The 125,237-nt window shown below is 47.1% G+C and overlaps 1 long non-coding RNA gene across 1 annotated transcript; it reads left to right on the top strand.

Annotated features, from left to right (window-relative positions):
- Positions 1–4,908: 4,908 nt before the first annotated feature.
- Positions 4,909–93,466, top strand: LOC144826233 (uncharacterized). Its single transcript, XR_013609723.1, has 3 exons — positions 4,909–5,029; positions 5,692–5,760; positions 91,753–93,466. It is a non-coding gene; the product is annotated as an uncharacterized LOC144826233 (long non-coding RNA).
- The last annotated feature ends 31,771 nt before the right edge of the window (positions 93,467–125,237 follow it).

Raw genomic sequence — 125,237 nt, 5'->3', positions numbered from 1 at the left:
CGCTATTATAAAATATGCTGGTACTTCTGAAAGATCGAGTTACTAGATCTGGGAGTATTATAATAGAATTGTCGACATGTTTCAGCTCCTTTGGCCCTAGGGGTCTGTGGAACTTTCGTCAGGACTAACAATACATGACATTTCTACTCATACGACTTGTGTAGTATTTTTCAAATGGTCGTTTTATGACATTTGGTTAGGAAAACCAGCTCTTCAGATTCTGTAATAAAAAGAGAGAGACATGCAACAGTACACAAATTTCATTTAGATTGTATGGTTGCTGGGTCATTAGGCGCTGGGGGGGGAAAAGGAAGAGGAAAATGCCATCTTCTTAAGAGTAAGCGTTTTCTTACAAGTTTTTTCAATGGAAGGTATATTATGTATAGGATTAAGGTAGACGTGCTGTGTGTAAACCAAAGATATTAATCATTTTTTGGGGGACACACTTTGTAATCTGGTAATCTATTTTGTGTGGCCGTATGTTGTTTGTCATGCAATTATTGCTTGTTTTTTAGTGCTTATTTATCCACTATGTCCAGAATACCCAAAATGGTTTTCACTTCTAGGTATTAGGCGCAGTAGAGGGACACGCTGCAACAATGAATACTAAACGATAATTCTGATATCCGGGTTGATTCTAATAAATGACTACAAAACATTTCCTCACAAACAGTGGCTCGTAAGAAAAGTATCTTTTTAGAGACATTGAACATAAATACTGGTTGAGTGACTAGTTCTTGTACCACTATTATGCGGATATACCTGTGCCCCTTGAGGTTACTCGTGCTTAGTATATTAATATTTTCCACCTACATAAGTGAAACGAATGTCTTGCCGGTAGCCTTAGAATGAAATTTAAACAACAAAAAGGAATCCGTCCTACCTGGAGGCACAGTAATTCTAAGTAAGACTGGTTACAACCAACAATGCCTCGCCCTGTTGTCAGACACTAGATTCTATAAAAGGATCATTGTAGACCCAACGGAGAGACTCCAAAATACCATATCAATTATGTCAGGGTCTGAATACGGTGCCTGCCTAGAAAAATAGACTACATCTCCCAGGAAGCCTAGCGTGGTGTGGGACGGATTTCAGAAGGCATAAAAGACCTACGGATGCCTGCAATCAGCGCTCATGATTTGTCATTGACTTTGAAGTTTGCGGACGCCTTGTCCCCGCGGAGCTGCTTGGGAAGTGTGGTTCGTTTGCTCTGTGGCTGCGGAGCAAGTTTTGCCGAGTTCTAGGATTCGACGTATGTTGACAGTCACCGGCTGGCGCTGTCTTGTGTGTTGCCCGCGAGACGCGTGAGACGCGTGAGACGCTTGGATTGCCCCCTCCGCGTTCTTGCGGTAAACTATTAACTTGGGCAGAGAGACGCCGGAGACGCTGGGATTGCCCCCTCCGCGCTCATATGGTGATTCAGTAACTTGGACGGAGAGACGCCGGAGATGCCTGGATTGCCCCCTCTGTGTCTCTCACAGAACGCGGGTCAGAAACTGCGTTACAGTCACCGGCTGGTGTTGTGTTCAAGGGGAGACGCGTGAGACGCCGGTTTGCACCCTCCGCGCTCTTCCACTGTAGAGTTCCTCACTTGGGTGTTTTGGTGGAGACGCTAGGATTGCACCCTCCACATTACACTAAGATTAATTGGTCTGCTCTCGGCTGAGAGCATTGAACAGGAGCCGCTGGATTGCACCCTCCTGATTCTAGTATTTGTTATTGCACTACTTTCCCCCTCATGCAGGAAGAGCCGGTGGGCTACATTTGTTTTTTGATTATTCGTTTATTTGGAACAGTGATTCACTGCCTCATTATCTGATCGGGGACTAGGAGAGATATCAATCCACCAAGTCTGTGATCAAGTATTCCCTCAGTATCCTTCCTTTGGCACCTGGTGAGTGACTGTGGGTTCTGAGGAATGATGAATGGCACTCAGGATGTACGATGTATGTAGGAGGGCACTAATTGTTATTTTGTTTCCTCAGCAAGAGAAGGAGATCAGCAGAGGGAAGGGGTCGCCTCCTGAGCACTATCAGGTGAGGGTTAAATAAAGCACTATAGAGATAGAGCAAGGGAGGTAGTGAGTTGTGGACTAACGTGTGCCCTTTTTTGTTACAGGTCCCTATCCCTGCTGTTCCTACCCCTACCTTTTCCCTCCAGAATACCCAAAATGGTTTTCACTTCTAGGTATTAGGCGCAGTAGAGGGACACGCTGCAACAATGAATACTAAACGATAATTCTGATATCCGGGTTGATTCTAATAAATGACTACAAAACATTTCCTCACAAACAGTGGCTCGTAAGAAAAGTATCTTTTTAGAGACATTGAACATAAATACTGGTTGAGTGACTAGTTCTTGTACCACTAATATGCGGATATACCTGTGCCCCTTGAGGTTACTCGTGCTTAGTATATTAATATTTTACACCTACATAAGTGAAACGAATGTCTTGCCGGTAGCCTTAGAATGAAATTTAAACAACAAAAAGGAATCCGTCCTACCTGGAGGCACAGTAATTCTAAGTAAGACTGGTTACAACCAACAATGCCTCGCCCTGTTGTCAGACACTAGATTCTATAAAAGGATCATTGTAGACCCAACGGAGAGACTCCAAAATACCATATCAATTATGTCAGGGTCTGAATACGGTGCCTGCCTAGAAAAATAGACTACATCTCCCAGGAAGCCTAGCGTGGTGTGGGACGGATTTCAGAAGGCATAAAAGACCTACGGATGCCTGCAATCAGCGCTCATGATTTGTCATTGACTTTGACTGCCTTGTGCTCTGGATGTATTAGATAGTCAGAGTGCAGGGACGTCTGGAGGTGGACCCCATTTGAGCATCGTTACGACCCTGAGGAGCAGCAGCCGTGACAAATTATGGTTTATGAAGCAGAGACCAAAATGTGGATATCGAAAAAAGAAGCTGAATATTTAGTTGCAAAAGAACCTAAAATTCACTACTTTTATTCGCTTCCCAAAACCCATAAAAACAGGTCCCCCCCACCAGGACGACCCATAGTTTCCGGTATAGGGTCAGTCCTAGAGCCACTGTCTAAATTTGCAGATGAGTATCTAAAGCCTCTAGTCCAGAAAACACAAACGTACCTGAAAGATACCCGGGACCTACTAATACAGATCTCAGATAAAACTTTTGATCCTGACACAATGCTCTTGGTTGGCTTAGACGTGGAATCATTGTATACCAGTCTACCTCAAGATGAGACAATCCAGATGTTGGAAGATGTCCTTTACATGGAAGACTGGCAACACAACACCCCCAGACACTTCATCCTAGAGTGCTGTAAATTGGCACTAAAAGAAATTGTTTTTGAATACAACAACAAACTGTATCTCCAAACCCATGGCACCTCCATGGGCAGTGCCTTTGCTCCTTCGGTGGCAGGGTTATATGTAAGTCACTTCGAAAGCCAACATGTTCTAAATGAATCAAACCCTTTCTCTTCCAGTATTATATACTGGAAAAGATATATTGATGACATTCTTTTAATTTGGAACATTGAACATGACCTGGAACTGTTCATGGTTTGGTTGAACAGGCTAGATCCTTGGCTAAAGTTTACCTACACAGCCAATAACGCACGACTAGACTTTCTAGACCTGACAATTTTTTCAGAAAACAACATCTTACAAACCAAAACCTATACCAAGCCAACGGCCAAGAACAGCCTATTATCATACAAAAGCTATCACCCAAAGCCACTCAGAGACAATCTCCCATACAGCCAATTTGTACGGCTCAAAAGAAACTGTAGCAAAGATGAAGACTATAAGATTCAAGCCCAAGAACTGAGCGAAAAATTAAAGAATAGAGATTACACCGAGAAAACAATCAAGAGATGCAGAAAAAGAGCTAATAATGAACTGAGAGAGTGTCTCCTGCAAATCCACCCAAAAGCACAAATACAAGACCTAACAACCTGCGTAACAACCTTCTACCCATCCACCTACCATGTACAGAAAATGGTAAATAAAAATTGGCATATATTGAACACTGGGAAATTCGATTGGCCTAAACCAAGATTTGCCAATCGAAGAACAAAAAAAAACCTGAAAGACGTATTGGTGCACACACGACCTTCAAAGAAACAACCATTGGCCATAACAAGAGATGTCACAATGACACCTATAACAGGGCATTACCCTTGTGGCACATGTGTAACATGCAAAACAATCGCAGCATCTAAAACATTACAATTATCAGAGACCTTAATGTGGACACAGAGGCAGCATACAAATTGCAATTCCTCTCATGTCATCTACATGGTAAGCTGCCCTTGTAAAAAGAAATACATAGGGATGACTTCTCGCAAAGTAAAAATAAGAATTGGCGAACATAAAAGTAACATTAGACTGAAAAAGAACACCACAAAATTATGTTCTCATTTCGTAGAATTGAACCACTCTTGCGACGACCTCCACTGGACGGTGATTGAAATGCTAACAGATAAGTCCCAAAATTCTGAGAAAATACTATACGAAAAGGAAGAGAGGTGGGTGAATCGACTTCAGACCCACGAACAAGGTCTTAATGATACTGTCCCATGGCACCATTTTGCGAAATAATAACATTTGCTGCCCATATCAATATCTCGTAGAATCTTACATCAAGCCATGCCAGAAAAAACATTATAAGATAAATAAACGTTCCTATATTCTCAATCTGAAAATATAAAAGGTCTTGTGGTATTAATTTGTCAAAAAAGAACTCTGTCTGCAAGTTAATAGTTAAAGAGAAGCGGAAAGTTTTTCAACAAAAAAAGAGAGTTTCCAGCAAGGCCCCTTTAAATCTGAGCTCAGAGCACACACCCGGCATCCGGGGGCGCAGTCAGCACAAGTCCGACAAGAGTTTACCATGCGGGTAATGGCGGAACTGAGATATTCCATGAAGAAGCCGGTAAGACGCGATAGCGGCGATTTTAATGATCTGGCCCCCTCTTTCCATCAGCTCTGCGCTAAATATAGCGGAATTCCCCTGATGGAGAATCGAGTTCTACAAATCCAGGTAGGACGGATTCCTTTTTGTTGTTTAAATTTCATTCTAAGGCTACCGGCAAGACATTCGTTTCACTTATGTAGGTGGAAAATATTAATATACTAAGCACGAGTAACCTCAAGGGGCACAGGTATATCCGCATATTAGTGGTACAAGACTAGTCACTCAACCAGTATTTATGTTCAATGTCTCTAAAAAGATACTTTTCTTACGAGCCACTGTTTGTGAGGAAATGTTTTGTAGTCATTTATTAGAATCAACCCGGATATCAGAATTATCGTTTAGTATTCATTGTTGCAGCGTGTCCGTCTCCTGCGCCTAATACCTAGAAGTGAAAACCATTTTGGGTATTCTGGACATAGTGGATAAATAAGCACTAAAAAACAAGCGATAATTGCATGACAAACAACATACCGCCACACAAAATATATTACCAGATTACAAAGTGTGTCCCCCAAAAAATGATTAATATCTTTGGTTTACACACAGCACGTCTACCTTAATCCTATACATAATATACCTTCCATTGAAAAAACTTGTAAGAAAACGCTTACTCTTAAGAAGATGGCAGTTTCCTCTTCCTTTTCCCCCCCCAGCGCCTAATGACCCAGCAACCATACAATCTAAATGAAATTTGTGTACTGTTGCATGTCTCTCTCTTTTTATTACAGAATCTGAAGAGCTGGTTTTCCTAACCAAATGTCATAAAACGACCATTTGAAAAATACTACACAAGTCGTGTGAGTAGAAATTTCATGTATTGTTAGTCCTGACGAAAGCTCCACAGACCCCTAGGGCCAAAGGAGCTGAAACATGTCGACAATTCTATTATAATACTCCCAGATCTAGTAACTCGATCTTTCAGAAGTACCAGCATATTTTATAATAGCGGAATCTCACCGCTTATACAAAATCTAGGTGTTTTTCCCTTTTTAACAATTTTTTCCTTTTTTCAAGAATTTGGGTTTAACACTTTTTGTGGGGGAAACCCTCTATCTCTGGACACTGCACTCTAGACCAGAGGTGCCTCTGGATGAGGCTGGCAACCAACACAATTTGGAACACCCTATGATAACTGCCACAACTTCAATGTGGGGCGGATGAAACATATATACCGCATTCCAAACAACATTGAGTTTTTGAGGGTATTCTAACTATTTTCCTAACCAATGGTTTAGAACTGCTACAAGTGTCCTTTTTCATTTTTGATTAATTTCGATAAAGAACAATCACCAACTGTAACAGGGTCTTTTTTTTCTTTATATCTCATATAAACAGTATGTGATTTGTTCGCGTTGATTGCTAGGCCTGACACCTGTTCGAAATGTTTAAGTATAGAGGGGATAGGTTCTAACTTTGTAGTAAGGTCGTTTAGGAAAAATATAAGGTGATCAACATAGGCGGACACTATATGCGTTGAGTTTTGTATTAGAGTCCCCATATCTATGGCCTCTTTACGGAGCCTAATGATTAGGGGTTCCTGGGGCAAGACAAATAACAGTTGCAACAGGGGACATCCCTGCCGAGTACACCTTGCTATTGAGTATGAAGAGGATATATGAGCTTGAGCCATGGAGACAGCGTATAATAATTCAACCCATTGTAGATATCCTCTTGGGATGCCAAATTTTTCGATAGATGCAAACATGTATGTCCAATTAAGTGTATCAAATGCTTGTTGCAGGTCAAGGGAGATACACCCGGTTTTACAAGAAAGGTCCGCTGTGGCTTCCATTATATAATGGAGACGTTTGATATTTAGGGAGGTATTGTGGCCAGGTACAAATCCACATTGGTCAATGTGGATTAGTTTTGGGCAATAAGGAATGAGGCGTATGGCTAGTATTTTACTAAATATTTTATAATCAGTGGGTAATAATGAAAGGGGGCGGTAACCCGACATGTCACGGAGGTCTCTATTTGGTTTAGGGACTAGCTTTGGCATAGTCGTTAGTTGAAGAGTGCACTTCTCAAAAGCCATCTTGTATAGGCATGAGGCCAGTTTATCAGCTTATGTTGAGTAAAACTCAGAGGGTTATTCATTGAGACCGGAGTCTTATTATTTTGAAGGTCCTTAATGGCTTCTTTTATGTCATTTTAATGATAGGGGCTTCTAATTCTGATTGGGCGTCAGTTGTCAATTTTGGGAATGTGAGTGTGTTCAGAAAGGCTGCTATGTGTTCAGGTGATGTAACAGCTGGAGAACTATATGGTTTTTTGTAATAGGCACAGAATGCAAGATTGATCTCTGCTTGAGTAAGCACAACAGTACCATCTGGGAGAGAGATTTCCGGTATCGGGACTGGGGGGGGGGGGGAGGATAGTGTTGCATATGAGACATGCCAAAAGGATACCTGATTTGTCTGCCTCTTTATGACTATACTGGGTTATTGCATTGAAGTTGTTCAAGAAGTTCATCGTGTTTTATTCTGGCTTTTCGTAGCTGTGATTGTTTATTCAGGTCAGTAATAGCTGCATTTTCCAGAGTATTTGGGGAGTTTTCCACTATGGAAAGGTTATTGTGTGTTTCCTGCTGAGCTTCTACAGTTGTCCCTATCGCCGTACCCCTGATCACTGATTTAGAGGCATCCTACTCAACCAGGCGGGAAGATGCAGAATTATAATTTTCTATGAACTGGTTAGTAATGGCAGTGCCTATTTTATCTTGGAGAACCGCGTCCTCCAGAGTTTGTGGCCATAAGCTCTAAGTTGGGACCGAGGTGGGTACCCTCCCCCATTCAAGAATTATTTCAAGCTGGTTGTGGTCGGAGAGCGTTTTACCAAGATACGTGGATTTGGAAATCTGGGATATCAAAGCCATGGAGCAGAATATCCCGTCTAGTCTGGTGTGCAATTGATGGGGGTGGGGCAATAGAATGAGTATTTCCGACTAGTAGGATGCTGTGGGCGCCACGCATCTTGTAGTGTCCAATCCACAGTCCAAGATTGTAAAACTCAGCATTTTTAGTGGATATAGCTCCTCGAACTGGTGGGATGAGAGCGATCTAAGTGGACATCTAAAATAGAGTTGTAATCCCCACCAATGACCCATGGATATACCGTCCAATCTGATAAAACTGTATTTAGGTTAGTGAGATAAGCATTTTGTTCATAATTTGGGGCACATACACTGCCAATAACTATCGGACTACCATCCTGCCTGTCCTGTAGTAGTACATAATGCCCTACTGTGTCTATACAATGTTCTTCAAGAACAAAGGGTACCCAATGCCTGATCCAAATAAGTGATCCTCTTGCAAAGGCAAAATAGGAGGCATTAAATATTTGAACTTTCCACATTTTACGCATTTCGGCCACTTCTGAGTTGGGTAAGTGTGTTTCTTGGGTAAGGGCTATTTGCACTTTTCGTCTATTCAGTTGGGCATAAATTCTATTACATTTGTGAACTGATCCCATTTTCAGCACAATCCATTTCAGTACTTTGTATTTACCCAGCACAGCCATTCAATATCATACAGGTACACGGAAATACCATAGGGAGGCATGAGGAATATAATACATTGTTTAAGATAGGGTGAGCCAGGAACCCATAAACCCTCAATAAACTACAACATCCAATACTAGGGCCAATGGTTAAACTATGTTGGTCTAAACATTTCCTATAACATACTAATTCCAAACGGTTATACAATGCAGTAACTGCAGGGTGGGGGTGGGTCCTATGCCGGACATGACTTTACATTTCCAGACAGAGCTACACTCATGGTGGGACCCTATAACATGATAAAAAGAGCAGAAATCCAGTGAGAAGAAACAAAGTAGTGGTACATTGATAATGTCTTACTTCCCTCCGGCATGTTCTTTCAGGTCTTTAGTTGTAACCGTCCCTTGTGCATTGGTCCAAAGTTTTAACCAAATAAGTCTTTTACGATCTGTGGGGTGATCGAGGGGAAGAGCATATCATTACTTTCTGAATCAGAAGGCATCAAGCTGTCGTCTGATTGTTCCGGTGACGTTATCTGGATAGGGTCAGGCATTAAGGCAGCCGCGTCAATGCTCATTCCTGTTCTAGTAGGGCCTGTTCCTGCAATGGTTTCTTAGTGGAGAATTTTCGTGTTGATCTATTGCGACGGGACCCAGGTTTGTTTGTCTGTGTTCGGACATGTTGTAGCTGTTGATCAATATTGGCCAGTGTCTGAGAGGGAAGAGTGGATTCTAGCCAGTCATTTGCTGTCTCGGGCATTCAAAAAAGTGGGATTTCTGATTGTGAATAATTTTTAGCCGTGCTGGGAATAATAGGGCATATTTCAAGTTGAGGGCCTAGATTTTTCATTCAAGTGGTTGGTAGGATGCCCTTTGGCGCTGCACTTGCACAGTATAGTCTGGATAGACAGAGAGCAGAGTATTTTTGTACTGTATTGGAGCCTTTTCTCTAGCCCTTTGAAGTAAAAAAGCACGGTCCCTGAAATTGAGGATACGGGCTCACAGTGCTATGGGCAGCAATCCTGCTGCTGGTCTGCCCGTAGGGATCCGGTGTGCTTGTTCCACACAAAACAGGTGTAGAGACCTTCTGGTGGTTCTTCATTCTTTAAATTAAAAAGATGGAGCTCGACCCTGACCAAGAGTTGGGGATGGTCATGTGAAGTATTGCCATTTTTTAGTTGCTATGCCATAAAGAGCATTCTATATGTTCCTGGTATTAAACCAGTATACTAGTTTTGTGTAAACCCGCTTCCCCCCTTTACCCTTGTCTAGTTTGTCATTTTCTTTCCACAGGTACCTAGCGACCTCGAAGGAGCAGTATAATGTTACGTCTCTCCTCTGACTAAACAGCACACTAGGAAATACCTAGATGTCCTATCACATTTAGAGACGCCAGTGGTCTCTACACATCCTGCACCCAGGTCCTGAAGAAAGCCCGATTGACTTACCAGCAACCTAGGGCTGAAACATGTCGACCTTGATCACACCTTTAGTGTGAGAGAGTCATAATCACTCTCATTCACCTAACTTGATTTTATTGCCTCCAAACCCAGAACCATTAAAAATAAACATCTGGGAATGAGAGACTTTCAAACAACTTCACTACACTTATTCAATGTCACAATCACTGATCACTACTGCTCTCAACGAAGGGTATTACCTCCGGGTGGAGGTTGCATAACAACTAAACCCAATGATTATGCACACACTTGTGAGGGTTAGCGGAGAATCTTAATTAGTCTTGTAATCGCATTAGTGCAAGGTCACCAGGTCCAGCATCAAATGAACACATGCAAAGTAAGATGACTTTGAAATTGATGGCTTGGTGATTTATTAGTACAACAACACCATTTCGAAAATGTTCTCTTTATAAATTATACACTACCATATCTATATGACTTAACAATATGTTTAGAAATATGTGCTTCAAAATTTACAACCGTGTTCCATAGTTATAAAAATGGATCAGGTGTCCTCACCATACTTTCCCACTCAAAGAGGTTTCCTCGTTTGTTACACTCATTTGTTCACTTACACCAGAACTTCTCAAAATGTCTTTGACTTTAGAAAGTTAATGCCATTGGCCAGCAACCCCAGTTTGAAAATTGTTCTAGCACCACTCCAGTGGTAAAAACATGCTAGCTAATCCAGAACTCAAGAAGTGAAAGAAGCACTGCCCATTACGCTACACCAAAATACCTTTAACGCATCATACCATGGCACACCATCAAGATAGCCATTCATGGCCAACGAACAAATTGCCGTTATTGAGCCAGAACATATCTTGTTCTTGGTTCAAGAAAAGTCTGCTGGTTTGAAAGGATTTCCATTGTATTATCCTATGCAAAGCACCTTTGGAAAGAGGGTCAACCATAGTTTTGAAAGAGGCTCTGTACATTGGCCTCTAAATTGCCTTGTATTTCAGATTATAAACCTTCTCTAGAGATGTATAAGAACAGCATTAGTACTACTGTACTAATGGATTTTGAGTTTGTACACCTGAAATTTCCAAAATCCAAAAGTTGCAATTTATCAAAAGCAGATTGCACTCTCCAGTTAGCCTTGTGCGACGTAGTGTACACTTTGCGACCGACTGCCAGTTCTCATGCGGAAACTGTGTTGTGAAATTCACATCCCCTCTTCCAAATGATTTGCAGTAGAATATTACAGTGGTTTCCAGCTGCAATTTCTGTTCCAAATCATTGATTAGATACGGACAGCTGAAAGAAGGTGGTATGAATTGGAAAAGTGAAACGTAATACCAAAGTCCACTCTGCAGTCATATGGTTGAGATGCAATGAGGTTTGAGTTACCAGAGACAATTTGAAAATGGCTAACTAAGAAGTGCAAGTTGTCAAATTCGAAAGGTTCTAGTATTTATTGCATTTTATCTGCTTATCGCAAAAGTTGGGAGTACTTAATAACCAAGCACGGGATGTGGAAAAGTCAGCCCATATCACACCTGATGCCCAGGCTGCTGGCGCAGGACGCCTCTTAGTTCCCATCTTGAACGATTACCAAATAAAGAGACGGGCGCTGAAAGCAGGAATACAAGAATAGAGTTTTATTTCTCATGAGGAGAGCCTGTCATTTCGGACACTCGCATAGTGTCTTCAGGAGGTGCTCTAACAAGTTTCTCTGAGGCTTCGTCTTTTATACACAGGTTTACGATTCACAAACATTCCTTATTATAATAAAGACGCTTTGAAGTAGGAAAAACATGCTTGGAATCCCCGCTCCAGGCCTATTCCCATACCAATCGCTCAGATGTCATCCTCCCCTCCTGAATGTAACAAGAGATTGTGATCTCTCAGCTGGACATTCCTACAGGACACGAGGGCAGGAGGGGATGATCAGGTCAAAGGTTGGTCAGGTGGTAAGGTCGGATACTTCGGTTGGTGTATCACGGGTTTTGTTATGCTGGACAGGGAAAAGAGGGATGAATATCCACGAGGCTTGGTCTTAGGACTTGGGACCGGGTTGATAGGTCAAGTGCAGCCGGGGGGTTTTGTCAGCTGAGGGGAAGGGTGTTCTTTGGGAGGAAATGGGGGGTGTGGGTCAAGCAGGAGTGCTACTTTTAGAGCAGGGTCATGCAGAGGGAGAGGGTCTTGTGGTCGATGCATGAGCAGTGTGCGCGGGGAGGGGTGTCGAGGGTTTAGCAAACGGTCAGAGAGGCCACGGTGTCTAAAATAGCTGTCGTGTACATGTGTGCATGGGTCTTATGCTGGCGGGATAACACAGTCAGTGTTTCGTAATTATTTGTTCTGCTTACAACAAGGGGTACAGTGAACACAAATGAACGCCGCTTATGTACACATACATTGCCATTTTCAACAGTCGCCGCTTTTTTACATAAGCAAGTTCAATTTCTACATAGTCGATGCGATAGGCAGAATGCAATACATGTTAATTTACATTTGTTGGGTTCTTCATACAAGTCTAGAGATCGGCATAATACTTAGTCGGAGTCAATCAAGAAAAGAGGTTTCGAAACATTATAGAATCAAGTTCAGACTTTCTCTTCGGTGACATCAACATACAGTAAGAGTAATCTGATACCTTCGGGTCTTATCAGTGCTTTGGAAAACTAGATACATGGGTGACCGATGAAACATTTTAGAAAGCAATACAAAATGGCTGAGGGAGGAGTTCAAGTTGATACAAGCAATTTGGTCAAGGGGGTGAGTAGAAAGTTCAGGAAGGGGGCTTTCGTCTCAATGTCTTTTTAACGGAGTCCGTCTTCTTTTGTTGGCGCTGTTGAGCACCGGCGGTGGAGCTATAGGTCCAGCTCAGATTCATCCTTACACGTTGCAGGGTGCGATCAGTCCTCTGCTGTTAGATCACAGTCCTGTTTCTTAACTCATTGTCTTAGGGGTGCCTCATGCTGGGCACCTGCGTGTCTTTCTTTTTCCGTGGCAAAACCTTATTCCATAGTCAAAAGTTTATGCGAAAAGGGTGATGTTGTTGAATAATCAAGGGAAGAGAGGGCGGAGTGGGATCAGATCTTTGAGCACATTAAGGGACCAAAAGGAGCAAAGGATGACGAGCAGGTAGGCCCATTAGTCGGGCTCAAAAAAGGGACTGGGACTTCAGGCACGAGTGGGGCAGCAAATCGAGGGCTTCAAGGCAGCCCTTTATTCCTTAATCTGCCGAGTTTGAGAGTGGTGCCTCGTCCCGCGTCTCGTTGCTCGGTGGCTCCACCTTTGGTCGCGGTCACACGTGCTTCATGATCTGTGGCCAGGCTGTGCGTCACGTCCAGCTCCTCTCCTCCGGTGATTGTATCTTTGAATGGGTAAAAAATAAGTTTTAGAAAGACTGGCAGGAGAAGACATTTATACATCTCAATTCCGTCCCCAATCCTATATAGGTGGGGGATAAGTTCATCGGTCACAGTCAGAAGTCATTATTTATGGAGTATGTAGGAGGGCATTACCATTGAATTCATAAACCTGTTTGGCGTTCATTCGTGACGTATGTGGAGAGAAATTGGACCTTTATACACAGTGTATTATATCAAAACTCAAAATCAAGTCCTTATGTAGAGACTCGCCCTTCCCTTTAACCCAAGTATCAATAATCTTACATTTCCCTTCGGGGTCGGCTAACTCTTGTAAGCAGGGGCGTTATCGTCATGAAGAAGGGGGAGGGGGCAGATGTTAAACATGCTTTTCTTGGGGAGCGACCGTTAATCAAGGTCATCAATTACGCTTCGAGGGTAGCTGACATGAAGCTGGGGTTGATAGGGGGAAACGGGGACGCTTTGGACAGGGAGCTGGGGTCGATCGGGAGAAGTGGGGTACTCTGGACATCCGCACTTAAGTGCAGAGGAGCGAAGTAATCTGTGCATTGGGAATTGCATTTTTAGCGAACCGAAAAACAGAAGGCCATTGACGTTATAGTCCCCTTATAAAAGGCCAGATTAGGGGACATCCGTCGTCTTACCTGTCCTTTCCTTCATTACCAACTCAGGTTCTATCGTTTTGCAGAAAGGAGAGGTAGTAATATGGCAAGTCACAATCGTTTTAGTTCCTGTCAATTTTGCCGAACACTTTTGTGTTCGAGGAGACCCAATTAAGTTTTGTGCCGGGGGGGCACAACGTCACCATACAAGGAAAGAGGGAACAGGGGGCTTTTGGAGAGAGAGAGAGAAAAAGAGAGAGTGAGAGAGAGAGAGAGAGAGCGCACTCTTAATGGTCCATTCGGTACATGTATGACATGGAGAGAGAAAGAGAGAGAGAGAGAGAGAGAGAGAGAGAGACGTGTACAATAATGGGTCATTCAGTGCGCGCACAACACAGAACAACAGGGGTTAACACAGGCAGAGGGATGACGTAGCTCCATACATTACGTACACACATACTCAGGTGAGGGAGACAGTACATGTGTTATATACAAAATCCAAGACAAGACATATAACCGTTATTGGCCATAATGATCTCTTCCTGTATGCTGCGTATCCTTAGCATCCTAAGCTCTTTTTACCCCTTTCTTTCCTTTTATTGTCGGCTGCCTTTACTGGTCTTTGCTGTTTTACACACTTACGCCTTTGGCAATTGGTCATGAACTAACCTGGTCGGGCTAATGCTCACGGTGGTATTTTCGAGTCATTTTAGTAAATGTGTTTCCAGGCTGAGACAACAGCTGGTGTCAGTTGGGAGAACAATAGGGCAGCTCTGAGTTTCCGGTCCATGAGGGTGTGGTAATTTCTATACACTGATAACATTCCTAGTCCTCCAAGCGGAGTGTACTAGAGTTTAAACCTCACCTCAAAATATTCTTTAAACCTTTCCCTATTTAGTTAAGTGTAGAGTGCTTAATCATGAGTGCACATTATTTTTGGTTGTATTATTCGGGGTGCGTAGGCACCATAATCGAACGCCTTTTTCCCGTCTCTTCGTCCGTTAGATCACCTTTTTCTTTTTCGTATTTTTAATCGATGTTCCAAAGTGACCTGCAGAAAGAGGGAAAAAGAAGGGGGCGGGGGCAGCATTTTAAAAACACATCAGCGCGCATAAACCCGAAAAGGCTTTTACTTACTACATACTCGGTCTATCTCCACGGAACGCAGTTCTTGCCAACTCGGCATTTAAGCCCAGATGAACCTTTTAGGGTGGGAGAGATGATTATCGGAAGCCGGTGGATAGCATAGGTCACCCAAGTGTGGTATTACGGACCGTATGTAGGGAGGCCAGGTGGCACTCCTTCGGGGCGACTTAGGGGCATTTTCGCACAATTTTCCTGATACAGGTAGCATATAAAGTATAGACTGGATTCCAGGGTCTTTTAGCGGTTGCTTTAGGCCGTACAAAAATGTGCAAAGTACATACAACAAAAACCTGGATCATTCATATTTGCAATATTTCTGCGTATTATACTTTTTAACCTTAACTAATCGAGCTGAGCCATTTCACCTGTAATTCAGTTATATCGGAAACAGTGGTCATTTATTCGAAACGTACCAATTTACACGTGACAACTTCGTACGTTTTTTCCAAAAATCTTTAATAAGAATGTCGGTGCACAAATACGGGTCTACAACCCCGTGGGCCGGCCACGGAGCAGGCTGGAACCGTAGATGTGGGGATACTTTATTAGCGAAAAACCTAATGGAGTGTTAAAATTCGAACTTGCAATAATCATGAGGCGCCAAAACTTAACAACAATTCATTGTCCGAATGTTCAATCGATACCCATCTCATGTCAATTCATTGTCCTTCATTGTTCGAACACATAATCAGTACCCATCCTATATCAATCCATATGTTTAAAAACTTCATACATATCCCATGACACCAAGGCTGAGCAATCGGAGTACAACAAGGAGTTGAAAGTTTCATTTGTACCAGCGCCATTTTGGGTGCGGCCAGGCAGATCCAGGCATAGTCTAAATCTCCACTAACTCGTGGTTGGCCCAGAGCCTCTTTTTGGCAGTCCAAAAGGTTCCGTTGAAGGGCAAAAGAAAGGATCGGTGGTCTGAACCATCAGTCAAAGGGGGAGGGAAGCAGCATTTTTCTACCGGGTCATACTGCGTTTTCACCGGAACTGATCCGAACTGTAGTCTGCAGGATTTTAGTCATTCAAATTGAGGCTGGCGTCAGCATGGGAGCGCCGACGTCCTGCGGCTACATTTCCATCGTTCCGTGGGCGATCATGGCAGTCTTTCCCCATCGGGGGTATCTGCGGGAGTCGGGGACTCCCGTGGCTCCTTTAGAATCTTCAAGGTCGAGGAGAACTTTTATGATGGTGGAATCAACAAGCAACCGGGCCATTCCTTCATGCTGGGCCCGCTCTTGCAAGGTCGACCGCCATTTTGAGAGTTCGGCAGCTACCGGCAATCGCGGGGTCAAATGAGCCGACGGGCTCCAACCTGCCGGGCGAGGTGTCGCAGCATCGCCACAGTGGATGAACCCTTTGCCGGGTGCGAGGAGCGTTGGGGGTGCAGCTGGGGAGCCTTCACCTGGGGAGGTGGGAGAGGCTCGTTCGCGCCGCCTCTCCCTCCCGGTGCACCCCACGGCGTCTCGCTTGACATTTGTTATGGCCGGACCAGACGATGAGGACGAGGGGGGGGGGTCGGAGGCATGTGCAAGACATCCCCCCCCCAGTGTTGTCGCAGCCATTATTAAAGAAGTGGCGCCTAGTACGTTTCGGGCCGGGCCTCCGGTTGATGGCGGCCGGACGCTTTTCGCCACGGCCCCAGGAACGGGTCCCTTGGTTCATCCGGGGGACAGGCCTTGGCGTGTGGCGCCGCCTTCGGGCTATTCGCGTAGTGGTCCTTCCACCCCACCGCCCCTGACGGTTTTTGTAGACTTTAAAACGCCCAAAAACTACTAGAAAGTAGCCCAAAGTAGCCCAACATTGCTACTTTGGGGAAGGAAGGGCTGGAACGGCGTCAGGCAGACGGCGAAATGCATTGTGGGTTTCGTTTGTCGTTGCAGCAGTTTGTCATGTAAATAGTTGCTTAAATGTTTTTTTGTTTGTTAAAAAAAAATAAAACGTGTTCACCTGTTACTTCGCTAGAGTGTTATATATTTTTCTATTATTCGCCTAAGTTTTGTCGTTAATTGGGCGGGGTGGGTGGTGGAGCCAAGCTGTCTCGAAGTCATAGCGTTAAGTTCGGCTTTCCTCGCCAGTTTCATATTTCCTGAGGGGTTGTTCCCTATGTTTCCATTTCAGCGAGGTTGAAAAGAGATCTCATCAGCGGCCTACTGATTTCACTCTATTCCTTTTCTTTTCCCTAACGATTTTTATATATATATTTTTCTCTTTTATTTGCTAGCATGATACAGCGGCTAATCCGCATTTTTATATTTGTTCTTTTGTATTAGGGGTACCCTCCTGGTCGAGCCAGATGACCTACCTCCAATAAATGGTCCGGGTGGAACTGGTTTACCAATCAGTGGGGAGTAGATAGGCATGACAGATTACAACGGGGGACAAAGGTCCGCATTACCTACCCTTCCTTATTTGCAAAGACTAGACAGAACATTTCTATTCCACGTTATTTGCAAACAGAGAATGCCTCAAAAGAACTATTCCTTGAACAATAAATGTCCAGACAATCAATCAATCAGTGGGGAGAAAAAAACAGGCATGACGGATTACAGCGGGGACAAAAGTCTGCATTACCTATCCTTCACTATCTGCAAAGGGAGGCAGAATATTCCTATTCTTCCCCGTTTGTAGACAGGGAATATCTCAAAGAGCAATAATCGATAAAAATCGATAACAAACAATCAAATGCGGAGAAAGATAGGCATGACGGATTACAACGGGGACAAAAGTCTGCATTACCTACCCTTCACTATCTGCAAAGGGAGACAGAATATTCCTATTCTTCCCCGTTTGCAGACAGCGAATGTCTCAAAGAGCAACAGAGCAACCAATCAATCAGTGGGGAGAAAAATAGGCATGACGGATTACAACGGGGGACAAAAGTCCGCATTACCTATCCTTTACTATTTGCAAAGAGAGAGGAACGTTCCTATTCGTCGCTGTTTGCAAACAGAGAATGTCTCAAAGAGAACCAATACTTCAAGTAGCAACCGAGGCTAAATGAACCAATCAATGAACAATACCAGTATTTTAAATACTGATTTCAAAACAATCAATCAATCAATCAGATGGATAAGCCATCCTACCAATCAGACGTAAAGACGTCCTACTTAACCTTACCTGGACCGGACCATGTGGGCAATTCTTCGCCTTCCTTCCTCCAGCGCCTCTTTTCTCTATGTTTTTATCGCAGCATTCCTGTGGGATTCCAATCAGGACAGTAGGTCACTTGAGAGAGGTCCGTTCAGAATCGGTGAAGTTCATTCAATCGGCAGCCGGACGAATACATTGCCATTTTCAACAGGGAAGTGAGTAGAACAAATATGGTGCAATTCATCTGCACAAAGTTAAATGAGATCCAATTTGGGATAAAGAATGTTGGGCAAGTTGAAATTTTGCAAAGAAGTATCCCAGTATGCTAAAAGATTTTAACTATATGTCCAAAGAAGTCAAATTCAAAACCCAATAAACATGGAAATCCCGGAAGAGCAGATGAAGATAGGGATCTATATATTCAAATATCTGAACATTAGTAAATTACGATAATATCATAGCTAAGGGGGTTAATTTATACGACTGCATGAAAGCAGAGCATAACGATAATTGAGAGAAACCCCAGTTTGAGATGACACCATACTCTACCAGTCAGAATGTGGGTGTTGACATATGATACACGCCCACTCTGTCTCAATATTTGTTTCATCAGCCAAAGAACACCAACACCTACAAAACGGCTCCCACTTGTGTCTGCCCAAAGAGTTTTTGTTCATCAGAAATAAAGGAGGGGCATCCAGTAGACAGTATGTAGGTAACTTGGAGCATAGGTTACCTAGGAAGTAGGAAGAGCTAAGGAAAATCAAGGGGAGAATACTGAGAGATGGCTGACGAAATAAACAGAATGCCACACCCATAGAGCCACAGATCCAAAATGCAAAGGGGAAGCAAGGTCTTTTGCAAGATACAAAGGGTACTATTTGTCCATGATATTAGATACAAAAGTGGCTACAAAAGCTATGTTAAAGAAGGCAATATGGCCCAGTGGGTACAATGCTTGTGCAGCCCGAAACAATGTATTTATTTATTTATACAGTTTTATATAGCGCGAACTTGACCCAAGAGGGTATCAGCGCGCTTTACATTTAGGATTGTTGCCTTACAAGTTACATCGGATACAAGAGCATAGTAAGGTACAGTACACATAAACAATGTTTCAATAATTCGTAGGAGGGAGGAGAGGCATGAACTTGGACATGCTAAAGGCTAAACTGTATTGAACGCATCTAGCTGGTGTCAGTGTCCACGTGTATAGTTTTTTTTCCAAATACCAAACAGCATCCAAATCCGGATTTGAACACAAGACATCAAAAATACATTGGCACTTGTTTTCGTATGCACTTCTGAGGCCAAAATGTAGATATTCCACTCTGAGAGAGACATGCAGAAATGTACGCTAGATGAAGATATTTTAAATATAAAGACACCAGGGTTTTTATAACAGTGAATTATAAAATAAGTCATTAATGGAAAGTCTGAAATGCCAGGGAATTTTTAAACATGCCCCCTGCGCAATCTCATTGGCTAATGTCGAATTACTATCAAGAATTACTGCCTATGCCCCTAACAATGACTTTATTTTTCGGGGGAGTTCTCTCTAATGTACGGCCTGCATTAACAATAGTGACCTGAAGGTCAGGCAATGTCTGGTTGTTAAGGACCAGATGGGTTCGAGACATTCGGCTTCTCCTTGAGCCATCACATCTGCCAGGCTGTCATGAGCTGCCAGGCAATGCCCTCTCCATCTGTCACGGCTGCTTAAGTACACACGCGCACATAATAAGAGAGTGATGGAAGCAAATACATTGTTTACATTCTGTGTGGTCGAGGACATGTTTTCTCAGTTATCTTCGCCATCCAAAATAAGAATAATCATTGCGATGTCACTTCGTGCGAATTATTTTACAATTTGTATATGAATTGAATGCCCACATCCTAATGTAATTCAGAAAGAGCTGATCAGGGTTGGGAGAGCTAGAGTCCCCCCATAATGGCAAACCCCTGTGCTGCATTTATGCTGGTCACGTTCCCTGTCCTGTAAATATGTTTTTCATGGTCCCTCAAAGTGTGGAGGCAGATTTTGCCCCTGCACAACTTCGAAACGTACTTTACAAAGCCACAATTGGGTGGGTGATCTTGTGGACACCTTTTATTCGCTTCGGCATAAAATAGTCCGGAAATAGGCTGTGTTCAGATGCCTACTGAAAAAAAGATATACTTCTAACATGTAAATTATATGGATAGATTATTTTGTTATCATTTGAATATTTTTATGGTGCACTCTCATCTGATGGTTTTTATGAAAGGAGACACTAGAATCATGCCTCGAATCCGGACCAAAGTATGCAGCATCGTTCTCTAATTTATGCAGCAAAAATGCATATAATGCAGCATGGTGCGGCACATTTTGTGGCAGTACTATTCCGTATTTTGTCATTTTAAGACTGATACTGTCATGGCAAAAAGTCTGTTTCATTAGTACCAGTTCCACAACTAAATACATCAATCAGCAACTAAAAGATGACTGGATAAACTTGCAATGGGTCTTCCATTGCACAACACCACGAGTGGCGTTGTGGTGAAGGAACTTTTGTTCCTTTTGAGCTAGAAACATAGTTTGTTGAAGTCTGCCAATTCCAGTAGACCCTCAATTTTGCAGAAAACGCTGAAGATGCAATCGAGTAATTGAAGTGGCCCTTCTTATAGGGCGTGCTTGTGTTAGGGTAAATGCCAGGTTGGAAGGGACTTTCGGATTTTCCTAAATATCATTCTGCGTCCACATGTATGCTGACAGGCTATTCTAGAAACGAGCAGCCTGTATTCCAAGTTCTTCACACCTACAGAGCAAATCTAGGCGTGTTCTCAGGAGAGGATTTCCTGCAAAAAGTTCTGCTTGGCTCATGTTTCTGTAGTATGTTGATAAGGAAACCAGCTCCATCTTATGGTATGCCTTATGTTTTACAGTGAGTGCCTACAACTTAACTTGATGACACATTGGAAGCTAACCCAACAAAATGTGTTCTCTAATGCTTGCATGGGTCTATCAGTGGTGCTGCAGTATTCTGTAACTGTTGGGGGTTGTTCATCAGAGTGTCCCCAAAGGCCAGTCAGGGAGCATTGAGCCGTCTAGCTGCAAGGGGATCATGGTTTCAGATTGACTTTTTGATTTTCGATCCTGCGATACATGAAGTATTCAGCTTCATACCCTCATTCTGAAAGAACATATTTTTTCAATTGGCTTATTTTGTTTCCCTCTAATTTTATAAGACATGCTTTCAATCAATCAATCAATCAGAGTACTTGTAAAGCGCGCTACTTACCCATGAGAGTCCCAAGGCGCTGAGGGGAGGGGGGTTGGGTGCTGCTACTGCTCGAAGAGCCATGTCTTGAGGAGTCTTCTGAAGGCGAGTAGGTCTTGGGTCTGCCGTATGTGAGTAGGGAGGGTGTACGAGGTCTTGGCGGCGAGGTAGGGGAAGGATCTGCCGCCGGAGGTTGTTCGTTGAATGCGGGGGACAGCGGCGAGGGCGAGGCTGGCGGAGCGGAGCTGACGGGTGGGGGTGTGGAAGCGGAGTCTGCTGTTCAGGTAGGCTGGTCCGGCGTTGTGGAGTGCTTTGTGTGCGTGGGTGAGGAGCTTGAAGGTGATCCTCTTGTCGAGGGGGAGCCAGTGTAGGTCTCTCAGGTGGGGGGTGATGTTGCTGCGGCAGGGGATGTTGACGATCAGTCGGGCGGAGGCGTTTTGGATGCGTTGTAGTCGTCGTAGGTGTTTGGCTGGGATTCCTGCGTAGAGTGTGTTGCCGTAGTCCTGTCTGCTGCTGACGAGGGCCTGTGCCACCGTTCTTCTTGTTTCAGTCGGTATCCACTTGTAGATCCTGCGGAGCATGTGGAGGGTGTTGTAGCAGGAGGAGAGACGGTGTTGACCTGTTTAGACATGGAGACGGAGGAGTCGAGGATGAATCCTAGGTTGCGTGCATGGTCGGTGGGTGTTGGTGCAGTTCCCAGTGTGGTCGGCCACCGGGAGTCGTCCCAGGCTGAATGGGTGGGTCCAAGGAGGAGGACCTCCGTCTTGTCCGAGTTCAGCTACAGACGGCTGCTCCTCATCCAGTTGGCGATGGCCTTTATTCCCTCGTGGAGGTTGGTTTTGGTGGTGTGTGGGTCCTTGGTGAGGGAGAGGATGAGCTGGGTGTCGTCGGCGTAGGATATGATGTTGAGGTCGTGATGGCAGGCCACTTGTGCGAGGGCGGCCATGTAGACGTTGAACAGTGTCGAGCTGAGGGATGAGCCCTGGGGGACGCCGCAGATGATGTCGGTGGCTTCAGATCGGAAGGGTGGGAGGCGGACGCTCTGGCTTCTGCCGGAGAGGAAGGAAGTGGTCCAGTCAAGGGCCTTCTCTTGGATTCCGGCTTCTAGGAGGCGTGTCTTTAGGGTGCGATGGCAGACCGTGTCGAAGGCAGCTGACAGGTCCAGGAGGATCAGGGCTGATGTTTCGCCGTTGTCTAGTGACGCCTGATGTCGTCTGTGGCGGCGAGGAGGGCTGTCTCGGTGCTGTGGTTTCGTCTGAATCCGGACTGGGACGGGTCCAAGATGTTGTCTTCCAGGTGGCGGGCCAGTTGTATGTTGACGATTTTCTCGATGACCTATGCCAGGAACGGGAGCAGGGAAGTGGGCCGGAAGTTCTTAAGGTCCTTGGGGTCCTCTTTGGGCTTCTTGAGGAGGGCGTTGATTTCGGCGTGCTTCCAGCTTTCCGGGAATGTCGCTGTTTCGAAGGAGATGTTGGTGACCTTCCGTAGTTGGGATGCGATGGCTGCATCTGCTTTGTTGAATATGTGGTGTGGGCACGGGTCTGACGGAGATCCTCAGTGGATGGAGTTCATGACCTTGCGTGTCTCATTGACATTGGACCAGGAGGTCAGGAGGTTGGTGCTGGTGGTGTTCACAGGGGAGGTGGAGTCTGGCGTAGTCGGGGTCGGGCGGTCATGGTGTTGAAGCTGTCGTGGATGTCAGCGATCTTACGGTGGAAGAAGATGGCTAGTGAGTCGCACAGTTCTTATGAGGGCGGGATGTCGTTGGTGTTGGCGCTGGGGTTGTAGAGTTCCTTTACGATGCTGAAGAGCTTTTTGCTCTTGTGTGCATTGTTATCCACGCAGTCTTTGAAGGAGGATCTCTTGGCTCATCTGATGAGGTGGTGATGTCTGCGGGTGGCGTCCTTGTGGGCTGCGTGGTTGTTCGGTGTGCGTTCGTGGAGCCATTGCTTCTCCAGTTTCCGGCATGCGCGTTTGGAGGTCTGGAGCTCATCGGTGAACCAGGTGGCTCTCTTGTTGGCGTGGCAGTTGGAGCGTTTCTTGAGCGGGGCGAGGATGTTGGTGCAGTCGTCGATCCACTGTCTGAGGTTGTGGGCTGTGGCGTCTGGGTTGGTGGGGTCGGTGGGTGGGTTCTTGGCGAGGGAGGTGATCAGCTGGTCTTCGGTGACTTTGCTCCAGCAGCGGCGGGGCAGCTGTTGGGTGCGGTGGTGCGTGGTTGGTTTCTTGAAGGTGAAATGGATGCAGCAGTGTTCGGTCCAGTGGAGTTCGGTGGTGTGGTAGAAGGCGATGTGGGGGCTGTGACGAGTTGTCGGAGGCCGAGGTTGGCAAAGTTGTCGATCAGGGTGGCGGAGTTGGCGTCATTGTTGTTCTCGAGGTGGAAGTTCAGGTCCCCGAGGAGGATGTAGTTCGTGGAGGCGAGTGCGTGGGTGCTGGCGAGGTCGGCGATGGAGTCAATGAACTGAGCCCGGTGTCCGGGGGCTCTATAGATGAGTGTTGCTCTGAGGGTGGTGTTGGGGTCGGTGTGTGGATCCGGAAGTGCAGGTGCTCGGCGGTGTTGAGGGTGTCGTCTGTGTGGGTGGCGACCTTGAGGGTGGACTTGTGGACGATTGCTATTCCTCCTCCGAATCCGTTGGCACGATCCCAGCGGGTGATCTTGTAGCCGTCCGGGATGGCTATGGCGATGTCGGGCGCCGAGGAGTCGTTCCACCAGGTCTCGGTCAGGAAGGCCACGTCTGGGGCGTAGGTGTCGAGCAGATCCCAGAGCTCGACGGCGTGTTTGCGTGCGAAGCGGGTGTTGAGGAGTATGCCGCGGAGGTGGTTGGGTCCAGTCCTTGGAGGTTTGGTGGTTCTGTCGCAGGTGAAGCTGGAGGTGTGGCAGGAGAAGGGTCCGTTTTGGGGCGGCCTGGAAGCAGGTGTGGTTTCGGCCGGCGTTGAGTGCGTGGAGGGTGCTGGCGTCGTAGTGGATTCTGGTGTCGTGGGTTCGTGGGGTCCAGGGGTTCTGGTGCTGGGCGCGGTCCAGGCACGTATGGGCTCGTACGGGCTTGCCTTAGGCGCACCAGCGGCGCACCCGCTGCGCGTGTCAGCTGCGTGGCCGCTTTGCGGCCTGCATATGAGTTGGCTTGAGACGGAGGAGCAGCTGGGAGGCGGGAGCGGGGAGGCGAATGGGTGTGCAGGGGGGCGGGGACGCAGGGAAGCAGTGGCAGGAAGGGCCGGATCGGAAGCGGCGGGGGAGCGGGGGGAACCGGCGCACAGGGCGGAGGGGAAGGAGAAAGCCCAGCCAACAAGGGCTGAAGGGGAGGAAAGCCCAGGAACAAGTAGGGAGCAAGGAGGCAGGAGCCCAAGGCAGTCAGGTGATGAGCAGCGGCGTGGGGGCGACCTGCCTGTGAGCATGGTCAAAGGTCGAAGTTGTGCTTAGTAACGACATGAGAAGGGTTCGGTGGCCGGTGGCCAAAAGTTTCAGTTAATGTTGAGGCACGCAAGGAGATTAGAAGCTTGGTTTCAAGCTCTTTGGAAGAAATTGTGGGTCGTAAGTCCCAAGATGATATTATTGTGAATATCACTGATATCCACAATAATTTATTTTTAGAGCTAATAAAACTCTTTGTTAAAACTATAGCTAAGCAGGGTAGGAGGGGAAAACAGAAAACCATATCTTGGTTTAACGAAGATTGTCGTCGAACTCATGGGGATCTGTTTAATTCATTAAAGCTTAAAAATTATAGCTTAATTAGGGACTGTAGGAAGGCTTATAAAAAAGCTAGGGATAAAGCTAAGTCCAACTGGGATGATGAACGTTGGGCAATGTTAACCGAGCGTGTAGTCTTCGTAACATGCATATGAGTTCACTAACTAAACACAGCACATAATATTGTCTGTCGTTTATGTGACACTTTCATGTGGCTCCTCCTTGGGAAATTTCCATAGGTATAGCACAACTGGATACTTTCAGCACCTTTCCCAGCCAGTTAGCACATTATCTCTTCTCATCCTTAGCCATTCCTCTCCCATGAGAACTCCTCTCCTCGCCCTTTACTGTGATTCCCTCAGCCGACTCCACTTTCTCATGCTTTGCTATTTCTTTGCAGAAAACGTCTTTATTCTAAATAATGAGGGTTATCCACACATGCAGTAGAAATAACTCAGCAACATACATTCCATAATGAAGGCTAAATGTGAATCACATTTCAACTCTTAATGTGAAGAGCAACTGAACTAATTTCTTCTCGAGGCCTTCGTTTTGCTAAGTTAACATGTGCACATGGTTTCAGAATATGTGCACCGTTCTACAAAAAAATGAACGCAACTACTTAAAGCAAGAACAAATGCAATTAATTATAAACGCTTCAGTGTAAATGCATCTGCACTTCACTGCACTGGCGCTGTGAAACCCTGAGTGCCCCTTCTCCTAAAAGCGCTACTTCTCGCCGGACCCGCTTTGCGGGTCCCGCTTCGAGGCGCTGGACTTTTGTGGGTGTTGGGGAGTAGAAGTCATCAAGACTGCTGTGGGCGTAAGTTATAGCAGGGCTGCGAGCGTGCTGGCAACTGGACTCCGGTTCCCAGGAGTCCTTGCTGTTGCTGACCTGCCCGAGTCACCTGGGCAGCTCTCCCTGTTTTGACACGCCCACCTTATCGCGGCTAAAACCACCGGATCTGAAACCATCGTGGGATTCGTCTTTCTTCTGTGCCTGCCTGTTGAGACTGGACCCTTGTTGCTGGTGTAGCGCACTGGCGCTGTGAAACCCTGAGTGCCCCTTCTCCTAAAAGCGCTACTTCTCGCCGGACCCGCTTCGCGGGTCCCGCTTCGAGGCACTGGACTTTTGTGGGTGTTGGGGAGTAGGAGTCATCAAGACTGCTGTGGGCGTAAGTTATAGCAGGGCTGCGAGCGTGCTGGCAACTGGATTCCGGTTCCCAGGAGTCCTTGCTTTTGCTAACCTGCCCGAGTAACCTGGGCAGCTCTCCCTGTTTTGACACGCCCACCTTATCGCGGCTAAAACCACCGGATCTGAAACCATTGTGGGATTCGTCTTTCTTCTGTGCCTGCGTGTTGAGACTGGACCCTTGTTGCTGGTGTAGCGCACTGGCGCTGTGAAACCCTGAGTGCCCCTTCTCCTAAAAGCGCTATTTCTCGCCGGACCCGCTTCGCAGGTCCCGCTTCGAGGCACTGGACTTTTGTGGGTGTTGGGGAGTAGGAGTCATCAAGACTGCTGTGGGCATAAGTTATAGCAGGGCTGCGAGCGTGCTGGCAACTGGACTCCGGTTCCCAGGAGTCCTTGCTGTTGCTGACCTGCCCGAGTCACCTGGGCAGCTCTCCCTGTTTTGACACGCCCACCTTATCGCGGCTAAAACCACCGGATCTGAAACCATCGTGGGATTCGTCTTTCTTCTGTGCCTGCCTGTTGAGACTGGACCCTTGTTGCTGGTGTAGCGCACTGGCGCTGTGAAACCCTGAGTGCCCCTTCTCCTAAAAGCGCTACTTCTCGCCGGACCCGCTTCGCGGGTCCCGCTTCGAGGCGCTGGACTTTTGTGCGTGTTGGGGAGTAGGAGTCATCAAGACTGCTGTGGGCGTAAGTTATAGCAGGTCTGCGAGCGTGCTGGCAACTGGACTCCGGTTCCCAGGAGTCCTTGCTGTTGCTGACCTGCCCGAGTCACCTGGGCAGCTCTCCCTGTTTTGACACGCCCACCTTTATCACTCCCCTATAAACAGCGCATGTCACCTCCGCTGCGCGGGAGCGTCCAGGGAGAAGCCCGGGACAAGGGCGGGGCCGTCTGTGGCCGTCAGGGGCCGAGGGTGGCTGGGCTGGGCCCGGTCCCTAAGATTTTATATACTGCCCCAGTCGCATTTGGGTTAGTTTGCTTTCATATCTTTCAATATTATAAAACTTGTTACAGACATGTCTAACTCCCTACCATCTTGTGTTGGAGTCTCAATTTTAGGGCCTCTTGACAAATACTTTGAGAAAGCTAATAGGGAGATAGACAAACAACTTCTCTTAGAAGAGAAACGTGCCGAGCGACGCAGATCCATTGAACATCTGAAACAGAACCCTCTACCCCCCATTATTAATAGAAGTGTCACCCAGGACATGGGAAGTACATGTGGGTCGGACAGAGATGCCGATCTTTTTTGTACTGACCATTTACCTACCATTTTCCGTGACCTCAATACTTCTGTTATTAATATTGGCAACAATAATGTCGATAATTGCATTAGTCCGTCTATTGATCTAAATAGTCTTATAGACCTTAATACCCCTGTAGCTCCATCTATAGTTCCGCAACTACACTCTTCTCTAACTGATCAATCGATCGATAGTGTAGCCCTAATTAAGCCAACCCATAATAAAACAGCGTCTTCACATAGTAAAAATGTTAATGGAGCCAAACCCATGAATTTACGTAGGGTCTATGATTCCCCGCCTAGAAAAAGGAGGAAAAAAGGGGGCGTCAAAAGGAAAAGTTCTACCGCACAGGCCCCCCCATCCCCGCTGGGAGAAACATTTAAGATTAAAAAAAGCGTACCCCCAGCGAGGGTGGTTTTGCCAGGTTCTCTTTCCCAATCCACTCCACCCGTTAATTATGATCCTTTACATATGTCAAAAAAAGAGACTATAGATCTCTTTGATCAAATGTTAAAATCCTATATGCTCCCTCTTATGGAGAGGATTAGGATTTGGGGGGAGAAAATGGATAATCTCTTATTAACAGCTGACCCGACTAAAACACTTCAGCCAACGTTCCCTACGGATCAGCTCCAATTGAAGGTGATCCCACCCACCTCTACATTGATTCAAAGCACATCACTTAAAACCTTTGCTAATTCAGCTAGTGAGAAAACCAAAGTCATCCCATCACCCAAACCGTCATTAGTACATAAATCAGCTAATGAGAAGCATGTGTTGGTCTCCAAACAAACATCCATTGCTAATAGTCAGACACTGCCACTGTGGGCTGCCAAAGCCAAAACTCTATCCCAAAGACCTCTCCCAAATCTTAAAAATATAGTGGATCTACCTCCTGAATCTTCAAATTTTGTGATCGTCTTAACTGGAGTTCCTCCGATCACAAATGGTAACCGTGAGGCCAATGCAAATTTGAAAAATAAAGTCATCATCTGGTTGAGTAATTATAGACCCTTACCAGCCCATCTTAACGGAGATATCATCTCAGTAAGAAGGTGTAACTGGGTGGGTCTCCGTCCAAAAGATTTAGAGGGTGACATCGTGATTGTTAACTTCAAAGACCACAGAGTGGTCTCCCATATAAGCGATTGGTTTCCCGGGAATAATGAGGGTGGTGTATCCACAAGAAACCTGAGTTACTTCTATCCAGAGTGCTTGCTCAGACCTCAGGTTTATCGTGGTGCTAGTGGTTACACTCCCTTTCTGAATACCCCGAAACCCTTCCCGTCCTTTTCGTATCCTACTAATAACTTTAACCTTCCATGTCCCCCAAATTTTCATTGCTACCCACCCAAATATCTCCCCATAACAAGCAATCATTCAAACTCAAATTGGCTCAACGAGCATTGGAACATCCCACTGAAAAATGTTTATGAACCTCTGACAGGGATGGATCTAAATGACTGACTTGATTCTCTTTTTCAAGTTGACAGGGACACTTTAGACCCTACGGGAATTTTTATTACCCCAGAATCTGCCTGTTATTTTGGAGCTATTTCCAGCCAGAAACACACTCATTGTGGTAAGGAGAAGCATGATCCTCCCGGTAGGGTTTGGGGTAGGAACCAGGATATAGAAAGGGTAACACAGATAGTAGAGGCTGATGATGTGGTGATTGATAATGACGGTGGGTTATGTAATGGGGTCTGTTTGTTAGAGTTGGGAGTAGATGGAGGGGTCGAATTGGATAAGAGTAGAGATAAAGCGCCCCCAATGGACAGATCAAACTATACGGGTGCTATGGATGATGACATAGTGAAGGTGCATAGTACCCCAGCGGGACCAAGTTTGGCTCTTGGAATATTGCTGGGCTTGAGTCCCGTCTGTATAACACGGAATGGGTGGATTTTATTAATCAAAGTGATGTCTGGTCATTCCAGGAAACCTGGACACTCCCAGCGGTGTTTCTTGTTGGCTACCTAAATTTTAGTAAGTCAGCAATCAAAGGGCATAGAGGACGTGCAAAGGGAGGTCTGACCACCTGGGTCCGACAGTATGAGGGTGTAAGAGCTGAGGAGGTGCAAATTGATAGTCCCGACATACTGATAGTTAGAATAAGATCCATTAAAAGCCTAGATATCCTGTTGATAAATATTTATGCCAGGAGTTCCCAGGGTGGTAGGGTTGCCTCAAGCCTTCATATTTTGGATAAATTTCTCTCTGGCACAAATGTAAAAGGTTCAACGGTTGTAATGGGGGACCTTAACTCCTGTTTTGAACCCCTGAGTATCGATCTACTCACCGAGGCTGAGGACATGACATGGGGGATTCCCCAGCTTGAGTTGGCCCCGATTAGAAAATGGACGCAATCTGCCATATTTATTAAAGGGTTTTGTCTGGACAAGGGACTGCGAGCACTCAACGGTAGGGTACGGTCCGATAGGTTAGGTAGACACACTTTTTCTAATGGCAGATCTAGTAGTAGGATTGACTATATTTTGGTTGATGTTAAGATGTGGGTCACAGTGGAAGATATGGTGGTTACAATTCGACCTGAAAGTGACCACGATCCATTGGTGATGGAATTAAGGGAACATAGCTTTCAGGGGTTAGATAGAAATCGCCTGAATGTTGTAGAGAACGAAGTTGTGCTTAGTAACGACATGAGAAGGGTTCGGTGGCCACAAGTTTCAGTTAATGTTGAGGCACGCAAGGAGATTAGAAGCTTGGTTTCAAGCTCTTTGGAAGAAATTGTGGGTCGTAAGTCCCAAGATGATATTATTGTGAATATCACTGATATCCACAATAATTTATTTTTAGAGCTAAAAAAAACTCTTTGTTAAAACTATAGCAAAGCAGGGTAGGAGGGGAAAACAGAAAACCATATCTTAGTTTAACGAAGATTGTCGTCGAACTCATGGGGATCTGTTTAATTCATTAAAGCTTAAAAATGATAGCTTAATTAGGGACTGTAGGAAGGCTTATAAAAAAGCTAGGGATAAAGCTAAGTCCAACTGGGATGATGAACGTTGGGCAATGTTAACCGAAGCGTGTAGTCTTCGTAACATGAGTCAGTTTTGGCACCTGTTAAAATGGGGCAAATCTCAGGAAGATCGCCCAAGCCCCATCTCAGTTGGTCAACACCAGTGGGTATGTTACTTTGAAGATCAATTTAAGAACTGTAGTAACACACAGGTTGATATTCCTTGTCTTATTCCCAGTCCCCCCCTCAAATTTACAAGTATTGAAGTAAAACATACCCTGCAGTCTATCCCAAGTGGCAAGGCCCCAGGCCCGGACTGCATTCCTGCCGACCTATTCCAACAGGATCAGGACCTTTGGGTCCCCTATTTAGTCCACTTGGCAAATGCTCTAGCTTCAGGTGCTAAGGTCCCAGAATCATGGTTTGGGGCTGAAATCCTGCCAATCTACAAGAAAGGCGATCGGTCGGTTCCTTCCAACTACCGGCCGATCAGCCTAATTGATGCGGTGCAAAAAATCATTGCCCGCCTTGTTCTTGGCAGGATCCAAGAATGGATTGATGAGACTAATGCTCTTACACCCCTTCAGGCGGGTTTTCGGGCACACGTGAGCACCTTAGATCAGGCTCTTCGATTTACTCTTCTCCATTGGAAGACTGTCACCTTAGGTAAAGGTAATCTCTATGCAGCCTTTGTGGACTTAAGGTCTGCATTTGACCTTGTCCCAAGGGCCAAGCTGTGGGATTGCCTTGCAAAGTTGGGTATGCCATCTTCCCTTCTACGCCTTTTGGTTAATCTACATGCCCATACATTTGCCCAAGTACGCTGGGGTAAACGAGGCGAGGTAACAGACAAATTTCCAGTTGCAAAAGGTGTAAGGCAAAGGTGCGTTTTAGCACCCACCCTGTTTTTCTTATATATAAACGGGGTTACGCAGTATTTTACGAACCAGCCCACCGATGCCCCGTCCCTGGCCAGATTGAAAATCCCACTGCTCATGTTCGCAGACGATACTCTCTTAATATCTAAGACCAGACAGGGCCTTCAACACGCCCTGTCTAGGTTTGACTTATTCTGCTGCGAACATGAGCTAGAGGTAAATGTGACTAAAACAAAATTTATGGTTTTAAGAGGACATTCCCTGACCACAGCCAGGGTTACTATGGGAGGTATACCTCTGGAACAGACTAAGTTGTTTACCTACCTTGGTGTTACATTTAGTGAGACCCTTGGTTGGTCCCATCAAGTCGACTTAATGGCACTGAAGCACTCGCAGATAGGAGGAGCACTGCTCAAAGAACATAAAAGCTCCTTTTCTAGGGTCATGTTGCCCCTAATTAAAATCTATGGCATGAAAGTTTTACCATCAGTTCTATATGGAGCTGAGCTTTGGGGCTATAGCAACCTTGAACCCCTGAAGGTTGCCCAAAATAAATTTCTAAGGTTAGCCACTGGCCTCCCGCAGTCCTCCCCGCGACTTCCGCTTTTGTACGACCTTGGGTGCCAGCCGGTGGAGGCTATGGCCAGATTGCGTCCACTGGCATTTTGGCGGCGCCTATGGACTACGCCAGAGCTTCAGTTGTATGCTAGAGCATGTTTAGAGGTTAAGAATCTCCCAGGCTCTTCTAACATCGGCTGGTTCAAGGCTTTAAGAACCACCCTATGTGATATGGGCTACGGGGATCTTTGGTCAAATCCTGCCAACGCAACCTTTCCCTCAAAAAAGGATTTAAAGTCGCACTATTGGGAATGGGTAGCAACTAAAAGACACTCTGGTCTAACACACAATAACCTTACTGGCATTTTTTTGCTAGAAAGATGTCCCCAGTTTCGAAAACTACTGGGAAATAATAACTAAGCCCCTGGACCGAAAACTTTTTCACCAATTTAGATGTGGTTCTCTGCCCTTAAGGGAATTCACCAAAAAATGGGGTAAGGGAGGCCCGGGAAATTGTCCAAGCTGCTATGGCCAGGAAGAGAATATTGATCATTTTCTTTTTGTCTGTCCGTTGTACGTTGCCTCCAGAGCAAAGTGGCTAAGCCCAGTTTGTAGGACTCTGGGAACTCGCTCAGCAGCAAACGCTAGCAGGATACTAAAGTCTGACCTGTCACCCCTAATTGTAATAGGAGTAGCCAAATATATTTGGTGGGCTTGGATCCTCAGAGCCAGATATATTAATCTGTTATAGGTTATACTGTTAAGCCTTTAGAACTGTTAGTGGTTATGTGTAACTGTGGATCTCTTAACTGCCCTAGGATCACTGCCAAGGTCACTTGACTTAGGATCTATTGCAAACTTTCTTTTTAATGTATTTCAAAGTTGTCTAATATTAGTGATTTAATATGGTCTTACTGTTTTTATACATACACAATCTATTTTATGGAATGTACATGTATTTTTAGAAATTTGTTTTTGTGTACATGTCTTTTATGATTTAATTATCGAATAAAGACTTCTTGAAATTGAATTGAATTAGTGCAAATAGAGTGCATATTTAGCTTGCTAACTTACGTTTTGCAGAAAAATATGTTTGTTTTCATTAAAACTAAAAATTGGCACTCAAAGGCAAAAAAAATGTGTTTAGTAAACGGTAAACAGGTGTTTGGTGGTTAAATAAGCGTGTATACAAAGTATATTTAAAGATGATATATAAGTTCTGAATCAGGCTGAGAATAAAAGATTTCTTGTGGTCATTTCTTGCTGCTGTGGCTTGTATTTCATGACTTTTGTCAAGGCTCTTCCTCATCTATATTGATAGCTTTGTAAAGCATTGTCATCATCAGTAATGTGCCCGCTGTTAAGACTGGTTTAACCAAAGAAATATGTCAGGCTCTTTCTCAAATAGAGTGTTAGCTCTGCCAGGTTTTCACTTTCTTGCAGGCATCTGGAAAAGTGGCTTTAGCGATGGAGGTGTTGATGATAGCTGTGAGTGCTGTACTTATCGTGGGCTTCCCTAGGTTGAAGAAGTGGTGGGGACATGGAACTGTGGGGCCCCCCAAGAGGCTGGATTCCATTATAGCTGCTGTATCTTCGTTGGTCATCGGGGTCCACTCTATGAGTGGGGTGACTTAAGTGGTGGAGGTAGGAGGTGAGGTAGAGTGTTGTTGAGGGTTGAAGTTTCTGTAGATTTTGGATATCTTGTCTTGGAAGAAGTCAGAGAGTTGGTTACAGGAGTTCTTGGAAAGGTGTGATGGAGTTGGCTGCTGGATGGGTGAATTCCTTAACAATGGTGAAGAATTCTTTGTACTTGTTGTTGCTTGCTTCAATCGTCTGGGCTAGAGCGGTCTTCTTGGCCTCTTTCAGTTCATGGTGCTAGCAACTGAGTGAGGTCTTCTAGGCCTTCCTGGAGGCAGAATCTAGTGAGGGTCTCCATTTTCTTTCAGACTGTTTGCATCACCTCTTGGACTATCTGAGTGCATCAGTGTACCAGCTTGCATTTTTGTTTGTACTTTTTGGATTGGTGTTTATGAGGGGTGCAGGGATGTTGGTGCTGGTGGAGATCCAGTTATTAAAACAGTCTGTGTGTCTGTTGGTGTCATCTGAGAAGATAGGGGGGTGCAGCTGGATGTTGTTAAGCCATACGACTTCAGTCACCTTATTCCAGCTGTGGCTGAGGGTGCAAAGCATCTCCATCAGTGTGGTGGGTCCGGTCAAGTTGTTGAAGTGTATGAAGAAGAGGTCAATCCAAGTGAGCTGAGAGACGTGACATGACCTTGAATTTGTCCCTGGAGGTAAAGATGGGGTCCAGGGTGTGTCCTGCGGCGTGCATGGGCCTTTTCATGAGCTGATTGAGTCGTTTGTTTTGTAGGCTATCTAGTAGGTCTGTGGTGTTGGAACCTGCAGGCTTGTTGATATGAAAGTTGAGTTCACCTAGGAGTAAGAAGTCTTTGGTGTTTATGGCAAATGGAGCAATGAGGTCAGTGAGGATGTTGCTGAAGTTGGTGGCGGTGCATTTGATGGAATTTCTGTGGATGATGGTGATGCCACCACCTGGTTTCATGGTTCGGTCCTGGTGCAGGATCTTGTATTCTGGTTGGATGGCGTTGGCGATGTCAGGGGCAGACAAAGGGTTGAGCAAGGTCCCAGCGAGGTAGGCAAGGTCTGGTACATTGGAGTGAATGAGGTCCCAGACTTCAGTTGCATGCTTGTTGAGTGAGCGGGTGTTGAACAGCATTCATGCGAGTGGTTGTTGGTGAGTGGGTGAGGTGTTGTGCGGAGTGTGAGTGTGGGTAGTGCACCTCCCAGTGCTGGACAGCCAGAGGCCCTGTGGTGGATGGGCCACATCCTAGTGGTTTCCAACAAGGAATAAGCAGAGGACCTGCTGTGGCACACCTAGCACTTCCCGTCCCTGAATCAGATTGGGGAACCACAAGTGGGGTGACTGGGATGAACCACAGCCACCTAACTCTGAATGAGACGACCTTAGTTTCTTCTTTCTGGTAATTACTGCTTCGGCGTCATAATTGCTATTGATTATTGGTTTCGTGCTGATATTTATATTTGTTTGCTGCATTGTTTTTTTTGCTAGAATAAACAGTAATGAAAAGAAAAGAAAAGACATCACTGGCAGGTTCCTCTCTCAATGGGGAAAGCATTTGAAAGCAGACGGTTCAGCCTTCCAGGCGTAATTGGTTTTCTCGTGAAGAATTTCTACATATTTGAGGATGCTAGACCAGTAATTTGTCTTTTGATGGGAGTGAAATAGATACGCCCAGTACAGAATATTGAAGGCCTTTTAATATCCAATTGTATTTTGGCCAACAAACCCTCAAGAATAAGGGCAGCGCAAGGCTTTGTGTGTGCCTCCAGTATTGTATCCAGTGATCTATCAGAATAAAGCTGCCAAAATATTTTGGATCGAGACCGTACCACATTAATTAGCCCACTGGCCATGGACTTGGTCAGTATCTGTGCCTTGACATTGATTATATGAGGCAAGAATGCCTATAGCTGTAATTGAAGCCTTCCTGGAATCTGGGGACCACGGTACGATCCCCGGCTCCGGCGGCAGGTCAGCCCAGCACCATGTGACTCTGGGCAATAGCTCGCTTAATCTTCCCGACGGTCCCCCAGCGCCTAGAGACCCTTACGGGTGATTGTGCGCTTTACAAATGTGGACTTTACTTTACTTTACCTTCCTTGTGTCCGGCAGATCCCCTATTCTAGCTATTTCCTTATCATTTCCCATTAATGTGATCTGGCTTCCTAACACGATTCTTAAAAAAGTAATTTGGTCCTGAGATATTTCCTCTTTGTAAGATTTGGTGTGCTCAATTCCTGTGGTGTATGTTGTCTGTTAATCCATCCTCATAAAAAGGTTGCATACAAACTCTACTAAAATCTGTCCTATTCCACTAATACGCGGCACTGTAAAGTCATATTGTTCTGAAAATGCTCTTCCAATCTCCAGGGCGTTTGTGACTGTTTCCCATTGGGGGTTCTTAATCTCAGCCACATGCCTACATGATTCTTTCCTCCCGCTCAACCAGTAAAACAGCTGTCCTGATTTATTCCTATAGTCAACACTGTGATGTGGCTCCCTCAGTGATTGATTGTTTCTGTATGAGCTTTCTTGCCTTAATCTCCCTCTATTTCAATGTATCTTCCATGGCGAGGTAGTACCTCTTTAGTTCAAGGAGCGTGCTCTCTACTTTTGTTTATCCTCCTACTACTCCTTTTCTTTCTGCCAGAGATATCAAGGAATCAAATAATAACTTTAGAATCAAAGTCCATACAAATAAGCAACACAATTATAAACAACATAAATAAGAACAGCTACATTAACAAAAAACAGCTGGTGACCGAAAAAGCAGTAGTAGGGGTTTTCAAGTCAAAAGGCCATTATAATGTGTGTTTTATTGTGCATAGCCCAGGCACATGCAAAACAAACTTTAAGAAAATGTGCATCTATTTTAAAATTAACAGGCAGCTTAATAGCAAGGCATCGTCAAGGTACATACCAAACTGGCTCGTTGAAAAAGTGCATCTGTTTTAGAATTAATTGCCCTATTATTTGCATGTGTAGCAGTGTGTCTTTTTTAGTTGTATGTGAATTCATAGAAAAATTAGTTCATAGAATACCATTACTGCGAAACCATTCCACCTAAGCTGTATAATGCGAATTTGCAAGATGAATGGCATTCAATAGAAAGCAATTCATAGAATGTCTTTTTCTTTTTTTTTTAAATTGACTTTTATTTTTTAATGTGTACATACAATGGGTCCAGATCTCACTTTAATAAAAACCTCCAACACAAATATTTCTTTAAGTCCTTTGCAAAGTGGCATGGCCAAGACGACGGATGGATGAGACATGTTTCAAGATCTCTCCGTCCTCACGGCCAATACAGCCGGCTTGCATGGCCTTACACCCGGGGTATTCCACTCTGATTGGTAAACTCTGGCCATGGGAAACTGCTGCAATTCAGCCTGCATGGAGAAGGGGAAATTGCACATGACTGATTTGGGCGGCCCGAGAGGGCCTACCAATTAGTCATCGCACACTTGAGTGGGCAAACCACTCCGAACCTGCCCTGCTCAAAGAGCAGAGCAGGCCCGTCCACTCCCCCGCCCACAAAGCAGCGGGAAGCAGAACTAAAATTATATTATCGCAAAGATATTATTATTTTTGGTTTCTGCTTCCCACTGCTTAAAAGCAATTGGGCGACACTCCTTCACCATAGCGGAGGAGAAGCCCCTGGACCTCACCGCTCTGATGGCCCTGGAGGCGGTGAATGCTGAGGGCGCCTGATTGCTTTTGATTCACCCGGTGAGCCCTCTGCACACCCAAGACCTTCCCCATCCACATGGGGAGGAGCAGACAGCCGTTGCATACTCATGGGGGCCGTGAGACAGCAGATGAAGCAACACCCTACTGAAACGCTGGGGCCCCTATCTGCTCCTGCAGGTAGCCTAGTGTCATGCACGCACCTTCTTTGTCTCAGAAGTGTCCTGGAGTCACGATGCTAAACACTCTGCTTCCCCCTGTCACCCTCCGGGTGTCAGGAATAGCACTAACACCCAAACAGTAACCAGGGGGAAAACAGGGGAACAAAACAAGGGTAGGAAGGGGAAGAACAACAATACTCCACAGTCTTCTCCACTTCAGAGGAAGTTCGATCTTCTATAAATGGCACTGTAGTAAGATACAATAAACATGAGTGAAAACCATCCCTCCCCAAAATATTCCTAAAGTAAGAATTGTGATGTGATGTACCTTAGAAAGTGGAGGAAAATGATACGGAAATAAAGCAGAATAACTGATAATCCGATATCAGCCTTGATATGGTTCGTCCAATTCAACAGAAATCTAAATGTAATGGGACACTATAAGTAAAGCGTAAGTCACACTTCAGCAATTATACCTCTGCTATTCGTGAGACTCACCGGTAACAATTGAGGATGCAAACCAGGGATTGCTTCAAAACACCGTAAAAAAATACCTTTGTTAATCTCACGAGGCACGGTAGCGCAATATAAAACTAAACACCACTCAGAACTTGAGCGAAAAGAAACATGGTGTGCACACCTAGCAAGCTTGATTCCAAATTAGCTTGAAAAACCGCAATAGTCAAAAAGCGGTATAAACAATAAAGGATATTAACAAGAATAGAACAATATCCAAGAAGCAAGACGCTTCTTAGGACTCACAATACGATAAACAGGCTCAGAAACGCGGGAAGATACAAGCTCCTTCCAAAATACGATCCACTAGCTCCTCGGACGCCGTCACTGTGACCCGGAACGAGATGAGTAACAGCTGGCTAAACGCGAAGCGTTTCCTGAGCGTTTGGGGTGGGTTTAAAACTGAAACACATTTCCCTTGCGCATGCGCAGTAACTGCGCATGCTTCAAATCTCCTGTGTGTACTTTCGCCAACCATTGCCAACCACGTCTTTCTCTGCTGTTGGCCGGTATGGGCGCAAATAAAGAGCGGATTTTAAAATAGGTTTAGCAAGTGTTATGCCTTCCGCTTACACAACAGGCATGACACCTAGGCTCTAATGCTACAGCGGCGAACCCCCTTACCTAGAGTGCCCGCAGGACCAGAACCAGTGACGGCTTTGTCCAGCCCAGCTCTGGCCCTTCCCCTGGGGCAGAGGGCAGTTACCCTTGGGTTGCGGCCCTGAAATCCGGAGGACCACTACTACGTTAACTAGTAGTGAATCCCCTGGGGGTCGCCTCTTGGGAAGCGGTGCTGCAGGGAGGGCCTGGCTACCTCCCCCACCCCCCTGAGCTGGATGGCTACAAGGTGAGCCTTATTCCCCAAGCCTCCTCTGCTTTGAGCCCAGGCCAAGCAGCACCTGCCAGGCCTGGGCCCTCCTGGTAGGGAATTCCCTGGTTGGAAGTCTTGTGGACACTGTCACAGAGATCTAGACTCCCTGCTTGCCCTGCCTGAGACCTTCTAGCTCCCAGGGGCCCTGGAGGACAGGCCCACGAGTTGGAGGAAGTACATGACCTTTCCAGAAATAAGCAGTGCGCTCGTAGGCAGACCGGGAAGGGGTGACCGGGCCCTAACCACTGCAACTAGCTTGAACTCTACAGCTCCCGGCCATGGTTTGAGACAGCACCATGGTCTATCACCTCACTTTTGTGGCACAAAATGGTCGAACCCCCACACAGCGGGACACAGGATGTCATAGAGACTGCTCCCGATCTTCGGTGTTTCCCCCCCCAAAGTGTGAGACCCTGGCGTTATTACGGGGCAACTAGCCGCGAGTGGGCAGTGGTGATCCTTATCCGCCACAGTACCTCAGGACCTCACAAGCTGATGACTCCACAACATTGCGGTTTCACCACTAGACACCCCACAGGCCATACTAGGCCCCCTTCTTGGTGGGGGCCCACTGGGATGAAGAGTGCTGGTGCACCTGTCCCTCCTCTTCTTTGCCCAACGCTACATTAACACTGGGAACTATGGCCAATGGGTGGTGGAAGAAAGATTGCACGCTGAAGGACATGCTTACTAAGCCTGCGGCGTCTCAGACTAGTGATCCTCCACCATCCTTGGGCCTGGATTCCGTGCTGGACAGCAAAGAGGCGGACGTACCGGTTACCCTTCACTTCTTGGAGGCTCTTTTTTTAAGGAAGACCATCCTGGGAGATAAGAGTATCCTCAGTGGAAGACCATGAAACAAGTCGCAATGAGTAGATTGAGCAACTGCAGCAGGAATAATTCGACTTCGGGACCAACAGCTTGACCTGGACCTTAAAAAAACACTCAGGCGTGGCAATATGCGCATCAAAAGCATCCCTTTGGCGGCCAAAGGAACTGATGTAATTCTATTTGTCACACAGCTCTTTTGATCAATTCTAGAGGCCCCACCAGATATGGACATCAAGCTTGACAGAGCACAGAGAGTGGGTCCCAGGAGACCAGACTCAGCGCCACTGGTTGACATCTTGGTGTGTGTCCATGATTTTCCACTAAAGGAACGTATCCTCCGTGCAGCAAGAGAACAACACCCAATACAGTTCAAAGGTTATAAGCTGATGCTTTCTCAAGACTTAACCACTTCTACACTCCAGAAACAAAGAGAATTTCACCCAGTTACTGCCCACCTCAGAAACAAGGGCCTGTCATACTCGTGGGGAAACCCTTTCCAGGTTGTCTTCTACCTGGACAGAAATCATCATCAGCTCCAATCCCTTGAAGATGCTTGTCGGCTGCTTGTCATTTATGATAGTCCAAAGGATGACTCTCAGCCTAGCCAGAATGAGGGTGGGGGTCCGCAGACACCAACGATGGAAACTATGGTCAAAGAACGGCAGGCGATACCAGAGACTCTCTTCGGGGGACTCTGCTGGTGCTGATGCGACATGAATATGGCTGCGGCGTTTCTTCTTTACCATTTAAGGTGGGTGGATTGGGTGGGGGTACAGGAGGACAGCAATTCCTGGGCCTCTACACACTTCCCAACATCTTCTTCCGTTTGGGTCCCTGACCCTGGACACTGACTCTATTGGACAATGTTTCACTGGTTGTTAATTCTGTTTTTTTCCTCTTCTGTTTGTTTATGAGGGAACCTACAGATAATGTTCGATCTTTAGCATCTATGCATGTCCTTCTCTTGAGTTCCTACATTTCACACCACAGGACACAATTGATAAATTACACTTTATCCCAAAGCGACCCCATAGATAGCCTCCTACTCCATTACTATGCAACATACCCTACAGGTTCTTACCCTTAATGTGAAGGGTCTCAACAATCCTGTAAGCATCAGGCCATATTATCCTTACTGGAACACTCTGGAGCGCATATCTGCCTTCTCCAAGAAACTGATCTAATTCCCAATGACCGGGGTAGAATGAGCTCACTGGCCTTTCCACGTCAGTTCTTCTCCTCCAACTCCTCTAAAACCGCAGGAGTATAGATTCTGATGTCCAATTCCTTCCAAGGCAAGATGGGTCCCAGTTAGGCTGAAATTAGCAGTAGATTACTAGCCCACTCAGCGACCATGGGCAACCACACTTTCACAATGGGGACTATAGACACTCCTAATGAAGGACTGGAACACTTTTTACTCCGCACAGTAGCTGAGGTTATAATTTCACAACATCGCCTGGTGTTTCTGGAAGACCTAAATCTGTTTTTTAACAATGATTTGGGCAGATCTGCCCACAGACATGGTCAAACATGGGCCCTCACTCAGGAGGGCACGCTCTGGCTGGGGAAAATGGGCCTGAGAGACATCTGGTGTTCCCTACACCCCCATACATACGACTACACATTTTACTCCCATTCACATAAAACCTGCGCCCATATACACCATTTTTTAGGCACATCAGACATCCAATCTATGGTCGCAGGCTTGGAGATAGAGCCCTGCTCCTTGTCGTGCCATGCAGCAGTGTCCCTCACCTTTACTTTCCCACCGAGCCTCCACCCAGAAGTTGGCAGATGCGAGAAACCCTCCTGCATCGACCTGCAGTCATTAAGCAAATTAATAAAGCACTTGTGGATTTCTATGCAATAAATGACACTGCAGATGTATCTATCTCTACACTATGGGAAACCCTAAAAGCGGTTATTAGAGGTGAACTAATCTCTATTTTTGCAGTGGAAATTAGAAATTAGAATTAAATTATAAGCCAGAAAAAAGGAAGGAAAAGAAAAACAAGGGAGGAAATGAGAAAAAGAAGAGGGATGGTGGGGTGAGCAACATAAAAAGTTAAGAATAGGCAGGGAAAAGGGGTTTTACATGCGCATGCCTGAAAATCAGGGCCCATTTTTTACTATCACCGTCGACCTTCAGCATTTGTAGTGCTGAAGGTGCATAGCAGTACTTCAAAATGTAGTATTGTGCTATGCGTATCAATGCACAATAAGAAAACACCCATATAACATACATGTAAATCAAAACAAATACATAATATATCAGAGAAGTAATGATGCTGTGCAAAGAAATTGTACAACAGTTACTTAACACAACTTGAAAATTCAATCAAGGCTGCTAGCAAGGACAAAATGAACTTGAAAAAGAATACATCCAAGTTACAATACAATGCCAAATTCAAACAGAAAAACATTATGATATATAGATTACACAGCAAATAAAAATGAAATGATCTATATATCATAATGTTTTGATACTTGCATTGTAATTGCATTGATATGCATAGCATACTAACAATGCTGTTTGTACAAAGCTTTACTCACTCTCCTAGCCAAAAAACTAGTGTACAAGCCCTTAAATAACAGAGCATAAACAGATAACTGCAAATTACTGCTGTCTCAGAGCACCCTCTGTTCACTCTTTGATGTATTATATCTCTGTTGCGAAGGGGGAAAGGAAGGAATCTGGTTTCACTTGCCAAAACAAAATGGGAGCTGGGGGTGGATTGCTTAACAGACAGGTTTGAGCACAGAGCAAGGGAGAAAGTATTTTTTTTGTTTGAAAATTTCTTTATTACATCAATAATTAGCACAGTCGTGTAAACATTTCTTTGTTACATTACTATACATTCTAAATGGTACATTTGGCTGTGTAATAAACACCTCATCTTACAATTTTCGAATTTTGTAGTACTCTCACTGTTCCGCAACTCCCCCCCACCCACTGTCCCTTAGCACTTTTTAGATTGCACATCTCTGCATTTTCATGTCAAAGTCAAACTTTTCAATACAACTGCGCATTGCAATCTTCCCGTTAACACTTCTTTGAGCAAGGGAGAAAGTAGGAGAGAAAAACAGTTAGTCACGGGCAATGTGAGAAAGCAGATTTTGGACTGCAAATCCCACAATTCAACTGGCAGACAAATGATGCAATCACAGGCAGGTAAAAAACTTCAATTTTAAACTGTAACAACCACAAGCAAACAGGTATAAATGATGCAATTACGGGTGGGGAAAATCGCTTTTTTAATTTCAGTAAAGAGACAGCACTAGTCTGCCTTCTTACCACTTCCTGGTCTTTGGCTCACAGCTATCTTGGGCACAGGGAAACTGCAGCACATGTATCTAGAACAGTAACATGCCATTCCAAGAAATGATTGTAACATAGAAATGTCTTGTGGGGGATTTGCAGTACACAGTGCTTACATTTTAGCAGGTTACGGTTTCATAGCCCCGTCGGAGAAGACATGGGCAAAGAATTTCAAACTTTTCTTGTGGAATTCACATTTGTCACCATTCAGAGTTAAGCCTGCATCATTTGGGTAAAACGGCATACTGGCATGAAAGCTTTGTCATGCTCTTTCTGTGTGGCTCCAAAAAACAATATGTCATCACTATAATTGAGTGCATTTACTACAGGCTGTATGAAAAATTGAATGAAGTCTTGGAGAAGTTCTGCAGCAAAGGAAATGCCAAAACTCAATCGCTTATAGTGATACAGATCAATATTCGTGGAAAGGGTTTTAATGTACCTGAATTTTAATTCAAGTTCCAATTGGTGATATCAATTAATTAATCAGGAAATTTTTAATAGTGCTACTCACCCTTGAGGGTCTCAAGGCGCTGGGGGAGGGAGAGGGGTGAGCAGCCCCTGTCAGTCAAAGAGCTAAGTCTTGAGGGTCTTCCTGTCTGATGTTGATCGGTAGCTCGATCCTGGTCTTGGCCATGATGTAGGAGAAGGTTCTTCCACCTGTTCTTGCTCTGTGGATGTGCGGGGGTTCGGCGAGGGCGAGGTCGGAGGATCGGAGGTTCCTCTTGGGTACTTGGAAGAAGATTCTGTTGCTGAGATATTGAGGGCCAGTGTTGTGGAGGCATTTTTAGGCGTGTGTATCTTGAAAGTTACTCTCTTCTCAACGGGGAGCCAGTGGAGGTTACGCAGGTGTTGGGGGATGTGTTTGTGTCGAGGGATGCAGAGGACGAGTCTAGCTGTGGTGTTCTGTATGGTCTGGAGTATGCAGAGCAGGGACTTGTCGATCCCGGCGTAGAGAGCATTTCCAAAGTCATGCTGGTTATGAGTGTGTGGGTGACGGTCTTCTTTGATTCGGGGGGGATCCAAGGTCTTGCGGAGGATGCGGAGGGTGTTGAAGAAGGTGGAGGTGAAAGCGTTGACCTGGAGAGGGAGTAGTCGAATATGATGCAGAGGTTTTGGGCATGGTCCCTAAGGGTGGGGGGGCTGCCGAAGGTGGTGGGCCACCTTGTGTTGTCGCATGCAGAGGGGTAGGGTCCGAGGACAAGGACCTCTGTCTTCTCGGAGTTGAGCTTCAGGCAACTGCTGCTCATCCAGGATGCAACGTCTTTCATTCCTTTCGGGAAGTTGAGCCTGGTGGTGATGGGGTCCTTGGTGAGGGAGTAGATGAGCTAGGTGTCCATGGTGTAGGATACTATGCTAAGTCCATGCTCTCAGACGATGGCAGGGACGGGGGCCATGTAGATGTTGAAGAGCTTGGGGCTGAGCGATGATCCTTGGGTTATTCAGCTGTGGATTTCTGTGGGTTCGGAGAGGAAGGGCGGCAGCCTGATTCTTTGGGTTCTGCCGGTGCGGAAGGAGCGAAGCCAGTTGAGGGCGGTTCCCTGTGTGCCAACGTCGTGGAGTCTGGCGGTGAGTGTGCGGTGGGAGATGGTGTTGAACGCTGCAGAGACGTCAAGTAGGATCAGGGCTGCTTTGTGTGCTTAGTTGACAAGGGTGCGGAAGTCGTCTGTGGCGGCGAGCAGAGTGGTTTTGTGCTGTGGTTGCTGCGGAATCCGGATTGGGAGGGGTCGAGGATGGAGTTTTCTTCAGTTAACCCCTTTGATGCTTGTGACAGAACCGTTCCGTCATCAGTCACGGCTGAGCTGTGCTGATGACGGAACGGTTCTGTCACGACCGCACCCTGTTCTGGAATGTCCAGCGCAGGGGCGGAATCGGCGCCGCACGGAAGCGGTTAATTTTGTTACTTGTGCGTTGACAATCTTCTCTGCGACTTTGCCCGTGAATATAGTCGAGTTTAGAGAAGAACTTTGCACCATTCCACTGAGTTATCATATCTGCAATGTACTGACCTGGATGTCTCTCTCGCTCAATTACCTTGTTGGCCTTGATGCATGTCAATGCATATGCATACAGCTCCTTCAGTGTCTCTTTTAGCCACTACTAGAATAGGAGAAACCCATGGCGCTGGCCAATGGAGTGTTCAATGACATCATGTTTAAGCAACAAATTAAGTTCCTGTTCACCAGCTTCTTGCAAGTGAAATGCAATTTATCTGTGTCTTTGAGCAACAGGACGAACATCCTCATTTATATGTAACTGTACTTTAATTGTTTTGAGTTTTCCTAACCTATTAAATAGTAAAGGAAATTGACTTACAATTTCATGATGAGCATTCATATTGTAGTTTACTGATATCAGTTCCATATCAACAGTAGTGTTGAAACTCGGCAAACAGGTACTTGAAGCTGTTCTATGAAATACATATATGGGCACCTGTAGCACAGTTTTCTTAAGTTGCATCGTGGTTAAAAATGAACCTTGACTTTTTAAGGGCATTGAGGCAGCTCATGTGTATACTTCGGTCTTTGACTTTGTAGGTTGTGGTAAGTGAGATAATTCTTGATATTTCTCCTCAGGGATGATATTTATCGATGCACCGCTGTCAATTATGAATGGTATTAAACAACCATTTATCTTTAGAGTGATATTTGGACAATATTTTAATGTTTTTGGTGTTTTTAAATGTCAATTTTTTCTTGTCTTTGAGTTTTTCCTCACATTCAACTAGTCCTACATGTGCATGCCTTTCTGAAGTAATCAACATTGGACAATTGTCATTGTCACTTTAACTGAAAACCGATACTGAGGAACTCTTTGTCAATGACTTAGATGACGATCAACTTTGTTTGGTGACGATTTGCCTAAGTTGATTTCACTGCTTGGCCTTGTGGGAGTGTGTCGAAGGTCACTGAGGTAATGTTCGGTCAGCCTTTATATCTTCATACTGTGATGCACTTAAGTTTCTCTCCTTCTTGCAAGTAGTCATGAAATGCTTTTCTTTACCACAGCCAATGCAAATCTTTCCAATGGCTGGACATATTCCTTTGAGAGGAAACGACTGTCCTCATGTGTAACACGTTTCCTTTTTCTGTCAAGGCACCGCCTTATGTCCCTTGTACTTTGGCTTGCTATTTATGCTCATGACTAACACACTTTGGGCCCCTCCGGCCTCCATGTCAGTCACTTGGCAGTGAGCACGCTCTTTAGCGCAAGCAGCCTTAAGGTCTTGTTCTAAGTTTAGAGCTTCCTTCAGCATTGATCATCCAAAGGAATCTGACAGAAATCCATCAATTGCTCTGAGATGGGTAGCTTCCTCAATATTAAATTAATTGAATTTACAGTGCTTCACCAGAACATCCAGTCTCTCAACAAACTCATTGATGGTTTTACTTGGTCTCTGATGTTCTTGACTGAAAATGTATCTTTAATAATCTACATTTGACACTGGATTAAACTTGACATTTAAGGCTGTTCAGCTTTGATCGTATGTCACTTTACCTGCTGATGGTATCTTTTTCGTGGCTTCTTTCAGTCCTTCACCAGCCATGTTTCTCAGATGCTTTATTATTTTTTAATGATCTTTTTCCTCTATTGCATCTATGAGGTCTTTAAAAACTTCTATCCATGTAGTCCATCTATTGCCAATATTGTGTTATTTGGCAGTATCAAATGCAGATGATGGTTTTAAGAATGCAGCATTGGCCCCTAAATGATGCTCTTGACCAAATTTGACAGTTCTTAAATGCCCCTAGCTTGGAAACCTGACTACAGAATTCCATGCCCCTATCCCACACAGAGAGGGAGAGTGAGAGAGAGAGAGAGGAAGAGAGAAAGAGAGAGAGAGAGAAAGAAAGAGATTGTTTGTGTCTCAGACTCCGAGATGGAGGAGGCTCACACTCCACGCAGACACTGGAACTAGGAAGGGGGCTCCACCTCTTGGTGACACTGAACACTGAATTTATGATGAGGGACAACTACACTAGTCTTGATGATAATTCGTTGCATGCCAGCACCAACGTATCCTTCTTATATCACTTTACAGATGAGAAACCCGGAAGGGAAAGCCAGGGGGAAAGGTTTCTGATACCTCCTACTCTAGAGTTTGGGAATTGTATTAAGGCGACAGATGCTTCTACAGGGGGAAAGTATAGGGAAGGGGTAGTTGGGGGGAGTTGGGCAATCTAGAAGTTGTTTATCGTGTTTTATTGATTGATTTGTTTTCATTTTACTAGGACTTTAAATGACAGAAAACCTAGGGGTCTAATGAAGAGGAAATATCTAAACCTCTAATCCAAAGAAAATGTGGATAACAAAAACATTAGGAGTGGAGTGAACAATAATCTATCTAGGGGGAAGTGTTAGTGGTTGTACAACGGGGACTCGCTCATTTCGTAGGATCCCCATCAAACTATTGTATGATCAATTATATCATCTGGTCATCCTACTGTGGTAGAAAGTCTCTTGATCCTTGAGACTCATATCTACCCAGTTAGCAGAGCGAGATCACTGCTCACAAGCACTCAGTGACCAGTGACAAAACCATGATGGGTGAAAGTGCAGTGCAGCAAAAAAGAAGAAAGTGGTGAATCTAAAATAGGATAGAGGGCAGAACAGTATCTTTATTATGAATATGCACTCTTCCTAGCTTAAAAACAAAACGAACAGTGCAAAAATGCAGTATGGAAGCAAATTACTGCATTGATGGTCAACATGTTTCAACCTGAAAGGGAAGGACCCAAGGCTTTCATCAGGACCTCTGTTCTTCGATTGTGCTACTGCTTGGTGAAAAATGAAATTCAAAATTGATACTAAGAAAAGGATACAGTGGGTTAGTTGTAACTCCTCCATGTAGGTAGATCCATTTCGTGATCTATAGAGACACAAACACCACCCATAATACTGAAAAATTATTATACACAGTACTTCAACACTCCATGTTTCATTAAATCAAAAATGGTAAATCAACCACTCACCCAGCTCTACCGGGGAGAAGACCTCACCTCGCCTGGACTCTAACTCAGGTAGAGATGAAGCCACGCTCTAAACAAAATAAGGAAAGCATACTGTAGAAAGCTCAGTTTTGACCAGCTCGTCAATAATCCTCACATTCCATTACAAATAATATATATGCTCCCTTATCTCAATTAAACTTCTACAAAACGATCACAGCTCTTGATCCCCCTCAATTCAACCGATAAACCCAATCTCTGTTTAAAAAGGGGTCCAAAAATATCTACTTTACAATTATTAAAAAGGAAGTGCCCAGAGTAATCTCTGTTTACTGAGCATGGTCGAAACAATCAATCATCACAAAGTAATTTTTAAACAGTCAGCAAGATCAGTCTAACTGTGGACCCTGTTGTTCTTCAAGTGTCCATTCCATGCACCCTCACGCTCACCTCTCCGTCGTTGCTCCAGGTGGAAACCTGAGAAAGGGGGAGGCAACGCTTCGAAAGAGTGTGGGTCATTTAAGCTAACTCTAGCCACGCCCAGCCTGGCGTGTGTATAGTGGCGCTCTAAGTAGTAGTGTTATTTAAGAGGCTTCATGCTTGTTAAATAGTACGTCATGTCACAGTTTTGGAAAAAATGAGAAGCCTAATGTATTATCCCAAGATTGGGCTCACCTCATCGAAGAATTCCTTAAAAACAGCGGTGCCGTTCGCTATTCCGTACTGCGCATGCGCGGAAGTAACCTACTCGCGAGATTGGCCGCGAGAAACTACAAAATGACGTCAAACATGACGAATTTGTAGTTTGTTGTTATGCTGGCATACGCGCTGAAGAAAGAGTGACTCAATTGCTCAGACCTCGCCGCGCGTGTAACATAGGTGCTTGTCAATTGAGTAACTAAAATATTAAAGCAACTAATTCTCCTGACTTCGTGCAGTCTTGCACAAAGCAGTAAAATAGCAAAGGGCATTAGAGGCAGTTGTTAGATTGTGCTCTAAGAGCTGCATGTAATCAGCTACAGCAGAAAGTGCCCTGTTTTCATAAAAAGACACAGGGACTCTTCTATTCAAAATTCCACCCAATGGTACCACTCAACTCAATCCCAATCACAAGGTGGTCCAAGATATTTCGTCATTCAGCCCATGGCTGTCCAGCTTCAGATGATAGATCCATTTTTGCTCTTTTTGAAAAAGGAATTTACTCGGATCCCCGACCCAATTGGGTATGTAAGGTTTCTCTAGAACAGTCCAGCTGAACTCGTTCTCTCTGTGGTTTTGTTCCAAGAAATGCTTAGTTAGTTTTGATACACTTTTTTTGCATTTAAATGAGCTCTTATGTTCTTGCATGCGGGTACGAACCTTCCGCGTTGTCATACCAACATACTGTTTGTTGCAAGGACAAGTCATAATGTATATGACATTTGAGCTATTACAATTCGAGAAGTGTTTAATCTGCCAAGGGTGGCTTGTCCCTATGTCAATTTCAGTGTTTTTTTTGGTCAAAGTACACATAGAGCATCCACCACAGGGGTGGTGTCCTTGTATTTGTGGTAAGTCCCACAATGTCTCTTTGGTCTCTTTGGAAAATTCTCTCGGGCGGGTATGCACCAAACAATCCTTTAGGTTCTTTGAGCGTTTAAAAGCAAACAATGGTTGTTCTATTTTATCATTCGTACAGTTTAGAATTTTCCAATGTCGTTTCACAATCTTTTGGACCATGTTAGATTTCGCATCAAATGTGCTCACAAAAGTTAATCTAGTCAAGGGAGGCTTCTCCTCAGATATTTCTAACAAGGCCTCGCGATTATTATTACTAGCCCTCTTCAAAGATCGTTTAATCAATGATTTAGGATAGTGTCTATCTTGGAGTTGTCTGAAGAGATTCACAGAGTGTTTATTGTACATTTCTTTAGTGGAGCAGTTCCTACGGACACGAAGAAATTGACCATAAGGAAGATTCTGGCGCAGAGACCTAGGATGTTGGCTCTCATAAAGCAACAGCGAATTTCTAGCCATAGGCTTCCGAAAGAGTTCGCTTTGCAGTCCATCTGGGCTCACAAATATGGAGAGATCCAAAAAAGTTATTCTTTCCTTGCTCTGCTCAATAGTAAATTTCAGAAACCTGTTCCGGCTGTTGAGCCATTCATGAAACAGAGTGAGTGACTCCTCATCACCACGCCATACCATAAGGATGTCATCTATATAGCGTTTGTAGCAAATTATGGAAGGCAAAAAGGGATTGTTCACCGTTAGTATTTCACTTTGTTCAAACGAGTGGACGTAAAGATTCGCCAAGCTTGGTGCAAAAATACTGCCCATACTCGTGCCAGAGATTTGCAGATAGAGACTGTCCTCATATCTAAAATAGTTTTCTTTCATTGCAATTCTTGCAAGTGCCATTATGAAAGGAACCGGTGTTATGGTTTCCAAGGCAGTGGAATTCAAAATAGAATGTATGGTATCCAAAGTATCATCCTGGGGAATCGATGTATATAAGGATTCCACATCCAGGGAGACAAGTAAATCTGTCTCTTGATTGTAAGCTATCTCTGGGATTAGACGCAATACATCCTTTATATCTTTAAGGTAGGTTGGCATGGTATACACTATTGGTCTTAGGAAGTGATCCACAAATTCCGACAAAGGCTCAAGGACAGAGCCCTGTCCCGAGATAATAGGCCTACCAGGGGGTGGTCTCTGTACCTTATGCACCTTAGGCAAGGTGTAAAAATAAGGTACTACAGGATTTTTAGCCTGTAAGAATTGAGATTCCGAAAGGGAGATCCAACCCTCGGCCAGTGCTTCCTCCGTTAGCGATTGAATCTCTCTCATCAGTCTTTTGGTGGGGTCAATCGTTAGAAGTTGATAAGCAGTGTCATCACTAAGTTGGCATAGGCATTCTGCTCTGTAAACCTCTGTATCCTGTAGCACAGTGGCGCCACCCTTGTCAGCAGATTTTATAATTATAGAGGGATCTTTCATCAATGATTGTAGTGCCTGATTTTCTATCCTTGATAGATTGCAGTACTCTTTTCTTTTATCAGTATGCCAGATGGTCTCTATTTGATCCTTCACTGCTCTTTCAAAGGTAGCCACCTGTGAGGGGACCGTGTGAATAGAAGGTAGAAAGGTAGACTTCGGTCTCAGGCCTGTATTTCTATCCACCTCCTCCTTGGGCTTATCTCTGAAAAAGTAATGAAGTCTCAGTTTACGAAAGAAATGTGCTAGTTCAGTTTGCAATCTAAACGCATCTCCTTTATCAGATATGACAAACCCCAGACCCTTGTTAAGCACCAATTCTTCGGTAGTAGTCAATATTCTTTTGCTTAAATGTATTACTAGGCTAGATTCAGGTACCTCTACGATTGTGGGATGTTCCTCGTTGTCTGGCTGCGTGTCCCTGTGTGCGGGCCAGTAGGTTCCTCCCAATGCACCTGTGCCTGTTGACCTCTTCTCCTGCCCCTTGATCTCCGGGGGCCAAACCCTAAAAAAGGCTGGGCGTTAAAGTTTTGGTAACCAGGAAAAGGTCCTATTGGATGTTGGTAGGAGTAAGGAAAAGGGGGTGGGGGGCCCCACGGAGTAGGTTGCCACCAAGGAGGTACTGTTCCACCCTGTTGTCCTCTGTAGTTAGGATAACCACGTGACCTCCCTCGGCCTCTGTTTGAATAAGGCTGAGGATTCGTCGTATCTTGATCACTATCAGAATCTGTCCCTGATCCTGAGTAATTAGAGCCATATCTTTTCCCATTACTCCTAAACTCCGGGGCTTTGTAGGAGTCGCTGGTGTATGGGTACACGACATCTAATTTAAATTTTGCAAGATCTTTCTTGAATTTATCAATTTTCGTTTGTACTAGATGATCATAGAAGTCTTTATTATGTTTATCCGACTCCTCCTTCTGTTTTTTTTTTTTTTTTTTTTAAACCTTTATTGTACAGAAAGCGCTCACAGATACGGGCCTACAACCCATCGGGCCGGCCACCACAATAAAAGAAACATAGCAGGCAATACAGAAGCTCCCACAGGACATCACAGCAATCCATATGAGAAGCAAAGGCAAGAAGCCACCGAGCAACCATCACGTACAGGATGAGAGAAGGTTGATTTTATAATAGAAGAAAGGGTGTCTCAGAATAAGGGCAATCCGTAAAGTCCAGAGGGCCGTGGTGGGCCGCGAACAAGCAGCAGTATCGAACACAGGAAAATTCAAAAAGAACAGGTACATTTTGGCAAAGTCAGAACGTGAGTCCCACAGTAATAAGCAATTGCAACCGCTGCCCAGCGCCCTCCCACCACTACGAAAACACACAATAATACACAGAACTAAAAATAGGCTTGCAAAACAAAGAGCCCTCTGCCACAACAACCCAGGGGAGGAAAGAAAAAGGGGGAGAGGGGAAAAAAAGGGGGGGAAAAGACATAGGAAAAAAGGGGGGAGAAGTAAGAACGCAGCATCACTGCACGCGCCCCACGGCTAACGAAGCACTCAAGAATAGATCAGCACATGGAACCAGTGGTAACAGGAGGAATGAATGCGTAGTAAACCGTGACGGCAGGAATACCAGAAGGCCCATGCTAGCAAAAACACCCCAGGGGGCCACATGCCGACACCGCGTCTCGAAAAAAGGGGATACATGAGAGCCATAGAACCAAAAAAAGGAATGAGGAGAAAACACAATACAACAGACCCCCCCCCCACCCCGCACATCCCACCCTGCACCCCTGCAGAAGGCTATGGCCTACCCCCCGGCAGCGTGCCTGTCGCCCTAATCAGAACCCGAAATATAGAAGAGATAAAAGTAAGCAAGAACCACAAAGACAAAAAAGAAGGGAAAACAGGGAAGTAGCAACGGGAGAGGAGCCATATAATCAAAACCCTATCAGCTCCCACCCTCCCGTCCGAAAATACGCAGAACCCACGGGAAGATAATAAGCACAAGGATAAGCTCCAGGAACATGAAGGAGAATCGAACATAGTCATACAGTTACAAACGGATCATCCGATCATACCGCAAGATAACAGTCCACCGAGGCAAGTTCATCTCAACCCTGTCCTTGTTTATCCCAAGCTGTAGTCGTCCAACGCACAAGGAACCAGATCATGTGGAACAGGAGGTGAATAACAGGGAGTCCGATCGGCAATCCACACAAGTCATATCGATTGTGACCCGGATGAACCGGAAAGGACGGCAACCACCTCAGGCAATGCAGGCACAGTTCCGACGACAATTTGAGGGAAGCTGATCCGGCGGAGCAATGACAGGATCTTCGTTCGGCCATTCGAGGCAAAAAGGGAAAGGGAGATCCAACAAGGCCGGTCCGGACGGGACCCGGCCGGCGGACCCCCTGTACAGGGGGGAGCACAGGATGAAGGAGGGCAGCGGACATCCGCACACCCACACCAACGGCAGCCGCCGGGCCCACGACCTCCAGGAAAGTTCCAGCAGCACACAACAGAGATGAAGCCGCACACACTGGGGGGGGCTCCGCAGGCCCGGCAAAATGATCCTCCTCCAGGTCAATGATAGGCGCGGCCATGGGAGCACTCAAGGAGCGCAAGGCGGCGAGGATGTCGCCAAGTGTAGGCTCACCTTTACGGTATTCAGCAAACGTGCCATGCGGCGGATCAGCGTCGCCAGTCTCGGCCAGTCCGAGAGACATGGGGTCGGCCGCCATCTTAGAAGCCCGGCGGGGCCACGGCAAACTCCGACCCCCGTCCGGACACCAGCGGGGCAAACAGGATACAGCCGACCACCAGCAGAGGCACCACCAGAGCAGGAAGGGGGGCCACCAGAAGAAGGCGGGTCGCCGGCTCCCCACACGCTACCGGCTCCGTTCTCCGAGTCCGGGCGGAGGGACTCAAAATGGCCGGACCGGAGAACAAAGGGGAGACGGGCCACATACACGGTCAACCCCGTCCATGGAAGGCAGCGCCCCAACACCAGGCCGCAGGACCGCCGGATCAGGCCCGGATAGCCGTAATCGATCTAATTGCACATCGGCCTCTCCGACCGAACCCACACCGCCACCAAGGGCCGGCCACAGCGCTCCGCCCCGCCCGGGCGCCGCCAAGGAGTGTCAGGCCCGCTCGCTCCGGAGGCCCCGAAGCAGACAAGGGTGCAGCCCAGGATCCGCGGCACCCAGGAACAAACGGATCAAACGGTAAGTGCCTGTGAAATGTCGTAGTTCCATAGTCTATCAAAGAATACTTCCCGGGGCAGGATAAAACACAGGATAGACGATCCAGACAGGAAAGCGAACGGAGCCGAGCTAAAACGCGGCCATCTCGGACGCGAGCTTGGCTCCTCCCACCTCCTTCTGTTTCTTAAAGATTGTTGTCGTGGACACAGTAGTTTTTATTTGCGCTTCCAAAACCTGGATTTCGATTAGTAAGGTATCACAGGTGCGTTTGGCAGTGCTGATGATCAAGATTAGCCAGTCTCTTGTGCAGCGCCAAGCAATCAAAGACCAATCATTCAAAAACTCTTTGTCTGTTAGAAAAAGACGTGGGGCATTCATAACCAGTAAACCTGGTGGTGCACAGCTGGCCCTCAAGCCACCCGTGGCAGATTAAACACTTCTCGAATTGTAATAGCTCAAATGTCATATACATTATGACTTGTCCTTGCAACAAACAGTATGTTGGTATGACAACGCGGAAGGTTCGTACCCGCATGCAAGAACATAAGAGCTCATTTAAATGCAAAAAAAGTGTATCAAAACTAACTAAGCATTTCTTGGAACAAAACCACAGAGAGAACGAGTTCAGCTGGACTGTTCTAGAGAAACCTTACATACCCAATTGGGTCGGGGATCCGAGTAAATTCCTTTTTCAAAAAGAGCAAAAATGGATCTATCATCTGAAGCTGGACAGCCATGGGCTGAATGACGAAATATCTTGGACCACCTTGTGATTGGGATTGAGTTGAGTGGTACCATTGGGTGGAATTTTGAATAGAAGAGTCCCTGTGTCTTTTTATGAAAACAGGGCACTTTCTGCTGTAGCTGATTACATGCAGCTCTTAGAGCACAATCTAACAACTGCCTCTAATGCCCTTTGCTATTTTACTGCTTTGTGCAAGACTGCACGAAGTCAGGAGAATTAGTTGCTTTAATATTTTAGTTACTCAATTGACAAGCACCTATGTTACACGCGCGGCGAGGTCTGAGCAATTGAGTCACTCTTTCTTCAGCGCGTATGCCAGCATAACAACAAACTACAAATTCGTCATGTTTGACGTCATTTTGTAGTTTCTCGCGGGCAATCTCGCGAGTAGGTTACTTCCGCGCATGCGCAGTACGGAATAGCGAACGGCACCGCTGTTTTTAAGGAATTCTTCGATGAGGTGAGCCCAATCTTGGGATAATACATTAGGCTTCTCATTTTTTCCAAAACTGTGACATGACGTACTATTTAACAAGCATGAAGCCTCTTAAATAACACTACTACTTAGAGCGCCACTATACACACGCCAGGCTGGGCGTGGCTAGAGTTAGCTTAAATGACCCACACTCTTTCGAAGCGTTGCCTCCCCCTTTCTCAGGTTTCCACCTGGAGCAACGACGGAGAGGTGAGCGTGAGGGTGCATGGAATGGACACTTGAAGAACAACAGGGTCCACAGTTAGACTGATCTTGCTGACTGTTTAAAAATTACTTTGTGATGATTGATTGTTTCGACCATGCTCAGTAAACAGAGATTACTCTGGGCACTTCCTTTTTAATAATTGTAAAGTAGATATTTTTGGACCCCTTTTTAAACAGAGATTGGGTTTATCGGTTGAATTGAGGGGGATCAAGAGCTGTGATCGTTTTGTAGAAGTTTAATTGAGATAAGGGAGCATATATATTATTTGTAATGGAATGTGAGGATTATTGACGAGCTGGTCAAAACTGAGCTTTCTACAGTATGCTTTCCTTATTTTGTTTAGAGCGTGGCTTCATCTCTACCTGAGTTAGAGTCCAGGCGAGGTGAGGTCTTCTCCCCGGTAGAGCTGGGTGAGTGGTTGATTTACCATTTTTGATTTAATGAAACATGGAGTGTTGAAGTACTGTGTATAATAATTTTTCAGTATTATGGGTGGTGTTTGTGTCTCTATAGATCACGAAATGGATCTACCTACATGGAGGAGTTACAACTAACCCACTGTATCCTTTTCTTAGTATCAATTTTGAATTTCATTTTTCACCAAGCAGTAGCACAATCGAAGAACAGAGGTCCTGATGAAAGCCTTGGGTCCTTCCCTTTCAGGTTGAAACATGTTGACCATCAATGCAGTAATTTGCTTCCATACTGCATTTTTGCACTGTTCGTTTTGTTTTTAAGCTAGGAAGAGTGCATATTCATAATAAAGATACTGTTCTGCCCTCTATCCTATTTTAGATTCACCACTTTCTTCTTTTTTGCTGCACTGCACTTTCACCCATCATGGTTTTGTCACTGGTCACTGAGTGCTTGTGAGCAGTGATCTCGCTCTGCTAACTGGGTAGATATGAGTCTCAATGATCAAGAGACTTTCTACCACAGTAGGATGACCAGATGATATAATTGATCATACAATAGTTTGATCAGGATCCTACGAAATGAGCGAGTCCCCGTTGTACAACCACTAACACTTCCCCCTAGATAGATTATTGTTCACTCCACTCCGAATGTTTTTGTTATCCACATTTTCTTTGGATTAGAGGTTTAGATATTTCCTCTTCATTAGACCCCTAGGTTTTCTGTCATTTAAAGTTACTGTATAAGGGGTTGAACCTAGGCTAGGTCTTTAAATTCCCCCATGACCCTTTTCTCTCCTTTTTTGTCAAATTCATTTTACTAGGCACACTCTATAGCACCTTACAGTATCTCATAAACCGCACCGCCATCCCAGTGAGAATAAGCTCCGAGGAGCAAGATTAGAGTGCCCTGTGGACTGGGACTGCCGCTATGACACATTTTCCGCTCCTTGTCCCCATGACTAATATTACAGCTATGACATTGAATGTGTTTTATAGACAACGATAAACGTGGGGGCAGTCCTGCAATTCAATCACCGTCATGCCCCTCAGATTGTAATGTTGCAGGAAACCGATCTCCTGGGGACCTACTGTACATTCTTGGCCAGATATGGTTACAAAAAAATTTATTATGCAGGATTTACCCGAGGCTCAGCTGGACTCAGGGCCTGGGGGCGTTTTGATGCTTGGAAAATGCGGAACCCTGAGGCAAGACAATATACACATGCCTTGGCAGCCCATGGCTCACTGTCCCACATTGACATCTTCTTGCTCCCAGCCCCTGACACAAGGGGTTCCTATATCCTCACGAGGGGTGTCTCGGACCATGCCCGTGTCACGATCCACACAGGGACCCAGGGACAGGAAGGGGTGAAACAGATGTGGCATCTCAGTGCCTGGAGTCTGTCAGCTCAGTCATTAACCCGGGAATCAGATGCCCGACTGAAGGCCTTTTTGAGTGTCAACCGGTGGGACAGTGGACACACCTGGGATATTGTGGGAGGCTTGTCAGGACACTATGAGAGGGGAAGCAGGGTCCTACATTAGTGGCAAACCTGTGAGATATACGCATGCATAGCCACACTGGAATCATCCATCTTGGTTTTAAAGACTAAAAACCGAGGAACTGCTATGGAAGTGATTGCCCATCACTAAGAGTTGGAGAGGGCTCATTACGCTAACAATGTCTGGACAAGGCTCACCGGTGTTGGGAAGCCTCAGCAAGCAAGGTATACAAATGGGGTGATAAATCTAGCAAATTCCTGCACTGGCTTGCCACTAGGGAACTGGAATCCAGTATAGTGCCTATGATAAATGGACCGAATGGGGTGCAAGCCAATACTGTCCCTGAGATTGCCTTTTCCTTTGCTGACCTCTGAGGGTCCATTTATGCCAAACACACACGTCTGACATGAGAGGCGCGCGCCCAGTTACTTGCTGATATTCCATTGCCCAGACTGGCCCCCTTGGAACAGGAGGACTTAGACAAGCAACAGACCGTAGAGGTGGTTAATTAGGTTCTCTTGGATCTCAATCTAGGCAAGACTCCCAGGCTGGATGGATTACTTACAGAATACTTTCACAAACATTGCCACACCATTCTACCCCCTATTCTAGACCTGTATCTTAAGGCCACCAACTGAGGCCATTTTCCACTGGAAATAGATCTAGCCACCATAGCTCCCAAAACCCAACAAGCTACTTGACCTCTGCGCCTCCTACTGGCCTATCTCCCTTATAAATTCGGAGGTTAAACTGTTTGCTAAAGTCTTAGCAAGACGTCTTACTTGTGTGTTGAGGCATCTGGTCCATCTGAATCAATGCTGCTTCATTCCCAATCGTGGCACAAGACACTGTATCCAAAGAGTCAACTTGGCTCTGGCTCACTTCCGGTCACTACAATGCACCACAACTTATGCCCCTTGACTTTGAGAAGTCCTTTGAAATTTTGGATTGGGCCTTTCTACAGGAGGTATCACACAAAATACGCCTTGGCTCACATTCAATACAATGTTCGAATTTTATACATCAGGTCGCAAGCCCAAGTGCGAGTGATGGGGCAACCTAGATTTCTGATCCGACGAGGCACCAGACAGGGGTACTACCTGTCCCCTCTTCTCTTTGCCCTGGCAATAGAACCGCTAGCAACCTGAGTGCATTGTGACACCCAGGTTTGGGGATTCGACTGGAAAATGGGAATTAAGGACAGGATTGCCCTCTATGCTGACAATTTTTTACTCTTCATGACCTAATTGGACATAACAGGCACCTGGACTGAGGGTAAACTGGTCAGAATCCCTCCTGGCCACACTCAGGGATGAACATGGGGATGAAACATTGCATCCTGTCTCCTCATCCGACGAGTTTCCAATAAACCTGGGAATCGGAACTGGCCTGGAGCCTTGATGTTCGAATTCTCACTCATGCCATCCATGCATATATAAACAGATAGAGACCAAACTGCCTCTCAACCTGATGGGTAGAGTGGACTTATATAAGATGATGATTCTCCCACACCTGATGTATGTCCTCAAAACTTCCCCTTCTCTATCCCAATATCCTGGTTTTCAGCTATCACCTCCAAAGCCTCAAATTCTTATGGGCCAACAAACGCCCTAGAATTTCTTTGATAAACGATTCAGGTCCACATTTGAAGGAGGCCTGGCCATGGCTGATATACATCTCTGTGAACAACTGGATATATGGTGGCTGGAAGGACCCTCCCTATAGGGCGGAAGTGTCCTTAATCCGCCTGGATATCATTGTAAGTGTACTTTATGTGACACCCATCCCCCAGGCGCTGCCAGAGATCACTAGGGTAGCATTTCAAGCCTGGAGGTCAGCGCTGTGGTGGTGGAGATGGGATCACTGAGTGACATTGGAGATCTTCCTCTGGACAGTAAGATGGCAGGACAGAGTGGCTCATTTTAAGGATTTTCAGGGATCGCACAAAATGGTGTGCCGAGACTGGCAGATGTTTGGGAGGACGATCACTTGAATTCTTTTCTAATACTTCAAAAATAATTCTGCCTACATAAATCCCAATTTTACTGCTATCTTTAGCTTGGACAAGCATTGGGGAGGCACCAAAGTGCTGCACTCACTGCACCACAGGAATACAATCCACTAGAGGCAAGAATACTCATGGGCCTGCTGGATAAGGGAGGCATTTCCCATATATATACAACCCTAGTCAATTACTCCACAAGTACGTCACTGAGCCTTAAGGCGCAGTGGGGGTAATAGATGGGCCTCCTAGAGGAGGTGGAATGGCGAGAAACATGCATGACACCTCACACCCAAACTATATCAGCTCATTTGCACCTCATCCAACTTAATTTTCTCTGCTGCACATATTTTACACCTCGGAGTCTGTGGCAAGTCCAGAGAATCGCTGTACCCACTTGTACCAGATGCAGGCAAGAAGTGGGTGATTTCTTTCGCATGGTATGGGGATGGTCAATCATCCAACTATAAGGACTAATTCATTTGGGATACTCTTGGAGATCCACGGTCAGAAGATTGAGGCATTTCCCAAGGTCTCCCTGCTTGGTATCCTGGGTGACTTGGTGGGCTTGAGAGGTGATAGAATTTTGGTGGGTCTGGAAACGCTGCCGGAGAAAAGGGATGTCCCCGCCAATGGGGGGCAGCTATGGATACATGTGCGAAACCAGAAGAGACGATTTATATAGCACGAGGATGCCCCAGGAAACACCCTAGAATTTGGGGAAATGGTGGGTGTATTACAGACTGAATGGGGGAACCCAATTTCACATATGAACTCAGAGAGAAGGGACAGGGAGCGACTGTATACTGTGATTATTGTGAATGGCTCCTAGGAGTCCAGTGCGTGGGACTGTAAGGTATACGCTTTCTCTGACACTTTTGTTAAAAAAACAATCAAATATTGTTATTTAAAAAAAGAAACAAAGTCACCAATCAAGGTGGCTTTCCATTTTCAGGATACAAAAAAAATCTGAAACAAACGTCCCTCATTTCTCTGGATACATGCACCCTATTCAAAAAGACGTTAGAATAGCACCTAAATATTAAGTTCATGCAACTTTGTGACTGCACATCAGAACTCCCCATCATAAAGTTGATGTCATTTCAAAGTCGATATTGTATCTTATTACTGCTGGCATCCTCTGCGAAATGTCTGTGTTTCCTACAGTACAGCACATGGAACCAATGGCTGGAAAGTCACTAGAGCACAATTATGAGCATATCTGCCAAGCAGCGTAGACAATTGCATACCATAATAGAGGTTCAAGTGTTCAAACCTGAATACGGGTTCATCCCTACAACTTGCAGCCACGTGGTTAATTTGAGACACACCCAAACATGGCCGACTCGGACTTCCTCCTACCATATTCTCCCTGCATTGGCCCACAATTGACGTCCGAGGTGCCTTCAAGACAGCTAACCGTAATTAAAATGCCAAGAGTAATATTCATTCTGAAAAGAAGTACAATTCAGCGGTACCACGTTGTAAACACCAGCATTATTGCATGGCACCTCCTAAATTACGTAGCCATCTCTGCTGCTGCACTGAATTATATATCTTTATTTTTGGTGCATCGGCTAAAATACTCTTAACCCTAACCACATCCTGAACTCCGCCCATCTTGGGAAAAACTATAAATGGATTGCTGAGTTCATATTAAACTGCATTTGAAGCTACTCGGATCGAAGTATTTTCCCATCATATAAAGTCTCCTTCATTCCATTTTTCTTTTGAATAAAGCTATTGGAACTGTGAGCGTTTCAGGACAGCGGACAACTGTTAGTTCATCTTTCTTCACTCTGTTGAATGTTTGCGACAAAACATATACAGCAATTGAGATTTCCCATAATCCCCCACTATAATCCAGACAGATTTGGCTTACATTTCCCAAGCATTTCTATTATCTCGATTTAGCAAATTGCTGTTGTCTGGAAACCCCGACCTTCTATGAATGTTTGTCTGCGACAAGCAGCCCATTTTAGAGGGCCAGTAAAATAGCTGTGTTTTGGGGAGCCATGTATGCATATGAAAATGTATTTTAAAGACACAGGGACTGCAGTGGTAGGGAGGCCTACTGGATGGTTCTTTGAGTGATGTAGAGCGGCCAGAAAAAATAATGCGATATGAGATTAACTTCAATAGCATCTTTGGAGGCAGGGACGCGCTGTCGGATCAGGTATCTAAAAGGAGCTTACCTGCTTTCTATTGGTTTCCACTGATAATATTTACATAGCCAGCTTAACGCTACAAAGAATTACAGAACGTAATCAGTGGTTATTTTAAATGTAAACAATGTCATACGGAAGTCACGTTTTGCAGAAAGATAAAAGCTTGAAAGGTGTCCAAGAGATGCACGTCAGCAGGGCGTCCAGCAAAGGAAAAGAAGGGGTTTAAGGCTCAAAGGCCATTTGACCACTGACAATTAGAACAAAACATAGTCTTCAAAAGCATATCAGCAGTAGCACTTATGAAGATGGTCTTTAACACAATATAAGCACATAAAGCACTCTATAGCGAAACCCACCATGATCACGGGCAAAACCTGCAGCCACCCAGAGAATCGCTATGTCATGTATTCATTCACTCATCATTGATTATGCTTGTTTTCTGTTTTATAAAGCTCAACTACCAGAAAGGTGTCCGTGTTCTGTAGAGAGAACATCTTGAGAGATGGATAGTCTCTCGCTGTAAAGAATCCAGAAGAAGCAGCCAGGACCGAACATAACCATACCCATAAATGTTGGGCCAGGCCCTCCCTGCAGGGTCACCCCCAAAGCTTTGGACTTTTACCTCCACTTTTTGCTGAATTCGTTTTTGCCGGCCTTAGGACTCTGTGCATTTTGCCAAGATTTCTAACCTGGATCTACAGATAGCCCTCCGGGGGCCTATGAGGATATCAAGAGGCTGCAAGCAGCAGGAGTGGAGGAGGACCCTGTGGGGAATTGGGATTTGAGTGAGGATGAGGAGCAGGACCCAGAGAGGAACCCTGAGATGCAAGAAGAACCTTTCTGCCCCTTAGAGAGGAGTCAGGATTCCCAATATGGGGCCGGAGCATTTTATATTCCAGGGGCTTGTCACAAGTGGAGTTGGAGGACAGGAGGGAGGAGAGAAAGCTTGAGCTGGAGCTGGCTAAGCTAAAACTGGAGAAGGAGAAGGCTGAGAGGACATTAGCTGAGAATAAACTGCTGTTGGAGCATGAAAAGAGCATGAGGGAGCTGAAGCTAAAGGCAGGGCAACCCTCAGGACCCAACAGTGACCGTGGGAGTGTACCAACAGTGTCTACTGGAGAGCTGAGAGTCCGCATACCACAGGACCTGCTGCCTAACTACGTGGTGGGAGATTATATTGAGAAGTCAAGTCAAGTCAAATGTACCTTTATTACGGCCAACATGGCCCAGAAAGTGCAAAATTTTACAGCTAACATTTGTAAAAGTCATTTAAAAAAAGAAGAGCTTTGTTTAAAAATCCCGTAGCATATACAAAGATTAAAAAATGAATAAAAACACGTTATATAAATAGATAAAATCAGAGTTTTGGTCTTTCTCCCCTATTTTTTTCTCTAGCAGCAAAGATTTCATTTCAAAGTGCATGATGAATTATTCTGGGGTTTTGTTTTTTGGGTTTTTTTTTTGGGGTTTTTTCCCCCTTACTTATCTTTTCCTTTCCACCCAGAACCAAATTGATCAGGCTATAACACAACCGAAAATGGAGAACAGGAGTGCTTCAATCAATTAGGATATATATTACATCGTGATGAGATGGAGCAATTCGATAGCTAGTTCTTATCTGCTAGCGCATTTTGAGTTTTGAGAAGAACCCTTCTTCTGCACCACATGGAGAACAGAAACCCCGTCACAGAGTAGACAATTGGGATACTAAGATCACATTCAGTATCCTGAATGTTTCAACACAATGTCTACTACCTAGATTTCTGCAGATCTGAGCTAACCACCTCCTTCTCGTTTTGCTGTACCACAGACATCCAAAAAAGACATGAAGTTCAGATTCCTCAGAATGGTTACAAGCGGGGCCTCGTTTTGCGGTTTCCATTTAGAGGTCACACAACGCAAAGGCAAAACTCCAAATCTAAATTGCAGATAAAGTTTTCTGGCTGTTGGAGGTTTGATTAGGTCGAAAACCCTTTAAAAAACGGGACTGTCCTTAATTTCCAGAAAGGTTAGGGTTGATTTGCATATGTTGGGATTAGAGTGTAGCAGGGCCATTCTATAATTCTTATAGGTGATCTTTAATTGTTTTTTTTGAGAATTGGGAGCAAGCTACCTCCGGGTCAGACCAACATTCCCCCAAACCCATGTTAGTTAATAAATGTTTAACATGGGAAAACAAGGGAAGCCTAACGGCACCCCTAATTTCTAAAACTTCGGACAGTTCTTTTCTATATGTAGAAAGTTCCGGGGTCGACCATAGACGACGCCAGTATAAAAGGGGTCTAAGGCATAGGACTGCCTCTAGTTCCATCAAACCCTGATCTAAACAGAGAGGGACTAGAGGAGTGCTACGCGGCAATCTAAAGAGATTCCTGATGTATTGGTTCTCAATCTGCTGTAAGGACTTGGGCCTGCAGTGACCACAGAGTTCTGTTCCATACAATGCACCTCCGCAAGCCTGGACCTTGTAGATTTCCAGTGCCGGGCTAGCGGCACTCCTGTTTGAATTATTGAAAACCTTCAAAATTCGCCCTGTTGACTGTGCTAGTTTTAATGTTGATTTCCCTATATGTGCCCCCCAATCCATGGTCTCAGTGATTGTGATGCCTAAATACATAAACGATGTTACTCTTTCTAGGAGTACAATATTCAGTAAAGGGTTTGGACGAGTGCTCTTGGGTTTATTGAAAACCATACATTTCGTTTCCTGGAGGTTGATCTCAAGCCCTCTGTCCTCACAGAACAACTAGAATCTGTCCAGCACCCTTTGAATCCTCATGGGGGATTTGGATACCAGGAGCGTATTGTGAGCAAACATCATAGCCGAGATTCTTCTTGAAGATAATTTGGGGGCATCTAGATCTTTTTCTTGTGACAGCACATTAATCAGATCATTTATGTAAAGGCTGAACAATGTCGGAGCAAGTACGCAACCTTGGCGCACACCTCGTTTAATCGGTATAGGGGCCGATAAATTACCATCCCTACCAAATCTTATTTGTGCAAAGTTGTTTTCATGCAAACGTTGAATGAGGTGTATAAGATACGCTGGGGCCCCCAGCTCAAGTAAGACGGACCATAGTTTTGCCCTGGGTACCAAGTCAAAAGCTGACCTCAGATCAACAAATATCAGGTACAAACTACCCCTCTCGAGACATACCGTATATTGAGAAGTGCTTTGCTTCTTATGAAGTTGCACTCAGGGTACACAAGGTCCCAGACAAGTACTGGAGGGGTAGGAGCACGTCAGTCAGTCACAGATCTGGGTTTAATCCATCATTTTTTGCTCACACCACCACCCAAATTTGGACCTAACCATATGCAAATCAGTCTTGACCCTGCCACCAATGGGAACTGTCCAGCCCGAACTGCCCGGCCAGGTCCTCCCTGGAGCTGAAACAAGCATCCTGGGACCGGTTTCAGTGTATCAACCCTCATCAGCCAGGCTTGCTTGAATCCAGTGGCACAGTGAGCACAGGACGCACGTCTGGGTATACCATTCCCACTTAGGGTGACAAAAGCAAAAAGAACAAATGATGGACGGAATGCTGAACATATCAAACATGCAAACATTCACCCTCAGTCACAGATCTTGGTTTAATCCATCGTTTTTTGCTCACACCGCCACTCCAGATTGGACCCAGCCATATGCAAATCAGTCTTGGCTGTGCTCCCCAAGGGAACAGTCTAGCCCGAACTGCCAGCCTAGATCCTTCCTGGAACATAAACAAGCATCCTGGGACCGGTTTCATGGTATCTCCCCTCATCAGCCAGGATGGCTTGAATGAAGTGGGACAGTGAGCACGGGCCCCACATATGGGCATGCCCTTCCCACTTAGGTAGACAAAAGCAAAAAGAACAAATGACAGATTATAAAATGTCACTTTTTGAAAGTTTGCATTTTTCTGCCCACAGCTCTTATGTGCAGGAGTGTAGCTGAGTTCAGTCCCATGGAAGAGCCTGTGCTCTGCCTTCATACAAAGGGCTTAATAACCCTGCATTGTCACTGCAGCCAGCTTGGAGTCAGGGCAGGAGAGGTAGGAAATTCCATGCACTTCAAAGTCACTGTCTCGAAGCTTCTTCCACCTTCCAGAACCTGGGCAGCAGGGTATAATAGGGACCTCAGACACCAGCTCTTCGCTACACGTCTGCACCCGTGGATAGAAAAAAAGAACTGCTGTGCTGCTGGAAAGGACTGCCACTCTGCTGGATTGCTGCCCTATTTCTCCTGCTGCTCTGCTACTTTCTGCATGGGGACAACGACTGGATCTTCAACTATCCCAGACATTCAGAGTGACTCGCAAGGACTAGTTTGCTGGCCTCCTGTTCGGAATCACAGGGACACAAAATGCTCCCTCCATCTTGAACCCTCACTTGGATCCAGCCTGAGTGAGTCCTAACCCTCCAGTCCTGAACCCTTTTTGCAAGTGTTGCATAAAGTGCCCAGATAACCAAAATCTGATAATGAGTTTTGGCTAAAACCTGCTCTGAGAACCAGAAGGAGACTGGGACCAACCTTCTCACCTATCCGCCTGAGGTGCCTCGCCAGTTGAATTGACTTTGCAGCTTCTTCCGCAATGTTCTTCTCTGCAGCAGCAAATCCGTTTCAGCGTTCCTTTGCCAAAGGGGTAGCTGACCTTGTGAAACTGTCTTCAGCTATAGCCCTCTGCCTCATCCCCCTGGAGATTGCCGTCTTCCATTTCAGAAACTAAGTCCGAACATTGAAATCTTTAACACAGCTTCAACCTAAGGCTATCCTGCAATGACACTCCCTCTTTGGACACTTCCTGCAGCCTTGCCCCACTAAACTTTACCTTCTCTGAACAGTCCGAAGGTAAGCACTGACTGGGCCCAATCCACTCCTTGTATCCGAAACATGAGCCATCGCGGTCAGCCATATTTTTCTACTCTGACTCAGTCTCATTTTTACTAAAAACTTTTACAGCAAATCCGTTTCAGTGTCTTTTGCCCTAAGGAGTAGCAGACCTTGTGGAACTGTCTTCGGCTATAGTCCACTGCCTTGACCTGCTGGAGATTGCCCTCTTCCATTTCAGAGACTAAGGGACTGATTACGAGTCTGGCGGTCTTGCGACTGCCAGGCTCGCGGTGGCACTGGAGAGGCAGTCCAACATTTTGCATATTTTGACTTTGAAAGTCGTACCAGCGGTAGGCCGCAGGCTGCGCAGGACTAGTGCAATCCCGCTCAGCATATTTTGAGTTTCTGCAGTGCCAGCCATTTCATGGTGGGGCTCGCTATAAAAAGGCTGTTGGTGCAGAAGCAGAGGGCGCCCTACAGGACCTCCATGTGCCCAGCTATGGGATACATTCAGGGGGGCACAACAGTTGCCACTCTATCTGTATCCCCACAAAGGTCCATCATGGCATGGACATCACCATCCATGCCGTGCTGGAACCTTTTCCGTTCCCATTGCGGTGCCTGTTTTCCTGGCACCGCCATGGAAAGGGCAATGGATTGCCCACCCTTTTTACGAGTTGAACTCATGTAACATGAGTTCAACTCATAAAACGGGCAGCGGTACATGCTCGGGTTTGGCGCAGAGGAGCCAGCGTTGCTCCAGCGCCGCTGCGCCAAGCACATAATCATGCCCTAAGCCGAACGTAGAAATGTTCATCACAGCTTCAACCGAAGGCTATCCAGCAGTGACGCTCCCTCTTTGGACACCTCCAACGGCCTTGACCCACTGAACTATACCTTCTCTGAACATTTTTCTCAAGAATCTTTCTGAGCCTAAAGGTAAGCACTGACAGGACCTAATCCACTCCTTGTACCTGAACCACACTCCAATGCAGTCAGCCATTTTTTTTACTCTGATTTGGTCTTGTGTGACTAGATATCCGCGATTGGAATTTTGATCTTTTAGGCGCTTGTTTTTACCAAAAACTTTAAAAATTCATAACTCCGGATTGAACAAAAAAGAATAAAGGGGTGCTAAAAGATAGGGAGAAAGTGGGAAGGATAAGAGGGGATGTTGGCGGAGGATGGATAGGAAATCAGGTTGCAGAGTTGCTAGGAGTAAGTTATAGAATGGGCACAGGACCCGAGACAAAGAGATGGGACAGAATAACTTGAGGGAAGTACGACAAGAGTTACTTTTACATGAGTAGCTTATATAGATTTTTTTTCAAAACTGAAGGAGGTTCTTGAAGCAGCTTACTGCCTCATTCAACAAGTTCTGCAGGAGAAGGGCTGCTCTGGAAAATTATGTTGTTTTGCTACGTCATATCGGATTTTTTGTCTCAACTCTGAGGGTGTCTTTGTTCTTAAGGTTTCTTGCGAGAGGAAGCTTTTAGGAAAAACCAAAGGTAATCGGTTTGTTGTAGACAAAGAGGTTGAAAGATGATGCTTGTCATCTTGAATTTGATTTGTGCTTCTTGGGCATAAGGGGGCTTGCAATATAGATGTCTCAGATCAGACGGATGTATTCATTTTTTGCCGGCACATGCCTGACTAAAGAGTGCAGAACTAACTTGAGGGGCTGAAGTTTACTTTTGTCACTTCAATTAGGGTGCCTTTTCCATAGTTAAAGCTAGATATTACAAGCATGTATGGAAATTTGATAGTTGAAGAAGTTTTTCACAACTTTATTTAAAGGTATTTTACCAAGAGCAGACAGAAGTGCTTAATAATCTAGTGATCATACCATTTTAATTGTGAATGTCACCAGCTTTAAGGTTGTTCAATATTGTAGCATATAACATACATTTTGAAGGTTTATAAGCTAAGTGGATTTGGCATTTTAGTAGGCTAAAGATATAGTTGACCAACATGGTTGTCGCCCCCATATTCTAAGCATCTATTATATATACACTGAGAGTACAGCATCTACGAGGACTCCGGAATCTGGGGATGACGGTTCGATCCCTGGCACCGGCGGCAGGTTAGCCCAGCACCATGTGACTCTGGGCAATAGCTTGCTTAATCTTCCCGATGGCCCCCAGCGCCTACAGACCCTTTCGGGTGATTGTGCGCTTTACAAATGTGGATTATTCATATTATTATATCTCACTAAGTAAGGCTACTCCATTGCTATCACAGGGAAGGTTTCACATCAGTTGCAACAAGCAACCAAGAAAGGGGAGCAAACACAATCTCAAGCCTGTCTTTTCACATAGGTTTGGTAGGGGGTTCCATATTCTCTTCAGTTGTTTTATTCGGTCCCGTACAGACTCTGTCAGTATTTCCATTGCACATATATGCCACACTTTAGTTCACCACAACATAATGTTTGGAGGTCAGGAGCCCTCCATGTTTCAACTATCGCTATTTTGGCTGCTAGTAATAAATGTATAATTAATTTGCAAGTCATAGAGTATAAAGGTCTTTGTCATTAGCATTGCCAATTAGAAATATAAGTCAGTCTCTTGGCAAATGCAAATTGGTAATTTCATTGATGAGAGATAGTACTGCATCCTAAAAGCCTCCTATGCATACCGACCTTCACCACATATGAATATGAGTCCACCTGGTTTCACCCTCTCCGGCAAGTTTGAGTACTACTGGGGGTGCTAGAGAGCCGGCGGACAAGATGGCCGCACACTAGGGAAGGCTCTGTTAGCCCGGGAGCAACATCCTAAATCATCCTGCGCATACGGGCGCCCACTCACTCTAGCAGCGTGCCAAACTACTTATAAACATAGCGAGTAACGGAAAAACTATCCTGTGACCACTGTGGAGCTGTTTTTGATGCCATTAAAGTCTGCTCAAGATTTTGACCCGGGCCGAGAGGCGGACTACAAAATGGCGGCCTCTAGGTGTTGAAGAGGTGAGGCCTGGAATCCCGCAGGACTGTGCTTCACGCCTGTGGGAAACAACCTGCAGTTTGCTGCTGCACTCGCTAAGTATTAGATCCCACTGGGAGAAGTTGCGAAGGTGCCCCGGTGAGTCTGCTCTCCCCTGCGACGACCTGTCAAAGACTGCGGGAGGTCCTGTGAAGAGGCCTGGGACTCTGGTGTTTTGCTGCCTGCGGACTGGTGCGCGAGCGGGCGCTTGCATCCTTGGGGCCCCGCTTCCCAGTCTGGAACTGAGGGGTCAGGCGCCTTGCAACTGCTACCTCTGTGAGGGCCGACCCGAAGGCGTAGAAGAAATCAGAAGCCTGCATAACATTCTGCGACCCCGCTAGATCGTGAGGCTTACCTGCGGGTGTGCCGAGATACATGCTCTGGGCCGCTCCGGATTTGACAGTGTCTGCTGAGGGAGAATACAGACTGAGACGGAGAGCTCTAGCCGTCTGAGCGACGTCTCGTTGTGCAGCTGGGGATCGGAGCTGCTGAGGCGGGCGTGTGAGCTCCTTCAAAGCTTTGCAACTATGGTAGGCCTGGCATGAGAAGCCTACATCTGGGCCGTATGCTGCAGTGATATGCGCGGCAGAGGCAGTAATTGATCCGCTCCGAAGCCTGAGTGGACGCACTGAAGCGGGCGCTTGTGTAGCTCAAAAAGTGGGGAAAAAAACAAAAAAACAAAAGCGAGCAATCCCTAACGTGAGTCAATGGCTGAGAGCTGGTGAGAAAGCCAAAAACGAAGGCGGCCCACACTAGGACCCTGGACACTCTATAGAGGCACCCTTGGAAACAAGTGGCCCATGGTGAATGCTCCCTACCCCCAGGCTAACAACAGGCATGCACTGACCGCAAGATTTAGGCTGTGTGGCGGTGCATAGACCCTGCTGTACAAAGCTGGGGCAAATCTGTGGACCTCACCTGTAACCCCTTGCCATTTTTGGCCTGTTGCTGGTGTGTGAGATCTCTCTGGGCTGCAATCAATTTGACACAACCACTACAGGAACAAGGAGCAGAATGGGCCACGCCGAAGGCAAACAGATGAAACTGCAATTCTCGGCAGTGAAACAAGCCCCTAGTCAGGATGCGAGGTCACAACAAGATGATGACCAACCCCCCCTCAGCCCCAACACAAGAGGAGGATTTCAAAGCTATACTTCTCATGATTCGTCAAAGTCTAACCTCCATTGAATCCAAGATGGACTCTATTAATCACAGCATGGACTTTCTTGCACAGAAACTGGAAAAACATGGTGGGCGCATCTCTGAAGCTGAAACGCGCATCTCCACCCTCGAGGACACAGCTGGAGTGAGTAACGCCAAACTGCAAGGTATGGAGAAAATTCTCCAAATCATAGCGGCAAAAAATGAGGACTTAGAGGCACGCTCGCACAGAAATAATTTGTGCATTGTGGTTGTCCCGGAAACCACGGGCACCGGCCGCATGGAGAACTATGTTGAGCGGCTACTGACGGGTCTCTTCAGGGCTGACGCCTTTTCCAAGGTCCTAATCGTTGAGCTGGCCCACAGATCACTTATGGCGAGGCCACCGCCTGGCGCGACACCACGCCCCACCCTAGCACGCATCCTAAATTATAACGATTGGGACACTGCACTTACACTAGCACTGGAGAAGTACAACCTGATTTACGATGGTGTGAAAGTGGCACTTTACCAAGACTTCACCATGGCAGTACAGGAGGCGCGGAAGAAATTTCTCCCAGTGAAGAAGCTTCAGCAGGCCGGCATTCTGTACGCCATGCTGTGTCCAGCTCGACTGCGCATCCAGCACCAAGGAAAGACTCACATCTTCACCAGCCCACAGCATACCCAGGACTTCCTGAAGACCTGCCCAAGACGATCCACTACTCCTCCAGCTGCGGACTCTGGTATCGGCCGCTCCTCGTCTGATCCTGAGGAACTATAGACCTATTTCGAGATGAATCAAGACGTCGCCATATACTGGCAACACTGTTCTTACTGTTCTTGAGACCTCGGTCACAGGCCAGCACTCTCTTCTACAGCTCCTGCGATCTGGAGCTATCTCTGGTCCCCTGCCTCGTGGGTTCGAGGCTGCTGTGTGCTACTGTTGACTCTCTGTCTCAGACTGTTGTATTGCTTCAGATTATTGTTTTTGCCCTGTAATTTTCCTAAATCTACGGCTGCCTGCTCTCTTGTCTATTCCTGCTATTTCTTCACCCCATTGTTTCCCCTGGTTTCTGGCCCCTCTTGCCGTCCACACCCCTCACTCCCCACCTCAGTTCACCCGGCCCCTCCCCTCACCCTACTCCCGCTTTCCCTCCTCCCAGCTGAGCGTCCCTCCCCTCCCCTCCAAATGCAGACTGATGCGCCGTCGCGCCATTGGTGCGCCAAAGGCAAGCCAGTCTGCGCCCGTCCGCGCCCGGACCGTGCCCAGCACCAGGACCTCTGGACCCCACAAACCCCCCCGACCACGACGCCCACCTCTGCTATGACTCCAGCACCCTCCACACACTCAACACCGGACGATCACGCACCGCCCCGAAGCGCACCCAAGGACCCTTCTACTGCCAGAACTGCAGCTTTATCAGCACCAGCACCGACCCACCAAACCGCCAACCAACGTACCCAACTACCTCAGATGCATCCTCCTCAACACCTGCTCTGCCCGTAAACACGCCGTTGAACTCTGGGACATTCTCGATTCTACCTCCCCAGATGTCGCCTTTCTGACGGAGAACTGGCTGCACCCCACCTCAGCTCCCGACATAGTCATAGCCATCCCGGAAGGCTACAAGATCACCCGCAGGGACCGTACCAAGGGCGTAGGAGGAGGAATCGCCATCGTCCACAGGAACACCCTCAGAGTCTCAACCAACACCACCTACACCCTCAGCACCGCCGAACACCTGCACTTCCAGATCCACACCGACCCCAACACCACCCTCAGAGGAACCCTCGTCTACTGACCCCCCGGAACGCCGAGACATGCTAAAGGAATACACTGTTTCCGACCAGGACCCCGTACTCGGAGGAGATATTACGAGCACCTTATGGATTGGGTGGATATTTGCTAACGACTGTAAGGACTGGATGTCCTTCCCCTGTGATAATTATCTGGAGCGAGACGCATCCTTTTGGAGATTAAAATCTATAGTTTGAACAATACGCCCACGCTTACCTATTTGGAAGTTTGCAGTAGATAATTTTTGCCCTGACGAAGTCTAGTGGTCTTAACGACCTAGACGAAACACGTGTTGGCGGCGGTTGTTTCTCTTCCTAATGTATGAAGATTGGACTCTATCATTTGAATGAAAGAATTTTTTTTTAATGAAGAATAAAATGAAGAGCACCTAAAATATTGGGACTTGATATTTCGAACTTACTTGAACTCTTTGTAGCTCAGGATCCGGTGCACGTTTGTATTGATTAACTGTGGCCCTTTGGTGTCGCAGGCTTTGATTCTGGTGGGGTGACCAGAATCTGATCCTTTGAGCTTACCAAATATTGTGACTGTACTTATATTTTCTCTTCCCAGCGCATATTATCCCCTTTCACCCCTTTCTGTTGCTGTTGTATTACTGACCCCCCGGACCCCAACCACAGTTCAGCGACTCCATCGCCGACTTCATCAGCACACAGGCCTTCGCCTCCACGGACTACATCCTCCTCGGGGACCTGAACTTCCACCTCGAGAACAACAACAACACCAAATCCACCACCCTGATCGCCAACCTCGCCAACCTCAGTCTCAGACAGCTCGTGACAACACCCACCCACGCCGCCGGCCACACGCTCGACACCATCTTCACCGCAAGCCCCCACGTCACCTTCAACCACACCACCGAACCCCACTGAACCGACCACCACTGCATCCACTTCACCTTCAGGAAGCCCACCACGCACCATTGCACCCAACAGATGCCCCGACGATGCTGGGGCAAAGTCACCGCAGACCAACTAGCCACCACCCTTGTCCAGAGCCCACCCACCGACTCCACCGACCCAGACACCGCTGCCCGCAACGTCAGAAAATAGATCGACAACTGCGCCAACACCCTCTCCCCGATCAAGATACCCTCCAACAGCCACAGCAGCAAGAAAGCCACCTGGTTCACCAAAGACCTCCAGGTCTCCAAATGAACATGCCGAAAACTGGAGAAGAACTGGCTCCGCGAACGAACACCGAACAGCCACGCAGCCCATAAGAACACCACCCGCAGACACCATCAACTCAGCAGAGCCGCCAAGAGGCCTTATTCAAAGACTGCCTAGATAACAACGCACACAACAGCAAAGAGCTCTTCAACATCGTGAAGGAACTCGCCAACCCCAGCTCCAACACCAATGACATCCCGCCTTTGCAAGACCTGTGCGACTCGCTGGCCACCTTCTTCCACCATAAGATCGCCGACATCCACAACAGCTTCAACGCCACGACCGCCCTGACAGCCACCGCCCCAACGACCACCACCTGCACCAACCACCTGGACCAGCATCAATGACGAGGACACCAGCGAGATCATGAACACCATCCACTCCGGATCACCGTTAGACCCATGCCCTCACCACATTTTCAACAAAGCCGCACAGCCATCGCACCCCATCTACGAAAAGTAATCAACACCTCCTTCGAAACAGCAACCTTCCCGGAAAGCTGGAAGCACGCCGAGATCAAATCCTTACTCAAGAAACCCAAGGCGGACCCCAAGGACCTCAAGAACATCCGGCCTATCTCCCTGCTCCTATTCCCGGCAAAGGTCTTTGAGAAGACCGTCAACAAACAACTGACCCGCTACCTCGGGAGAACAGCATCCTGGACCCGTCCCAGTCCGGGTTCCGCAGCAACCACAGCACCGAAACCGCCCTCATTGTTGCAATCGACGAAATCAGGACCCTGCTTGACAACGGAGAAACTGCGGCCCTCATCCTCCTTGACCTGTCAGCCGCCTTCAACACGTCTGCCACCGCACACTGCAAACACGCCTACACGACACCGGGATCCAAAAGAAAGCCCTGGAATGGACCACATCCTTCCTCTCCGGCAGAACTCAGAGCGTTGGCCTCCCCCCTTCCGCTCCAACGCCACCAAGATCATCTGCGGCGTCCCCCAGGGCTCTTTCTTCAGCCCGACACTGTTTAACATCTACATGGCATCCCTCATCCGCTTCTCCCGTTAGCACGACCTCAACATCATCTCCTACGCCGACAACACCCAGCTGATCCTCTCCCTCACCAAAGATCCTCACACCGCCAAAACCAACCTCCACGAAGGAATGAAGGCCGTCGCCGAGTGGATGAGGAACAGACGACTGAAGCTGAACTCAGATAAGACGTAAGTCCTCTTCCTCGGCTCCCCACCCATTCAGCCTGGGGCGACTCCTGGTGGCCGACAACACTAGGAACAGCCCCGACACCCACGGACCACGCACGCAAACTATGGGTCATCCTCGACTCCACCCTCTCCATGACTAAGCAGGTCAACGCCGTCTCCTCATCCTGCTTCAACACCCTCCGAATGCTCCACAGGATATTTAAGTGGACCCCCACCGAAACGAGAACGGTCACCCAGGCCCTCGTCACCAGCAGGCTGGACTACAGAAATACCCTCTATGCAGGAACATCGGCTGAACTCCTGAGACGACTACAACGCATCCAGAACGCCTCGGCACATCTGATCCTCAACATCCCCCGCCGCAGCCACGTCACAACCCACCTGAGAGACCTGCACTGGCTCCCCTTCAACAAGAGGGTAACCTTCAAGCTCCTCATCCACGCACACAAAGCCCTCCACAACACCGGCCCAGCATACCTCAACAGTCGACTCAGCTTCTAGGCCCCCACCCGCCAGCTCCGCTCCGCCGGCCTCGCCCTATCCACAGTCCCCCGCATCCGAAGAACGACTCCTGGTGGCAGATTTTCTCCCACCTCGCCGCCAAGACCAGGAACACCCTCCCCACCAACCTCCGGCAGACCCAAAACCTACTGGCCTTCAGAAGACTCCTCAAGACCTGGCTCTTCGATCAGTAGCAGCACCCCTCCCCCAGCTCCTTGAGATCCTCACAGGTATGTAGTGCACTTTGCAAATGCCTTGATTGATTGATTGATTGATTCCCATAGTTACAGTAAAGAGGGAGTCTAAAAGTACCCTGTTCCAGGAACTCTGACGTTTTAACTGCACTGTCGGGACTATGGGTCGAGTGCTTTCGCCCTGAGGCACCCACTGTGACACTGATCTTCCGGACTTCCTCACCCTGGCGAGGTGTGCTCCGGCCTCTCTAGCATGTACCCACAGTGGGAATTCCCCCAGTGAATGTTATGTTCGGTATATGTGATGTTTTTTTTTGTTTAAATTTGTTTATTGGGTTTTTACATTTGTTATTGCTTCTTGACTCTGTACAACATATCAATGCATTACAACACAGTGACAAATGGTTGCACAGTGCTTGTGATTGTCAACGTACATTTTGCTATTTCACAATGTTATAACTGTTGAGTACATGGTATCAGACTGTTAGAGTGGAGTCTTTTCGTTGTTGTGAGCTCGTCAGTGACTCTGTTTCATGTCTGGGTGGAACTTGTCGCCCATGGGCGTATATGAGTTTTTTTCGCTGTTGTGCAGACTTCCCGATGTTGTCATGCCTATTCTTGCCTAAATGCGTTCCCAACAAACTATTGGCGGAGTTGTCCGCCAACGAGAACTTGCAAACTGTCAACAGTTGAGGTAAACTGTGAGGAAAAAAGAGGGAGGGGGGAGCTGTTGGACCTATAAGCTATAGGATCGATAGTGTCACTGGTATCATTCCTTTTGTAAGGTGTGGAGACATGGTAATATGTGTGTGAAGGGGAGGGTCGGGGATGTGAGCCTCATTCACACGGTGTTCCAGTGTAGGCTAGGGGGGAACTCCCTCCGTATCGTCTACACAGTGTTGGTTCTGGAGTGGCGGGTTCTCTCGCGGCGTTGCTGCATTGGAGCTGACAGGAGGGACCGGCAGGGGTTTGTGTCATGTGTGAACGTATGTAATAATTGCACCCATTCTAAGGAGATAGGGTGCTTACGGGTCCCCTTTATCTCTTCCTCCCTGAGTGTCTCTTCCTCTGCCTTCCCCCATTTTTTCACAGCTCTTATCCAGGCTGCTTCTGGGGGTCCCGTTAGGGACCACCAGTGCATGGCTACTCCCCTTTTCGCTAGTAGGATGGCGAGAGACATAAAACTGTATCATACTTTTTCGGTCCTCCGCCTGCGGAAGATCCCGAGAGCACATGCTTCCCATGTGGACATAGTCGTGATGTTAGTCGTTGTCCTGAGCGTCCGATGGATCCTGTCCCAATAGTTTTGGATGATGGGGCAGTCCCAGAACATGTGTTTGAAGTCCGCTTCAGGGGTTTTACATCGGGGGCATGCAAAGGGTGTGTCTGGGTAGAACTGATGAAGACAGCGTGGCGTGAGATAAGCTCTGTGGAGGATATTGAAGTGCATGTTCCGAAACCGCCCATTCCTGGGAAGCTTTTTGGGGTCTTCTAGGGCTGTGTTCCATTCTTTGTCATTGACTACCCTTTCTATGTCAGTTTCCCATTTTTGACGTAGGGCTGCAGGGAGGGGAGAATTAGCTCCCGCATAGTTTTGTAAAGCCACGTGACCAGATGTCGTTCTACTCTCATGTGTAAAATGGTGTGTATCACTGGGTGTGTCGGGGGTTCCCCTTATCTGAAGGTCCCAGTACCGGCGGCTACTGTCTATGAGTTGCCAGTGAGTTAAAAATTGCCCGGGCGGGAGATCGTATTGTTCGGTCATCTTGGCATATGTTTTGAGTTGGCCTTCCTCGAACAGGGATTATACCTCTGTGACTGCCAGGTCAGACCATACTTGGACTGTGCCTGCTCTGTAGTATTTCTCTTCTCTTGGGAAACCCACCAGTGGGTGTAGGGGCGAGTACCGGAGTCTAACCTTAGACATGCGATGTATTCTCATCATACAAGTGCGGACTATAGACACCTGTAGTGGTCGAGTACGCATGTGTTTAGTGCCCGGTAGCAACAACCTATGGATTGCTGGCAGTAGTGTGTGGCCCTCCGTGGAGGTGGTCTCCCCTGTATGGCACCCTGCCGTCCAGTAGGACAGCCACTGTAGCTGGGCCGCCAGAAAGTATGCCTCAAATGATGGTGCTCCTAATCCTCCATCTGTTGTGGGCAAGTATGTTGATAGCGCAACCCTGTGTCGACTTCCTCCCCAGATCAGCTCGGTGAGAAGGGTATCTAGTTCCTTAAAGAAGGAACGTGGCGGTATAACCGGGAGGTTAGTGAAATGGTATAGCAGTCGATGGACCATTATCATTTATTTATTTATTTATCGGTCGAGAGGGGCTAGGGGCAATGTTTTCCAGACTCCCACCGCCAATCGAATATCTGCCAACACCTTACGATGGTTTCCTTCATATAGTTCCTCGGGGGTATGGTACAACCTCACTCCCAGATATCTGGGCGCCTCAGCGTTCCACGCAAGGGACTGAGGCCCGATCTGTACTTCTAAGGGGGCAAGGTGAGGGCTCAGCGGGTATATCGTGGATTTCTCCCAGTTCACTTTGAGGCCCGAGGCATCCGCGAAGTCTTTGAGCGCTCTCCAGATAGAGGCCAGATCTCGAGTGGCATCACAAACATAAATTAATAAGTCATCTGCATATAGAGACACGCAGTGTATTGTGCCCGCTAGTGGAATTCCCCACTCCTCGCTCTCTCGTCTCAGGCATATCGCCAGTGGTTCCATCGCCAGGGCGAACAGGAGAGGAGACCTGCGTTCAATGTGAAGTGTTCCTGACTATGTTCTCCGTGTTCCCGCCTGAATACCTGGTCTGTGAGGCATTCTTGCAGTAATTTCCAGGTGGGTATGGGGAGTGAGATGGTCTCCATTTAAGGGTCAGTGTGTGTGTGTCGTGATCCGATAGCACCCTTCCTAGATAATCCAAGTGTTGTACTTTGGGGAGTAGGGCAGTGGAGCATAAAAATCTGTCGAGGTGCACTCGTAGGTTATGTGGGATGGAGTGAAAAGAGTATAGTTTAGTGGTGGGGTTTCGTGCTCTCCACACGTCCGTCAATGCCCAGTGTTTCACCCATATGTTAAAGAGTTCTGTTTGCCTGTATGCTGGTGAATATTCTGTTTGCCTGTATGGTGGTGAACATTATGGTGGGGGGTGGGATCTGTCCAGGTTAGTGTCTAAGGTGCAGTTGTAATCACCGCCGAGTATCCACGGGGTGAGTGTGTGATGGGATAAAAGTCCCGTGAGGCGACTCCAAAATGTGGCCTGCTCTACAATAGGGACATATATACTCCCTATCAGTATGGGTTGCCCTTCTAATAGTCCCTCTATCATTGCGTATCTCCTTCCTTATCTAATATTTGTGTCTGTTCTTTGAAGGGAGTCCCTAGTCTAATCAAGACCAGAGTTCCCCTGGCGAACACCGAGTATGTTGTGGCGCAGATAGTACCCCTCCATTTTTTATGCAGGTGTTCTACTTCTGTCGCTGTCAGATGAGTCTCCTGCAGGAGGGCTATATGTGCTTGCTGTCTCTTTATGTAGGCGTATACTGTGTAGCGTTTGCTCGCCTTATGCATATCCCGGACATTTAATGCAATGAATTTGATGTCAGTATTAGGGATTCTCGTGGTCATGTCTGCAGTTGCTTGTGTTGTGGTCGCTTATGCGCTGTTCTGGTCTGTCCTCGAGGCTCCTCCGGATAGTAAACTCGCCCTCCATGTACCTTGTATCATGCAGTCCTTTCGCTCCTGTAGGGGTTCTAGGGAGATGATCTAAAAGGGGGAACCTGAAACCAAACTTCGGGAAACATTCCCAACTATAAGGGCCTATTGCTCAAAACAACAAGTCCAAACTGTACATCTCGTACTGTGTTTAGTTTCTTACGTGAGGGGGTGGCTAGGCTTCGCCGTCAGGGGTCAGTGCTGTAGCTGTGGTGTGGACCCCCCCCCCCCCCCCCGGCCCCCTCTGCATTGCCTCAGTTCATCTTGATCATCATATCATTGTATCAGCTGTTTGTGGGGTCACTAGTGGTGGCGTGACCAAGCCGTCGCAGGAGGTTTGTGCATCGCTGATTTCCTCTTCTGATGTGGGCCTCGTTCTCCATCCAAACTTTCTCCTGTCCGCCGTGCCACTGCTGCTGCTTGTAGGGCTTTTCTGAGCTCTTGGTGTTGAGGACCGACCGGAGGCTCAGCTGCGTAAGAGTGATTTGTTTATGCTGCTGTCAGTGCCCATTGGGGGGTCGTTGATGTTGTGTGGTTCTGCGTTCGGTCATCTCACCTATGTGCTGTTCCACCCAATCCCTTGCCTCTGCCGGATCCACGAAGAAGTGCGTGGATCCCTCGTGGATGATCTTGAGGCGGGCCGGGAATAGGAGTGCATATTATATGTTTTTTGACATAAGGTGCGTGTTACCACGAGTAACGTGGCTCGTTGTCTCTGTACTGCTTGGGAGTAGTCCGGGAACAACATCACTTGTTTGTCCTCGACTCTGAGTGTTCTCGCCTGCCTGGCCGCTCGCAGCACTGTATCTCTACCTTGATTGTGAAGCAGTTTTAGCAGGAACGGTCTGAGTGGAGAACCTGGAGGTGGCCTCCGCGCCGGAACCCTGTGCGCCCTCTTCACTACGAAGAATGGCGTTAGATCTTGGGCTGGGGTGACGATTTGATCCATGCTTCCACGTACCGTATGGGGTCAGCCCCTTCCACTCCCTCTGGCAGGTTTAGAACTCGGATGTTGCTCCGACGGGAGCGCCCCTCCAGGTCCATCGTCTTGCATTCTAGGAATTTATCTTTGGTCTGTAAATCTGTGATGGCCTCTTGATGTGACTGGATTTGTGGTTCCACTGCCTGTAGTGTTCTTTCTCCCTGCTTGACTCTATCCGCCAGTTTTCTATGGTCATCCCGCAGCAGGTTGAGGTCCGTGGCAAGTTCGCCGAATTTGCACTCCATGGTCATCCGGGACTGCTCAATCGCTGCCAAGACTTTGTCTAGCTAAGCGGACATGGATTAACGATTGCGGGGGCTCCCCCTTCTGCTTCACCTCTGAGGGACCTGAGGAGGACTGGCTTCCTGCTGCTGAGGTTGGTGTTGTGCGGTGATCCGCTGTCTCCCCATGTTCGTCGCGGTCATGTGTTGATCCCTTGTTGCGTTCCCTATGCAGCGACCTTGTGATTGTCTTTCAGATGGTGACGCGTTCCGCCCCTTCTTTCTCTTCTTATGAATCTTTCTGTTTGTGTGCTGTGAGGCACCCCCCCAGTGAACACTCGGCTGTGGGCGATGACTGCTACCGATGGTATCCGGGAATGAGCAGTATTGGCGCACCACGATCACTCCCAGCGCTGCAGGGGCTGGGCTATACAAGACTTCAAAGATGTGAAACCGGGACATGAGACACAATTGCCGAAATCTGCCCGGACAGCTGGTGAAAAACGGGGACTGTCCGGGCAAATACGGGACGTCTGGTCACCCTATCCTTACCCCAACTAATTATTGCTGGCTGATGGGCGCCGCCATTTTAAGCTGGTGCTGGGATCGCGTACCTAGTGCTTCAGGGGCAATCACAGCTCTCCTCCACCACTCCGCCCTCTTCAGTAAGCAGGTCCCGCCATTGTAGGTGCGGATGGGGATCGTCTCACTAGTCTTGTGGCGCTAGGCCCTTCAGCTGGCCCGGGACTGGGGGAATCGTCTGCACTCCCTTGTGGCAAGGGGGGCTCCCCCTCTCCCCCCAGTCCCGCCACGGTGGATTTCAGCCGCACGCGTCTCTCTTCCCCACGCCTCGGGTCCTGGCACTGATATAATGGGGGGCATCCGTCACGTTCAGGCAACCTAAGGCTCACCTCATAGCGGGGATTCCGGAAGAGTGGAGACGGGAATCAGGGCTCCCTCGAGGGTACTCACTGTGTTTCCAGCCTGTCACGGACTCCCGTCCAGGTGTCCCCTCCGCAGCGACACCGCGGCCGCCACTTTATTTGTTGGGACGCGGATTCGTCGGGCCTTCTTCCCCCCACTGTCTATTGCTGGCTGATGGGCGCTGCCATTTTAAGCTGGTGCTAAGAGCGGCAGGCCGGTCCCGTTTCGTGGCACCCGCGCCGGCCGGGCTGTGACTTTTCAGCACCGTGGGTATCTCTGCAGGAAGCAGGACTCACTGCATTGGGTTTCGGCGTGGTGTAGACATTTCCAGCAAGGCTATGATGGGCACGAGTGGGCAAGCGATCGTAGCACTAAAGAGGTGCATCCACCATCTAGGCTGGCTTGGCCACGCCCCCTGTTCGGTATAGGTGATGTTACTGATGTTTTCTTTGAAATGGCTATCGAAGAGTCTTGTAATGTGTGCCCCTTTTATGCTCTGTTCTACACTTAAAGCAGAAATTGTGTGATGGGACGCTCCTTCTATAGACTGACACACACAATGCCTATGCTGTTGGTTTTCTGAGGTTGGGAGGGTCGTCATTCCATGCCGGATTGGGCGGCAGGCGTGGGTGGTGGAGGGGGGTTGCTTTAATTGCTTTAATTGTTTCATATTGCATGGTATAACTTATTGCTGTATGCGGTGTACTTGCACAGATTTTCTTTACACACACTACCTTATACATGTCAAGTCCTCAGCTACAAGTATCAACAAAAGGAGAAAGTCCTCAGCTACTTCAACCGATATGTCTAATGTAACACCAACTCATAAACCCACCATTATCTGCCTGACGTGGAATGTCCAAAGTCTTTGGGATCCTCGCAAGTGTCAACAGGTCCTACATTATCTTGACAGGCATCATGTCCAGGTAACCATGTTACAGGGGACGCACATGGTCCATGGGGTACAGCCACCTTTTGGCATGGACTGTGCATAGCTGCTTCTCCACCTTCTCTACATATGCCAGGGGCACTGCTATTCTGATTAAGAAAAGCCTAGGCTACCGCCCATTGGGCTCCGTACAAGATTCTCAAGGTAGATTCTGCATAATGTGGGGTAGAATAGCGAACGTATGGTTCACCTTAGTCAGTTGTTAAGCACCCAACGTTGATGATGCACACTACTACACTCAGCTGTGGGGGCGCATTTTGGAAATAGGCTCCACATTCCTTATAAGGGGAGGGGATTTTAATCTGGCAATAGAGCCAGTGCTTTATCAGTTGCACCCGCACTTGACATCCCATCCACAGGCTACTAAACACCTCTCAACCACAATGGCTGATCATCGGATCTTCGACGCGTGGCGCTCCCTGCATCCCATGTGGACAGATGGCATGTTCTCCTCGTCTGTGCACAATAGTTGATCTTGCATAGACTACTGGCTACTATCCGCCAGTTTGAATACCTGGCTCAAAGAGACAACACCTAGCTCGCACCCTCTCGGACCACTCCCAAGTCCTTATGAAACTGGAACTACCTGGAGAGGAATCTCCCTACGGTTCTTGAAGACTCCTGCCCACAATCCTGCTAGATTGCACCTTTAGGGAGGAATTGCACCACGAAATAATAGACTTCTTCCCATGTAATATTGACAGCGTCTTTACCCTTGCCTATGTTTGGGAGAGTTTTAAAGTTACTATTAGGGGCCTCTGCATAGCAAAGAGCGGGGGGATACTGCGATCTATTAGGAGCAGACTGCGCAGGCTCGAAATAGACATCAAAAGCACTGAGGCGTACTTCGCGTCCTCGCCTGACACTTTTCAGCGAGCCTGACTCAAAGAGCTCCTAGTGGACTACTCGGAAGAAGCCGAACGTGAAGCCAAATTTCGATCGAAATATCACTTTGCCCCACTGGTGAGGGCAAACGCCCAGGCAGGGCCCTGGTTGAGGTTAGCAGGGTCCCTAGGTTTGTCAACCAAATCCTGGAAATCATGGACGAGGAGGGGCAGAGACATAGAGACTTCCGAGAAATACTTCAAACCTTCACTGAATATTATGCCGTGCTCTACCACACCGCAGGCCGGTCTCCCCCAGACATAGCTGCATATTTTAAGGACACAGCCCTAGGCTGGATCAACGACTCCCGTAGTGAGTCCTTGTCCGCCGACATTGAGGAGGACGAGATACGAGCTGCAATCATGTGGATGGGTTCCAGCAAAGCTCCAGGTCCTGATGGCCTACCAGCCGAGTTTTATAAATGCCTCAGTGAGCAATTGATTCACATCCTCAAACAAGTATTTTAGGAGGCGTGAGACTCGGGGTGTCTCCCTCTTTCCATGAGGCGAGCTCTGATTATCTCTCTGCTCAAAACAGGCAAGACTGCGGATAAATGCGAGGCCTACCGACTTCTATCTTTAATTAATTGTGACACGAAGATTCTAGCTAAAGTTATAGCCAACCGACTGTCACTGCTTATGGAGGGTTTAGTTCTACCAGACCAGGCAGGTTTTGTCCTGGGCAGAACCACCTCCCACAAAATGTTTGCGCTCCTTCATGATATCGACATGGATTGTTCGATAGCCGGGATTTTTTTAGATGCCACATAGGTATTTGATTCCCTGGGTGGGATTACATGCTGGCCATACTGGGAAGAATAGGTCTCCCTCATTCCTTTTTAGCTTGGATTCATTTATTTTATTCCAAACCAGAGGCGGTGGTCCAGATCACAGGCTATATTCTGACCCAATATCTATTAAGCGAGGTACTCGCCAGGGATGCCCATTATCCCCATTGCTTTTTGCCCTGGCCATTGAGTCCCTAGCAGCCAAAATTAGGCAACACCACAGAGAATATGCCATAATCTATTCCTCATGTCAAATCCTCATATAGCTGTATGCAGATGACATTACCTATTGTGGAAATGTGCCTTTTTAGGGACACACCGGTGCAGGGGTCACTCTTATCTTTGTCCACGGGTCCTTCAGACCAACAAAATAGAGATTGACACTGGAACTGAAATTCAAAATAACAAGTTTATTCACTCATGAGTGGCACCACGTCCATACAACACCCTCGGGTGTTCCAGGAGGTAGTGACTTGAATACACAGACCATGGGCCTTTTATACTAGTTTTCTGCACTGCTAAGCATGTAGTTACAAATAGAAGGTACAGGCCTACACAGGAATAACTACCGACAAACATGGGCAAATGTGGAAATCACTTAGCTAGCAAAGTGGGAGGGGGAGCAGGAGTGCTTATGGCAGCACTAAGAGATTGATAGTTGAATCTGAGACCAGGTGTTCTGGCAGCTACAAACTCTTTTGCATGCATATTGCTTTTAGCTGAGTTAGGAAGTTAACTAAAATAGACAGCACAGGCAGGGAAAAATACGAGCAGCAGAGGATGGAAGAATTACATAGCTGACTAAATGGATGCCACAAACAAGATGGTTTCAGCTTACGCTAACAGAGTTTATTTGTGATTTCCACAGACGGCCCTTTTAGCATATGCTGAAGACATCTTCCTATACTTTTGAGAGAGTACGGAAAATAGTGTGCACATCTATCTGCATTAATTCAGTCATTTGTTGGTCCATTGCCAAGCGAGCATTTACATTTGGGCCGTAGATTATGGCCCTCACCCTGTGACCCATCTGGAAGGGTCTCCCGAACCTGTTGATAAATAGAAGACAAATTGTCAGTCAACTGAGACAAATAGTCGTTCCTCAATTAATACATAGGGTACATCATGTGTAGGGTGAAGCTTAGGAATCCCCCAAATATTCATTAGCCTCCCAAAACCACCTCATACGGTGTGAGGCCAGATCGTGTATGTTGTATCGATCTAATAGATAGCAATGCTAGGGGCAGTGCATCAGGCCATTTTAAAGATGTGGAAGCTTGTATTTTGGCCAGTCAGTTTTAGTTTAAGGGTAGAGTTGTATTGTTCTACTAGCCCTAATGATTGTGGGTGAAAAGCAGCATGGAACTTCTGCTTAGTTCCCAATCCTTTCATGAGGTAATCAACAACTTGCCCAATGAAATGGGGTCCTTTGTCATTCCACAAAACTCAACAAATATCAAATCTTGGGAAAAACTCCTTTAGGGGCACCTTTGCTGTATTAAGAGGTGTATTATCTTTTGTAACATATGCCTCCTTCCATTTACTAAAGGCACAAACCACCACTAGGTCATACTTCAAATTATTATAGCGTTCAAGCTGGATGTTATCCATTTGCAGGACCTCAAAAGGAGCAGCAGGTATGGCAAACCCTCCTGCTGGAGTTCGTGTTCCTTTTCCAGGATTATACTTGAGACAAATCGGACAAGACAGGACTATCTTTTTAGCTGTGCAGGCAACATCTGAATGATTCTAAAATTACATACGTTGCTTCGTAATTGAGGATGCTCTAACATGTGCTGGCTCATCTGCCATGTGTATCATAGGATGTAAATAGGCTGTGGGTAACTTCCATTTTGTGATTTCTTTATTCCTCCAACAGCCCTCATCGTCCAATGCCCCTCCTTGGACCATTGGTCTATTTCATCGACAGAGGCAGATTGTGGCATGTCCAGTACCTCTTGTCTGGCATCTTGCCAACGTTCCGCCTGTGACTTAACTACAAACATAGATGTAGTACTTTGTTGCATTGCAGTCTCACGAGCTGTGTAATCTGTAAAGGCATTTCCTTTTACTATTTTATCAGTCACTTTCTTTTGTGCCCTACACTTAACAATTGCCACTTTCTTAGGATATGTCAAGTCAGTAAGGAGATTTTGTACTAATTCCCTTGCACTATTTGTGTCCCATGTGAAGTAAGAAAGCCTCTTTCCTTCCAGAGTTGCCCAAAATCATGAGCAACTCCAAGCATATTGGCTATCGGTGTATATGTTAACAAGTAGATCTTTACTTAGCTCACATGCTCTCGTCAGTGCTATCAACTCGGCTGCTTGAGCCAACTTCTGTGGGATGCGACCTGTCTCAACTACTGTCTGAAGTGTTGTAATTGCATAAGCAGCAGATGACATGTCATCAAGCAACTTCAGGCAAGGCCCATCAACCCACAGTTCCCCATCAGCGTTAGAAAGATGTGTATCTAGTAGGTCAACATAACCCTTTGTTTGTTCTTCAGTAAGGAATATACAGTCATGTAGCTATTGTGACTGAGACTGAGTAGCTGGAAATGGCAATAATGTAGCAGGATTTAGAGCCAAACATCTTTCAACGTGACATGAGAGCCAAAAGTGTAAATTCATATCCTTTCAAATGGGCACTAGTCAGATGTTGCATTTTCATTTGATCTAACATAGCACCAACTGAATGGGGTACTAGCACAAGCAATCTATGTGACAAGACTATTCCCTCACTTTGATGTATGGACACAGCTGTCGCTGCCACTGCTCAAAAACAACCAGGCAGCGCATGAGCAACTGGATCAAGGACAGCTGAGAAATATGCCCAGGGACGCTGCTTATCACCGTGTGCCTGTACTAAAACTGAGAGAGCACAACTGTCCCTCTCATGTACATAGAGTGTAAAGGCCTTAGTGTAGTCTGGAGTTCCTAATACTGGTGCAGAACAAAGAGCGTGGCGTAACTGTTGAAAAGCATTCTGGCATTCAGTAGTCCATAGGAGAGGCTTTGGAGTGTCTTTAGTCAAAAAGGCCAACAAGGGTTAAAAAATGTGAGAACAACTAGGGATCCACTGCCTACAGAAGAAGTAAGGCCAATCAGTGCATGAACATCCTTCTGAGTATAGGGCACAGGTGTGTCTAAAATAGCTTGAATGCGGTCTAGTGTAAGTGCACGTCCCTCCTTAGACAGAATGGTGCCCTAAGTAGGTAACCTGCTGTCTACTATATTGCAATTTCTTCCGAGAGACTTTGTGATGGTGAAAAGCAAGAAATGATAGCAATAACAGTGTTCTTTCTTCACACTGTTCAGGGGTATCAGCAGCCAACAAAATGTCATCGACATATTGAATAAGAGCAACCCCTTTTGGCACAGGGAAAGAATAAAGCTGCCTTTTCAATGTCTGGCTATAAATGCTAGGAATCTCTGTATACCTTTGTGGAGCTCTACAGAATCTGAATGATCGATTATTCAAAGTGAAGACGAACAAATAATAACAAATAATGGCTGTAAGGATGAATAAGTAAATTAATTTTTCAAATCAATGAGACTAAATGTAGTTGCAGTAGGAGGAACCATAGTAAGAAGTGTTGTGATGTCAGAAACTGCCGAATATTGGGGCACTACAATTTTGTTGACTTCTCGTAAGTCAATGATGAATCTATATAATTTAGTGTCAGTGTTTTTTTTCAAAATAGGAAGAATAGGGCTATTACAAATGTTATAAGGGACTTCTTCCACAACCACCACTCTGATCAAATCCTGAACAATATATTTTAATGCTTCTTCGCCTTCCCGAGATATTTTATATTGGCGCAGTCGAGGCAACGAAGCACCTTCCTTCATTTGAATATATACTGGTGGAATAACCATTTGTCCCACATCAGTATCTGATGTAGCCCACAAAGTACTAGGTAACGATGCCAGAGCAACATCCTCTTTCATGAGACAATGCCTCTCAACCATTGGATTATTATCATTTAAAATAACACGCACACCTTCTGGGGAACAACGTATTGTAGCACGGAAATGTTTAAGCATATCGATACCCACAATGTTATCCGGCGTGTTAGGGGAAAGCCCTTGGCCCTGATGGGTCACCCATAGCTTTAATCAAATGGAAACCAGATTTTTGGGCACCTCTCCTCCTGAATGTTTTTAATAATTTGATGCACGCTCTGATACCTAGTACCTAGGCCACAAGTATTATCGTTCCGATTTTTAAAAAGGGGGACCATTCTCAACCTAGTTGTTACAGGCCTATTTCCCTGATCAACAATGCTTCAAAAATATTGGGCAGAGTATTATATAATAAGATTTTAGAGTGGTCAGAGGAAAGTGGTATTTTAGAGTCCTGTCAACTAGGTTTCCGCAGTAAGGTTGGCACCAACGAACAGTGTTTAAATCTTAACCTGGTCATTGGAAAATACACCATTGCGCGGGCTTCTCCAGTCTATTTGGCCTTTATGGATGTGTCCTCTGCTTTCGACCTAGTCAATCCTCCTCCTGGCCTATGGAGGGGACGAGCCTTTGGTAAATTTATTAGCGCACCTTCACAAAGATCTTCAGGCCCAGGTGAGGATTGGTTGTGGGGACGAGGTCACTGGAGCCATTAAGGTGGGAAGGGGGGTCAGACAGGGATGTGTCCAGGCCCCCCTCCTTTTTATCATCTACATTAATGGATTGAATAAAACGTTAAAATACACGACCGAAGACGTCCCCAAAATTAATGGGAAAACTCTTCCTCTACTATTATACGCAGATGATGCGGTCCTCGTAGGCCGCACTCCGAACTCTCTGGGCATCTTGGTACAGACTTTTGTTAACCATATGGATAGCCTGGACCTATGTATTAATTTAAAAACATCTTTTATAATGTTGTGTGGCCCTGGGAAATGCCAGCTCAGCTTTATTACCATGGGCAGTCAAAAATTGACGAGTACTAGCACCTTCCCCTATGTTGGGGTGGTCTTTGCTGCGAACGGCTCATGGACTGAGCATTTGGCTCTCTCCAGGAGCAAGTTCTCAAAGGCCATTAATTCAATTCTTAGCCCTCCTCGCCCAAAGAGTACAGGTGCTATTTTAGCTATTTTTAAAATTTTCAAATCACAATGTGTCCCAGTGGCTACGTATGGAGCTGAGGTTTGGGGTAATGACAATAGCTCCTGTATTCAGCAGGAAGAAAACAGAATTAGCAGGAAGCTATTAGGCATCCCAATCTCTACTCCACAATACATTTGCCACAGGGATATCGAAGACTTTATAAGTGCCCGCCCTGCTCTTTTTTGGTTATCGATTTGGAAGAACCGGGCTGCTTCTTTAACTAGACAAATTATCAGCAACTGTGTTAAGTGTGAGAAAGGGATAGATATTCCTTGGCTGTCTGGAGTGTACCAAAGCCTATGTAGTGTTAATAAAAGATGCATCTTCTTCAATCCCAATACATCTGAAACATTGCACACAAATGAGCTCAGAAGTGCACTTTATTCACTATACAATACAGAAAGGATTGGCATGGAATCTAAAAAATCTCTTGCCTTTAGCTACTTGACTATAAAGCAGCATAGGCATCCCCTATCTATCGATCTATCTCACCCTACCTATAAGTCAGTGGGAAAGGAGTCTTTTATTTCGTCTAAGAGCAGGAACTGTTAAATTTGCATTATGTTTTCCTCTTGGTTACCATTCCAATCTCGACCATCTACCCTGTCCATGTGATGGTGTGAGTCACCAATCTACCTTACATTGTTTGTTTCTTTGTAAATATTATTTAAAGTACATTAAGTGACTTTTAATTCAATTTTTTTTAAAAAGAACATGCCTATTAGCCTGGACAATGCTTATTTGTGGTTACTTACTCTGGCTGACGAAGATCTGGTATTCCGCACAAGCACGTTTTTGAGAATTACCATTTGAGCACGCCAGACGATCTCTAATCCCAGAGCGCTTATAAATTTGTATGTATGAATATTTTGTATAAACTGGTGTATGAACTGGTATTTTATATTATTGCAAATTGTTTATTGCCAATGGATTGTATTATTATTCTCCATTTGTCATTTTAATTTGTTATATTGCTGTGCTTTTATGAATACCAAGTCATCGGAATAAAGTTTTTCTGATCTGATCTGGTCTGTTAGGGGAAAGCAAAAATGGACATGCCGCAGTGAATTTATCAAGACTAAATGCAAGTGGCTGTGACAGTGGGAAGTGTAGGTGTCCCATCGAATTCTATCGATGTTATCATTGCGCCAGACAGGGAAGCCCTAGGATTCAATTTTTTAGACAGAGCACTACGAGTAGCTCCTGTATCAACCAGACTCTGATCAGTAGAGCCCAAGACATTTGCATTAACATAAGGTCCTTTCTGATCCACTGGCACCTCAACCGGTTCCTTACCTCATCCTCGGCATTCCTATGCATAATTAGAATACTCAAGACCATTGGTTAAATAATCAGACATTTGATATTGATTTAATCTATCGAAGGTATTAGAATAATTTGGGTTGTGCTCAGCTGCCTCAAATCTGGTTTCCTATGCCTCCCCTTTGTCCTGAATTCCCTGGGCGTCCTCTCATGCTTCCTCTACCCCGTTGATACTGCTGACCTTGCAAAAGGGGGCACTCAGAACGCCAATGTCCAATCTCTTTACAATAGGCACACTGATCAGGAGACAAAGTTGCTCGAGAGAAAGGGGGTACACCAGGGGTATATACTGCACGTCCACCTCTTCCACTACCCCTGAATGGTGGACCATAGACTTGAGCCAACATAACTTTCGTTTTTAAATCCTTAACTTTTATCCTCCCTGCCTTTTGCTTCCAATTCCTGACGCTCATAATACTGACATAGCTGACAAAATGGATGCCACAAACAAGATGGTTTCAGCTTATGCTAACAGCGATTATTTGTGATTTCCACACTATACCTTCGAGATCCCAGCGTTAGTCTCAGTCTCAGTCCCATCTTGAGAGAATTTATCAGGTTTGGTCATCCTACTGGTATAAAACTGACCACTCACCCCAAATACTTCTAGATTTGCTCCTGATTATCCGCTAAGCTGGTGTGAAAACAAAATAAAAAATACCTGGGAGTCGTCATTACTAGGAACCCTGAAGAGATGATTAGATCTAATTATGGGGCGGCGATAGACACGATTACCACATGGAATTGACCGATGGATCACCCTCTCACTCTCCTTGGTGGGCAGAGAGGTACTGACGAAAATGAGATTTCTCTCCAAGCTACTCTATTTATTTCGTAATATACCCTACCACCCAGGGTGCAATTGTTTTAACACGATTCGAGCATTGCGCATCAGGCTGGCCTGGGGCCGCAGGCAACCCTGGCTGAGTTGGAAACTTTTGAGGCAGCCATTCTCCAGGGTGGGCTTTGAGTTTCGAGACATTGAACTGTACTATCTCATTGCCCAGGCCCACTACGCCATATACTGACTCTACCTGCTGCCCTTCATGCCACACTTAACCATTGAGCAAGGCTACATGTCACCTACACCACTTGCGTCCCAGCTAGGGAGGGACGCAAGTCCCAGGCAAAAAGGTATCACACCTCACAGTCTCCTGCACCAATAGCGCTTGGAAACGCTTGACAAAGGTAATGGATAAGGCCCTGCCCTACTCCCCACTAGTGCTGCTGCCACACCTTCCATATGTTCTAACCTCTTCAAATGGATAGATAAATAAATACGAGTTACCAAGGATCATGTGATATACGCACGAAAAACATTGCTTGTACTAATGATTGGGAAGTCATAAAGCAAAAGTCACAGTGCATGCATAATCAGGTTAATGTACGTGATTAATACATTTGTTAGGGTTTTTTCTATTAAGTTGCTAGTTTTAGTTTAATGTGCTTCAAATATATGATATATTAAATGGAATATGTTTTCAATGTGATGCAATTATGTGTTTTTGTTATCCAGAGAAACTGAAATAAAATGTGTTCGTCCTGAAGAAGGCGAGGAACTACTTAAATCTCGCCGAAATGCTGCATCAAAAGTTTTTGACAGTTTTCCTGTTCATGTAATACTTGTATTAAAATCTTTCTGTATTTGCAATTTACCTTTGATACAATTTTACAGATAAAGACAAAGAGATGTAATTGGTAATGAAATCATTTTGATAAATGCTTTCAATAATTAGGTTTTTAAATATCTGGTTCACAACCAATAGTGTTTTAATAAAATAATTGGAATTGAAGCACATTATTATTTATTGTTTATTGTCCTTTAAGGAAATTGCTTGTTTGGAATCACTGTTAAAGGATCTCAACTACCTCAACACTAATTATTTTCTCTCAATTCCTTGCATTAACTATAAATGTTATAGCTTGCTTATATGTATGTCAATACCACATGATCCGCAACTGAAGAAGGTTTTAATATTTACTCGTATATCCATCACGGTTACAGTCATTCTAGTTGAAAAGGGATTTCTTTGTTTGTACACCTTCCATACACCCCAGTCACACAGGAAGCGGCATGTTGTGACATGCTGCACAAGAGGGGGTTGCATACATTGGGTGACCTGTATCACAAGGGAAGGTTTAAAGACCAATGGGAGCTATTGACAGAGTTACCCCCTTGGAGGTGTTCCTTTACATGAGGCTAAAACATGAAATACGGGCCAATACACCCAATTTCCCACATGAGCCTACCCAGTTGGAGGTCCTACACACCACATTAAAGATATATGGCCCCTCTCATCTATCGGGCGACACTGTTGGAAAGGCCGCCTGTGCCGTCAGGTGCCAGATGCGTATGGGATTGAGACCTGGAATCCCCCTTAACAGATGTACAATGGAATTACTGCTGCACGCAAACCACAGGAATCACAGCTAGCAGCAGAGTGCACATAAATCACTTTAAAATTTAGCATAGAACTTACTACACACCCACACTGCTGCGTAAATACAAACTCCAGGAAGATGACCGATGTATGCACTGCCATCAAGAGGGACCTGACTTTTTGCATTTGGTGTGGTCCTGTGCCCAAGTCCACGTTTACTGGCCGGAGGTGTTGGAGGCGCTAGCTGAAATTATTACATTGCCCTTCCACTATCCCCTCTACTTGCGCTACTGGGATATACCTTAAGGCGCGCAGAAAGTTCACTGCTTTGGCCCTACTTCTGGCCAAGCGGAGGGTAGCTTGCAGATGGAGCAGAGGGAGAGGTCCCAAATTCAAAGATTGGTTACATAACTTAACCTATAGTAAAGACCAACTAACAATCTATGCAGAGCTACTGCCGACTACATCCCGTCCTAAGTATATTTGGAGACCACTAATATCATACCTCCAGGAACACAGTGAAGATGCCCAGGAGGCTCCATCGCCGGTCACTCAGGGGGAGCCAACTGAAGTATAGCACAGCAGATTGTTGTATAACATGTGCACACCGCGAACAGTATGTATGGTTGATCTGCAGTTGGGCCATGTGTGTCACTGGCCCCTTTTTCTCTTTTGGACTGTACAGTGACCTATTGGTATTCCCCGGACGGGCTGAATGCTGAGAGGGGAGAGTGGGTTATACCTTAGAACTATGCAACTAAATGTATATTAAGCTAATCTGCATCTGAGGATGCCAATGCATGCAATTTCTATTTCTGTACCATGTAAAGAGTGCTCTAAGCTGATACTGTCGCCTTTTTGATGTTTGTCTGAAAATGATAAATAAAGGTTTTTTTTAAAAGTATGAGTACTACCAAACATTGCCTTCAATCTCACTGGTGTAAGATACTATCTTGACATTACTTTGAATGTCTTTTCTTTTTACTGTGTACAGATGTAAGCATTCGCTGCTACCAGCTAAATAAATACCCATGAGTTCTCAGAAAGTTCTGTCTGAAGTTCTTCCTGCCATTCAAAATTAAATGTCCTTCATGATTAGAAGCTCCATTTTAATAATACCTCTACTTACTCCAAATCCAACTTTCTCCTATCATGCTCTTTATAGTAGTTTTGTTAATCTATACACATCTGTTGGATCCAGGTGGAATGCAAGAGCATGTTGTTCAATTGTCTTTAAAGAGCTATTGATGTATAGTGCACCTCGTGTTGGGGACATCCAGCAGAATAACACAAGTATCCATTATTCATCATACCTCGTAAAACATTCTGGATTGCGAACAATTGGTGTTAGAGGTGAAGGATAGTTTTTTTTAATTTTTTTATTTTTAAACAAGTTTATTGATGCTCATACAACTTCCACAGCGTTGTGCCTACAACCTCAGAGGCCAGCAGCGTGATTAATAGCTCGTCGAGGCGATATACACAGCACTTGTGCCGACATCCCTGAGGCCCGGCGGCAATATATCTATCCAGTTTATGGAACTGTGCAACAGAGGTGCAGGATAGTTAGTTGGCTGATGGGTGCAAACCACTCCATTCCAATAAACTAGTGTAATTATGGTAGAGACAATTAGGTGACCCTGATGTTCATGACTTTTGGGAGGGTGCAGGCTGTGTTGTAGAGCTGTACCTGCTAACTTTGAGGACTCCTAGACTCCTCCGAAAGGTATTTTAAAGAACACAGCCTTGCTTGCTTTAGGTGCCTTCGTATTCTAGATAAAGTTTCTCTGTCCAGATATACTAGGTGAGGCATAAAAATATCTTTGATGCAATTTATTCTGCAAATCCTGAACATTTTTAGTTTTTCCAATCTGTAAAAGGTATTTAAATAAAGCCCCAACTAATGGCAGTATCTTGCCATCATAGACTAGAAGGTCAGAGTGAAAACTACACTAACTAAAAAACCAGCTGCATCATTTAGAAAGCCAACTTAACCAGCAACCCCTGTCTCCTTGCAGACAAGCTCACCATCTCTGGTGGTTCTCAACACATCTGCAGCAACGACACAATCAGACAACAGACTAAGAAGTGTAAAAAGGAAAAAAACAAGACAACAGGCCATTAAGATCTATGCACCAAGGATCTGGAGCAACCTCCCCATTTCCACCAGGACTGCCCAATGTTTATCCACTTTAGGAAAGAGTTGAAGACTTACTTCTTTAAAGAACACTACATCACAATGCATTAATGTTCGCAACCCAGCTTCCTCTCTATTACTGATTGACTTTAAGCTTGCGTTTGACCATGTACAGCACTCTGGTGCATTTTAGCTAGGGTTGCATCATAGAATACATACATACATACTTGTTAATATTCTGTGTCTGCATTGGTCTCTCTCCAACATTATTTTGGCGCTTTCTACCTGACATTTCACTAATGCAATAACACTAGCAATTAATCGGTTTCCTGAAATAGACATGATTTTTTTCAGTTCTTACATTTACTCAAGGACCAATGTTGCAGGGTCCATCAAAAACGTAGGATCTCTTCTGGAAATAGAGACATTTTTATTTGGACATTGTTTGCAGCCAGTCCCTTAATTTCTTGGTTGTTATATATATTTCTGACGAGTGGCCTTTTTGTGAGGTCAGAGACTAACAGTGATTAAGGGAAGTGCTGTCTCATTCCACTACATGGGACGATAGATTCTTAGAAGTGGGATCAAACCTTTAACTTGGTTTTTACACTTGGTCAATATGAACAAAAGCTTTCTCAGTCCTGGTCCTGATTTATCCAAGGTTTTGCATAAAATACTCCAATATACCCTATAAAATTCCTTTTCTGTATTGAACAAGAGAAGAAGCATTTGTACATGACTGCTCATGGCTCTGTTGATTATATTAAAGGATAAACGAGTGTTACCTCCAGCTTGCCGATGTTTACAAAGCCGACCTGATTAGGAGTTACCAGTATCAGGCAAATGCCTCTAAAGCTAGTCACATTTAAGCATTGTAATTTCAGAGGGCTATTGATCAATAGTAGAAGAAAAACAAACAGACCATACAGCACTCACAAAGACTATTGAATTAGATTCATTAATATCAAGTGTCCTGGACTAGTATTATGGATCTATCAATCCAAAATCCTGTATTCTGGGTTCATTCTCACTCATTAATATATAATGTTCAATATTTAGCATCAGACTCCAAATTATGGATCCAAACCGGGTAGTAGATTTTCAATTCTTTATTTTGTATCCATAGACATAAAAAACTTTCCAGCTCACACCGCCGACACGTGTTTCGTCTCAAAGAGACTTTTTCAAGGCAAGATAAATCTATGGACCACATTTCCGACCGAGCGATTACGATGTCTGATTCGGACAGCCTTTCTGACTCAGTTTCTCCGACACGGATCACTATCGGAATCCAACTTTGGGGGCCTATAGCAGGCCCCCCTTCACCCGGAGGCCTCCGGTTGGGGCCCGTGGAACTACCCAAAGGACACTCCTTTACAACCAAGCACAGTGTGGCAGGCACCATGGGTGCAAGGTTTTTAACACCCACCCCTTTCTTCAGTGGGAGCCTGTGTTGTTGGTCGGAACACAGACTCTCATTGAAGTCAATGGAATTCTGACCGAACGCCCGTGTTCAAAAACATTGTAATTGGTCATTCGGACTCCCCGAATCCGATTCGGTCGGAAACGATTCCGACACCGAGTTGGTTGAAATGCTTTCCAACCGACATTGTAGTGAGGCCCTTAGTTGGAGTTAATCTATAAGGGTTGTAGAAAGAGTTAAACACCTCTATCTGCTTTATTGCCATTTTCATATTATCTTGCTTTGTATCTGACAGCTTGCGCACAACCTCCTCCGAAAAAAGGGTCTTCAGTTACCCTCTTGCCCTTCTGAGATCAAGATACATCTGTCTGGACCAAGTAGCTTTATATTCCATTTTCTTACCTTTTTTAAAATGTCTTTATTGAGGTATCTAGATGAGATGACACATATCCATAGCAAACAACCAAAAAATCAAATATAACCTACTGTGCACAATCTGGTTGGTGGAAAAATCTGGTGTACCAACATGGGATTCAAATCTCCAGACATGTGATTGGAGTAAAGTAACATATATAAAGTCTCATAAAATCAGCAGAATATGCAAGTACATATGCCCGTCTTGTATCATTTTATAGCTGTAAAAAAAGCAGAGGTGTGTGTGATCATCGGCCATCTTCAGCTAGTAGCCATGGTGTTTCCAAGGTGCATTAACATGTGCAAGTAAAAAACAGGGCAATGGCACTAGTGAGTATATTGACTGGGCAGCTTAGTGTGTTATGATCATATGATCTTATCCTCATCTATAGTGTCTCGTATTTGAGTTAATAAGTTAATTTGCAAAGGGTCCCATCTGTCTCTGGGGCACTTCTCGGGGTCTCTGCTTTCAGGTCAGCCTGCTTCAGATGCGCCCTTCATATAATTGCTGCTTTGTGGGAGTGAAGCACACCCATCAACATAGTTTAGCAGCATCCCAAATCATCGCCTAAAGCATCACCTTTGTTAGATTCTCATCAACTTAATTATCAGCAGCTTTGTGTAGTCTGCTTTTGATGTGAAGAGCATGAAAGGCTACCTCATTCATTTTCAAAAGTCTTGTTGGTCATTGGGATGGGTCTTCCAGGGTTAGTGACATCACGACTGAGGCATTGCCAGAATAAATGTAGGTGCTAATGTCTATTGTTATCACTAAGCTGACTAATGAAGATGAAATAAGGAAATAATAATTTGAGGGGGTCCTATGCACATTCTAATATAAGGAATTAGTCTTCTTTTGAGTGGGTCAAGCAGCATATGTCTACAAGATTCATTCTGCCATTCCTGTTTGCAGTGATGGTGCTTACCCTACACACTGCAAAGTAGGAAAGGTTCATACTAATGTCATGTTAAAAATCACCACCCAGTACTAGGTTGTCATCTGAGAACCCCCCAACAGGGAGGAGATGTGCCTAAAAAGCCTCTGTGCTGAATTTGATCCCATTAAATGAGAAGACCCTGAATACCGGTGGTGTTGGGATGTCACACGCTATCTGTGGCATTGAGAATTCGTGGCACAGGAAAATTCTACATGGATGGGAGAGTGAAGCAAGGAGGTGAAGGCGGTAGACGTTGCTTCTCAGTCTGACTCTGGCTGGGGTCTTTTGGACTAAACCCTGTTCAATCTTGACGCCTGTCCGTGTCTTCCTTACAAAGTGGCAATGAGCAGTGTGACGTAGTCCCTCCATTTGTTCAAAGCATTCATCCGAGGAATAGTCTCATCAAGAAATTGCTTACTTATTGAAGGATTGACATCATTAAATGACAAAGCCTACCTTTGGAAATATGCATATTGGGGCTTGTCGGAGGATCAACACCGTTGAATTACATACTGAAGTTCCACATTGGGAAACGCTTAGTAGTTTATTAGCCTATTATATAACTTTGCACCTTTCCCCAACAGTTCTGTGCGCACACTCCAAACGTTTTTTGTGGAGCACACAACTCCTGTTCACGTGACTGTAGAGGGCTTGTCTCCAGCATTTTTCTCATCCAATGATGTTTTGGGGTATTGACATCACAGGAATAGTCCACTCAGCCTGTCTTCCGTGTTTTGTGGGGCATTTTTAGCCGATTGTTATTGGTTATTGGAACACTTTTGATCTCTACATCTACATGTTCTGTTCTTCGTGATAGTGGTTTTGCATTTGGATGGATACCTTATATGCAGGTATTTGGACGGTTTTTGTTTTTCCCATGTTTTACAGTTTTTATGTGACATACATATGTATATACTTTCACTCTTTGCAGCCATTTTATTCAGTTGTAAGTGTTGTGACGTGCTTAGCATTCTCAGAGGTTTAAAGGTATACTATTCCTGTCTAACAATGTGCATGCACAAACATTTTCTTTGCCACCTCCCCAACCATTCTTATCAACTCCTGGGGAGCCTGCCATGAAATGCCACATTTGAAAGCATATTTCCTCAACTACATTTTGACATTCGAGGAGAATCCTGAGGAAGAAGTTGCTCCCAGAAGTAAGTGGAAGATTCTATTAAACACACATTGGGTCCTAATAGGCTTAGATCAGGTGTCTTCAGTGTTCACAGACAAAATATAGAGTCAGAAATATCGACATAAAAAATATTGACTTCCAATACTTATAATTAAAATTACAAAAATATTGAGAAATAAATAGTGTTGTCACTAATATAGTTATCTAAAATATCGAGTTTTAAATATATTTACATTTAAACAGTAAACATTAATTCAATTAAATAATAATACTAATATAATCAAATATATTTAATAATTTATTTAAAATATACAATTATTATTTTCAAAATGAAAACAAACAAATGCTTTTTGAATAGAAACAAGGTCCTAACTATAACTACCCACTGGCGGCCGCCAGTGGGTAATATATATATATATATGCTCAAGAGTCCGTTTTTCTCGTTTTCTTTGCATAAACAAACGGACGCAGACCCAGATTGCGGTGCATATAATTGATGTTTTATTCCATAACGCCCTGCACCACCACCATGACGCGTTTCGGGCAACTCCGTTTCCTTGCTCACATATATATTACCTACTGGCTGTCGCCAATAGGTAGTTATAGTTATATATATATACTAGCAGCCCGCCCCAACGTTGTCCGGGAGCAATTAGGCTTCAGGCCCCCCGCCGCCCCAACGTTGTCCGTGGGTCCCCTGGAGCCTTCCTCCATATATTTCAATATTATAACTCTATGTTTACTTTGTATGCTTTTGTAACCTGCACACGTCACTTTTTCCTCCTGTAATGCACCGTCTGCTACGCTCACGATTGTCACTTTTGTAATGCACCGTTTGCTAGCTCTTGTATTTTTTTGGCACACGATTGTCATTTTTGCTTTTGCTTCATTTGTTGTGGAGAAGTGTGGCTCATTGGTTAGAGGAGGCAGACCTGGAAGCAGAGGTCAGCCCGGGACCAGGGTTCAATTCCCGGCTCAGTGGGGTCTTGAGTCCTAAAATGTCCATGGACTCGACAATTCTCGCTCCGGTGCCTACTCGATTCACGGGCTCACACTCTGCGACTCTGGGCAATAGCTTGCTTAATCTCCACAACGGCCCCTCGCGGCGGGATGCCTGGCTTTCACCTTGCGGATACCCTGCCGGGGTTATCTCACAGGGGAATACCAGGACGGGTTCCCTAAGCAAGCGCTTAGAAACCGCTTGGTGATTTGCGCTATATAAATTCCTGTACATTTACAATGTAACATTTGCATTTTGTTTTTTGCTCACTTGTAATGTTCTCATGTTCTCATCCGCCGCTCCCCGCTCCTTAATAAATCTATACTACTATTAGCTGACTCTGCCACACCCGCGCTGACTCTGCCACACCCGCACTGACTCTACCCCAATCAAATAAATAACCTACCTCACCTGCCGCTAACCGCTCCTCCCCGCCTCTCCTCACCGCCTGTCCGCCGCTCCTCACCGCTCCTTCCAGCCTGTCCGCCGCTCCTCACCGCTCCTTCCAGCCTGTCCGCCGCTCCTCCCCACGCTGATGTCCGCCGCTCCTCTTCCGCTCCTGCACGCCGCTCCTTCCTGTGCTCCTGATGTCACCACGCAGGTCGCGGCTGGCGCTACTTGCAAGGGACTATTTTTTTTATATCGTCAATTTTTTAAATAACGTATATTTTTAAAATGTATATAGCCTATGTCCATCTGCACACCCTGACGATTACAATGATGTATCGGGTGTGTGGATTGGCGCTGTGGTTCCCGAGTTTACCCGCCTCAAAGGTCCAAAGTTCTTGCTTTATAATAGTAGTATAGATATATATATATATACATATTCCAACATAAGGGTTGCCCCATATCCACAGGGCACAACAATACAAACAACATGCACACAACTCCTGGGTGACACATGTGTGTCTTTCACAATCCAGGGGCACACACACATCCACACCCACTACAAAGTCACACCCTTCACACTGCACACCTCTTGACTACTACCCAAGAGCACACATCTCATGTAGGCGATGGGACCAGGACTAAGCGGCAACACAGGATGACCATACACATACACAGCTGGGCACACATAAAGGAATAACACACATACATCATGACAGTGCCCAGCCTGCATGCAAACCTGTGCACAGCATCACACCCTGTGCTGGCAGTTTACCACAACCTGACATGTGAACAATGTACCCAACAATAGCAAACCACTAAAAATAGAACTGCATGACAGGTCAAGTCAAGTCAAGTCAAGTGTCTGAATGGTCGGATGACCATGTCACCCCTGTTTAAAAATGTGATGCAGGCAAAGATCTTGGCAATGTTGAATTGACACATAGAGCATGGGGCACAGGCAACCAAATGCACACACCAAAATAACTTTAATCAGCAAGGACACTGACAAAACAGACAACAGGAGTAACTGTCTTTATTCACATATTGCACAGATGTGACAGTAGAACAATCGTAGGCAAGAGCAAGGCACAAAATGCTGATCATATGCAAGATAATCTGCACAGGCAAACTCCAAACAGGAAGGCCAGTGTCCAGGGCAGGTGGCACAGCAAGTACATGAGAGGCTGCACAGGGGAGAGTACAACACAACAGAGCAACAGGGCCAGTGTCCAGGGCAGGTGGCACAGCAGGTACATGACAGGCTGCACAGGTGAGAGTACAACCCAGCAGAGCAACAGGGCCAATGCCCATGGCACAGGGGAGAGTACAACACAGCAGAGCAACAGGGCCAGTGTCCATGGCACAGGGGAGAGTCGAACACAGCAGAGCAACAGGGCCAGTGTCCAGGGCAGGTGTCACAGCAGGTACATGAGAGGCTGCAAAGGTGAGAGTACAACCCAGCAGAGCAACAGGGCCAATGTCCATAGCACAGGGGCGAATACAACACAGCAGAGCAGCAGGGCCAGTGTCCAGGGCAGGTGGCACAGCAGGTACATGTGAGGCTGCACAGGTGAGAGTACAACACAGCAGAGCAACAGGGCCAGTGTCCATGGCACAGGGGAGAGTCCAACACAGCAGAGCAACAGGGCCAGTGTCCAGAGCAGGTGGCACATCCAGTACATGAGAGGCTGCACAGGGGAGACTCCAACACAGCAGAGCAACAGGACCAGTGTCCATGGCAGGTGGCACAGCAAGTACATGAGAGGCTGCACAGGTGAGAGTACAACACAGCAGAGCAACAGGGCCAGTGTCCATGGCACAGGTGACAGTCCAACACAGCAGAGCAACAGGGCGAGTGTCCAGGGCAGGTGGCACATCAGGTACATGAGAGGCTGCACAGGTGAGAGTACAACCCAGCAGAGCAACAGGGCCAATGTCCATGGGACAGGGGAGAGTACAACACAGCAGAGCAACAAGGCCAGTATCCAGGGCAGGCGGCACAGCAGGTACATGAGAGGCTGCACAGGTGAGATATGATATGATATGATAAATGGGACTTGTAAAGCGCACCTACACCTACAGTTTCTTGGCGCTGGGGTGGGAGGGCTGAGTGGTACAGAGCAAGGTGAACTAGTTGTGAGCCAACGAGAAGAGCCAAGTTTTAAGTGACTTTCTAAAGAGAGTGTAAGAAGGAAGCAGGCGGAGTGCAGGGGGGGAGAGAGTTCCAGAAGAGAGGAGCCTGGGTAGAAAATCTCAAGCCTCCATGTTTCTTACACCTGAAAGAGCAGGAGGTAAGAAGATTGGAATTGGAGGAGCGGAGAACACTTAGAGGAGCATGTTGGTGTAAAAGAGAGGGGATGAAAGAGGGTCCCTGAGAGGAAAGAGCTTTGTGGATCAGGCAGCCAAGTTTGAAGAGGCTGCGCTGGGCAACTGGGAGCCAATGAAGGTTCTTAAGGAGAGGTTTGGTGTGGCTAAATTTTGCAAGACCATAAATCAGTCTGGCTGCCTGATTCTGAATGAGCTGGAAGCGTTGTAGTTGATATGCTGGTATGCCCACGTATAGGGAATTCGCATAGTCGATGCGAGATATAACTAGTCCCAGAGTGACCTGCACAAGGGCTTCTTGGGAGAGAAGTCTGCTGATTTTGCGGATGTGGCGTAGGTGGTAAAAGCAGACAGAGTACAACACAGCAGAGCAACAGGGCCAGGGTCCAGGGCAGGTGGCACAGCAGGTACATGAGAGGCTGCACAGGTGAGAGTACAACACAGCAGAGTGACAGGGCCAGTGTGCAGGGAGAAGTTCAGAGTCAGGACATAAGAAGCTGCACAGGCAAGACCAGAACAGGAAGGCCAGTGTGCAGGGAGAAGTGCAGAGTCAGTACATGAGTAGCTGCACAGACAAGGCCAGAACAGCAGTGAATGACAAGGCCAGTGGTCAGGGAGAAGTGCAGAGTCAGGACATGAGAAGCTGCACAGTGAGTGTGTTTGATTGCACCCTTCCATGGCCAGCAACACACCCAGTTTGTAAACAATGGACAGGACAAGCACACCTGTATGAGAGACAGGTGTATGAGGGGGACTAACACTCACTCTTGGCTTTCAGGTGGACTTGGAGCTGGCTGTGTGTGCGGGACAGCAGGACCATTTGACTGGGAAGACAGAGGCCCATGTGCTGTAGGGCTATCAGTGGCTTTGCAAGCTGGAGGGCTATTTGGACCAGGTGGTGTAGTGGCACGTGGAGGCAGAGTCATGCAGACCTGTGACACAGTGTGGGTGGGAGAGGTTGGAGGGGTGCCTTTCCACTTCCTTGGAATGCAAAATGGCTTTCCTGTACTGGGGTTAATGGGAACTGGTTGGGACACAACAGGCACACACACCAACAGAGCCGCTTCAGGTGCAGACACTGGCACTCCCTCTGGTGACATGCTGGATCCTGCGGGACGCTTTGTCTGGCTACGCCTCTGGACCACCTTTCCCTTGTTTGCCAGGTGTCCCCCCACAGTACCCTCCTTTGCCTGTTTGTCAGGGGTAGCCCCTACAGGGCCCTCCTCCACCTGCTTCACTGGGCTTGGAATTGGAGTTGATGTGGTGGGGGAATGTGGCCCTAAGCCCTTCCTAGGTGTACCCTTGCCAGACAACACCCCCTCAGTGGGCATAGACACTGCACGCCTAGCTCTGCGTGAAGTTTTAGGGCCTGGAGAGTCCTTCGCTGGTGATGCCTCTGAGGCATGGGAGCCTGATGCCTGCTTCCTTGCTTTTTCTGCCTTGCTCTTCCCTGATGGGCTCTTGTCTTTGCATTCTGGACTGGCTCTTCTCTTCTGTGGGGATGGTGTCTGTGGGCAGGACCGCTTGGGTTGCTTCTGCTGGGTGCTTCTTGTGCTGGGAACCGTGGTCACTATCATCTGATGTGGCCACTGACTGGGAGGTAGACAAAGGTACTGGAGCAAGGAATAGGAGTATGTGCCTGTTGAAGGGCAGATATCACTGTGGACGACAAATCCTGGACTGTACAGTGTAGCCCACCCACGTCAGAGTGTATGCCCTCCATGTAGGCAACCACCTGGCCTAATTTTTTTGTCATGGTCACTGAAGGCATTGAGCAGGGCTGTCTGGCCCACACAAAGCTGGCGCAGGAGCTCCACAGACTCAGCACTGAGGGCAGCAGGGGGGTGCAGGCTCAGCGGTGCCAGGTGTGAATCTAACGCGTCCCCTCTTACTGACACAGACACGGGCAGCACCAGAGGAAGTGGATGGGAGGGTGGGCACTGGCCGCTGTGTGGTAGTAGGTGATGCAGAGTCCCCAATCCCTGTGCCTTCCTTCTAACATGGATGCATCCCCCCTGGCATCAGATGATGTTGTACTCTGTGTCTCAGGCAGGGATTCCTCCTGCATACTCCGGTCCCCCTCAGATGCGCTGTTGGGCTCTGTGTCACTGGTCTCCGGTGCAGCTGTAGTGCTACCCTCACCACCACTGGTTTCCGGCTCCTGTTCCTCCATGGCCACTGTTGATTCTGCATGAGAGAGAGATGCAGAGTTGTGTTAGTGTCATCATCAGGACAAAGCAAACCAATCAATGCAGTACAGGAGATGCCCAAATCTACATGGTGACCACCACACCCCGCAAACACATTGCAACTACACACTACATAGACCACAACAGTGCCTGTAACCCTGAATATCTGCCATGTTGGGGCCACACAGCACAACACCCGGCTTGTGGAAGAAGTATACCAGACACACAACTTGCTCTGCCCACACCTAGGGACCTGATGCGGGGACACCACTTATTACCACTGACAGACCTTGAGGCAACACACACACAGCTATTAGGACATGACAGTCCAAATTGGCAAGTAGGCCATACCAAAGACCATGTGGTACTCTGGGGCACATTCTTGTCTGATTTGTGTGCCTCACCGATCATGGTGCATGCAAAGTAGGCATACGTGCAGTCACTCTCAGATAGTGGACACTGCTGTTCACCCCCTAATAGATTGCCCACACCATCCCAATGCTGAATGACCATGTAGATGCTAACACATCTGGCAATGGGAAAGCACAGCAGGGAGGCTCACCCTTGTAAGGGCAGTTTGGGCCAATGCATGACACTGGAACCCATCCCAGCAGCCAATCACATGACACAGCACAGCACCACCCCACGAACATCACATGGGCCACCGCTGCCACAGGCTCTGTACACATGCATCCGCTCCCAGGCAAAGTCACCCTCCCCAAATACTCACCTCTGCCTTGCTGCTGGTGCTCCTTCAGACGTGCATCCAGCTCAAGATGAGTCACTGCCAATATGCGGCCCATCAGTTGTGTCATGTTGCGCCGTGTCAAACGCCCAGTGCGTGGTAGCAGCCCCTATGTAATCTCTGCCATGTTCTTAGCCAGCCGGCTGATGTCGTCCCACCTCTTGCGGCAGTGGGTGCGTCATCGGTTGGATACCCCCAGGTCTCGCACCTTTGCTGCAATGGCCCTCCACACGGCCTTACGCTGGTGTACCTTGAGCTGCAGGCATGGGAGAAAAGAAGGGGAAATGATCAGTGTTGGACCCGGCCTCATGGCGTGGTCCTACCCCTCCCGCGTGGCGGGCCCCGGACAACATCGGCCCTCCACAGAGCCCCGGGCAGCCCCTTCCGCCCGATCCTGCACGCACCAACACTATCGGTCTGGTTACCACCACGGGCTACCACACCGGCCTGACCCCATCATGGGCCCATCACATCACGAACACGTGGCCTCGGCCCCGGCCCAGGCCCCAGCGAAGCCCCGACATCGAGGCGCCAAGATCTACCCAGGTGGTCGAGTGGCCACTCAACAGATCCCAGAGGAGGGAAGTTTCGATGGGCCTCCAACCCTCCCTGGACGCCTGGTATCGATCGCCCCCGGCATCCCTGGGTGCTGGCTCCGCCCCCCTGCTGGGTGTCTGGACACCATCTTCCCGGCCCCTCTGGCCCCCAGGGGCGAGGGTCCGGACATCAAAGGACTCCAGTCCTATATCTGGGCCAGCCCCGGAGTAGGACGGCAGTTGTATCCTGGACTGGAAAGCCCTACTGACGCTGTCACGGCCGACACCAGAAGAACTCATTGACCCTGTAACCCGAGGATACCCTGAGAGCCTGCTGGCGCTGCCGCGGCCCACCTTTGCCGAACCATCTTGAGAGCCTGCTGGCGCTGCCGCGGCCCACCTTTGCCGAACCATCTTGAGAGCCTGCTGGCGCTGCCGCGGCCCACCTTTGCCGAACCATCTTGAGAGCCTGCTGGCGCTGCCGCGGCCCACCTTTGCCGAACCATCTTGAGAGCCTGCTGGCGCTGCCGCGGCTCGACCTCTCGGAACCCCCCGGCTCGAGGATTGAGAGCTGTACGCAGGGTATCCCGTCCTACACCCCAACCAAGACTGTCCTGCTACCCTGACCCCCCTTTTACGAGACTTTAAAGACCCCTCGAACTACTTGTACATAGCGCTGAGACCCAGCAGCCTTTATTTCCTGATAAAGCTTACGAACTCGACCTCTGGTGTGGTGTCCATTTGTAGTGTTGTGGTTACTCTGCTGTACGATCCTAGGAGAGGGCCCTCCCCCCGGAGGCCTCTCAGTAACGCTCGGCTACTTCTTGACGGAGGGGTGGACCTAGGGGTGGTCAGTCAGACATCTTCTGCCTCCCCCGGGGTCGCCTTTCCAACATTGGTGGCAGGCGACGGGATCCGAGCCGACGCAGATCATACAGAGAGTAATTCACTCACTACCGAGAAAAACACACCGCGACCATGACTACTCAGGAAACCAGACCGACTGCGGAATTCCAGAAAGAAAAGATGGAAGATTACAGCCACAAGGAATTAAAACAATTCTGCAAGGATCTAGGCATCGCTACCACGGGCCTCAACACCAAAGAGGACTGTAAATCAGCCCTGCAAGCCTGGGCGGACGCCGATAACGCACCACCCCAGAATGAAGACAACCCGGGCCCGAATGGACGCCCGGAGACCGACGCAAACCCAGCGGTGGAAAGACACGCAAACCTAGACACGGGCCTCCCCCACGGAGACGCCCGAGAACGAGAGAGGAACCGGCTCCACGAGTTGGAGCTCGCCAGACTCCGACAAGAAGGAGAGATACAGCTGGCAGAAAGGAAATTAGCCCTCGAGCAACTACGGCTGGAAGGAGACCTAGAGGAAAGGCGAAGACAACGAGACCTCGACGAAAAGAAACTCGTGCTCGAGCATGAGCGCGGCCTCAAAGAACTGGAAATCAAGGCCAAGACAAACGAAACCGGCACCGCCGGGGGCAAGACCTCACCCTTGCCGGTGGACCCGAAGGTGCACATACCCAAGGAGGTCGTCAAAGAATACTATAAGAACGACGACATCCAACAGTGGTTCAAAGCCTACAAGGTCGCCATGACTGCCCATCGAGTACCCCTCAAAGACTGGGGCGCCGGCTTATGGGGAAAGTTCATCAACGAGGGGAGAGACGCCCTGCTAGAGCTCCCCGACGCCGAGATGACCTCGTACGAACACATGAAGACCGCCCTCCTCACTCGCTATGGACTCACCCCCGAAATGTACCGGCAGCGATTCCGAGACTGTAAAAAAATCCCCGGTACCACTTGGGTGGAGTACGTGAACTTTTACAGCAGAGCCTTCGAAGGGTGGATCAGAGGCTGCCAGGTCACCACCTACCAGCAGTTGGTCGACCTCATCCTATGGGAACATCTTTCCAATAACTGCTTCATCGAACTCCGGCAACACCTCCTCGACAGCAAATTGACAGAGCCACGAAAACTCGCTGTCGAGGCGGATAGACGGGTGAGCACCCGAGTTCCCCGGAATCCGATGGGAGACTACGGCCGGGGATCCCCGGGGAACCACCGACCACGAGGCGGCGGAGGAGGCCAGAGCAGGGGCCGAGACACCCCCACGGGGTCATCCCCTACCTCCCCGTCGCCATCCCTGGGTTGGAGGGGGGGCCCCCCAGCACGACCCGGGCCCCGCCCGAATGTTACGTGCCACAGATGCCAGCGACAGGGCCATTATGCGAACGACCCTCTCTGCCCGATGAACCAGCGACCCGGCACCACCGGTCCCCCGAGCCGCCAGATCACGGCCGCCGCCCTGAGTTCAGAGGGAGGCGAAGAAGAAGGCGACGACACCGAGCAGGCCGAGTGGGAGCCCGCCGCCATGATATTAGCATGCCTGGGTGATCGAGTCATGATCCCCCGAGACCCGATCCCAGGTAACACCCAGAAATACCGCCAATGGGTCACCATCAATGGACGCCGGGCCGAAGCCCTCCGGGACACTGGAGCCAGCGTGACGGCGGTCCGCTGCCACTTGGTGACCTCCGAACAAATTCTTCCCAACGTCTTGTGCCCAGCACGGTCGGCGGACAACTCTGAGAGTTTGTGCCAGATGGCCCGCATCCCCTTCGAGTGGGGAGGGGTGTCGGGCATGCTGAAAGTGACTGTCCGAGACGATTCCCCCGTGGACTGCCTCCTCGGGAACGACCTGGAAAGTTCCCTCTGGGCCGGCGTAGAGAGGAGAGAGCATCTGGGAATGCTAGGCCTTCCCGAGTGGGTCTGTGCGACCACCCGCTCCATGTCCGCCCGGGCCTCCACCCCAACGGAGGACGACCCGATCGAGGAGCCGGAGTGGCCCGCACCTCCACCGCCCGCCGTCCCCGAGGACGCCGACCCGGAACCAGGCCCCCAGGGGCCCAGCCATGAAGAAATCACCGAGCTCGGCCACCTTCCAGAACTAGCTCAGTGGCGCCAAGAAGGTGGCCCCACCCGTGAAGAATTCCGACAGGAACAGAGCACCTGTCCCTCCCTCGAGGGAATTCGACGACAAGCCGTCACTCAAGCCGCTGGAGACCCAGCGGGGTCCCACTGGGTCTATTGGGACAACGACCTTCTCTACAGTGAGCAGAAGATTGGCGAACTAGGGGCCAGCCGGGTGCTGGTCGTTCCCCTCCGATTTAGAGACTTCCTCTTGAACTTAGCACATGATGTGCCCCTCGCCGGGCACCTGGGGCAGGACAAAACTTACAGCCGCCTGGTGACTCATTTCTACTGGCCGAAAATGCGCAACGATGTGCATAATCACTGCAGAACCTGCCCGACCTGTCAAGCCAGCGGGAAGAGCGGGGGGAAAGTCAAAGCCCCGCTCCAGCCTTTTCCCGTGGTCACCACCCCCTTCGAGCGAGTGGGGATAGACATCGTGGGGCCCCTGGACCCCCGCACCTCTCAAGGGCACCGCTTCATCCTCGTTCTGGTAGACCATGCCACTCGCTATCCGGAAGCCATCCCCTCCGAACCATCACAGCCCCAGTAGTAGGTCGAGCCCTAATGGGGATCTTCTCCAGAGTCGGCTTCCCCCGAGAAGTCGTGAGTGATCGGGGCACAAACTTTATCTCCAAGTATATGCGATCCCTGTGGCAACAGTGCGGGGTCACATATAAGTTCACCACCCCGTATCACCCCCAAGGGAATGGACTTGTGGAGCGGTTTAACCGGACACTGAAGGGAATGATCAAGGGCCTAGAGGAACCACTACGACGCAAATGGGATGTTCTGCTGCCTTGCCTCCTGTTTGCGTATCGAGAAGTACCCCAGAAGTCCCTGGGGTTCAGCCCCTTCGAACTATTGTATGGGCACCCGGTCCGAGGCCCCCTCAGCCTGGTCAAAGAAGGCTGGGAGACGGCTGTCCGAGGTGCTCCACCAGATGTCTACCAGTACCTCCTGACCCTCCGCAACCAAACTCGGAAGTTCCGGGAACTGGCCGAAGCCAACCTGGAGGCAAGTCAGGAGGAGATGAAACGCTGGTATGACCGGAACGCCTCGTCCATCGAATTCGAGCTGGGCCAGCAGGTCTGGGTCATGTCCCCGGTTGAACCTTGCGCCCTCCAGGACCAATGGACGGGGCCCTTCAAGGTGGTGGAGCGCAAGAGCCCCGTCACTTACTTGGTGGACATGGAGTCCCCCAGGAACCCCCTCCGGGTTCTACACGCTAACCGGCTCAAGCCGCACTTTGCCCGCACTGAACTAAGTCTGCTATTAGCGACCGATGACGGAGCTGAAGACGACTCCGAACCTTTGCCAGATCTCATGAGCACCACTGAGAAGGACGGCTCCATCGACGGGGTCATGCTCTCCTCCACCTTGACCCCCGAACAGCACCATGACTGCCGGCAGCTGCTGGGGCAGTTTGCAGATCTGTTTTCCCTCACCCCTGGAGTCACCCGGTGGTGTGTCCACGATGTAGACACCGGAGACAGCCCGCCTGTAAGACACCGAGCTTTCCGAGTGCCCGACCGAGTGCGGGCCTGCATCCAGTCCGAGGTGGCCAAGATGCTAGCGCTGGGGGTAGTCGAACCCTCCGACAGTCCGTGGGCCAGCCCAGTGGTCCTGGTCCCTAAAGCCGCCACACCCGGCACGCCCCCGGAGCTCCGGTTCTGTGTTGACTACCGGGGGCTGAATGCCGTCACCAGGACCGACGCCCATCCCATCCCCCGGGCGGATGAACTGATCGATCGCCTGGGGGCTGCAAAGTATCTCAGCACCTTCGATCTCACGGCCGGGTATTGGCAGATCGGCCTCACACCCGGAGTGCAAGAGCGATTAGCCTTCTCGACCCCTGATGGCCACTACCATTTCAAGGTGATGCCCTTCGGCAAGAAAAACGCCCCGGCCACCTTCCAAAGACTCGTGAATAGAGTGCTGGCCGGGCTAGAAGAGTTCAGCGCCGCCTACCTAGACGACATTGCGGTGTACAGCCTCCACTGGGATGCGCACCTGACCCACCTCCGGGAGGTCCTGACGGCCCTCCGTCGGGCCGGACTGACCATAAAGGCCAGCAAGTGCCAGATAGGACAAGGGTCCGTGACGTATCTGGGACACCAAGTAGGGAGCGGCCAGGTGGCTCCCCTCCAGCCAAAGATTGACGCTATCCAGGCCTGGGAGCCCCCGGTCACCCAGACCGCCGTCCGAGCCTTCCTGGGGCTCACTGGATACTATCGGCGCTTCATCAAAAACTATGGGAGCATTGTGGGGCCCCTCACAGAACTGACCTCAAAGAGACTACTACAAAGGGTGCACTGGACCCCCGAGTGCCAGGTAGCCTTCGACACCCTAAAGACCGCTATGTGCACCGCCCCGGTGCTCCAAGCCCCCGACTACAGCCGGGAGTTTGTGGTCCAAACCGACGCCTCGGAGCACGGCATTGGGGCGGTCCTCTCCCAAGTGAACCCTGAAGGGGCCGACCTCCCCGTTGCCTTCATCAGCCGGCGGCTGCTGGCCAGAGAACAGCGATGGAGCACTATCGAGAGGGAAGCCTTTGCCGTCGTGTGGGCCCTAAAGAAGCTCCGGCCCTACCTCTTCGGCACCCACTTCCGGGTCCAGACCGACCACCGGCCCCTACGGTGGTTAATGCAGATGCGGGGAGAAAACCCGAAACTGTTGCGATGGTCAATCTCCCTCCAAGGGATGGACTTCACTGTGGAGCATCGCCCCGGCAACGACCACGCCAATGCTGACGGCCTGTCCCGATTCTTCCGCCTCGGCGAGGAGAATCCCCAAGAAGATGGGTGACTCTCCCCTGCCTTCAGCTGGGGGGGGCGCGTGTTGGACCCGGCCTCGTGGCGTGGTCCTAGCCCTCCCGCGTGGCGGGCCCTGGACGACATCGGCCCTCCACAGAGCCCCGGGCGGCCCCTTCCGCCCGATCCTGCACGCACCAACACTATCGGTCCGGTTACCACCACGGGCCACCACACCGGCCTGACCCCATCATGGGCCCATCACGTCCTGAGCACGAGGCCTCGCCCGACTCCATCTTGGGACCACCACGTCACGAACACGTGGCCTCGGCCCCGGCCCAGGCCCCAGCGAAGCCCCGACATCGAGGCGCCAAGATCTACCCAGGTGGTCGAGTGGCTACTCAACAGATCCCAGAGGAGGGAAGTTTCGATGGGCCTCCAACCCTCCCCGGACGCCTGGTATCGATCGCCCCCGGCATCCCTGGGTGTCGTGTTTTGGCAGCTCCTGAGTTAGCGTTTAGCACAGCTACACGGTCTTTTCTGTTAACTTGACCAAAACGAACGGGGGCCATTTTGAATCCTTCTGCCTTCCGTTTCCTATGAACACGTTGCCTCGTGGTCAGTGTGCCCTTTTGTCCTTTCTCGATACCCATGGTCACTAGTCTGCTCGGCAACAGGCTATTTTTAGTACTGGTCAAGCGCACATGCGCATTACGCACCAATTGGTCACTCTTCAGGAATGTTCATGCCAACTGACCAGTGCTGTCGAAACTCCTCCCACGTGTTGGCTGTGTTCCAAAAATGACCTTATATGTACCTAAAATGTGTAAACTTGTAACCGCCTATCTTTTTATTGCTATTAAACTATATAAAAGAGGTCGCGCACCGATGTTCGGTGTGCTACTTCTTACATTACCGAAGGGTGCTGTTGGAATGTATCACCACCCCATGGGGTCTTAATAAACTTGTCTTTTACCTTTTCCAGTGTCCGTGCCAACTTCTATACTAAGGTGTTCGAGAGTTTAGCAGAGTATGTAGGCCTGATTTGAACCCAACACCACAATTGGCGACCACGAAGGGACTCATCGGCGACTCGGAGGCCCGAAGGAGAGGTCGTGACGAAGGTTAGGAAACTCGCCATGGACGCGATCGCTGCCATTGAGTGACCCGAGTCTCGGCACCCACGGTGTGTTTTCCCTTCCTTCCGATCTGACCTTCCAGGTGGCGCCGGTCTTCGACTGAGATTCTGATCTTGGATTGTCGTGATGTGCCGTTTTGGCTGATTTGACCACAGAATTTGGCAGTTGGACGTTGGACGTTTGCAAATATTTGGTAAGCTTTTGAGCGGTGAGGTAGTCTACTGACACTTACTGTGGCTTTTTGAACCTTTGAATTTGAATTTGAATTTGTTAGCTAACGTTTTGAATCTTTGAATTTGAATTTGAATATGTGAAGTGCACCTCACATAGGCAGGCATGTAGGGATATTTCTCTGATTTATTTGATTTGAACAGTGCACCGTGTTAGGTGGCATTTTTGTAGTATCGCGTTTTCGCGGTACTTTTTGAAACATGCCTGTTTTTAGCACACTCCGTAGGATGTGCTGTTCTGAAAATGGTACCAATTATCGATTAAGTGAAAAACAGCCGGCTCCCCCAGAGGGGACTCCAAATCGTGAAATGTATATTAAATTCGGTATTCCACCTATAATGTATAGTACATTATGGCATAAGTATACTAAGACTGATCGTGAATTACAGTGGCCACTATATGGGTCGTTTGACCTTCGAAAGGTACAGTATGTCGAGCAGTGTTTGTTTCAGCGAAGGTCTAGACAAGATATGTTTGATTGTGTGCGTATGTGGGAGAAGGAGGTGCGTGAACGAGTGAAGCGTGAGGAAGCCTTGGCGGAGAAAGTGCAGCGGAAGGCTGCACATGACAAAGCTTTACAGCTACAGGAGAAGGAATTACAGGAAAAGAAAGAGAGGGAGAGACGAGAACGTAATTTACAGGTTAATGGTCAATTCCCTATCAGGCGTCCTCTCTATCCAGTCCTTACTAATGAAACGGATGATTTTTCATTACTAGATCGTTGTCCGCCTCCGTACGTCGTACCTACGGCTCCGAACGAGGACTCGGACGAGGATAGTGATCGAACACAGCGTACCAGGTTATATACGGAACGAGCTGCGGAATTACGCTCAATTGCGCGAAAGCTAAATAATAATACTGTTACTGTTTCTGATGTTACTAAACAAATGGAACAGTGGTCTGATAAGGAACGACTGTATTTTTTAGATCATTTTGGAGATGAAGTTGTTGAGCGGTATAGAAAATATTCTCTCGAGTTAGAACCTAAGGAGATATCCAAGGATCGTGAGAATTTTCGTAAAGGTCTTTTTGTTCTTTCAGATGCGGACGACTTCTTCAAGCGTTTGCTTGAACTGCGTAATGAGACGACACGGCTACGGGAGTTGGAAAAGTCGAAGAATTCGTCTACGTCCGGAGCGACGGGGATATCCAAAGAATGCCCTATCTTTGAAACAGATAAGATCGCTGCGATTAATGTTAGACCTATGCGAGAAGCTGCGCCTTTATATGTCCCTCATAAAGGGGATGGCACAGATGATGATAAAAGCTCCAAAGACGCGAAAGGGTATTTTGTATATAATTGGGTTTATACGCCTTGGAATAGAGCAGATGTCATGGCGCTTAAGAATGCTTTACCTGATCCCCGTAAAAACCCTGCGGCTTTTTATGAAAATGTTGAAAGTGCAATTTCTTCATGTATCATGACGTTAGTTGATATTGATCTATTTTTCGGGTTGATATTGCCCCCTGATATGTGGAGAGCCATTCGTAGGTTTGATGATCTCACGACTCTCGGGGCCACTTGGAAAGATCTTGTTCAGGCTGATTTAGATAGAGAACCAGCATGTAAGCCGTGTCAATTAATATTAGACCTTCCAGGTGCCATACTAACAAAACTAAAGACTCTTGCTCCCGCTAAAAAGATTGATTGGACTATATTAGCCTCTTGTAAGCAGAAAGCGGATGAATCAGTTTCCGATTTTTTCTCTCGCTTCGAGGAAGCGTTCCATGATTACAGTGGTCAATTATTGACAGAAGATACTGGCAGGCATCTATTCGTTGATAAGTATGTAGCTAATCTCCTACCGGAGATTGCGAAACGATTAAAAGCGAGTGAAAGTTCATGGACCACAGCAACCCCTGCCTCTTTATTGACTATGGCTCAATATTATGAAAGACAGGAATTGGAGGCGAAAGAAAGTAGTGAAAAGAAGGCGAAGGAATTGAAAACGAAGGTAATGTTAGCTCAGGTTCAGGCTACGAGAGGGAACAATAGAGGGGGGCGAGGATCGTACAGTAATGCTCCTCCCCCTCGTTCTGACATTTCTGTGAATCAATGTGCATACTGCAAACAGTTTGGGCATTGGATTGCAGACTGTCCGGTGTTTCGAGAGCAGCGTAATTTGAGGGGACGAGGAAGTGGGAGATCTAGGAATTATTATGGAGGGTCAAGAGGAGGTTATGGCACGAACGATCGTGGAGGATATGGAGCAAGGGGTCGTGGTCAGTCAGATTATAATACGTTTGATAACCGCAATCAATATCAGATAAATGAGGGTGATCCTGCTGAACCACGGGATGAGCATTACGCGTAGGATTGCGTAGGATGGGGTGTGGAATCGGTTGAGGTACCAGTTGATCAGAGGGGTCCATACATAGAAGCACATGTTTTGGGTTCTACTGATCAATTTCTGGTCGATACAGGAGCTACTCGTAGCGCTTTGTCCAAACACTTGGTTCCAAGGGCTCCCCTGTCTGGCGAGGTAATTACAGCAATAGGGTTCGATGGAACACCTACTTCTAGCCCACTGTCTCAACCAGTTGCATTTCATGTAGATAAATTTGCTGCCCCTTGTCCCTTTTTGTTGTCTCCAAATACACCCGATAATATTATTGGACTCGATATGTTAAAACACTTTCGAGCTACCATTCGCTGTGCCCCAGAAGGAGTGCGAGTTGTGCTGAATGAGAATTACCCAGACTTTGAGCGAGTGTGTTTTGTCCATGAATCTGAAGTTCTGGCCTCCTTACCAAAAACATTGTGGGCCACTTCTGACACGGATGTAGGACGAATGATAATTCCCCCAGTGCGTATTACTGTAAAGGAGGGAGTATCTCTGCCACGTGTCCCGCAATATAAGATTTCTAGAGAAGGTGAACTTGCTTTAATACACATTGTAAATGATTTGATTTCGGCAGGAGTAGTCGAGGAAGTTCCTTACAATGTTTGCAATAGTCCAATTTTACCGATCCTTAAGAGAGATACCGATACTAAAGTTTACCGTTTCATTATTGATTTGAGGGAAATAAACAAGATAGTAGTGCCTCAGTATCCAGTGGTATCTGACATCACCACATTGCTTACGTTGGTTCCACCGACGGCGACTACTTTTACAGTCATTGATTTGAAGAACGCCTTCTTTTCGATCCCTGTACATCCTGACAGTCGATATCTATTCGGCTTTACATTAAATAATAAATCGTACAGATTCTGTCGAATTCCTCAAGGCTATACTGAAAGTCCTAGCATTTATAGTCAGGCATTAAAAAGGCAGCTTGATTCCTTTGACTTACAAGAGGGAGTGGTTCTCATTCAATATGTAGACGATATCTTACTTGCTGCAGACACGCCAGAACAATGTGAGAAGAGTACCTTTTCCTTGCTTTCCTTCCTGGCCAAACATAATCATAAAGTTTCGAAGAAAAAGCTGCAATATTGTAGACCAAAGGTGACCTACCTCGGTCATCTTTTGTCTAAGGAGGGCCGTGCGTTGACACCAGATCGAATTCAAGCAATATTAGATACCCCAGTTCCTCGCACTCAGAAAGATGTTCGCGCCTTTATAGGTTTGACGTCTTTTTGTAGGCAATGGATATTGGGTTTTTCACATACCGTTAAACCATTGTTGGCATTGTTGTCTAAAGATACACCGATTCCCATTGAATGGACGGATGAATGTCAGAATGCTTTTGAACAATTGAGACAAGCTCTTTGTTCTGCACCAGTGTTGGGTACACCTGATTACACGAAGATCTTTACATTATATGTACACGAGAAGGATGGGTGCGCATTGTCAATGTTAGTGCAGACACACGGAGACAAACAGAGGCCTTGTGCATACTTCTCGGCGGTACTCGACCCTGTGGCTCGAGGATTGCCTGGATGTTTTCGAGCAGTTGCAGCAACAGCAGTTGCGATACGACAAAGTGAGGGAATAGTTTTGTCACACAAATTGTTGGTGCTAGTTCCCCATGCGGTAGATGCGTTACTGAATCAAACGAAAACACAGCATCTAACCAGTGCCCGTCTGACAGGATATGAGCTAACATTGTTGGCGCCGCACATCACACTAAAGCGATGTGCAGCACTAAATCCTGCTACTTTATTGCCGGATCCTGTTGCTGAGACCCAGAAGGAAGAACAACATGATTGTGTTTTTCTGACTGAGGAACAGACAAAGGGTCGTATCGATTTACAGGATACGCCATTTCCAGATGTGGATGGGGAACTGTGGGTTGATGGGTCATGTGTGAGGCTACCAGATGGTACGACTTCCGCAGCTTATGCGATCACGACACTTAAGACTGTGGTAGAAGCAGCACGGATACCCCAAAAATCAGCTCAAGCGGCTGAGTTGATAGCCTTAACGAAGGCATGTGAGTTAAGTGCTGGATTATGTGTGAACATTTACACGGATAGTCGTTACGCTTTTGGAGTAGTGCATGATTTTGGCCTACTTTGGAAGGAACGAGGATTCCTGACTTCACACGGAGTACACATCATGCATGGAGAGTTGGTGCGCGATCTCCTGAATGCACTGTTATGCCCAAAGAAAGTTGCAATAGTCAAGTGCAGTGCACATAAAAAGGTGACGGACAAAATAGGGCAAGGCAATGCTTTTGCAGACCGCATTGCGAGAGAGACCGCTATGCTGCAAAATAATTGCCCCATGTATGTGGTGAAGTCACAAGCTGAGCGGTGGCATGATGCTAGAGAAGAAATACTCGATATACAGAAGTCAGCATCAGAGGCAGAACTTGTGAAATGGGCCACCGAGGGAGTATTGGATGATGAGGGTTGCTGGCGTAGTAAAGATATGGAGAGATGGAAACTACCCATGGCCTATTTACAAACAATGGTGCAAATGACACATGGACTGGCACACATTGGAGCTCTCGCAATTACTAAATTGCTTACACGAGTTTGGGAAAATGCTGACATTGCTAGCACGGCTAAGAGAGTAGTGCAGACCTGTCTGATATGTTTGCAGCACAATCCCGGACAAGGGACTCATACTCCTAAAGGTGGGTTTGTTCCACCTACTGCACCATTCGAAGTACTACAAATGGATTACATCCAGCTGGAACGCTGTAATAATCTCAAGTATGTCCTAGTAGTGGTGTGTGCCTTCAGCAAATGGATTGAGGCTTACCCTACGAAAGACAATACAGCATTGACAACAGCTAAGGTGCTACTCAAGGAGTACTTCCCGCGCTATGGTGTTTGTAAACTTATGTGGAGTGATAATGGCCCTCATTTCATTGGAAAAGTAGTGGAATATGTCCTGAAAGGATTGGGAATCAAACAACGATTCCATGCTGTCTTTCATCCGCAATCAGCAGGTTTAGTGGAGAGATATAATGCAACTCTGAAGCTGAAGCTAGCAAAGATAGTGGCATCGACATCTCTGAAATGGCCGGACGCTTTGCCTCTGGCATTGCTGTCCATTCGATCAGTGCCCCATTCTCGGTCTGGCCTCACACCCTATGAAGTAGTGTTTGGAAGGCCTATGAATATCTGGGGAGTTCCAAAACCTCGTTTGATACATGATATGCCTTGTATAATGATGAACGATTATCTGGCACGATTAACAAATGATTTGCTTTCTATTCATCAACAGGTTCGAGAGGCGCTCCCTGATAACTCCGCTGGTGAGGCTCACGATCTCCGTCCTGGGGACCACGTGATGGTCAAAATATTTGAGCGATCCAGCAGTTTGGAACCAAGATGGCATGGCCCTGAGCAAGTGCTGCTGGCCACGCGAACTGCTGTGAGAGTCACCAACAAGAAGCGGTGGATTCATTCAACGCACTGCCGACGTGTCTCTCCGGATCTGGTGAGCCCTGTGGTGCTATCCGACTACAGAAAGATTTTGGATACAGAAAAGAGCCCAGCTGTCACGCCTGATGAATTGGAGGGAGCCTTCCCGGACCACGTTGTTTCGGATAAAGTGAAGTACAATCTACGCCCCAGGAAATAAGATTTCTTTTGTGCTCTTTTTGAAACTGGTTGGTGACCGCTCTGAGGTTTGTGAAACGGAAGCCGGGAATATCAAGGGGGGGGGATCAGTTCTGCCCAGTGTAGCGACACCCGTCTTGAATCCCGGAGAACAAATCAACGGCAGCCTCGGTTCAGAACCATCGTTTTAATTTTTCTCGCTTAGTATTGCTTTTGAAGAGTATTGTTTTGTGAACTATGGCATCTCCTTCGACACGAAGAGGGAGAATTCTTGGTGCTGTTTTATTTGTCTTGACCGTAGTGGTGATCGCAGTATTAGCTTGGACTATAGAACTGTTGTTTCCTGCACGAGAACATTTACTGCCCACCACTCCAAGTCCGTCTGAACATTTTCATTTCACTCTGCCTTTTCACGAAGAAAGACATAGGCAGACTTATTTGAATAACAGCTTTATTAAGATTCTGCATCATACTCATAACATGACCAACACGTCCAATTGTTGGGTATGTGGGATGTTGCCCGGACATCAGAAGAAGGGAGGAACACCACTCATTCCTCTCCCGTTTTCTCATAATGGTTCTTGTCATGCTTGGTACACTCTTCTTTTTACTCTGCGATGGCCAACGAAAGGTGGATTACTTTTTCGGTTGAATAAAATATGCTATAACGATAAAGATGGCTATCCACATGCTGAAGGAACTAAATTCGAATGGGAAGAATATCGTCCGGACAATATTTCTACACCTCGTGTATATACGAATCAAAGACTCATAAATGTGACGAACATGCATATAATAACCGTGATCGATACAAAAGCAGATTTGTGTATTAGAAATAAAGGTACAATCCCCGTAGGTCGCAGTGAATGTAATATTACACTTACCTTTGATACACCAACTGGAATTGCATTTGTAGCTTCGCATAACACATATTTTATTTGTGGAAATAAGGGATATCACCGTCTACCTTTGGGATGGTTAGGAACGTGTTATGTAGCATTTGTATTACCACCTGTGTTTATTGCTCCTCCCATGTATCACAATGATTATGTTTTGTACCATGATTTCATATTGAATAGAGTGAAACGAACAATAGATCTTGATGAAATAGACCAGACTGATACCACTTTACAACAGTATGTAGATTTCAATTTGGGGTTATTTTCATTCGTAGGAGCTGCATTGAATAGCAGAAAGATAAGGCGGCTTACACGTGTGGTGGAAGCCGTTGCCAACGAAACTGCCTCTGCTTTAGGGAATATTACTGAGGAATTGCAAATTACCAGAATTGTGGCGCTCCAGAATCGAATGGTTCTAGATGTGATACTAGCTGATAGGGGTGGAGCATGCCGCGTCATCGGAAGTAGTTGTTGCGTGTACGTACCAGATAACTCACCTTCTGTATATGATTCGATTACAAAATTACATAAGATAGCTGCTGAGATCCACCCAGAAAATGGAACATGGACTTTTTCTGGTTGGTTCTGGACCCTGCTTAGTACTTGGGGTTGGAAATTATTAACGATTCTCTGTGTTTTTATTGGAGTATTATTTTTTCTTTGTCTATGTATTCAATGTGGCCCTACATTATGTTCTGTATGTATCACAGCCTGTATTCCGTCCAAACGAGCTATTGTCAAACAAGAGAAACTGATCAATGATGAAGTATTGAAAATAATGGCTATTGACATTAAGGATGAACATTCTGACTATGTCCACTATGAGGTAGCTTTTGCTAAACGCTAAAAGGGCCGTCTGTCGTGTTTTGGCAGCTCCTGAGTTAGCGTTTAGCACAGCTACACGGTCTTTTCTGTTAACTTGACCAAAACGAACGGGGGCCATTTTGAATCCTTCTGCCTTCCGTTTCCTATGAACACGTTGCCTCGTGGTCAGTGTGCCCTTTTGTCCTTTCTCGATACCCATGGTCACTAGTCTGCTCGGCAACAGGCTATTTTTAGTACTGGTCAAGCGCACATGCGCATTACGCACCAATTGGTCACTCTTCAGGAATGTTCATGCCAACTGACCAGTGCTGTCGAAACTCCTCCCACGTGTTGGCTGTGTTCCAAAAATGACCTTATATGTACCTAAAATGTGTAAACTTGTAACCGCCTATCTTTTTATTGCTATTAAACTATATAAAAGAGGTCGCGCACCGATGTTCGGTGTGCTACTTCTTACATTACCGAAGGGTGCTGTTGGAATGTATCACCACCCCATGGGGTCTTAATAAACTTGTCTTTTACCTTTTCCAGTGTCCGTGCCAACTTCTATACTAAGGTGTTCGAGAGTTTAGCAGAGTATGTAGGCCTGATTTGAACCCAACACCACATGGGTGCTGGCTCCGCCCCCCTGCTGGGTGTCTGGACACCATCTTCCCGGCCCCTCTGGCCCTCAGGCGCGAGGGTCCGGACATCAAAGGACTCCAGTCCTATATCTGGGCCAGCCCCGGAGTAGGACGGCAGTTGTATCCTGGACTGGAAAGCCCTACTGACGCTGTCACGGCCGACACCAGAAGAACTCATTGACCCTGTAACCCGAGGATACCCTGAGAGCCTGCTGGCGCTACCGCAGCCCACCTTTGCCGAACCATCTTGAGAGCCTGCTGGCGCTGCCGCGGCCCACCTTTGCCGAACCATCTTGAGAGCCTGCTGGCGCTGCCGCGGCCCACCTTTGCCGAACCATCTTGAGAGCCTGCTGGCGCTGCCGCGGCCCACCTTTGCCGAACCATCTTGAGAGCCTGCTGGCGCTGCCGCGGCCCACCTTTGCTGAACCATCTTGAGAGCCTGCTGGCGCTGCCGCGGCCCACCTTTGCCGAACCATCTTGAGAGCCTGCTGGCGCTGCCGCGGCTCGACCTCTCGGAACCCCCCGGCTCGAGGATTGAGAGCTGTGCGCAGGGTATCCCGTCCTACACCCCAACCGAGACTGTCCCGCTACCCTGACCCCCCTTTTACGAGACTTTAAAGACCCCTCGAACTACTTGTACATAGCGCTGAGACCCAGCAGCCTTTATTTCCTGATAAAGCTTACGAACTCGACCTCTGGTGTGGTGTCCATTTGTAGTGTTGTGGTTACTCTGCTGTACGATCCTAGGAGAGGGCCCTCGCCCCGGAGGCCTCTTAGTAACGCTCGGCTACTTCTTGACGGAGAGGTGGACCTAGGGGTGGTCAGTCAGACATCTTCTGCCTCCCCCGGGGTCGCCTTTCCAACAATCAGTGAGACAGTGTCATGGACCAACATCTATCAGTACAGTAGCAAGACACAAACTCATTACCAATTGTAATCTCCTTCCATCCCAATCTGGGGTACACCTCACAAGGGCACTCTGCATGGGCCAAACAGATGTGATTGCATGCATTTATGAGGGCGTACAGCGTCCCTGATAATCTCACACACATGCAGGGTGACTGCACTGAACCCCCTCAGTGGCTTGCACACATCTCCAGTCCTGTGCACGTCTGGCCACTACATACATCACATATCTACCTGTGTCTGTGTGTAGAATCACTGTGTCCATGACTGGGCAGCATTCAATGGGTATGTCCTGTGAACATATGTGTATGTAATGTGTGTGGCATCGGGGGTACATGGACTCACCAACAAAATAGCCATCTACACAAGTGTGGTTGTGTGCAATTATACAGGGCTGAGATGGAGCATATCTTTATTTCAGTGTGAATGAACAAGAGTAAGGACACAGTAAGTACAGTGATGTCATCTCTTCTTGGTGGGTGGGCACTGGGCATAGTCTCTGGGTTCACGTTGAGTCGGACAACAGGGGCACACAGAGACAATCACCCAAGCAATTACTGTCCTGGCACCTGCATGTACAACATCCTGTGGCTCTGTATGCTAACAATGTAACACACTCCACTGAGACATACAACTGCAGGCAGGGTAAACCGTGACATTGGGACATACCCACTCCCTCGCCCTGGAAACAGCATGTTTGTCAGTGTATGACACAACCCCACACACTCAGGCATATACTGCAGCAGTACAACTACATCTCTGACCCCCCTGCCATACTCCTCCCTTTACGATGACTTACCACAACATTGGGTGCCCCATACAGCCTTGGGTACTGTGCCAGCACCTCATCCACAAGGACCTCCAGCTCCTCGCTTGTGAATGGACTGGCGAGGATCTTCTCTGTCCTTGCCATCCCTGTGAACATGGAACACCTATGGTGGAAGTGGGTGGTGAGGGGTCCCAGGCAGCACACTCTGGAGGCAGCAGCAGGGGAAGGTCCCAGGCAGCACGCTCTGGAGGCAGCAGAAGGAGAGGGTCCAAGGCAGCATGCTCTGTGAGCAGTGGAAATGTGAGGCTCACTCCTACAGATTTATAGCCCCCTGGGATCGTTTCTTAGGTGCCAAGCTGCAACAATTGGTTGTCCAGGTCTGCCTTTTTCAAACCCATCCAATGACTGCCTCCGCGGTGGTGGATCACGCCTTCCGCGATTTTCAAAACTGCATCCTGCCACCGTAATTATCGCTCCCATTGGCTGTAGGCAATGCTCTATGGCGGTGATGCACCGCAGGGGCCCGGTGTGTGCTAACACGATGGAGCATCTTTCAAACCCATCCAATGACCGCCTATGGCGGTGGCGGAGCATGCCTTCCGCGATTTTCAAAACTGCATCCTGACACCGCAATCATCGCTCCCATTGGCTGTAGGCAATGCTCCATGGCGGTGATGCATCGCAGGGTCCCGGTGTGTGCTACTGCAACGGTGCATCTTTCAAACCCACCCAATGACCGCCGCCGCGGTGGCGGAGCACGCCTTCCGCGATTTTCAAAACTGCATCCTGCCACCGCAATCATCGCTCCCATTGGCTGTGAGCAATGCCCCATGGCGTGTCACACCGTGGCCAGGCAGTAGCTACTGCATTTTTGGGTGGCGGAGCATTCCCACCGCCATCTACCCATGTCTCCATGCCAATGACTACCACACTTGTGAAGGGGGTGGTGCTGGTGTCACACCGCCATGGCCAGGCGGTAGCTACAGTGATTTGGGTGGCGGAACATGCCCACCGCCATCTACCCATGTCTCCATGCCAATCACTACCTCACTTGTGAAGGAGGTGGTACTGGTGTCACACCACCGTGGCCAGGCGGTAGCTACCGAGATTAGGGTGGCAGAGCATGCCCACTGCCATCTACCCATGCCAATGACTACCACACTTGTGAAGGGGGTGGTGCTGGTGTCACACCGCCATGGCCAGGCTACCGCGATTTGGGACACATGCAATTTGAATGTCCATCGTGAACACTTCTACAGTACACAGCAGCAACATGGTTAAGAGCACATCATCGTGCTCACAATGCAATTATTCCATCAAATCCAAAGGTGGACGCACGTTACATGGTTGGCTATATATGACGTACATTGGTCTGTGGTCCCTGCCATTTCAATTATGCATTTGTTGGTTGATGATGCGTGACAGCGTTGTAGTGGACTCAACAATGTGTAACCAATCAATGTGTTGAGGGTCACTGCTGACCTTGGCAAGGCTTGTCTCACTGTATGGTGTTGTTACTTACTTGTGCTTGGCTGGATGGTACTCTACAAGGCGTAAACATGTGAAATGTGGGTTTCAGTATGTGTGCATTCACATTGACCTATGTGTTGTTTGAGGCACTTGTGTATGGTAAATGGAGAGGTGTGCCCTCTGTGTGTCTCAAATGTACACCCATGTAACCTGGAGTGTCACACATTTCACATGGCAGCCTTTGTTTTTCCATGACATCCTTGACAGGATGTGCTGTGGGCATCTCATGAAGGTTGTCATTGACATGTGTCCATTTTCTTCTCAACTAGGAGGAGGCCTAATCTCTTGCATCACTTGACACTGCTTGAGGACATGGAGGATGTTGCGATCATTCGCAAATCCCGCCTCGACAGACCCACCCTGAAGACCCTTTGTGATATGTTGGAGCCCCACCTGCAGCCTCGTCGCCACTACCCAACAGCTTTCACACCAACGTACACAGTGATGGCAGCCCTCCATTTTTTTGCAACTGGTTCCTTCCAGGAGACTGTGGCCAGCGCTGCACGGATGTCGCAACCCATGTTCAGCCTGGTGCTGAGGGATGTACTTGCTGCCATGTTGATCTATAAGGATAGAAACATACATTTCCCCAGGGGAGCAGAATTGGCTGTTGTGAAGGGAGACTTCTTTCCACTTGGGAACATCCCCTATGTTGTTGGTGCCATCGATGGCACCCATATTGGTCTGCTGCCACCACAGGCGAGTGAGCACATTTTTAGGAATCGAAAACATTATCAGTCTATCAATGTGCAGGTGGTGTG

This window comes from Lissotriton helveticus, chromosome 3_2 (genome assembly GCF_964261635.1).
Source record: "Lissotriton helveticus chromosome 3_2, aLisHel1.1, whole genome shotgun sequence".
Classification (NCBI taxonomy): Eukaryota; Metazoa; Chordata; class Amphibia; order Caudata; family Salamandridae; genus Lissotriton; species Lissotriton helveticus.
This window is presented reverse-complemented; position numbering and strand designations above follow the sequence as displayed.